This window comes from Cupressus sempervirens, chromosome 4 (genome assembly GCF_028749045.1).
Source record: "Cupressus sempervirens isolate cs-2001-9-10 chromosome 4, ASM2874904v1, whole genome shotgun sequence".
Taxonomy (NCBI): Eukaryota; Viridiplantae; Streptophyta; class Pinopsida; order Cupressales; family Cupressaceae; genus Cupressus; species Cupressus sempervirens.
Window position 1 is genome coordinate 9,721,971 of NC_143121.1, and position 144,179 is coordinate 9,866,149.

At 34.4% G+C, this 144,179-nt stretch overlaps 2 protein-coding genes and 1 pseudogene across 3 annotated transcripts; 1 reads left to right on the plus strand and 2 right to left on the minus strand.

Annotated features, from left to right (window-relative positions):
- Positions 1-20,309: 20,309 nt before the first annotated feature.
- On the minus strand, positions 20,310-22,022 carry LOC149559682 (pathogenesis-related 5 protein Cup a 3-like). Its single transcript, XM_089823491.1, has 2 exons — positions 21,959-22,022; positions 20,310-20,938 (listed from the first exon to the last, which is right to left on the minus strand). The coding sequence occupies exons 1-2, from the start codon at positions 22,020-22,022 to the stop codon at positions 20,310-20,312; spliced, it is 693 nt and encodes a 230-aa protein (XP_089679617.1).
- A 16,348-nt stretch (positions 22,023-38,370) lies between these two features.
- On the minus strand, positions 38,371-107,603 carry LOC149559683 (pathogenesis-related thaumatin-like protein 3.7). The gene is made up of 4 exons (XM_089827460.1): positions 107,300-107,603; positions 106,986-107,164; positions 53,610-53,949; positions 38,371-38,525 (listed from the first exon to the last, which is right to left on the minus strand). Exons 1-4 carry the CDS (start codon positions 107,601-107,603, stop codon positions 38,371-38,373), a joined length of 978 nt encoding a protein of 325 aa, XP_089683586.1.
- A 16,274-nt stretch (positions 107,604-123,877) lies between these two features.
- Positions 123,878-125,139, plus strand: LOC149559684 (nuclear transcription factor Y subunit B-1 pseudogene; annotated as a pseudogene). Its single transcript, XR_016363619.1, has one exon. The product of XR_016363619.1 is annotated as a nuclear transcription factor Y subunit B-1 pseudogene (transcript).
- Positions 125,140-144,179: the final 19,040 nt, after the last annotated feature.

Below are 144,179 nucleotides of genomic sequence, written 5' to 3' on the forward strand. Positions count from 1 at the left end.
CTAGGCCTTGTACCTTTATCGATTATGAAGACAATGTGAAGGCTTACAGATTGATGGATCCAAAGACTCATGAGATTTTTGTGGAGAAGGATTTTCACTTTGAGAAAAGTTCTCCCAGCTTGTCCTCTACTCCTCTCCGCACATCATACACAGTGGAAATTGATAGTGACACCAGCAATAGTGCTTCAACAGGTTCAGATGCGTGGGGTTCTATCGACAGTTGTAGTGAGAGGTCACATCAATACAGTCCATGTGCTTATATTGCCATAGTGAAAGGTCCATCACAGCATGGCACATCTTGTCTTCCAGCTCTAGCTTTAGTTGACTTGGGAGCCAAACTTGAGGACTTACATCTTCTCATTGATGATGATTCTTCTACAGTTGTTGCAAGGGCTCACTCTGACCCTCATGTCCATTCTCTACATGATCAATCTTCACAGGTTAGCGTGATTGTGGATCCTTATGAACAAAAATTAGTGGAGGTCTCTTTGTTAGTTGAGGAGATAGATGGTTCAGTGGAACAGGTTCAACAGACATCCTTGACCGATCTACATTCTTTCTTTTCAACACAGTTGGAATGGGTGAACTTCAGCATCAGCACAGGGATACTTGAGCAGGTTTTAGGGCCAGCATACATCTTCAGGGTTGTACTTTTGCCTTTGTTTCTTCCTAAGGGGAGGAACACCATTTTGCATTTTTGGACTAGCTTCTTCATCGGAGCAGCTTTCACTTGTGGGGATTCTTCTTTTGGGGGGGGGCCTATTTTGTCTCCCTTCCTTCTCTCATTCTCTTATTTATATACTAGATGTATGTCGTAATGGGGGGGTCTTGATTACTCCATTCATCAATGCATCCTCACTTATCTCTCTTTTTGGGGAAGGGTTTTTCCCATGAGGTTTTCCATCTTTCCCCGCTTTATGAGAGATTTGCATCTTCATTATGTACTTGGGTACCTAACATGGCCTAGTAGCCAGGACCCATTATGCATCTTCATCCTAGTTCATACGCTTAAGGGAATTTCCCTAAGTTGCACTTAAGGGGGGGTGTTGGTGTAAATACGTACTTTACTATTTACACTTACTTAAGATTACTTAGGTTTAATGCATTATTTATTACTTTGCATTATTTTATTATTTTTATTTGTGAGACACTTGGGAGTTTTCACACCTTTTGAGTTGTCATGTAGACAACACAGGAGTACGCAACTCTATTTGAGCACATGGTGTCTACAACACTATTTTGCGTGTCCCACCCTTGTAGGCTTATCCTCTCATCATTGCACTTACTTTCATGCTTAATGGAGGATAACCCATATCTGGTGGACATGTGCTTGGTTGTATGACACATCATGATGCTAACTTCTATGCATTCTAGAAGCTATCCTGAGGCTTTTATATTTAGGCACTCCTAGTGTACTCTCATGAGGAACCAGTTATTGAATACATTATTATTCTGATCATACTCTATCTACTTTGGTCTACTGTGTGCTTGTGTTTGAGTTCTTAGTTCCTAGGTGAATTTTTCCCTTAGGACAATTCTGACAATTACCTTATCCAAAACAAGCATTACTCAAGCAAGTGTAGCCTCCCTAGTCTTACTTTTTGTTGTCAAACTATATTGCTACTTTTGTCAATTTAGTCATGAAGACTCTTTGGTAGTGAGTTGGCAATCTTTATAGGTTTGGTTTTAAATGTAGCCATCATTTTATATATTTCTTCTTCCACCTTATTCTAATCGATCTTACCTCACTTTTCAAATACAGCATGTGTAAGACTAGATAAATCTCCATTATTCTTAACATTTTCACACAAGTCACCTATGTCAGGTGAGCAATTGTGGCTCACCACCTAAAATTAATTGTTGTCATCCGATTATGTCCTCTCCTCATATGACTTGACTAGAGATTTAAACTTTCTCCTTAATTTATTTTTCTTTTTAGGCTCACTCACCACTATATTTGCAATAGCTCTTTTACCTTTAGGCTTTTCTACTTTTTTAATTTTCTTTGCAGTTTCCCTTGTGCTAGATCTGGTAACTAGTATTGCAGGTTGTTGTTGTACATGTTTTACAAATTTATTTTGTTTTACCACTATGAGATCCTTCATTTTCCTCTTCTTCTTTTCAGCTATCTTAAGTGCTTCCTTGGCTTCTTCTTCTTTAGCACCTTCTACATTCTCTTCATGATCTTGTACTTGGCCTAGAGTGAGTGCCAATGGTGCTTCAGCTTGATGTTCTTTATTTTCATCATCATCTTCTTCTTCTTCTTCCTCTTCCCCTTCACTAAATCTCTCCTTAAGCTTCTTCACAAGCTTGTTTTTCTTTCTTATCATAGTAGCTATCTTCAAATCAATTATGATTCTTGAATTGGATTCCTCATTGTTTCCAAATGAGGTGGCACTTATATCTATTTCCTCTACTGGTAGAGTTGTAATAGTTTTAGATGCCTCATCTACATTGACTTCATAAGGCAAGGATCTCAGCCGACTGACCTAGGTATGGTTGCCTACACATATGTTTAATCTACATCAACTAGAAAGTAAACATCATTGTAGTATTGTTCAACTAGTGATACAGGAATCCTTAGCCTTTGTTTCATAGACTTCTTAAAGTCTTCATAGTAGCTTTTCATTACTATTTTAAAATTTTCTCTAAGATCCTCAATTACATCTAAAGGTTGTAATGTCACTGACCTATTCATCTTCCACATTATTTGACCAAAAGTTGGAAAAGTATTATGCACATAGAAAAATATGCAAACAAGTAGTAAACCAAATTTGCATTGTGCACTCTTTTTCTTTCTTATGCCCTCCAAAAAATTTTGATAACTCTTGAAGTTGCAACTCAGCAAGGTCATAAGTCTGAACTTTCTTCACTATCTTGTATCCCAAATCCACAACCATGCAAGATAGACTATTCAATCAATTGGATTGAAGTAACTTGTGAGCAATCACTCTCACTGAAAATGCAATTAGGGGATTTGAAATTATGTCTATTGATATTCCTCTGTTATTCCATATTACCCTAGTATTTCTCTCAATTACCTCCTTTGCATCACTCCATATAGTTTTAGGTCTGTCTAAGGTTGGATACCCTAATACTCCATAGATGATCCTTTTGGTGATCTTAATTGGTCCATTTTTTGTTAGTTTTGGTAGCTTGGATAGTTGTTCATCCATATGTAGTTAATTAGCAAATAATTGTTTTGCTAACTAATTTCTTAGAGTTAGGAAAAATATTTGTTAATTAATTGACCACTTTTGGAAACAACTAGAAATTGACTTCATTAGGGTTGTTAAGCTGTTTTTAATCTTGACCGTCATTAAGAACCAATATCGATCATTGGTTTTTCAACAAGAGTAGTATAAAAGGGGGCATTTGGAGAACATGAAGTTTGGAGATGTATCTATAGTGTTAGAAAATGAGTTTGCAATGATAGTGAATAATCTTGCAATGTTAGCAAGGGTGGAGTGATAGTGTTGGGGATAACAGTGGAGGAATATCAATAGGAGAAATTTAGAGGTTGTCTAAGTTTTGCCAGTGAGAGGAAAGAAATTTTATATCTCTTGATTTGCTAAAGGTAACATAATTTCCTCATCTGTGGAACCAGTTTTCCCTTAGGGGATTTTCTAGGGTTGATTTGTCCAAAAACATTGTGTTCTTTGTGTTGTGAATTTATTTCTGTGTTTTATAAGTGAAGTTGTAGTTGTGTTATTTTTTGATATTAATTGGGATTTTATTTTTGGTAGTTTAGTAATCATTTACGATAGGAGATTAATAATCAGTGACTACATTAGGAATTTTCACATGGTATCAAAGATGTGTTAAGAGTAGAAGAGTTTTTCCCTAGAAAATAAATTGAGGGTTTATAAAACCTAGATTGATCTCTTTAGATTTATTATTGCCTTAATCACTTGAGATGTCTTCAGCTAGTTTAAGAGATCAAGACAGATTGGATGGTACCTCAAATTTTGGTGTTTGAAAGGCTGAACTTTCTTTATTGTTGGAAGAGAATGGTATCAAAGATTATGCTAGTAGTAGTATAGTTGTACAAATGCTACTAAACTTGCAATATGCAAGAAGGAAGATGCCAAGATGAGGTAGGGATAATCCTTGATGGTGTCAAGGATCATATTGTTCCACATATCTTGGAGCTAGATACAATGAAGAAGATGTGGGACACCATTTTGAATATGTACCAAAATTCTACCACTAATAGGAAGATGATTCTTAGAGAGAAGTTGAAGAATACCTAGATGAACTAGGGAGAAGATAGCACAAGTTACCTCACTAGGCTTAGACTTGTCAATGACAAGTGAGAAACTATTAGAGATAGCCCTAGTGATGACAAGCTAGTGAGAATAGCCCTAAATGGGTTTACTAAACAATGGAGTGTCTTTTTTCAAGTTGTCAATAGATGAGATACCTTACCAAGTTGGGATCGACTATGGATTGATTTCACTAAGGAAGAGTTTAGACTAAGTTTTGTCAATGGGGCCAACAAGAGTCAAATAAGTGAGGTGGAATAGGAAACCATTTCCCTAGTAGGGAAAGGAAAAGCAAAGAAGGGGTCTAACAAAGGATCAAATTCACAAAGTGAAAAGAAAAAGAAGGACCTTTCTAAGGTCAAGTGCTTTGGATGTCACGAGTATGATAACTATGTTAGTGATTTCCCAAAAAGGAAGAAGGCAAAGAAGTAGGTTTCTATTTCAGCAAGTGTAGAAGAAATCTCCAGTAGAATGGAAGATGAGTTTGCACTTATAGCTTGTGTGGTGAGCTCAACCTCACAAACTATCTAATATATAGATAGTGGGGCATCCTTTCATGTGACAAGAGTTAGAGAGTACTTCTCTAGTTATAAGGTGGAGAAAACTATTATCCTAATTTCTATGGGAAACTTGTCCAAACTTAACCTAGTTGGAAAAGGGATTATTCAGTTTTAGAGGGAGAATGGAAAGATAATTATAGTTCATGATGTATTACATGTGCTAGGCTTAGGTATGAATTTGATTTATATATATGTTCCTCAAGATAGGGAGTATAATGTACTCTTTAGAGGGTCACATGTGTTGATTAAGCATAAGGATTAGAAATCATCCATAACTATTGAAGATAGGAGTGATCACCTTTATATGTCGTAGTTTGATACTCCTAAGGCACTCATGAGTACCAGTAATCCTAGAGATCTTGGAGAGCTATGGCATAGGAGGATGAGCCATATTCATCATAGAGCACTCAAATTGCTTCATGAGATGGTGATAGGTGTTCCAAAAGTGAGCATAGAGCATGATGATGTATGTAAGGGATGCATGTTGGGGAAGTTTGCTAAAGCATCTTTTCCAATGAGTGACACTAGATTTGAAGGTGTTCTTGATCTAGTACATTTAGATGCATGTGGACTGATGTCAACAAAATATCACAAAGGATATGAGTATTATGTTACTTTTATCAATGATTTCTCCAAGAAGACCTAGATATACTTCTTGAAGACCAAGGATGAGGTTTTCAGTTAGTTACAAGAGTTTAAGGCTCTTGTGGAGAATTTGATAGGAAGGAAGATAAAGGTTCTTTGGTTAAACAATGGAGGTGAGTACAAAGGAAATAACTTCCAAGAGTTATGTGCTAGAGAAGGAATCATGAGAGAGTGGTTTGTTCCTTACAATCCACAATAGAATGGAGTTATTGAGAAGAAAAATCATTCTATATTAGAGTTGGAAAGAGCTATACTACATGACTAGGATATTCCCTACTATTTATGGGCAAAGGCATGTCATACAGTAGTCTATGTTTAGAATAGGGTTCCACACAAGGCACTGGGGAAGATGACACTAGAGGAAGCTTTCATAGTAAAGAAGCCAAATGTTGGCCACTTCAAAATATTTGGGAGTTTAGAATTTTAAAGTCATGAGGTTGGGCCTATAAGATAAATATCTTCAACCTAGGAAAGGGTTGGAATGTGTTGTATAGAATTTGAATCAATTAAACAAGTGCTTTTGGTGGGAAATCATATACAGAAAGTGAGTACATAATTGAGATCTATTTGCAGAAGGAAAGAAAGTACCTATTATGATTGTGAAGACTTTTGTTTAAGCTTTTTTTTTAATGTACTAATTTTCTTTGTTCATACTAAATAAGTTAGTATCTCTTTTGGTTTTATTTTTACCCCCTAGTTAACCTAGTCTGCAATTAGGGGTATATTTTAAATGTCTTCTCCCTTCTAATTCCCATGGTGGAAGACTCTAGTTTTTGGTGCATAGAAGTGAATTAAGATGGAGATAACTATTGTGGTTTTTTTTTTACAACCACTCACTTGCTTGGGTTATTCCAATAACATTTGAGGCTAAGAAACTGGTATGCTTGGTATAATGACAATCTAAGATAATGTTGTAGAAGGAAGAGAATAGATCACAGATGCTTGAGATTGGGTGAGTAGCAATGTGGATGGATTTTCATGGTGATAGAATAAGAATTTTTGGTTTGGGTTTCAGTTTTGGAAGCCCAAATAGTGTTATTAAGCCTAACAAGCCCTAAACTAGGACTTGAGAGTTAAAGGGTTAGGAGAGTTGACCCTCAACCAATCTTGTGGGATTAGTTAGGTCTTCTTATGTTATAATAAATTTTGTAATTATTTTGAAATTTTATCTAGAAGTTTTGGAAATTTAGTGCTATTTTTGGTTGGACATGGCTACTAGGAAAGAGCCCCTTTTAGGCCTCCTAGAACAACTTACAAGTTTGGCTTAGAAAGAAGCCCAAAACATAGCAGAGGGTTATGAAGCTTGGTAGAATAATGGAAAAGAGTATGAATGGGTGTCTTGGAGTTTGAGATCTTGGAGGGTGCAAGGGAGTTATGTGTGGAGGAGTTTAGTTTTCTTTTTGAAGGCTTGAGGCTACTTGGAAGATAGGGATGGCATTGTGAGGTGAAGATGTTATGTTGAGGAAACCAATCACCACCACCCTAGTCTTGAGTAGGTCTTAAGGAGGGACATTAGAATTTCCTACTTGATTACACTCATTACTTGCATCATAAGTGCTATTAGAGCTCATCTTGGAGCTTGTAGATTGGATGTTTGTACCTAATTAATGTTTTACATCAGGGATAGACAAGATGGTGATTAATGTAGAATTGGACAAGGAAATTCATGATTAGAAAGATGAGAATAAGAAGTTGAAAGAAATGTTAGAGAATTTGGAAAAAAAGATGGAAGCAGTAGAGAAAACTACTAAGAATATTGAGGAACAAAGAAGAAGGACAGATGGAGGAGCAGGAAGAGAAGTATGTGATGATGAATATGATAACATGCCTATAAACTAGGCAACATTCATAAAACCTTTGGAAACTTTTGGGAGTAAATCCATTGATACTCCTATTTTTGGAGGGAAGATGAATCTTGATGCCAGATTGGGTAGAGGCTCTTGAGAGTCACTTTGAATGCCATGGAATAATAGAGGGGAAGAAGGTGATGCTAGCTCAATCAAGAATGAAAGTAGAAACTCTCACATGGTGGAATTTCATTCAGGAGGAGAGAGTTAGAGAAGGTAGGAACAAAATTAATTTTTGGAAGGTAATGTATAATATGATAAGGAACACTTATGTTCCAAAGGACTGTGAAGTCCAGTTACACATGAGAAGGAAAAATCTAAGGCAAAAGGAGTTGACTATGAGCTCATATACAAAAGAGTTTCATAGACTTTGTATCAGATCAAGGATGGTGGATCCAAATAGTGTGAAGGTGGCTAGGTATCTAATTGGTTTGAGGTATAAAATACAAAAAGAAGTTACCATCTTATGCCCTAATACAATAATAAAATGATTTTAGTTACTAGTGAAGATTGGAGAAAAGATAAAGATGAGACATGAGAACTCTAATAGGGATAGAGGAGGAAGAACTAAATAGAAAAGAGGAAGAGGAAACTTTCCAAGGAGGTCAAAAGACAATCAACAAAATCAGTAGAGAAATGGTTGTGGTAACAAGGGTGAAAGCTCTCATAGAGGAAATAAAGGATTCAGAAGGTAGAGGAGGCTATTTAATAGAGGAAGAAGGTATCATGGGAGCCTAAAGTGTTATTCATGTGGGTAGCTAGGGCATACAATGGCTCAATGTCCACTCAAAACCTTAAATCTTCCTAACCATAATAGAGATAAAAGGAATCAGTTAGCCATGACTAATGAATATTGCTATAGTAGTAGTGCCACACAAGTTGAGAGTGAAGCACTAGTATTTGATGGGGAGAATATGATGTTGAGGAGGAATATGTTGAAGATTCCTTTGAAGACAGAGCCACCACAAAGAAAATACCTTTTCATAACTCAAGATAAGGCATATAGAAAATTTTATAAAATTATAGTTGACTCTAGATCAATAGAGAATGATGTATCTTTAGATATGGTTGAGAAGTGTAAACTTAATAGGTTAACCAATTTATCCCTACACAAAATTTCATGTTTAAAAAAGAATCATATCTTTACAGTTGAAGAACAAACATGGGTAGAATTTGAACTTGGTGATTATAAGGATAAGGTTATATGTGAGATCATTCCTATGGATGCATGTCATATGATCCTAGGAAGACCATGGTAGTATGATGTAAAGGCACAACATAATGGGGAAAAGAACACCTATCTAATAGAGAAGGATGGTAGACAGTTTAAGATTTATCCTTTACTTGATTATATGGTGAAAGACAAAGATGATAGTGTAGTCAAACTTATTAGAGGTAAGGATTTCCTGCAGTTAACTAAAGAAGGTGATTTTATTGGGTATGCCCTGATTTATAAGCCAAAAGAGGAATTCAGGAACAAAGAACCACTACAGTACCTATAGAGGTCCAAAATTACTAAAACAATACCCTTCAATAGTTGTAAAGGAAAAACTAGAATCATTACCACCTGTTAGGAGCACAATCCATCAAATTGACTTAGTTCCTAGCGTAACCTTGCCCAATAAACCTACCTACAAGCTCCCACCATAATAGAATACAGAGGTAAGTATAAATTTTGTGGATTTATTGAATAAAGTATTGGTGAGGAAAATTTTGAGCCCATGTGCATGTCCATTAATTATAGTACCCAAGAAGGATGGTAAGTGGAGACTTTGTGTTGATTCAAAGGCAATCAATAAGATCACAATTAGGTATAGGTTTCCCATAAATAGAATTGAAGACCTTATGGATTATCTAAGAGAATCAGGGATGTATTCCAAGTTGGATTTGAAATTAGGATATCATCAAATTAAGATCAAACAAGAGGATGAGTGGAAAATAGATTTTAAGACTAATGGGGGAATATATGAGTAGCTAGTGATGCCATTTGACTTGAGTAATTCACCTAGCACATTCATGAGATTAATGAATGAAGTGTTGGTACAATTCATTAGAAAATTTGTAATAGTCTATTTAGATGATATTATGATATTTAACAAGAACAAAGTAAAACACTTGGAGCATCTTAGAATGGTGATCAAAAAATTACATGAGGAGAAATTATACATCAATTTGGAAACATGTGAGTAGAAATGTGGACAGATGTCCTTGGTGATGGAACAAAAAAAAAATGGTGTGGGTTTTGGGTTTGGAAGCCCAAACAATGTTATTAATCCTAACAAGTCCTAAACTAGTGCTTGAGAGTTAAAGGGTCAAGAGAGTTGACGTAGAACCCATCTTGTGGGATTAGTTAGGTCTTCTTATGTTATAAGAGATTCTATAATTGGTTGGAAGGTTTATTTGGAAGTTTTGGGAGATTGGGTGAGTAGAAATGTAGATGGATGTCCTTAGTGATGGAATAATAATTTTTAGTGTTAGTTTTACGTTTGGGGGTTTGGAAGCCCAAACAGTGTTATCAAGCCTAACAAGCCCTAAAATAGGGCTTGAGAGTTAAAGGGTCAAGAGAGTTGACCCAAAACCCATCTTGTGGGATTAGTTAGGTATTCTAATGTTATAAGAGATTATGTAATTGGTTGGAAGGTTGATTTATAATTTTTTGAAATTTAGTGCTATTTTTGGTTAGACAAGGCTACTAGGAAAGAGCCCCTTTTAGGCCTCCTACAACAACTTACAAGTTTGGCTTAGAAACAAGCCCAAAACCTATCAGAGGGTTGTGAAACTTGGTACAATAATGAAAAAGATTATGAGCAGGTGTCTTGGAGTCTGAGATCTTGGAGGGTGCAGGGGAGTGAGGTGTAGGGAAGTTTGGTTTTCTTTTTGAAGGATTGAGGCTACTTAGAAGATAGGGATGACATTGTAAGGTGAAGATGGTATGTTGAGGAAACCAATCACCACCACCCTAGTCTTGAGTAGGTTGTACGGAGGGATACTAGGATACCCTATTGGATTACACCCATTTCTTGCATCATGAAATATGCTCTTGATTTGCTTCAGAGATTCAACATGCTTGATTACAAGCCTGGTCCCACATCTTTTTAATTGGGTGTAGTTTTATCTACTAGTTGCACTATTCCTATAGTGGAATCCACTTTATACAAACAACTTGTGGGTAGTTTTCTATACATGACATACACGCATCCTAATATTTCCTTTGTGATTGGACTTGTCTCTAGATTATCACATGATCCACATGAGAGTCACTGGAAAGCATCCAAACATATCTTAGGGTACATTTTGGGTACTACATGTTATAGAATTCACTACACATCAAGGGATATTCACATTGTTGGTTACAATGGCTCAAATTGGGATGGTGATATTAATGATCACAAGTCTACTTTTGGATTTGTTTTCTATCTTGGCTCTGGTCCTATCACATATTTGTGCAATAGGCATCATGCTCACAAATTATCATCTACAAAGGAATAATATAGGGTAGTTGTGCCATCTAGTTAGGAGGTATTGTGGCTTCGATAGTTAATGACAAAGTTTGGATTTCCTCTTGAGAATCCCATATTTATTTGATGTGATAATCAAAGCTCCATACACATTTCCTACAACCTAGTTGAGCATCAATGGACCAAGCATATTGAGCTTCACATGAACTTCATTAGGCATCTAACTCAGGATGGCTCTTTGAGCTTGGAGTACATGCCCACTGTTGACAAGGTTGTGGACATCTTCTCTAAACCTTTTGCATTCCTGCGGTAGCCTCAATTGTGTTCTATGCTTGGAGTGAAGGAAGTTGTCCTTGGGGGGTCTCAGTTGTGAGTCCTTTCTTCCTTCTTTTCTTTCTATCTCATTTTGGAGTATGGTTTTTCCCATATGGTTTTTCCTATTTCTTATTTCATAGAGATTTGGTTGTGATTGGGTACCTCATCAAGCCTTCTTGTCGTTCTTTCAACATTGTATTTTTCTTTCTTTTTTATGCATTTTTTGTAGTTGCATTGTTTCTTATTAGGGAAAAATAAATTAGAAGCAATCTTGGTAGGTTGAAATCTTGTGGGAAATGAGAGCACAATTGGCATCCTCCCTTGAGTCCATTATGAGCCATGTAGCTTTTTTTAGTGGTCACTAGGATATTTGGCATGTTATTAGATAAGAACAACAAAGATATTATGCAAACAAAATATCCTATAAAGATGTATGAAAAAAAGGACATAACAAAAGGTAACATATGTGCATTGTTTAAAAAGCCAAAAGAACAAGACATTGTTAAAAATACAACTAAAAGGTTTCCCATCCAATGATTCCTACACAATGATATTAGAAATAACTTTTGGGATAGATGGTGGATGGTCTTTGATGCCCCTCCCTACAATAATCATGAGGTTCCAATGTATTCCTTAAAGAAATTGTATTCTGATTTTTTCCTCAGGGAGATCCCCAATTATTTTGACATGTTAGATTCTCAAGGTAGAAGTAGGGGGTCATCATTTGAGAGGTCGGGGGCATGTCATGACCCTAATGTAGTTAGGGCAATTGTCAAGCGACAGGGTGAGCATGTCATTATTCCTTCAGTTGTAAAGGAACATGTACAGACCAGTATTCTAGGGACTATCAATGCTTTGATATAAACCCTCATTCATTGTATCAGTCTATTAGTTGAGAAGGATCCTTCTTTGTGTCATGGTCACATGTGCACATCATGTGGATCCTTATGCATGTTTGTCAGTCACATTGTAGACACTATGAATGATGGGCTAGTCATTGATGAGTTCCTGAGTGACAAATTTGGTATTGACACATAGGTAAATTACAATTATAATAAACTAATTTGATCACATTTCATATATATAGTGAATAACTAATTAATTAGCATGTCTTGAAATTGTTCAAAATTTAGGGTAAGAGTGTTGATGGTGCTAATACAGATTCTCTAGCCTTATTTTACATCTCATCAACAAGTCGAGTGGTACATATAGATTTAATCATTTAAATTAATACATATATTGATATAAGTAATAATATAAAGAATTGACAAAAAAAATTATCCATATGCATTTGTTCTCTACTAGACCATTGACATTCACAAGGGACTCTGAGCCTAGGCATGATATGAGCTTTGTAGAGGTGCAATTGTTTCATGTCTATTTAATTCATTTGATTATATAATATTTTATAAAAAAATGTAAATTATATTATATAATTTATAGTTGTTGATGTCTAAGACTCCTCCTCGTCTTCGCTAGTCCATCGATCAGGGAATTGTTGCCATAATGGCTAGTTCAGAGCCATTGACTAAGGTATGAAAGAGTTTTCATATTTTTAGTTATTATTTGTAATAATTAGCATTGAAATTTTTAATGGTATTTATAAGTATGATCGAGTGATTATATTGATTGAATTGTTGTAGGGTCTTGTTAATCATGATCATCCAGGAGCCTTTGGGGTGGATGTACAAAGTGACTATTTGATGGTGGTAAGAAAATAATTAATTTTCTGTGTACATATATTATATTTCAATATATAATAATTATTGATTCATATATACTTTTTTTGTATCAGCTCCAGTTATAAAGAAGCCTAAACAAGAGGACAAGCGAGCATGTGAGGAAGACCCCATCATCGCCATCATCTCTCTCCACATAATGATAAAAGACCTCTAGGGATTTTTTTCCTTCCCCTCATGGGAAGGAGAAAATATAGGTATGGACACACATGTATAGGCATTAGTGGACATATATCTTAGATTTTATGTTAGTGAACATATTCAACATACATTTGATGTATATATGATATTTTATATTTGATGTATGACATATATTTCATACATGACATTATTAAACTTACAACTTTGATGCATCAGTTTGTTTATGTATGACATTATTGGTTATCATAATATTTTATTTTATTTTCTTGTCTACGTTTTAAGTATTTCATATATTTCATTTTAATGTAATTTGCATCCAAAATAAGGATAGGAATAATTATAATAAGCTTTGAATGTATCATTTGACATGTGAATAAGGCTATGATATTAATTTGTATTTAAATTGTACAAGTTATGAGCACTTTTGATTATGAGTAACTTATTTGGAGTTTTTGTTGGGATGAGAATAGTGAAACTTGAAATCTTATTACTATTATACAATTAACATTGAACTTTGACTCTTGAGTTGGTTGCATTATGTCAATGTCTAAACTTGAATCTTATTGTCATCATAAACATTTAAAGAGTTTATATATGCTTTATCTCTATAACACGAGAAGACTTGAAATAAAAAATTTAATTTATTCATGGAATTTGATATCAATATTGCTTGCTTAGCCATCTCTTCGAGAGCTTCATTCATGGTAACACATTATATATGCTCTTCTTATGATTCCTATAGCTATAGTTGTTGCATTTTTTGTTGGATATCTTTTGTCTATCATTATTCTGGTGCAAGGCACCTAACAGACCTTGTTTTGGCTTTGTTTGTGTTGTTGTTGCTTTGAGGCTTGTTGTTGTTAGATTGTGGTGACTGATCAAGAAACTACTGTACATACTTCATAAATAGTGGGGTTCGGGGCATCGCCCCGAAAAAAAAAATTTGGGAAGTAGCCGACATATTATGGCCGACATATGGCCGACATGTTATAACCCTAAAGCGGTTTAATACTTGTATAAAAAGGGCTTAGGGTTGGGTATTTTTATATGTGGTGATATGAAATTGGTTCTTGCGACGGTATTGAGCTGTAAGGGATTACGGATTGTAATCAAGTTGTAATCACTGGATTGTAATAAGATTGGACTTGCTATTTGGTGGACGTAGCCCAGGGATTGGGTGAACCACGTTAAATCTTGGTGCCTTGTGTTCATTTCTGTGTGTTCTATTATTTTTTGTTATTGGTTATATTTGCATGTAGTTTTTATTTCTGTCTGTGGTTTATACTAACAAGTGGTATCAGAGCAAGGTTGTCTTTCAGTTATCCTCTGCAGGAAAGTCTCACGGTTAAGTGGGAGTCTCACAGTTGAGTGGGAGCAATGGCAGATGAGGGTAAGTTGAGGGTTGATAGGTTTAATGGGCAGAACTTCCAGTTATGGAAGATGCAAATGGAAGACTATTTATATCAGAAGGATTTATGGAAGCCGTTGGAAGGAAAAGCCAAGAATCAGGGAACTATGTTAGAGGCTGAATGGGATCTTTTGGACAGAAAGGCACTTGGAAGCATTCGGTTATGCTTGGCACCATCGGTGGCATTTAATATTACAAAAGCAAAGACGACAGAAGATTTGATGAAAACCCTAGCGACACTGTATGAAAAGCCCTCCGCTTCAAATAAGGTATTTCTCATGAAGCGTTTATTTAATATGAAAATGGCAGAAGGTGGATCTGTTGCAGATCGTTTAAATGAGTTTAATACTATTACTAGTCAATTATCTTCTGTGGGTATCAATTTTGATGAAGAAATTAGGGCTCTCTTGATTTTGTGTTCTTTTCCTGAAAGCTGGAATGGCTTGGTAATGGCGGTGAGTAATTCTGTTCTTGGATCTAGTACCCTAAAATATGATAATGTGATCGGTGTTATTTTAAGTGAGGAAACTCGTAGAAAATCCTCAGGTGGATCTACATCAGGAAGTGCTTTAAATGCACAAAGCAGCGGCAGAACAACTGAAAGAGGAAGTAACTCTGGAAATCGTGGGAAATCAAGGGGAAAGTCAAAGGGGAGGAGGTCTCAATCGAGAGGACCAAATGATTGCTGGTACTGTAGGAAACTAGGGCACAAAAAGAAAGATTGTTGGACTCGAAAGAAAAATGAAGGAGATAAATCAGATGGAGACAAAGAGGCAAATGTGGTAAGTAACAAATCCGAAGAGGATGCTTTGCTTCTGTCTTTAGAGAGTGTTGATGATTCATGGGTTTTAGATTCTGGTGCTTCTTTTCATGCTACACCTCATAGAGGTTATTTCATTGATTATGTCCAAAGAGATTTTGGGCTTGTTTATTTGGGGGATAATGAACCCTGTCAGATTGTTGGAAAGGGAAAAATTAAGATTAAGTTGCAGAATGGGAATCATTGGCTACTACATGAGGTAAGACATGTTCCAAAGCTGAGTAGGAGTTTAATTTCAACAGGGCAACTCGGTGATCAGGGTTGTGTAGTTACTTTTGATGATAAAAATTGGAAGGTTTCAAAAGGTTCCCTTGTAGTAGCAAAAGGTGTGAAAGTAGGCACCTTATATCTTTGTACAGGTCATATTGTTCCTTCTACTTTGATTGTTTCAGAGAAAAATGAATATTCAGGAACAATTACTGCAGTTGAGCAGGGAGAACAAATAGCTGCTGTAGATTCTGATACAGCATTGTGTCACAATAGACTTGGGCACATGAGTGAGAAAGGTATGAAAGTACTTCATTCAAGAAAAGTTTTACCAGGTCTAAAATGTGTGAATATGGATTTCTGTGAAAGTTGTGTGTATGGAAAACAAAAGAGAGTGAGTTTTGTAAAGACTCGGAAGGAAAACAAAAAGGAAAAATTAGAGCTTGTGCATACAGATGTATGGGGACCGGCTCAGGTACCTTCCCTTGGTGGCTCTCATTATTATGTTACATTTATTGATGATGCAACTAGAAAAGTATGGTTTTATTTCCTTAGACAGAAATCTGATGTATTTCAAACTTTTAAGAAATGGAAATGCTTGGTTGAAAATGAGACTGGTAAGAAATTAAAATGTCTCAGATCTGATAATGGTGGTGAGTATTGCAGTCATGAATTTGAAGATTATTGCTCCACTAATGGTATTCGTAGACAAAAAACTATTCCAAGGACTCCACAAGAAAATGGAGTGGCTGAACGCATGAACAGGACTATAATGGAGCGTGCAAGGAGCATGAGGTTGCATGCTGGGTTGCCCTTACATATGTGGGCGGAGGCTGTCAATACTGCAGTATATTTGATTAATAGAGGACCCTCTACTCCTTTGGGCTGTGGTATTCCAGAGGAAGCATGGACTGGTAAGAAGGTGAGTTATTCTTTTCTCAAGACCTTCGGTTGTGAAGCTTTTGCTCATATAGGCTCTGAAAATAGAACCAAGCTAGAAGCTAAATCAAAGAAATGTGTCTTTGTTGGATATGGCATTAATGAATTTGGCTATAGGCTTTGGGATTTTGAAAATCATAAAATTATAAGAAGCCGGGATGTCATATTCAATGAAAAAGTGTTGTACAAAGATCTGTTGCAGCAACATGAGAAGAAAGAAGATGATTATGTAGTGCTGGATGATACTCCAAAAGCTGATGTTCCAGCCATTCCTCATGATGTGCAACAACTGCAACAACAAATACCATACACACCAGTGAATGTTAGACGGTCAACAAGGCCAATTAGACCTCCACAAAGGTTTTCTCCCTCTTTGTATTCTATTTTACTTACTGATGCTGGTGAACCTGAAAGTTATGATGAAGCTGTGCAGGTGGATACTAAGATTCAATGGGAGTCTGCAATGAAAGATGAAATGGACTCTTTGCTGAAAAATAAGACATGAGATTTGTGCAAGTTGCCTGCAGGTAAAAAGGCTTTACAGAATAAATGGGTTTACAGGTTGAAAGAAGAGGAAGGAGGTAAGAAAAGATTTAAGGCCAGGTTAGTTGTAAAAGGATTTGCATAGAAAAAAGGAATTGATTTTGATGAGATATTTTCTCCTGTTGCTAAAATGACTTCTATTCGTACTATTTTAAGTCTTGTGGCTACTAAAGATTTGCATTTAGAGTAGATGGATGTTAAAACAGCCTTTCTTCATGGTGATTTGGATGAAGAAATATATATGGCTCAGCCACAGGGTTTTGAGGTCAAAGGTAATGAGAACCTAGTGTGCAAATTGAAGAAAAGTTTATATGGCTTGAAGCAAGCACCTCGGCAATGGTATCTGAAATTTGACAGTTTTATGCATGAGCATGGATATAATAGGTGTCATTCAGATTACTGTGTTCATTTTAAGAGGTTGGATGATGATAGCTACATTATTTTATGTTTATATGTTGATGATATGCTTATAGCTGGGTCTAACATGGATCATATTAAGGGGCTGAAATGCCAATTAGCACATGCATTTGCTATGAAGGATTTGGGGGCAGCAAAAAAAATCTTTGGTATGAAGATTTGCAGAGATAGGAAGAACAGAACATTGACGCTATCTCAAGCTGATTATGTTGAGAAGGTGTTGCAACGTTTCTCTATGGAGAATGCTAAAGCTGTCAGCACACCTTTACCTGGTCATTTGAAATTGACTAAGGAGATGTGTCCCAAGACACAGGAAGAGGAGGATAAGATGTCCAAGGTACCCTATGCTTCAGCTGTAGGAAGTTTGATGTATGCTATGGTATGCACTAGGCCAGATATTGCACATGCAGTGGGAGTCATTAGCAGGTATATGAGTCATCCAGGATTTGAGCATTGGAATGCTGTCAAGTGGATTCTCAAATATTTGAGAGGAACATCCAATAAGTGTTTACACTTTGGGGGCTCTACTACTGATTTACAGGGCTATGTTGACTCAGATTTGGCTGGGGATATTGATACCAGACAGAGTACTACAGGTTATGTCTTTACTGTTGGTGGGGCAGCCGTGAGCTGGGTTTCTAGGCTACAGAAGATTAATGCTCTATCCACTACAGAGGCAGAGTATGTTGTTGCTACAAAGGCAGCCAAAGAGATGATATGGCTTCAGTTCTTCTTGGAAGAATTGGGACATCCTCAGAAGGATAATTATTTGTTCACAGATAGTCAGAGTGCCATTCATCTTGCTAAGAAATCAGCTCTGCATTCTAAGACCAAACACATACAGTTGTGGTACCATTTCATTCGGTCAGTTTTGGAGGATGGACAGTTAAAGCTGGAGAAGATACATACCAATGAAAATCCAGCAGATATGTTGACAAAGGTTGTAACAAGGGAGAAGCTGAACTCCTCTTCAGCTTCAGTTGGTCTTTTAGACTAAATGTGAATAAAAGAACAGCAGAGTCCAGGGTGGTTTGATCCAGTGGGAGCCCCATGCGGTAGTTGTATTGCTACAGGATCAGTCTCCAAGTGGGAGATTGTTGTTTAGTGTGGAGCCTGATCAGTCCCCAAGTGGGGAGATTGTTAGATTGTGGTGACTGATCAGGAAAGTACTGTACATACTTCATAAATAGTGGGATTTTGGGAAGTAGCCGAGATGGTAGCCAACATATTATGGCCGACATATGGCCGACATGTTATAGCCCTAAAGCGGTTTAATACTTGTATAAAAAGGGCTTAGGGTTGGGTATTTTTATATGTGGTGATACGAAATTGGTTCTTGCGGCGATATTGAGCTGTAAGGGATTACGGATTGTAATCAAGTTGTAATCACTGGATTGTAATAAGATTGGACTTGCTATTTGGTGGACGTAGCCCAGGGATTGGGTGAACCACGTTAAATCTTGGTGCCTTGTGTTTATTTCTGTGTGTTCTATTATTTTCTGTTATTGGTTATATTTGCATGTAGTTTTTATTTCTGTCCGTGGTTTATACTAACAATTGTGACTCTAGCCAAGTTAGGATGGTGTGTTGGTATGCTTAGATCAAGATGGTTTGACTAAGCATTTTTTAGGTAGTTTCCTTTCTTTTTCATGCATTGTAAAAGTCATAAATTTCAACACATAGCTCAAAAATGTATGCCACTTACACCATTGGAAAGATAATAAAATTATCATCTCCAATTTTTAACAGCTTGTTGGAAGCTTTCAAGGTCTAGAAATGCCATGAATACTAGAACATAGAAAATATTGAAATGATATTTTCCCATTTTTGCTTTGCTAGCCTCCTGGATCATCGTGGACCATGTTCTAATCACTCAAATGCTCTCCACAACCTCTCTTCAAACTTCTAAAGTGCAAATAAGTCATTATGGGCTCATTTGAGGTATATAAAAAATTTACAAGTTCTTTTGTAACCCTTTCGACTAAAAGGGTTTTGGCCGAACCATGTGCCACATTCACACCATATGTCACCGCATACATTTGGCCAAAATCTCTTTACTAAAACTCCTTGTATGTCCTTTCCTATAACAAAACTTTATACTTTTACCCCTAGTTGATATCTTATCATTTTCATATCTCCTAGTTATCAATCCATTGCCTATCTATTGAGGCACATCTATTAGATATTCATCTATTAACACTTGATCATTATTGTGTTATTTATTTCATCATCTTGTCTCTTTTATTTTTGCTATATATTGAGCTTCTAGATCATGACATAAATCAACAAAAGAAATTATGTTGGATATTGATATTATGAAGTTATGTAGGTTAGCAAGAAATTTTGTAAGAAAACTATAATCAAGATAAGAAAGACAATAACAGAATTAAGTTGGTCATAGAAAAAGACATCATTTAGACAAGTTAGACATTCCAAAGTAAAATATAGAAGTCTAAAAGATTGAGTATAGTATGTTCAGAAATTGGCTTAGAAAAAAATGAACAGTACTATTTAACACTGTACATAAATAAAATATATCAATTTGAATTATTTTCAAAACTTAAAACTAAATTTGATTTCCTTCCATAATTCCACCACATAAAAACCAATTTTTAATTTGATTTATTTTAATCCCCTATTGTTTACATATTTTTAAAATAGTATCAATAATACTTGAAAGACTTCTCAAAGACTTCAGTTAATGCGATGCATTACATTGAGCCATGTCTGATTGTCCACGCAGTAAATACTCAAGTTGTCATCAAGTACAACAAAACCTTTCAAGTGTTGAAACAAATGCGAATGTTCGAATACAGATTAAGAAGATCAAGAACTCAATAAACATAAAATAATAACGAAAGCTCTGCACTTGGCTTACATGCATCATTTATGGTTGCATTCAATTCAAATATACGAAATTATCAAAATGTTGCAGTAATGCTCTAATAAAATGCCCAAACAAACCTTCTTTTCCTTAAATATAAGCCATCCAGAGCTGAATGGATTCAAGGGCAGAAAGTAACAGTATAGCTAGCCCCCGTTGGACAGACAAAGGTGCTAGAAGCATCATCCTTAGCATAGCTATATGCCTGAGGACACTCCCCCTTAAAAAATTTAGAATAATCATTAGGTGGGCAATTATCCACAAACTGCCCACTACAACAATACTGATCATTAGAAGGAAAAGCCAAGCAAGCATTCTTACACCCTCCATCAGTCTTCAATTCTGCAGGACAATCTGCAGTGATGTTTTCGTTGCAAGAAATGGCCTTGCAATTACCTGAACTGGGTAAAACTACAACAGGGAGGTTAAAACCATCTACAAGAGATATGTCATAATAATCCTGGTTTCCATTCCCATTGAGAGTGAATTCAAACAATGTGGTAGGAACTGCCCCAGTCAATTGGCAATTCAGTACTCCCCCACAATCACCAGTTAAGCAGGACCCAATTCCTTGTGCATTGAAATTGCATCCAGTTCGCCCCCATATTCTTCCTGCCTCTTGATTTGAAGGCACACTTAGAGTCGTCTGCATGCCCGATGGAAGCTCTAATCCGTTGCTTGGATTGAAACTTGCAGGCCAAATTGTAAATGGGCATTTGTTCTGTATGGTGAAATCAGTAGCATAGCATCCTACAAATAATCCAACAAACCAAATCATAAATATTGTGCTGAGAGACGTAGCTATATATATTACTGTCATTTTCTTCCGTATTATGAAAATAAAAAGAATGAGATTGAAAATAAAAAATATTAGGCTGCCATTCTTATCTATCATATAAATTAAATGGATAAAACTGTTGGGTTCTTCTTTATCCAGACAAAAATGACAATTACAGACTACTGAAATTTATAGAAGATAGGTAAAAGGAAGTAAAAACGCATAGGTAGAAATTAGATTTGATATGTTTCTTAAACATAAAAATTAGATTAGATTTAAGTTGTTTTCTGTTGTCTTAATAATGATATCTATTTAGCATTTTTACAAAGGTTCTACAAACATTTCCTTAGACCATTTCATTTAAGAACAAATTTTGATTATGGAAATTTTCTAAGTAGATAGGAATTATGTAATAATGATAATAACAGAAGTTACAGGACGTGAGGTGAGTACCATCAGTATAGAAATGAGAGAGTGTACATCCGTCATATTATAAATTAGGAATTCCATTTGACCTATTTTTTAAATATATATAAACCAGGTTGAATTGTTTTTAATTGTCTTAAAATTTATTATGCTGATAGATGTGCTCTAAAGGCAACAGGGCTTAAAAATAAGGTGGACAAAATAAACAGAGTTCTTCCATAAAATAGAAATAAAATTTCATTTGATTTTAATAAAATCTATTGAACCTTTTTTTCCCCCTGAACGAATATACTAATTCGGTTGTAACACAAGCCAAAAATTTAAAGAAAAACATAACAAAACGAAAACTCCGGTGTAATAAATTGAAAAAGCTGAAAGATAAGTTATAAACCTGCTATTGAAGTGCACAATACGATAATAAGAATAGCCAGGTGCTCATGAATTAGAATAGAAATTTAATTTAAAATGGTAATTCTGATTAAGTATACTAATTCTGATAATGCAAGACCAGAGTTTTAAAAAGGAAATCTTGTTATCTTGAAAAATCCGGAAAAAGAGCTATAAACCTGCTATTGAAGCGCAAATTGCTATAACAAGTACGGCCAGATGCTCTTGAATTGAAGACGCCATAGCTCAAATTTCTAGAGACCAAAAGAATTAATTTTGTATCGATTTGATTTGGTTTCTCTATCTTGTAGTCTTATTTATAGACAGTAGTTTAGATCTGTTTTTGGTTACTTTGGTTTTGATCTTGATTGATAAATAGAATAATTTTAACAATAATATAACAGGCTGAACCGTTTAAATTTAATTAAGTTTATTATCTTGTATAAATTGAAACACATTTCAATCTATATATAGAGGCAGTTCTTTATTTCTGTTTTCACAATTATGGTATCAGAGCTGAAAAGATTTTGGGGGATCTTGATGGATAAAGTGAACTAACTGATGCCATGCAGTTTCATAAATAGATTGAAACAAAAAGTTTGATTGTTGCATCAAGAAAGCGGCAGTTGAAAAGAGACTGTAGAAGTTACAAACACACGTTGATCTGTATAAATCAGTTTTTTTTGCCTCTGAAGATTGACCGTTAAAAAAGAGAAAATTCTGGTGATCCTTACAAAAGAGGTTGCATAATTGTGACAGGAAAAAACGCTCCAGCTAAGGTTACATAAAGCTGTGGAAACAACTCTACTAGTTACGAATGATATTTGAGTTTTTGAGACAAGAGAGTAGGTGAAATTCTACAAGGAGCAAAGAAAGTTCGAAGGTTCTACATGAGGGAGCTAATGTTGGCGAAAGTTCTAACTAATGTTGCTAAAAGTACTTGCGGCAAGGTGCAACAAACTTTCTATTATAGAAGCTTAGTGCACCTAGCAAGTGGATGAGAGCAAAGTTTTTAAAGGAAGAATGAAAATGACTATTGATGGCCATGATAGGGGTGATAAGGATTAAGTTGGGGTCTAAAACGAGAGAGAAAAATGGAAAAGAATGCAAAATAAAATAACATAAAGATGAGAAAATGACATATGAGAAGGACTAGTCAAAAGGAATTTGTGAGAAAAATGGTTGCAATGTAGGAACAACTCAGTTCAATGACAATGTTGTTATAAGAAATGGTGTTTCTTCAAGTAAGTGAGAGAGATCACATATATGGATGAAGAATGAAGAAGGGTTACATGATCTACTATAGAATTATTTATATGAAATTTGAGGATGAAGTCGAGGCACATTTAAGTGTCTAAAGAACTTAGTGAAATCGAATTCGAGGATGAAGAAGTTCACTATGGTAAACTAAAAAAGGGATTATTCTTCGGAGAGAATGATAAAATGTTGAAGCTGAGAGACTTCAAAATTTTCATGTATTGTTTTTGATGTATTAAATAGCACGCAGAAAAGGGGGGCTGACCCCGGGTTACCAAAGCATAACAAAGACTTTAAAACAAAAGCACAAGGGCTAGCTCCCCTCTTTGTCTCTTCGGTCATTCTTAACAACCCTATCTTCCTCCTCCTTCACAAGTTTTTCCAGTAGGGTTTTAAACTAGCCATCTACCAAAAGTTGTAGAGAGAGTGAGTGGCTTCACTTTCTTTTCCTGCATCCTTCTCCTCATTATTGACCTATAGAATCTATAGAATTGTGACTGCCAAATGCATTACCTTAGTGGCATACTCAACAAGGGTCTCAAATTTTCTGTACTGGATCTCTTGGTTATCCACAAGTTCATGTAGGGACTTCTCCTACCTATACATCTCATTTTTTACTTCATAGAAAACAACATCATAGGGCTTAGGAAGATCCTCTTAGGAAAAGCCACAATGAATGCACACTAGTTCCTCCTTAGAGCAAAAGAATTTTTGCAAGATCACCTCATCCAAAACTCTAGGTTGCTTACACCAACTCTTTCCTTCAAGATATAGGCCAACCACATTCGCAATGAGTTCCTCCATGAAATTAAAAGAAATCCCAATAACAGTCACCTTTCTATTAGCCCAGGAGTCCACAAATTGTATCGACACATGCTTGTCAAACCCTTCAATAGAATCCATGAAGGGCAAAATGCCTCATTCCCTCAAATCAACCCACACTTCTTTATTGTCCCTAATGTAGTCCTCAATCTTATCTAGCTTGATGCAGTTAGAGTTAACGCCCATGGCTCCTTCCCCAAGCTCAATCACAAAACCCTCAATATCCACTGACATACCCCTAATGCAAGTAGGATCTTGACTAAGGGAGATTTTTTATACTTTATTATTTTGAATGGCCTTATTATCATAATCAATCACTCTATTATGATCACAAGGCATCACATTTTCCAAATGCCACCCTATCTGTGTAGGTATAAATGGTACCTTCCCCGTCATACTCGAGGAATGCCAAATGTACCACCACCACATTTTATGATGCACAAGAAAGTTGCAATTATGATCTTTTAGTTTGCTTATCCTTTGTGGCTACTCTCCTCTAATAAGATCCCTACAGATCATCCTTTTCCCTTCATCATAAATGTTTTCGATGGGCATGCCATAAAGGATAATAATATTAAAACCCTCCCTTTCAATAATATCATTACAACATTTAACTCGTAAGGAATCCTACCCTCCTGGCGCAATGAAGACTTACCACCTGTTATAACCCTTCATATTTTGTCAATGTGTTTTCTTTCACTATCCACATGAAGTTGGGTGGATATTAAGATTTGGATAACATCATCCTAGTTTTGCATCTGATTAAAACTATGTCCTATATTTGCTAGCTCATCAGCCATGCTATTACCTTCTTCATAGACATGGTCCACTGTAACCTCCTAAATTCTAATCATCAAGGTATGGATTCTTAGATAATCAATTTAGTATTCCAGTTTCAATTTCCATCATCTTTCATAACTTTAATAATTAACATAGAATCTCCTTCGGTAGTTAATCTTTCCATTCCGCTTGATTTCACTATCTTCATGCCCCACAAAAGGACCAAGGCTTCTACTTCATTATTTGATCCTCTTCCATAGCTTCCCGCATAGGCAACAACAAGCCTTCCTATTTCATCATAGATAACCCCACCAACTCCAATCCTTCCCTCAATGGCAAAGCCATCTAAGTTTAGCTTCATCCATGAAGCAAGGGAGGTTGCCACAGCATGTTGTGTTTGGCATTGATTTTGGAATTGTCAAATTTTGCCACCCTTTGGCTAAGGTCCCATGAGTTGGCCCATTTAGTATCATAGTCACTCAGGGGATTTAGTGGAGGTTTCCAATACCATAAATCACTACATTCCTTCAAAAACCTCATTAGTTGAATCACAACCGCTAATGGGGGATTGGCTTATCCTAAAAGATGCGGTTATTTTGTTCCTTCCAAATTTTCCAACACATGAAAGGGGGAGTGATCTTCCAAAAGGATCTTGAAAATGGGTGGTGGGATGGACTTTTCCAATCCATAAATTGATGTAGGTCCTTGTTAAAGCACAATTGAATCTCCCATTTAGAGAGATTCTCACTCTAGATTACCTTGGTATAGGGGCAATGGATGAGTAGGCAGGGGATGGATTTGTTAGCATTATTGCAAAGAACACAATGATTTGCTAACTGGAAGCCTTTTTTTGGAGATTATCAATGGTGAGGATGCTTTCGTACAAAGTCATCCACCAAAAAAATTGATTTTAGGCAAGATTTGTAGATGCCATACATGCTTGCAATCCTTTAATGCATCACCTCCCTTAATACAACAAGTGTAAGAAGATTTAACAGTGAAATCTCTTGAAAGGGTCAAGCTCTAGACTAAGAAATATTCCATAGGGGCTATGGGAATATGATATTTTCAATAGTTTCATGTAGTTATTTGAGAAATTTGGTCTCCATAAAATTGTCATGAATGTGTAATCTCTTCCATTGGTTATCATGGGCGATATAGTTCTACACCAGACCTCTAAAGTGGCTAAAACAATACTCCCTAGTAGGGTAGAACCTAGACTAGGTAAGGGACCCTTCATCAACCTAGTGCTCCTTCCAAAACTCAATGGTGGCTCCATCCCCTAACAATCATTTTACATGTCCTTCAGAATCTTTTTGGTGTGTAATACATTATTCCAAATTCATGAACTCGAGGGAAGACTACTACTATAAAGATGATGGTGGAACAAGTCCCCCCTTAAGTATTTAGCATGAAAGTGTACTAGTTGCTCAAGGTGTTCACTATTCTCCATCCCACCTTAGATAATAGAGCTCTACTCAAATTAAAGATCCCTCTAATGTTCCAACCACCCAGAGGCTTGGGCTTGTAGAATTTGTCCCAGCTAACAAGACTTAACCTTGTCTTCTCCTCTATCCTAGACCACATAAAATTCCTTTGAATCTTCTCAATAACATATTTATATCTACTTGGGAATTTAAAGAGGGATAGAAGGTACAATGGGATACCATGTAAGGATGCCAAGAGGAGTTGGAGTTTTCTTGTATTTCTCAAGATCTTGCCCTTCCAGCCCGCAGTCTTTCTTTGTATGTGTTCCACTAGCCCATTCCAGTATTGGGATATTACCTCCTTGACTATGAGTGGGAGACCAAGATAGGTGTCCAATAAATTAGCTTCTTGACACTCTAGTATTCTAATCACTTTCCACCTAAGGTCCCTATCTATGTTGAATAAGTATGCATTGCCTTTTTGATAGTTTATTCATTGCCCTAAAACCTCCTCATATTGATCAAGTAATTTTTTTATGCCTTAGATTTGTGGATCAAAGAGATACCATAAAGGAAAGTATCATCAACAAATTGTTGTAGCACCTACGGTGGGAGAGAGGGGGCGGTTATTATGCCTTTGGTTTTACCCTAACAGGCTAAAGTCATTAATTTTATTCCCAACACCTCTACAAAAATGATGAATAAGTAAGGTGATATGGGGTCCCCTTGTCAAAGATCTTGGTTGGAGGTGAAAAATCTTCCTAGGATGCTATTTAGTAGAACAAAAAACTAGACTGTGTTGACTGCTTCCTGAACTTTTCTTACAATTTTTTCTTTAAATCCTTGCTTGATGAGAATTTCAATTTAAAACTCCCTCCTCACCTCAAAACATAAGCCTTAGAAATATCAAGTTTTAGAGCCATACTTGGGTTCCCGCATTTCTCCATGGAGTGAACCACCTCATGGGTGGCAATCATAGCATCGATAATCTATCTACTTGGGAAAAACTTATTTTTATAGGGGCCAATGGATTTTTCTAATAGGGGTTTCATGTGGTTAATCATCACCTTAGATAGAATCTTATAAATTGTGTTGTATAGACTTATAGATCTAAATTCCCCTAGTCACTTTCATTCTTTAGTTTTTGGTATTGGAACAATAAAGGACTGGCTAAGTTATTTCAGAAACTTTCCTATTCTAAAAAACTCCCAAGTAGCTTGGGTCACATCATATTTGAAAATTTTCCAAAACTCTTGGAAGAATGTTAAGGGAAAACCATCTAGTCTCGAGGTTTTATATGAGCCCATAACAAAAATAACTTTTCAAACTTCCTCTTCTATAACCTTACTAATTAGGTTTCTATTCATTTGTTCATCAATGACTGGGTTCACATGCCATAATAATGTTGCTTGAGTATTGATATCTATATTAGATTGGGGAGGATTGTAAATTTCCTAAAATTAGTTTCATGCTCATTCCTCCATCTCTTCCTCATTCAACAACTCATGGCCAATGTTATCCACCATTTTTCTTATGGTATTCCTCTTTTTCTTTTTCTTTTTAAATTCATCCTATGAAAAAAATTTATTTATTTTTTGGTCACCCTTTGCCAACCACTCAACCCTTGAATTTTGTTTCCAAAATAAATTCCTCCCTCCCTAATATCATCTTCTATTGGGTATGGTAGGCCAATTCTTCTTGTTGAGCTTCATAAGATAAATTGCCACTGGCCATATTATTTTGTAAGGTCTCTAGTTTTCTTTCACTCTCCTTCTTTACCTTAAAAATGTTACCAAAAGATTATTTACTCCACCCTCTAACCTCCTTTCATATCCTTTCTAACATCCTAGCAATGTAGAACATTGATGAACCCTGAACTGGGAGGTTCCATCATTAGGAGATATAGTCTTTGAACTCTAGGTGTGAGTGCTAGATTATATCATATCTAAAAGGTCTTCTTTTGACCTTTTGAGCCACATTCCAAGAAAAAAGAAGCCTGGAATGATCAAAAATGGTCCTAGGATAAGCTGTTAAGGTGGTACATGGGTGAATGTCCCAATTACATCTAACTTGGATAATATTATTCCCCATCTTGTTGTTTGACCAAGTAAACAAGACTCCCTAAGGATCAACATCAAGGAGGTCATTTCATCCCAAGAAATCCACCAAATCATACATACTTTCATAGAAGTCTTCCAGGCCTCCCATCTTCTCCAAGGGGTAAAGGAGGCTATTAAAATTCCACATACATAGCATATTTTCATTCCTCATCGAGTTATCTATCAGTCAGCTCCTCCCATATCATAAGTCTCTCATTGTGAGTATTAGGGGCATAGAAACTAAACATATTCCATCTATGGGTTTTGGAAACAAAACCAACAATAAAATGGGGATTTAGATGGATCTCCTTACATGTAACATTGCTAGGCTTCCAAAGTGGAACTATGCCCCCCTGATGCCCTAGTAGCAATGTTCTAAGAGAATTTAGCACTTGACCAAACATACTCAACAACTTTAGAAAATGTTTGAGTCATCATTTTAACCTAATGAAAAATAATTCTATCAACATTCAATTCAAAGATCTTTTTTTTTACTTTATATTGTTTCCTAGGGCTATTGAACCCCCTCACACTCCAAGAAATAATATTTCTTTCTTTCTTTTTTTGTATCTCATCCAAGGTTTTTTTCTTGCCCTATGCTATATACCTCACTACCTCCCTCTGGAAAAGGATCTTGGCCAGAAGTCTCCTAGCTTTCAAACCCAGAAAAATATATGCCTTCCAACACCTCTCTATTTTCTCTTGGGAGTAGTCCATCTAGTGTTACTATCTAGGGTAGCTACTACCTATTGTGAGATTAGAGAGGTTGAGTCTAGTAAGCGAACCTTAAAAATACCCAGGATGGACATGACTAGGTACCACTCAACTAAGGCAAGTTTTTTTCCCCTTCTAGAGGGGTTTTGGAAAAAATCCAAATTCAACTAAGTCTTCCCAACCTCTTCCAATAATCACATGAAACTATTTGTTAATCCCACCACTTGAGATGTAACCATAGTAGCATGCATTGAGTGAATATCCCCTTCCTCAAGACTTGTTCAACCTTTCTCAGTGATCTTTAAGACCCTAGAAGCTAATAGATCCAAGTGATTATCCTTATCATCAAAGTGGTTATTTACTTGAGCATTAGGGGATATCTATAGCTCAATTTCCTTGGCCAACCCTTCCTCCTCATTAGGGGGGTCCTCTTTCCCTACCACAAGTTCAAGGGCTTTCAAACCCATATCTAAAACCTTCCCAAGGGTTTTAGGTGACTTGGCATTATCTAAGCACCTTGTTGCAGTCTTTATTGAGTAGTCAACTTCAACCACTCTAGGGGATAGCTTCTCATTATTGAGGGAAAGTTTGCAGTCAACAACCAGCTTCCCAAACATATTTCATTTCTGGTAGATGGGAACATAATTCTCATAAAAGATGGGTTGATACCAAAAACCCTATTTCAATTGCAAAGCCACTAAGGTCAAAAGTGCTTTATTCATTGAGTCTAGCTTTGGTACTAGTGGTGATATCAGGCTTAATAAAGTACCTAAAAGAATCCTGAATCCATCTAAAAACTTTCTCATCAGAAATTTCCAAGGGGAGTCTTGGCAATCGGACCTAGACTGAAGAAATTATGTGCAAATCTAGGCTTGGATTAAATCTTGGCTTCCATTTTGCTAGGGACAAAAGGTGCTTACCATAATTCAAGGAGCCCACCAAAATTGTGTTTATTTTAGCTTTAGTTATAAAGCTAAAAAGAAAGAGAGATATTGGCATCACTAAAACAATTACAAATTCCACCAGCCTCCATTTAGCTTAGCACCACTTCATGACCATATCCACATTAGGTCTAAAAACACAAACTTGCCAACCTAACTCAGAGAGATCCCAAAGGATATCTAGTCAATGACTGAGTTTGGAAGTGAAATGTCAAGCCCTTCCAATCTTGATACCACTTTTGGTTGTTCCCCATGTTTTGTAGGTATCTTGGAGACCATGATAAGCCCTTTCCAATCTAGCTTCAGGATTGTAATTTCCTTGGAGCCCACATCAACATAAGATCTGCTAGGGAGAGGGGATCGAAGAAGGCCAGATCATCAAAAATGATAGGCATTCTAGAAGAATCTAAAATGAGACTAGGCCTTACCTCCATAAGGGTGGCTTGTGATTTTGCTGATAAGACCAAAAATATATCTAGACAAGCTTGTGCCATATCTGGGGGGAGGGTGAGGGCCCTCCAAGCATGGGAAATTATATGCAAGAATGATTAAGTTAATGATTAAATTATACCTATAACTTAATTATGAATTGGAAATTATACACATGGGAGGATGAGAGCCCTCCTAGGAATCGCCTTATGAAAGTAATCATAGTGGAAGTCATACAAAATGTTGAAATTCATATATTGGAAAATTGTTAGAAGAATGCATCAATATTTAATCAATAAGAAAGTAAATTTTTTATGTAGAAAACAACAAGAAGCATCAATTAGATAATGAAAAAAAGTTAGATATAATATTTGATGAGGAAGACTAGGTTGAATCTACTAAGGAAGAAAGAAGGAAGTTTCACCAAAAATCTATAAAAGATGACACAAAGGCTAAAATGGAGACCAAGAGTATCCAAAGTTTAATGGCATTCTTTCATGACCCAAAATTATTTTCTAATTTTCCAATAAGGGTTGTCTTCACATAAAGTTAATATTCATAAAAAAAAATTACTATTTCTAATAAGTTGTTTATTTTAAAAAAATCAGAGGTCACTTTTGTTATATAAATCTACTAGTAAAGTTTCATTGCAAGATCATGTCTAGTTTTGAAGTTATTTTTGAAAAAAATTATTTTCACAAGGGGTATAGAAACTTTAAAGTCGGGTTTGAAAGCTTTAGAAGCTTTGAAAATAGATCAAACCTTGGCATAAGTGGTAGTTCACTATAGATTCATGTAGTTTATTATTAATTTCAATAGAAACTTCATGCAACTTTTGAATTTCTATCATAATAGCCAATCAAATCAATTGGTGAAGAGTTATGACCTCAAGAAGTTGCATTAATTGGAGTAGGAAAATTTCTGATTCCAATGTAAGAAGAAAGTAAATTATTATAATTAGAGGATGATCAACCTAAAAGTTTTAGGGATTAGAATTTTTACAATATTCTAGGGTGGTATAAATCCCCTTCTATAAGGAAGGAATGTAGGGTTATCTAGGGAAGTTCTTACACTACATATGATGGCTCTAGTTTGTATATTAGTGTTAAAAAAAAATTTCATGTGGTTGTAGCCTCTCATATTTCTAAATATCATAATTTCATTTTGTCGAAGATAATAGAAACGAATTTCTCATCTTCTTGAAATTGTTCGGTCCTTGTAGTTTGTTATTTATTTCATTACTCTATTATGTACATCTCAATTATGATGGTGAGTACACTTCTTCAAAAGAGAATTAGTGTGTGTGATATAGTTTCTAGAAGAATTGATTTGAATCTCACATTTGATGAAAATGTGTATTTATTTAGAAGTTTCTAAGATGAGGAATAATTTTTTTAGAGATATATGGTTGTAGAAATTCAAAGAAGATACATTGGTGGATATTTACTGATCAAAAGAGAATCTCAAATTTCAAGGTCAATACATGATAACTGAGTACCTAGATTCAATGAATCCAAGCTAGAAGATGATCGAATGGTTCTAATAAAGAAAAAAATCATTGAAGAATCTGACTAAGTGGAAATAACTTATCTATTTGAGGGATGAACAAGATGTCTCCTGATGTTGGCCATAGTCAATTGTAAAGGAGTAGAAAGAAGAGGATACCGAGAAGAACTATATTGTAAGATAAAGAAACTTAAGTTTGAAGTTGACGTTTGTGAGTGGATCAGCCAAGGAAGATTAAACTAGGAAAAAAGATGAGATAATGGAGATCAAAAACAATAAAGGTAGTTTTATTTTCATAAGATCATTTCACTATTGTACTCTCTAACAAATGTAGCAGAAAATGTCTTAATCAAGTAGAAATAACATGTTCATTTGTAAATCATGTTTAAGGTGACATTCATTTAAATGTTTGTAAGTTATTTAGAGTAGGATACTAAATGAAGGAGTGATAAGGTCTAGATCATCTTTGGTGTAAATCCCCTACAAGAGTTGGATAAACAAAGTGCATTGAACCTTTAACTAGGTCCAATCCTAAACCAAGGTCACTTTAGAAGAGTGAAAATTTGGGGTTGCCGATCTAAGGTGGTTTTTCTCTTAACAAGGTTTCCATGCTAAAAATACTTGTGAAAAATGCTCAAATGATTGTGTTACATGTTATTTCATGGTTATTTGATGTTTATTATTTATTGCTACCAAATGGTTTATAAAGAATATATTTAATAGTTAATTTCTCTAATACTTTTTATAAGCTCTAACAAGAGAGACAAGATGATCAAATGATAATGCATTAAAATGTCATAAATTATCTAACTCTGTTACATTAAAAATGTGCATGCAAGTAATAAGCTATCATGTGGACAAGGTGTAGGCATATGTCCACTAGAGGTTGATCTTCTTCCATTGTATAAAAAGATATGTGGAATATTGAGAGGATGATAATTTGATAGGAGAAATAGGTGGATCTCACACAAAAGGAGGCATTAGATGACAACTACGTCCACATCAAGTGGATTTCTCCAATACCATATGTTAAAATGGAATACAAATTCCTATGTGTCTACATGGTAATTAATATATGAATTTATTATCCTAAGTAAGATTAAGTGAATTATAATTAGTGATATTTAATTAGATCAAAAAATATTTATTCATCATTAGACATTTCTTCCAAAAATTTAAAGGCACTTTTTGCCTTGCTTATAGATGCTTTCTCTACAGTTGACTTGCATCCACTAAATTCACACTTATACTTGTATGTTCATTCATTGAGAAGTTATCAAGTGCTAATCAAATAGACTTATAGAAGTTGAGCAACAACATACATGATCAACCATTAGAGCACTCAAGTGTTGAGCAATGCAACTTTGATATGTGAGTTTGTAATGACACAAACTCATATGTAAATCATTTTGGCCAACATTTCTATGAGATTTAATATCTATAAAGCCATATCAGATTTTGATTATGCATCATTAGTAGAAGGTAATGATCCCTAGGAAAATAGTTTAACCAATCATAAAAAAAAGGATAGAAATGGAAAAAGATGATGAAGTGTAAACCCTTGATCAAGATCTAGAAGATTCACGTGAAGTCTATTTAAGGAGGATTCTAACCCTAGAATCATGATGGATGAAATACAAAAAGCATACATTCATGTGAAGGAGTTAAAGAGACAAATTCAGTAGAGAGAGTAATCAAAGTAGTAAAGGATTGAACAGATTTATCAAATTAGGAGAATCAAATTAGAGATAGAGGAAAGAGGAGACCCAATATCAACTTGTGCAAAGCATACCAAGGTTCAGGTATTGAATCATTTATTTTGCAATTGAGACAAGGCAAATCTCTTAACAGAGTGGTCCTAATAGGCCTATGTAAATCTCCTAACAGAGTCCATACTTTATTGTAAGTGTGAATCCCTCTAACAAGGCAAGACCTAATAGTATTTTAAGTCTTTAATAGGATAGACCTTTCACTTGGTAGATCATATCTTATGGTCAAACATTATAACCTTAACAAGTTAACTTTATTTTTGCAACAATGAAGATTTGTGGGTATAATCCCCACCCCAGTTTTACCTTCATCTTGAAGAGTTTCTGGGTAACTAAATTAGTATGTTATGTGTTGAACTATTATGGATTTTATGAACTTATTTTATGATTTAACATTATAGTTTTAATGATGAACTAGGTATGATTTAATAAAATTATTTTTTCTCAAAAGTTTAAGATCCTGATTCACCCCCTCATTCCCCCTCTTAGTATCTTGTTTCCCATATGTCTATTCCAGCAATTCATCACCTTTAAATAACCTTTCTAATCTAATCCAAATATCATGTGTAAGATCAAGACCTTTTACCCTAATGAATTCTAACTCTAATAGTATGCTTACAAGTGCTTCCCTTGCAATCATGTTACACTAGAAAATCTTCTTTCCATTTATTCTCAAAGAAAGATCCCTATCTATTTTATCTTATACATAAGTCTTTGTAGTCAACTAGAAGTTAATTCTCATGTAGATCCAATGTGTTTGCATCTCATCCTTCCAACTATCATATTTCTCATCATCAAACTTATTCCTTTCCTCTTATTAATCCGTAGATCTCTTCAAGTTGTAAATATTTATTTGGATCAAACCCCCAAATTCAAAAAAGACTCTACAAATGACACATACCCACAAGGTTTCCTAGTTTACTTACCAAACCTCTTTGCACAAATATGGTTCAAACAAATTTAAAACCCAGGATTTCCCCAAAGTTTTCCTAGGGTCCTATCTAACATTTTTTAACTCATTATAAAAAATACTAAATTCCCACAACATCTCTTATATAAATTCATCAAACACTACTCTAAATTAGGCCTAATCTCTGTATAGCCTTTTGTTTCTAAAATTTGGACTTTTAACATTCCAATACCCTTTATGGATTTACTTAACATATCTCAAAACCATGTATGGCTATTATAGGGTATTTTTTCTTATGTTTAACACAAATTAGGGCCTAATTAAGCATGTTTTACAAAGAAATGCTAGTGAATCCTTATCCCCTAGTTGTATTGGTGTACATGTAGGAAACACAATAGTTTGACTTAAATTAGGTCCTAGTTAGGCCTATTTTATAAAGAAACTACAATGAATCCTTATTCCCAACATTATAACTTTGGATCATCCTTAGATAGGTTACAAATAACAACAGTTTGGCACTAGTTTGCCTAACCACTCTTTCCAATTTGTCAAACCATTTAACCCTCACTATTTCATCCCAAACCTAGGGCTTCTTCAAATCAACATCAATAATCTCTTATAGATCTAGACAATTGACTCTACACCATGTATTAAGCATGTCTGAATATCTTTTATCTCTAAAGCACCCTTGTATTAAGGTAGATCACTCACTTCTATACCCATGGCTTATTTCCATGCACATTTCAATACTTTACTCATGGTGTACACCCACTATATCATCTTTTATGCATATTTTAGCTTATATTATTAATGTACATATTAATCAGTAACCATTCTATGTGGATCAGTGGTAAACACTCATAGAATAGCCACATAATCCATGAGTCTAATTAGAATTATCAAAATAACTCAAGTTTTCCAAACTTTATTAGAAAATAACAAAGGAATATGACATATTTTAATCTTTAATTAATACACAAGAGTATGGGAATATTTTTAATCTTATTCCTTAATCATCCAAGAACACAAAAAAATTAATAAAAATGATCAATCGAACATGTATTTACAATACTTGTAGAAAAATACTTTGTTTTGTTGCAATTTTCAACCACAAACCATATAGTATGTTGTATTAAATGCATCTACATTAAAATGTCTTTAAATAAATTTTACATCTAACTTCTTCAACTTACTAGAATTGATTTATTTCCATAAAACTCAACTAATCCCCTATTCTAGGTATTCTCGCCCAAAACCACCTAACCATTGCTATTTAAAATTTTGAATTATAAAAAATAAATAATTAAACTCCTAATGACCTTAAACTTTTTAATTGGTGTTTTTATGACCTTATTAAAAAAATTAAACCCTTAGACACATATTTGACTCACTTTGCCATTATTTTGCCACAATTTAATATTTTGGTCCTAAGGTCTGTATCCTTAGGACATTACACCATTACATCAATTTGATTTTAAAAAATGTATGGGCTTCAAGATAAATAAATTCAACCTATATACTCCTCTATGGTCTCCTTCATGCTTCATGTCATTCCTTGATCTCTTCCATTAATTAAGTGTTCTTAGGCTAGTGGTGAATTGGTTGTGACCAATTAAACTTAAATCCAAACTTATAAATCTCAACTCTAGAACTTAAAATAATGATGCACAATAATAGAAAAACATACACTAGAACACAATGACTTGCTGACTATGGAAACCCTTGATCAAAGGGAGAACCCTGGTGGGTATGGTACAAAAAAGATAGTGTACTAATATATGAGTTCCTTATTAAAGGATGTGACCCTATTAGGAGTCAATTACAATGCATTCAGTAAAACAACTTTTATTAGAGTAAAGATCCCTATAAGGAGAACTTAAACCCTTGCAAAGGTTAATAAAGATATAAGTACAACCACTTTCTAAATGATTCGGTAATATTAAGAACGAAAGTTTTGGGATAATATATCCAAATTAATGAATTAACTATTCTACAACTTACTTGTCAAATTAGTTCATTTGAAGTTCACCACAATCAACCAACTTGATATCTTTACTCTAATCATCTGTCATGAAAGATTATATCCACAGTGAGCATACAATTGATACTCGATATGATACTATACTCATTCTTCTACAAAAATTTAATCTTCCATAACTTAACCTATTACATGTCAACTTTTTTTTTCTAACAATCATCCTAAAATATGAAGAATCTTTGTTTGTGATGATCACATAAATATATGTTGTTATCAATGACAAAACCTATCATCAATACAACAAATAGTACATCTAAGTGTCAACCAAATCTCTATTTCTAACAATTAGTTCTACCTTAACTAATTTTGATTATGTTAATTAAATTTAACTAGGTTAAGTATATTAGACTAAGTTAACTATTGTTAAGTAGGTTGACTAGATTAACTAAACTATGATTTACTAATTACATCTAGCTACATTAATTAAGGTTAGATCTATCTTACTAAGTTAACTAAATATCATTTAATTAAAAAATTGCATTAGAATTCATATCCATCATTTTTTAGAGTCTAAGTTAAATTATCCTAAAAATGATAAAATAATACAATTCAAACATAAATTAACTTAGAAATAAGAAAAGTAAAAGCAAATTAAAAAATTGCTTACATGGTTTGTCCAATGGACTAAAACTCTCTCTACAAGCTTTCTAGCTGCAAAACTCCTCCCATTTCTTTTACTAAGTCACAACTTTATACTTTTACCCCTAGTTCATATTTTATCATTTCCATATCTTGTAGTTATCATGTATTGTCTATATATTAAGATGTATTCATTCATTATCATTTGATCATTATTGAATTATTATTTGATTATCTTGTCTATCTTATTTGTGTATTCATTTCCTTAGGCAAATTCTTACAAAGTTGAATATAAAAATTGAAATAAAAGTCATCAAATTTTTATATTTTGAAACATAATGACTATAGACCAATGTCCAAAGAATGAATCACCAAAAGAAAATGTTGGATATTGATTTTATGAAGCTATGTATGTTCAAGAAGGAATTTTGTAAGAAGAACCATAATTAAGTTAAGTACATAGACAATGATAGAAATGGACTTGGTGGGGCAACTTGGCGAGCCGACTTAGCGAGGCCACTTGGTGAGGCGAGATGGTGAGTCGACTTGGTGAGGCGACTTGTTGAGCTGACTTGGTGAGCTGACTTGGTGAGCTAACTTAAAGGGCAACCTTGTTGAGGTGCTTCGATGGGGTGACTTGTGAGCCCACTTGGTGAGATGAACTTGGCAGTCAACCTAGGGACGGACTTGGTGAGCAAACTTAAAGAATAGACTTGGTGAGCGTACTTGAATTGTCGGCTTGGCGAGCTGACTTGGGGAGCCAACCTGGTGAGCTGACATGGTGAGTGGGCTTAAAGATGTGACTTGGTGGGGCAACTTGGCGAGCTGACTCAGCAAGAATAAATTGGTCATAGGAGAATACATTACTAGAACAAGTTAGACATTCGTAAACTATAGAAGTCTGAAACATTGAATATAGCATGCTGAAATTCTTTTTAAAATATTGAACTTATTGAACCCTATACATAAGTAAAATAATAATAAAATATATAGATTTGAATTATTTTTCACAACATCTAAAAAACTAAATTTCAATTTGATTTATTTTAATCCCCTAGGTTGTCTACATATTTTTCTAAAAAGTATAGATAATACTTTGAAATACAAAACTTTTCACGTGCTGAAACAAATGTGAATGTTTCAATACAGATCAAGAGCTCAGTAAACATTAAAATGATAACAAAAGTACTGCGCTTGGCTTACAAGCATCATTTATGGCAATTATTCAAAATTATCAAAAAAATTGTAGTACATGTTTTAATAAAATGCACAAACAAACCTTCTTAACCCTAAGTATATGCTATCCCTAGTTGAATGGATTCAAGGGCAGAAAGTAACAGTATAGTCAACCCCTGTTGGACAAACAAAGGTGCTCGAAGCATCATCTTTCGCATAGCTATATGCCTGAGGACACTCCCCCTTAAAAAACTTAGAATAATCATTAGGTGGGCAATTATCGACAAACTGTGTAGTGCCTGCCCCTAGGTCGCATTTTTGTTGCCATTGTCAAGCTCTTTTGGGGCTAGTTTCATGTTGATGGTTAGCAACATTGTTTTGAGACTATTAGATATTGTGCTATGGATTCAGTTTATTATGTGATGAGATCACTTAGACTTTATATTTCATATATGCATGATGATTATTTTCAGTGATTTCAGTTATTGATGGTTATTAGTTAGATGGTTTTTATTATCATATGTGTTTCTTATGGATACTTACCCCATACTTGCATGTGTATGGTGTGTGTGTCTGCTTTTGTATGACATTTTTGATGTGGTTAAGGAAGGGAGTCGTAGTCACCTGCTAGTCGGGATCTACACGATGCACCACTTCCTGTCATTCCCTCTTTGGTTTAGTATATATTGTGCTTGTACATGCATGGTTTTTATGTAGGTTGCAGGTACCGGGTATCAACTTCTCTGAATTGCCAGGATGAGCGTACTCTATCACATTATCTTAATGATAAGAGAGGGGAAATAAATTCTCAAGTCCAAATCCCAACCCTTTAAGCCATTTGTTCTAATTGAAAATTAGGACAAGTATCTGAGTTGAGTACCCTCTGAATATGTCGGATGACGTAATTCATGATATTAACCCTTGGCTTGATTTTGTATGTATTTTGGCTATGATGGGTTTTCATATTTTTACCTTGAGAGTCTTTGGTGTATTTTCTATTAATTAAGCGTAATTAAAAGATTTAATTAATGGTTTAATTTAATAAAAAATTAATATGATATTTTAATATTTATTTTATTTAATTAATTGAGAAATTAATTAAATAAAATAATTAAATTAGAAAATAAAAGTTATAAGTTTAAATTTGGAATGTGATAATAATTATTTAATAGTAATATATTTAGAGTTCATTTTAAATAAATGACTAAATAATATTATTATTAAAGCTAATAAATATTTTAGCAATTAAGTTTTGGAAAATGAAATTTAAAAGTGGAAAATATATTAAAATTATTAAAAGATTTTAGATTTCATGTGATTAAAATATAAATATATTAAGACTTAAAAAGTGGAATTATTAAAGTTAGTGCATGAGATTTAATAATAAATGAATGGTCAACCTTCTCAACTATTTGGTGCTTCTACAGGCCTCCGCCAAGGTGACCCTCTCTCCCCATATCTATTCATCATCATGGTTGAAGGCTTGGGCAGATTCATTAAGCATCAGGTGTCCCAGAATTCTATTCAAGGCTGGCGGTGGGGTAATGGCTTACCTTCTCTTTCCCATCTTCAATTTGTTGATGATTCTGCTCTTGTTGGTCTTGCTAGGATCAAGGAAGCTGAAACCTTTTGACATGCTTTGGACGTTTATTTGGCAGCTTCAGGCCAGAAAGTTAATGAGCACAAACCTTCCATTTACTTTTTTAACACTCCTAATTCTATTCAGCACAGGATTGTTGGTATCCTACGGTTTCAAATAGGATCACTTCCTTTGACTTATCTTGGCATCCCTATTGTTGTTTCCAGGCAGCCACATCTCTTCTGGCAAAATTTGATTACCAAGCTTCAGGATAAGGTAAATCATTGGACTCATAGATGGCTTTCTATTGCTGCCCGAGTTACTCTTCTTCAAGTTGTTATCCAAGCTCTTCCTACTTATCGAAGCATGGTCCACGCTGCACCTATTTACTTTCTCAAGGAGTTTGATGCTCTTTCTCAACAATTCCTTTGGAGTGGTAATTTGCATAGTACTAAATGGAGCTTGGTTAATTGGGCAACTGTTTGTAGGCCTAAAAAGGAGGGTGGTCTTGGTCTTCGATCTGCTCTATTGAGTAGTCAAGCTTTGGCTGCTAAACTTTATTGGCGATGGTGCTCTAGACAACATCAACTTTGGGCTCGTATTATCACTCATAAATATTTTCATGGTGTTGATCCTTGCTCTGTTTCTGCACTTCCTCTTGAAGGTCATGGCTCAATGGTTTGGCATACTTTGAAGATAGGTGCGATGTTGGTAAAGAGGGGTCTGTTTTGGATATGTAAAGGAGGTTCTCGGGCTTTGTTTTGGTCTGATGCTTGGGATGGATTCCCTTCCATTTTATCCATATACCCTCATCTTCAACCTCTTTGTGACTCTTTTCTTGCCGCTGGATGGGATAAAGTGGCTCATTACAAGACTCCTTATCAATTGGGGCCTGTTGTTGGTCACAGATGGAAGCATTCTTCTGATTGGCGTCCTGGAGGTACAGACATGGATCGTCATGAGCTTTCTCAAATTCTGGCCTCTAGAGAGTGTTCTGCTTTGCTTGGTCCAAATGTTTTGGCTTGGGGCGATACCTTGTCTGGTAAATATCATGTCTCTACTGGGTATCAGGAGATAACTAGACAATTATTTGGGGATGCTAAGGTCCCCTCGTGGAAGCAAGTTTGGAATAAATTTTCTTAGTCCAAGTGCAATTTTTTCATGTGGCTATTGGCTCACAACCATTGTCTTACCTGTGATAATTTTTGTAAACGTGGATTTCAGGGCCCCTCTTATTGTGTTTTGTGTGGTAATGGAGAGGAGTCTGTCTCCCATCTGTTCTTCCATTCCTCCTATTCTACTCAGATATGGCACCTTTGGTGGAGCGCTTGGGGTTGATCTTATCGGCATGCTTCCTCCTTGCCTAAGTTCTAGGCCCTCTTGGGTACTACTCCCTCCAAGTCTTCTTTTCTCCATGCTGATTCGATTGTTGGCCCATCTTTCATGCTTTGGCATATCTGGTTGGAGAGGAATCGTCGCATATTCCAAGATGTTCGGCTTGGTTTTTTGCATCTTTGGTGGAAAATATCACATTCTCTTCAGAAAACTATTCTTGTGAAGTGTGAGCTTGATGGGGGTATGGATCCGGTTGATCTGGCTATCTGTAATCGCCTCAATTTTCATCTGTAGGATGGGACTACAGCTCATAGGTTTCCTTCTATGTCTAGGTAGCTTCACCATCAGAGGAAGGGTCGAGTTAACCGGGATGGGCACTGGACTCCTCCTCCCTGTGGAGTTCTGAAAATTAACACTGATGGTTCTTCCCGTGGGAATCTTGGTCCGGCTGGTATTGGCAGAGTGGCTCGTTGTAGTTCTGGGGATGTTAGATTTTTCTTCTCAATTCATAAGGGTGATTATACTAACAATCTCATGGAAGCTCGGGCTATTTTATATGCTGTGGAACAGTGTTGCTTGCGGGGATGGAGTAAGATTATCTGTGAGTCTGATTCCCAGGTGATGGTGAACATGCTTTCTTCGCAAGAGCTTGAGGATGTTAGTTGGCAGCTGGCCACTGTTGTTAAGTAGATTCTTTTCTTCTCTTCCTCTTTTCAGTTCATTAGGTTCACATATATTCCTCATGAATGGAATAGAATTGTTGATTGTTAAGCCAAATGGGCATCTAGTCATGATCTGGGTTGGAATATTAGGGATAGGAGGCAACTGTCCTTTGAGATGGTACAAGATTTTGATGATCTTCTTGCTCAGGATCGAGCTCCTTGTTGAGCTCTCCTTGTTGTATTCCTTTCTTTCTTAATAAATTTTTACCCCTCTTTTTGCAAAAAAATAATAAATAAATAAAATTGGGAAGAGTAAAGTAAATATTAAATTAATTATTGTGCATTATTTTAATGTTTGATCACATAGGAGTTGGCAAATTCTCGAGAGTTGTCATGTAGATAATATAGGGGTTTGTACTCTAAGAATGCACAAGTTGTCTACACTTAGGAGTTAGCATTTTATTTGAGCACATGGTGTCTACAACCTTAAGACTTATCTAGAAGGTTGGAGAAGACTCATGCTTGGTTGTCATGCTTATCTTCTAGTTGTTTCTAAAAACACTCTAGATGCATCTTAGAGGCTTTTAAATATAGGCTCTCCTAGTGTATTTAGACAAGCTTAATGGAAGCTACAAGCTTCAAGTTAAAAATGGAAGCTTCAAGCTTACATGCTCATATTCTTCTTCATGCTCATATGCTCCTTCATGCTCATATGTTTCTACATGCTCATATATTTTTACATGCTCATATGCTTCTATATGCTTCCATGCTTCTTCTAACACTTCTAGTCACTTGGAGGATTCAGTTGGCTTGGATCTTGGAGGAATTGCGAATGTTGGAGAAGGAAGGGATTCTCTACGGACTTCTGAGGCATGGCAAATTAGCATCAGTGTCCAAGTGCACTCGTGATGATCACATAATTTATTTGCTATATGTGTCTGAATATTCTCTATGATTGGATCTGCAATTTTGAAATTGGAATCTAGATATGCTATTTGGTTGAGAAGAAAACAATAGAAAAACCCTAAATCCAATTAAGGAGAAATAATTAGATATAAATTGAGTTTGGGTTCGAATTTATATTAAATTAGAAAGACAAGATTTGGAATTAAAATAGAAATTTTATGGTGAAAATTTGAATGATTAGATATAATCTTTCTATCAATTATATTTTTAGATGCATATGAACAAACCCTTTTATGGTTAAATTTAGAGAACAATTATTTTAAGAAGAAATTCTTAATTCATCACATATTGTCCTATCGCAGCCCCTTGGATAGACCCAAACTCAGTCATTCATAATTTTTTATCGTGATCAAATTTATTCGATCGCTCCAGTCAGAATTGGCGCAACTTGGCCCTCTCCAACATATTTCAATTTCAGCCTGATCCAACAGTTTATTAGGGAGATATGGCCCTCGTACTGGGACTGTTTTATTCAAAGACAGATATTTCTCCATTTTCCCATAACCAAAAGTTCTTTATGCTTAAACTTCACAAATATAATATATCAAAGCATGGAATGAATTAAAGATATTATTGCAATCTTCCCTTAGTAGAATTTTATTAATATGCATTAGTTTTATATGATTTATTATCTAATCTAATTAAATCAAATTTAATTAAGATTAGTTAATAGTAGAAGTGTAATTAATTATTAGTCAATCTAAGTAAATGAATTTTTAAATGAGAGAAAATTAAAAGAAAAGAGATTTTAATATAGTTTATATAATGGACTTTTTATAATGTCTACTATTTAATATATATTAAATAATTTAGAGATGGTAATTTTATATTACGTTTTTAAATGAGGAGACTTTAATGATAATGGATTAAGATTTAATTAACATGGAGTCACTATTATATCATTCTTATAGTTTGAATTACTATGGTATTATTAATACGTTATATATTATTAACTAAATTATTGATATACCTTAATGGTATTAAGAGTTAGCTAATGAAGCTTATGTAAAGTTCTCTAGATCGATTAATAATAGTTTTGATGAGTTTATTATTTATTAATGTTTGTTGGGTCTAACAAACTATTAATAAATAATAGTATAAATAGTTTAAATAGTTATCAATTAATACGATCAGAGTTAATCTAGAGGAGATTAGTTAATGATTGAAGTACTGTAAAAGATATTAATCAAATTGAATTGGTTAATAATTTGGAGGAATATTAATTAATTGAATCAACGTACATAGGGGAAACTTATTTGAGATAATAATACTTAGTATTGGAGATTTATATAACTTGTTATTATTAAAATAAAAATGGGAACATTGTTGTAGAGTGACGAATGTGGTCATTATAAATTTATTAATAAGATTCTTAATATAGCTTGTTATTAAATATTAACAAGTTATTATTATTGAACTATGAATATGAATATTTGTGTACTAGATTATAGTTGACTTTTAACTTACAAAATTATAGTTAGTTATTAGTCAACTGATATTAATTGGAACGTTGCCATAGATATGTAATTATTAATTAAATTAATTAGATTTAATTAATAATTCAGTTATGTAATAAAGTTTTAATCGATATGATAATAACGACTCTTTTAGTGGAGTTGTTAAGTATCGAAGTTGATAAGTCTTATGACTTGAATTATGACTTTAGATATTATATAGTTGTCAACGATGATAACGATTAAATTAAAAGACTCAAACTTTAGTAATATTTAATTAAGTTTCTAATTGAAAACTATTAGAATGTTAATAGGTCATGGATGGTGTACCTATGTTAATTGATTGATTTAATTGATCATTTTAATAAAGTTATAATCTTCTTATTCGAAGATTGATAATCAGTTCTCTTATAAATGAATAATGATCTTTTGATTATGATGAAAAGTTGAGGTAACATTAAAGAAGAGTTATTCAATTAGAATATGGATCATAATTAAATAAAGAGAACAATTTAATTAAGGGTCAGTGATGATCAGTTTAATGAGTAAATATTTATTCTTAAGTTATTCTTAAAATGTAATTCTTAAGAATGTAAGGATAATGCTATCGAAAAACAAATAGGTTGACCTGTAGGTCAAATGATGAAACTTAAGACACTTGAAGTATACTTGAAACGAAAATTGGAAACCTCTACACATTAATCAAGTATGTGATTTTAATAAACCAAAACATGTGTTTGCATTGTGTATTCTATATGCTTCTTATTTTAGATTTTGGGTTGACTAGTATTGACCAGTTATAGGACGTCTACCAAAGGCTCGGGGGTTATGATTGTGATGTCATGATGATATCTTAATTTTGATCTTTATAAACCCAACCATGGTTATGTGATAGTATGCTCTATGAGATGATTGTATTACTGATTGTTATTGCTTATCAGTCTTCTTGAATGAAGCTGAGTTATTTCTATCTAAGACACTTGACTTAACCATTTTTGAGTCATCGATTAGTTATCCTTGGATTGCTTTCCAGTCGCCATGATGGGACTAAAATGTTGATTTATTTTTTGATGATGTCATGTTGTGACATGTTTGACTCAACCATTTTGGAGTCTTTGATCAATATTATTTTGAGATATTCTTGGTTGATTGTTAAGAACCAATGGATATTGTAATTTATATTGGAGATTATATTTATGAGGTTTATTTTGTGGAGTTTTTATGTGTTCTTGGATGGGAGAATCATCTTATTATCAGGTTGCCTATTAAGAAACCGAGTTTGATATTCATGAGTGTTGTGGTATGGGACACAACTGTGGATTTATGTGCTTAGGAGAGGTTGTCTACGTACATGACTATGGGAGTGGCTTGCATAGGGGTCCGGGGCCCAAAGTGGTCAGTACCAGGGTAACCTAATGCAAGTTATGTAATAAGTGATAATCTAGTAATTAAAATTTATGGAGGGAAAACACACTAAAAAGATAAGTTAGAGATATTTAAACCACCCATGCTTTGAGTGCTTTTATAGACTAAGGATGGGAGAAGTGCCTCGTCTTCTTGAGAGGGCTTCTTGGTTTCCACATGTGCCACGTTGAGGGTTTGGGGTTCAGAGTAACCAGTCTAGGGTAACTCAACGCTTGAGGGTCCTGTGTCTAATGAGAGACCAGTCCAGGGTAACTCAAGCAGCCATGTGATGACACTCCCTAGTATGTAGCCTGAGTCTCCTCTATAGATTTTGTGTACCTTTGGTGGTGTACTTATTGTTGTGCCTCTGGGATTAGATGTCGGTTTTGTGTGATGGAACCTTTGAGTTAGTATACTTTTAGGATTCTTGGACTTAAAGAGATTGGTGCTATGTGTTTTGGATAGTCTGTTTGGGACTTGAGATTATCTCCTCGGCACTGTGGGAGTGGACCATTTAGGTTCCACGCGGTCGGGTGGTAGTGTATTTCCACTCTTATCATTTGAGGTCCATCTGAGACACTGTGGCTGGAGCATTCTTGGTTAGCATTTATCTTCATTCTGTTCTTGGATCATTATGATAGGTAATATACCTTATGATTGATGTATTTACTGGTATGTTTTTTATATTAATGATTTGCATATGTTAGATGATGTTATCTTATGCTTATATTTGCATGTTAGATTACTTTCTGCATATGATGTAGTATGATTTAGGTGTGACATTCCTACTATGTTAATACCGATGATCTCTTTGGTGCTTTGAAATGTTATGCACGGAGGGATGGCTAGGATCCATGATGGTCTAATGATGCTATTTACAGTTGGGAGGAACCGTGCACTTAGTTAATTATATTTGTGATATATGGTTATCTTTTATGATGGATGTTTATATCTTTTGTGATGATGTGTCATGTATGATATGTGATTTCATTTACTTTAATTGCATCATGGATTAATAATGGATGAAGATGTACTTTATTTACATGGATGTTTATTTTTTTAAGCCTTTCATACCTTGTATCATGTACAGTGGATGATTGAGCTAAACTAAAATGTAAATTTCAAAAAAGACACTTGTATATTGTTTAAGAACTTTGGATGTATCATTGCTAAGGATGTAATGATAGATGGATAGTTAGTTTAGATGTAATTCAACGTTAAGGGATCTTTAAAGAATGTAATCTGTTATATTATGTTTACTTTTAGTTGGATGTTACTATTGCTTCGGCAGATGTTATGAATGGTTTTACTTTCATGTTTTAAAAAAAAAAATGTTTGGAAAACTTTAGGTTAATTCTTTGGATCCCTTGGCGGAGCATTACATTTGGTATTAGAGTCTGAGTTTCAACATTAGGAGCTCTAGGTATATTGGAATGCCACTAGTTGTTAACTAGTTGAACAAAAATGAAAATTTTGAACTATCATATGCATTTCTTTCAAACTAAAAACTTGAAACTAGGTGAACTGAAACAAAACTTAAACTGTTACTTGTATATTTTTCATACTTCAACACTTAGCTTTCAAAACTGAAAATTCTATTTAATCCTAGATGAGGGCAAAATTGAGAATTGAAACTCATTCTAGTTGCAAAACATGTATCTTTTATCTATGTTGTAAGGTAATATGCTCTTGATTATCTTTGCAAACATTAAGTTTCTCTTGTTTAGAATGTATTAGGGTATCTATTTTAGTAGTTGTTAAAAGAGTGAATGTTGGATCAATGTGGTTTTTGGATTATCATTAAACCAGAATCATATTGCTCTATGTGTGTTGTAGTGTTCTTAGTGAAATCATATTTCTCTATAGGAGGGAAAGGGTTCAATGAGACCCACATAGTGAGTATCTTAGTTTTTCCTTCTTGTAGGCTTCCGGGAGTAAGCCTAATCTCAGGAGGATGGATGTAGTGCCTGCCCCTAGCTCGTATTTTTGCTGTCATTGTCAAGCTCTTTTGGGGCTAGTTTCATGTTGATGGTTAGCAACATTGTTTTGAGACTATTAGATATTGTGCTATGGATTCGGTTTATTATGTGATGAGATCACTTAGACTTTATATTTTATATATGCATGATAATTATTTTTAGTGATTTCAGTTATTGATGGTTATTAGCTAGATGGTTTTTATTATCATATGTGTTTCTTATGGACACTTACCTCATACTTGCATGTGTATGGTGTGTGTGTTTGCTTTTGTATGACATTTTTTATGTGGTTAAGGAAGGGAGTCGTAGTCACCTGCTAGTCGGGATCTACACGATGCACCACTTCCTATCATTGCCTCTTTAGTTTAGTATATATTGTGCTTGTACATGCATGATTTTTATGCAGGTTGCAGGTACCGGGTATCAACTTCTCTAAATTGCCAAGATGAGCGTCCCCTATCACATTATCTCAATGATAAGAGAGGGGAGATAAATTCTCAAGTCCAAATCCCAACCCTTTAAGCCATTTGTTCTAATTGAAAATTAGGACAAGTATCTGAGTTGAGTACCCTTCGAATACGTCGGATGACGTAATTCGTGATATTAACCCTTGGCTTGATTTTGTATGTATTTTGACTATGATGGGTTTTGATATTTTTACCTAGAGAGTCTTTGGTGTATTTTCTATTAATTAAGCATAATTAAAAGATTTAATTAATGGTTTAATTTAATGAAAAATTAATATGATATTTTAATATTTATTTTATTTAATTAATTGAGAAATTAATTAAATAAAATAATTAAATTAGAAAATAAAAGTTAAAAGTTTAAATTTGGAATGTGATAATAATTATTTAATAGTAATACATTTAGAGTTCATTTTAAATAAATGACTAAATAATATTATTATTAAAGCTAATAAATATTTTAGCAATTAAGTTTTGGAAAATAAAATTTAAAAGTGAAAAGTATATTAAAATTATTAAAAGATTCTAGATCTCATGTGATTAAAATATAAATATATTAAGACTTAAAAAGTGGAATTATTAAAGTTAGTGTATGAGATTTAATAATAAATAAATAAAATTGGAAAGAGTAAAGTAAATATTAAATTAATTATTGTGCATTATTTTAATGTTTGATCACATAGGAGTTGGAAAATTCTCGAGAGTTGTGATGTAGACAACACAGGGGTTTGTACTCTAAGAATGCACAAGTTGTCTACACTTAGGAGTTAGCATTTTATTTGAGCACATGGTGTCTACAACCTTAAGACTTATCTAGAAGGTTGGAGAAGACTCATGCTTGGTTGTCATGTTTATCTTTTAGTTGTTTTTATAAACACTCTAGATGCATCTTAGAGGCCTTTAAATATAGGCTCTCCTAGTGTATTTGGACAAGCTTAATGGAAGCTACAAGCTTCAAGCTAAAAATGGAAACTTCAAGTTTACATGCTCATATTCTTCTTTATGCTCATATGCTCCTTCATGCTCATATGTTTCTACATGCTCATATATTTTTACATGCTCATATGTGTCTATATGCTTCCATACTTCTTCTAACACTTCTAGTCACTTGGAGGATTCAGTTGGCTTGGATCTTGGAGGAATTGCGAATGTTGGAGAAAGAAGGGATTCTCTATAGACTTCTGAGGCATGGCAAATTAGCATCAGTGTCCAGGTGCACTCGTGATAATCACATAATTTATTTGCACTCTTTCTCTTCCTGTCTTCATCGTGTCTATTATATGTGTCTGAATATTCTCTGTGATTGGATCTATAATTTTGAAATTGGAATCTAGATATGCTATTTGTTTGAGAAGAAAACAATAGAAAAACCCTAGATCCAACTAAGGACAAATAATTAGATATAAATCGAGTTTGGGTTCGAATTTATATTAAATTAGAAAGACAAGATTTGGAATTAAAATAAAAATTTTATGGTGAAAATTTTAATGATTAGATGTAATCTTTCTATCAATTATATTTTTAGATGCGTATGAACAAACCCTTTTATGGTTAAATTTAGAGAACAATTATTTTAAGAGAAAATTCTTAATTCATCACAAATTGTCCTATCGTTGCCCCGTGGATAGACTCGAACTTAGTCATTCGTAACTTTTTATCGTGATCAAATTTATTCAATCGCTCCAGTCAGAATTGGCACAACTTGGCCGTCTCCAACATATTTCAATTTCAGCCCAATCCAATGGTTCATTAGGGAGATATGGCCCTCGTATTGGGATTGTTTTATTCAAGGACAGATATTTCTCCATTTCCCCATAATCAAGAGTTCTTTATGCTTAAACTTCACAAAAATAATATATCAAAGCATGGAATGAATTAAAGATATTATTGCAATCTTCCCTTAGTAGAATCTTATTAATATGCATTAATTTTATATGATTTATTATCTAATCTAATTAAATCAAATTTAATTAAGATTAGTTAATAGTAGAAAAAGTGTAATTAATTATTAGTCAATCTAAGTAAATGGATTTTTAAATGAGAGAAAATTAAAAGAAAAGAGATTTTAATATAGTTTGTATAGTGGACTTTTTATAATGTCTACTATTTAATATATATTAAATAATTTAGAGATGGTAATTTTATATTACGTTTTTAAATGAAGAGACTTTAATGATAATGGATTAAGATTTAATTGACATGGAGTCACTGTTATATCATTGTTATAATTTGAATTACTATGGTATTATTAATACATTATATATTATTAACTAAATTATTGATATACCTTAATGGTATTAAGAGTTAAGTATTGAAGCTTATGTAAAGTTCTCTAGATCGATTAATAATAATTTTGATGAGTTTATTATTTATTAATGTTTGTTGGGTCTAACAAACTATTAATAAATAATAGTATAAATAGTTTAAATAGTTATCAATTAATAAGATTAGAGTTAATCTAGAGGAGATTAGTTAATGATTGAAGTATTGTAAAAGATATTAATCAAAGTGAATTGGTTAATAATTTGGACGAGTATTAATTAATTGAATCAACGTACATAGGGGAAACTTATTTGAGATAATAATAGTTGGTATTAGAGATTTATTATAACTTGTTATTATTAAAATAAAAATGGGAATATTGTTGTAGAGTGACGAATGTGGTCATTATAGATTTATTAATAAGATTCTCAATATAGCTTGTTATTAAATATTAACAAGTTATTATTATTGAACTATGAATATGAATATTTGTGTACTAGATTATAGTTGACTTTTAACTTACAAAATTATAGTTAGTTATTAGTCAACTAATATTAATTAGAACGTTGCCATAGATATGTAATTATTAATTAAATTAATTAGAGTTAATTAGATTTAATTAATAATTCAGTTAGGTAACAAAGTTTTAATCGATATGATAATAACTACTCTTTTAGTGGAGTTGTTAAGTATCGAAGTTGATAAGTCTTATGACTTGAATTATGATTTTAGATATTATATGGTTGTCAACGATGATAACGATTAAATTAAAAGACTCAAACTTTAGTAATATTTAATTAAGTTTCTAATTGAAAACTATTAGAATGTTAATAGGTCATGGATGGTGTACCTATGTTAATTGATTGATTTAATTGATCATTTTAATAAAGTTATAATCTTCTTATTCGAAGATTGATAATCGGTTCTCTTATAAACGAATAATGATCTTTTGATTATGATGAAAAGTTGAAGTTACATTAAAAAAGAGTTATTCAATTAGAATATGGATCATAGTTAAATAAAGAGAACAATTTAATTAAGGGTCAATGATGATCAGTTTAATGAGTAAATATTTATTCTTAAGTTATTCTTAAAATGTAATTCTTAAGAATGTAAGGATAATGCTATCGGGAAACAAATAGGTTGACTTGTAGGTCAAATGATGAAACTTAAGACACTTGAAGTATACTTGAAATGAAAATTGGAAACCTCTACACATTAATCAAGTATGTGATTTTAATAACCTAAAACATGTGTTTGCATTGTGTATTCTATATGCTTCTTGTTTTGGGTTTTGGGTTGACTAGTGTTGACCAGTTCTAGGACGTCTACCAGAGGCTCAAGAGTTATGATTGTGATGTCATGATGATGTCTTAATTTTGATCTTTATAAACCCAACCATGGTTATGTGATAGTATGCTCTATGAGATGATTGTATTACTGATTATTATTGCTTATCAGTCTTCTTGAATGAAGCTGAGTTATTTGTATCTGAAACACTTGACTTAACCATTTTTTAGTCATCGATTAGTTATCCTTGGATTGCTTTCCAGTCGCCATGATGGGACTGAAATGTTGATTTATTTCTTGATGATGTCATGTTGTGACATGTTTGACTCAACCATTTTGGAGTCTTTGATCAATATTATTTTGAGATATTCTTGGTTGCTTGTTAAGAACCAATGGATATTGTAATTTATATTGGAGATTATATTTATGAGGTTTATTTTGTGGAGCTTTTATGTGTTCTTGGATGGGAGAACCATCTTATTATCAGGTTGCCTGTTAAGGAATCGAGTTTGATCTTTATGAGTGTTGTGGTATGGGACACAACTGTTGATTTATGTGCTTAGGAGAGGCTATCTAGGTACATGACTATGGGAGTGGCTTGCATAGGGGTCTGAGGCCCAAAGTGGTCAGTACCAGGGTAACCTAATGCAAATTATGTAATAAGTGATAATCTAGTAATTAAAATTTATGGGGGGAAAACACACTAAAAAGATAAGTTAGAGATATTTAAACCACCCATGCCTTGAGTGCTTGTATAGACTAAGGATGGGAGAAGTGCCTCGTCCGGGGTTCAGAGTAACCAGTCCAGGGTAACTCAACACTTGAGGGTCCTGGGTCTAATGAGAGACCAATCCAGGGTAACTCAAGCAGCCATGTGATGACACTCCCTAGTATGTAGCCTGAGTCTCCTCTATAATTTTTTTGTACCTTTGGTGGTGTACTTATTGTTGTGCCTCTAGGATTAGATGTCGATTTTGTGTGATGGAACCTTTGAGTTAGTATACTTTTAGGATTCCTAGACTTAAAGAGATTGGTGCTATGTGTTTTGGATAGTCTGTTTGGGACTTGAGATTATCTCCTCAGCATGGTGGGAGTGGACCATTTAGGTTCCACGCAGTCGAGTGGTAGTGTATTTCCACTCTTATCATTTGAGGTCCGTCCGAGACACCGTGGCTAGAGCATTCTTGGCTGGTATTTATCTTCATTCTGTTCTTGGATCATTATGATAGGTAATATACCTTATGATGGATGTATTTACTGGTATTTTTTTTATATTGATGATTTGCATATGTTAGATGATGTTATCTTATGCTTATATTTGCATGTTAGATTACTTTCTGCATATGATGTAGTATGATTTAGGTGTGACATTCCTATCGCTTAATATCGATGATCTCTTCGGTGCTTTGGAATGTTATGCACGGAGGGATAGCTAGGATCCACGATGGTCTAATGATGCTATTTACGGTTGGGAGGAACCGTGCACTTAGTTAATTATGTTTGTGATATATGGTTATCTTTTATGATGGATGTTTATATCTTTTGTGATGATGTATCATGTATGATATGTGGTTTCATTTACTTTAATTGCATCATGGATTAATAATGGATGAAGATGTACTTTATTTACATGGATATTTATTCTTTTAAGCCTTTCATACCTTGTATCATGTACAGTGGATGATTGAGCTAAACTAAAATGTAAATTTCAAAAAAGACACTTGTATATTGTTTAAGAACTTTGGATGTATCATTGCTAAGGATGTAATGATAGATGGATAGTTAGTTTAGATTTAATTCAACGTTAAGAGATCTTTAAAGAATGTAATCTGTTATGTTATGTTTACTTTTAGTTGGATGTTACTATTACTTCCGCAAATGTTATGAATGGTTTTACTTTCATGTTTTAAAAAAAAAAAAATGTTTGGCAAACTTTAGGTTAATTCTTTGGATCCCTTGGCGGGGCATTACAAACTGCCCTCTATAGCAATACTGATCATTAGAAGGAAAAGCCAAGCAAGCATTCTTACACGCTCCATTAGTCTTCAATTCTGCAGGACAATCTGCAGTGATGTTTTTGTTGCAAGAAATGGCCTTGCAATTCCTTGAGCTGGGTAAAACAGCAATAGGCAAATTGAAACCATCTACAAGAGATATGTCATAATAATCCTGGTTTCCACTGCCAGCTAGTGTGAATTCAACCAAGGTGGTAGGAACTACTCCAGTGACTTGGCAAGCGAGTACTCCCGCACAATCACCTATTAAGCAGGCTCCAATTCCTTGTGCATTGAAATTGCACTCAGTTCGCCCCCATATTCTTCCTACCTATTGATTCGGTGGGACAATTAGAGTTGTCTGCATGCCAGATGGAAGCTCTAATCCACTGCTTGGATTGAAACTTGCAGGCCAAATTGTAAATGGGCATTTGTTCTGTATGGTGAAATTGGTAGCATAACATCCTACAAACAAATTGGTCAGATTTCCATAATTCCTTTTTCAACTTTTATCATCAAACTTACACATTTATGATTATATTCAGTTAGATTTTTTATTATACTGTGTGATTCATAATTCAGAGTGCAAGAGAACACTAAGAACAAACGAAAAACATGAAATTATTTCCATTTAAATCATTATTCCTCGTATGAAGAATGAAAACAACTTGAACTTTTTCTCTGCACTCGGTATTTTCTTGGTGTTCTCTTGCATTTTGATGAGGAAATTAAATAGCATCTTACAAACAATTTTACATATTGTCTTAATTTTAATAATATTGTTCTTATAAGTATCATTAAAAAAATTGAAAATGAAAAGGGACTAATATTCTTACCTACGTCATAAAAATAAAAGGGATAAAACTACATAAAAATAAGAAGGATAAAACTATCCTATTTTCTTCTCTATCTAATCAGAAATGCCAATTATACACTATTCTAAATGAACAAAAGAGAGAAAAATTATACTAATATTTAAAATCTTCAAATTTGTTTTGATTTTATTTCCATTGTTATGATACCTAAATTTGATGGTGGTAGTATTAGTTTCTGCACTTTTAAACTTCTAAACCTATATGATATGCTCAAAAATCTTAAAATCAAATAAATTGGCATTTTGCATTTTTATTAAATTATCAACAAACCTTAATAAAAAAAAAATTTTACTAATTTTGAATTTTTGTCGTATATTTTTTTATGAAGTAGATTCAAACCCAAATCTTGCTCACGTTTAATCCTAGATTAATTATTATTTGTTAAGATTAATTATTATTTATTGAGATTAATATCAATTATGTGTTAACCATGAAGCCTCACAATTACCTTCCTTTTTTTATGTATTATTAATTTATAATTTTTTCTATAAAAAAAAAATTTAACAAATATAAAAGTCTTTATTATATAATAATTTAAAAATATTTTAATTAAATTTACTCAGCATTTGATCTTAAAATTTTGAGAAAAAATCACTATTTTCATGAATGTGAAAAGAAAAAATTTAAAATGTTTGATTTTTTTAAAAAAATTAGTGGTCTAAAGATTAGCCAGCCCCATCTTTAATATTACTAATTTATGATAATAATATTTATTGTATAATATTAGAAAGTTATTTATTTTTTATGTATTATTAATTTATATTTTTTTCTAAAATCGTTTGTTTTTTTTTTAACAAATATAGAAGTCTTTATTATATATTAACTTTTAAAAAAATTAATTCAATTTACAGATATTTTTGATAGAAAAATAAACAATATTATAATGACCAAACCGTGATAAGAAAAAAAAAATCATATGAAAATTGGGTTGACAATGAAATTCCAGAGGTGTTCCTTATAATGATTTCTATTTATCTTTCGAACACGGCATCCTACAAACATTTTACAGAGCAGAGAGTAAATTTTAGTTATCATTATTTATTCTCAGGTGAGATGAGCACAATCACTGTAGGAATAACAAAAACATACCTAGAAAAAGAAGAACCAGATACTCATAAATTGAAAACGCCATTGTTCGCAATTACCCAGGGACCAAACAATTCTAGTTTCTATCAATTTAATTGGATTTCTTTTTCCTGTAGTTGACATATTTATTGATGGATCTTTTCTTAAAAATAGAATTGTTTTATGTTTTCTTGAGTTTAAATGGATGTGAACAAGTTCCGGCATTTTCTTCGCCCTGTTCTATTGGCATTTTACCATTTCAAACCTTACGTCAGCTGACAGTAGAGAGAAAACAAGAAGCCAACTGCAAGAAAATCTAAATAATAAAAATATTATTTACAATTAACATGCTCTAAAATTATATATCTAAATAAAATCATTAGGTGTTTTTTTGTTTTTCTTCCATGTTTTCATTGTAGATGAGACCTATTCATTTAGCTAATAATGGCAAACCGTTGTTTAAGTAGGTTTTATAGATTTGTAAATGTGAAATGTGAAATTAAAATGTGTGTCATTTTTTTATGATTTGTTATTTCAATTATATTAATTGTGTTGTTTTAACTTAAAGATAATACTATAAGTGATATATTTTAATTTTGTGAATTTGGATTATGATAATTATGGTATTTAATCTTTTTATCATCTATTTTCATAAATTTATCTTAATCTGGAATTCTTATTCACTATATTTATTAGATTAAATCTATAAATTTGATATAAAATCATTTCTACAATAAAAGAAATTGAACATTTAACTTCTAAACTTCACATTTTAAAATTTAGAAATATTTACATTTATAATCAGCCTAATACATGTTTGTGCTGATTTTGTGCTACAACATTGGGAATAATGACATTTATTCATTAATTTGAAATCAATTATAACTCATAAGAAACTAGGGATATAAGAATAATAAATAATATATAGAAATCACAATAGCATAATTAAATAAATTAACTTCTCCTAAATGCTCATTATTTTTTAATCCATTTGCATATCTTTGAGCCTATTAAAATACATTTAATATTCTCAAAATAAAATTAATAAATGAAATATTTTACACTCCTCTTTCTTTGTCTCAAGTTTTTGATCTTCTTTTGAATCTCTAAAATATATTTATATTATGACATTTCTCCTTCAACTTGATAACCATTTAAATCAATTCATTTATGTCCAACCAATCATACTCTCTTTATAAAATGACTTTATATAAAATAAAATAAAACTTTGTCCTAACTTAGCCCTTTAAACATTGGTTATATATATTTACACTCAAGGAGCTCTTCAATATCACTAATTAAATACTCAAAGCACTCTTAGCTAATTTAATCTACAACTAGCTCTTCCACAGCAAAAAACCTAATTTTCCTTTATAGATTTGATGCTCGAATTCATCTTGATGATGGATAATGGAGTGTGATTGGAAATGTTGAGCTAAAAGTACTTTACACAATCAAATCCAAAAGTGTCTTGCAAAACATTATCATGAATTGTGGAAATTTGTTCTCATCAATTTATACCCTTCATGGGAGGGAACTTGGTGTTAAATCTAAACGATTAGAGATGCTAAGGATCAAGCTTACAAAGAAAGTTGCAGACCTAGCTTTTTTGAAAGATTTTAGGATGCTAAGTTCCTACCTCTCTCTTTATTTAATCTTGGTTGGGTCTATACATTTATCTATTTTTCCTTTTCCTCTCAAAATCTTGGTTTCATCATGGTGATGGATTAGGGAATGTGATTCGAAATGTTGATACTAAAAATACTTTACACAATCAAACCCAGAAGTGTCTTGTAAATAATGTATAGTCTATTTTAAACTCTTCAAAATTAAAAGAAATGAAAAAGATGTTACTTTGGACAAAATCCTAAAATGTTTGGTGTTATTTTGTAAGTATTCATTATTGATCAAAACCTTATATTATGTTGTGTGACATGTTTAAGTGGGGAAAGTGCTATTGGAGTACAATATGCTATTGGGGACATAACAAGACTTGCCATATGGGAGAAGTTAAGGTCTATCAGTGTGAAAAGGAAACAAAGAGATCAAGGGAAGTTTTTTGGAAGAGTCTAGAAACCCTAGTTATATCACCGAGTAATAACAGTAAAAGAAATGAATGAGGTAAGAAGAGAGTAATAATGGTCATTGTAGATTTTTTTGTCACACCAAAAGCACATACTTATGGTGGAGAGGGATCTCATCAAGGATATAGTCGCTACGCCAACTCCCCCCCCTGCACACGATGGAGCCAGATACAACCATTTATCATGTGGGATTTGCACCCACTACATACCATGTTGATAATCCAAGCCTATGTGGATGAAGGGTCAAAGGGCTTGAGGGACTCAAAATGGTGACCTACGCTCTGATACTATATAGATTTTTCCATCAGACCAAAAGCACAGACGTATGATGGAGAGGGATCTCATCAGGGATATAATCGCTACGCCAATAGTCATGGTAGGACGTGTCATGAGAGAAGAAGCTATTAGAAGCAATACTAGTATGAAAGGTTATCAATGAAGGTATAGAGAAGAAACTGTTAGTGATGAGTTAGAATAGTAGGCTATCAAAAGATGATTAGTTGAAGCAATGGACCTATCAAGCAGAAGAAAGGCAAATACAAGTCAATCTCTTGTATTTTTTTCCTAAATATTTACTCAACGAGATTGTGATATCCTTTTATAAGTTGGTCTTTAAAAGGACTTGGTAGTTCTATTTTGAACTCATTATGTAAATCCTTTAATCGGGTGAAAACTATAAGAGTGGGATAAAATCTCTTAACATAGTATTCTACAATAGGACTTGTGATACTCTTTGCAAGGTATTAGGTACATTATTATAAAGCTCTTAACCAAGCACCTTGTTACTACAGTGATGAGTTGTGGGTATCATCCCCACCATAGTATTTTTCTCTGGCCCAAGGTTTTTTGTGATACCAAAATCAATGTGTTATGTAGGAAAATTAAAAATCTAGAATGATTAAAATATATGTGGGCATTTCCTTTTGGTTTTGATTTTTGGGACAGATAGTCCAATGGCTTATGTATGAGCATGGAGATGGCTTAGGTAAGAGGTGGAAGCCAAGATTAATTATAATTACATGTTTTGATTAATTATTATTTTTATTTATTAAATTTGAGTAGATTTGAACCTAAGACCTCTAAGATAAGAGACTCACAATTTACCATTATGTTGTAGGCTCTAGCCTGTTTTGATGATTTGGATTTTATGGGAAAATAGATCTCTAATTTTTTTCCCTTTTTTCTTTACTAATTTTGGTCTATTTAATTTGGAGTTACAAAAATTCTATGTATCACACAAATAACACCTAATAATATTGGATATAAAAATATACCCATCTTGAACGAATATAAACTTTAGAATATTTGAAGTAATTAATGAACTTATATCTTGATTTGTTCTAAACATTATTTTTCAACTTTGAATAAAACTCCAACTCAAAAATAAATTTAATTTAAAACAAGTTAAAAGAAATCAACTCATAATTTCATAACCTATGGAATAACTAGTCAACCATTTTTCAAGTAATTAAAATTACAAGTCAAGGAAGATGATTAACTTTATCATAGCAAACATGAACCTCTTTACTTCGTAACTCCACATTTAAAAATATTTTTCAATGTTTTAAGAATGCAAATTATGGTCAAATAATTCAAATTAGAGATAAACAATTTACCCATGAAAGCATTCCCCCTACTATGAAGTTATAAATTATCAACTTTTGCATAAGGGTCTAAAATTATACTTTAAAGATAGATATTTGAGTTTGAGAAGAAAAAAAATAAATTAGAACTTATAATGTAATGTAGAGAACTCATCTATAATTGGAAAATATTTTGGTAGTGTTGATTTATCAAGGCCTTAGATGTTATTATTTCAACTTATAGACACTTATATACATAAGTTCTCTAATATTGTGATGTTGGGGAATAGGGTTCACTAGCATAAAAATAAAAACTAGGGATTAATCTCATTCACATTAATCTATATTAAAGAATAAGCCAATTGACCCAACTTTGAACCATGAGAAGAGTTTAGCACAATTTGTTGATGTATTGAATTATTGCAATATTTTTCCATGAAAACAATAGATCTAATCACCATAAATGTACAAAATAACCACAAATGAAATGGATACTATGGAATCAGAGCAAGGGGAAATCATAACAAGTAGATTTTTAATGGAAGAATAAAAGTATGTATATGAGGATATATACTATCATATGGTTGAAAAATTCAAAAGTTAATGCTCCTTGAATAAATATGAATCCATTTTGTGTGATATGTTTGTTTGTTTGTTTTTTTGATGTCATTCACTAAATCTCTTGAGATGTTATTCTCAAAAATCATGATGGCCCATGCATATAAATGTGTTTCTATTTTAGTGCCTATTCTAGGGTTACATGAAGATTCCTAATTTATGAGTCTTGACTATTTTCAGAAAAAAATTCAACACCAAATCTTATGACCAAAAGAACATTGAAAAATAGAGAAAAGAATAAAGGAAATTAGAGAAGACAAGAAAAATGGAGAATCCTATCTATAGCAGAAAAGATTGAGGAAGAAATAAGAATTAGAAAATGGTTTAAGAAGAAATGAGTTCTGATATCAATAGAGTTATACTTAATCAACATTTATCTATCATATAATAATTGAAGTCACTATTTGAGCATAAAGATAGGAAGAAACTAAGCATAACATCCACAAATATAAGTGTCTGATGAAAAAAAAAATTGTGATACCTATAGATGAGTTTTTTAAACACTTATATTCCTTAATATAAATATAGTAAATCTCCACAAATGTAATGTATCTAATCAATACCAAATGATTGAACGATAGGCATAGATGTTCTTGAATGAAGAACAAGAAGGGATGCTAGATCTTGAAGAGGAAATGCTCCGAATAAATCCTTGAATGCCTTGAATGCCTTGAATTCTTGAATGAGTATGATGTATCTTATGTGTGTTTATATATCATTAATGATCTTAATTATAAAAATGAAATTCCCAAGCTCTCATAAATACTAGTTTTAAAGATTGAAAATATTAATGCAAGTCAATCGATGCATTCGAGAATATAATTGAGGAAACTAAGAGGACACATGATTCAAAACTTATTTAGTCCAAGGTATAGGTTGAATTGGGTTAACTAATACTACGTATAGGTTGAATTAGATCAGAATATACCCAAAGTAATCATTGAGTCTATTAATGTGAGGTCTTAGGGGTTATGCAAAAAGAATCAGAAAAAATATGTTCGAAGTTAGCAAAGAGCCTTTTAGGACTAAATCTATCCATGGACCATAAATTCACTAAAGGATAATAGATAAAGGTATAAGTAATGAGTTATTCCATTTTAAGAGGGTACAACTAGTATAGGCTACTTTTTATGACCTATACTTGGAAGAGCTAAAAATATTGGTTTCAAATCTATGATGGAAACTCTACCTTCAAATATACTTAATTGGATATGTAATTCTGAGAACCTATACCTATGGATAATATAAGGAAAAACAATTGCGAGAAGGGGCTAGACTTCGTAAATCCCCTTTTTCAGAATTAACCTTAGAATAAATATAAATGTATATTTAAGTATAGATTAGGTAGAATGTAGGATGTCTTCATTTATGCAGTAAATGGTTAGATAATTGAGAGGGGAAAAGGGGAGGGTGAATTGTGTATAACTAGTTATCATACAAGCCTTAAATACTCTTTTTGTCAACTTAAACTTCTTAAACTTTTAGAACATTAACTCGGTAGATAGATCTAACATCACAATTCAAACTAATAAAACTTTTGCATCAAATTGTCAACTTATAGCTCCTTAATGTACCATGTATCAAAGTAAATATCCAACTTATACTAAGTTATGATTTGGTTAACATAAAGTAAACATGTAACATAAAAATATTCACACATTTTGACACAAGTATTTAAAATGGAAACCCTGTAAAGGGAAAAACCACCTGGGAACTGGCAACCCAAATATTTTCACTCTTCTAAAGTAAGATCTGCTAGGATCCAACCTTTTTAAAGGTTACATGCACATTTTTAAGGTAACCTTATTAAAGGATTTACACCAAAGATCATCTAAACCTTATCAAGTTCATTGGCATTTCTAAATAATGGCCTATCCTAAAGGACTTACAAACATTACTATCGAATGTTACCATATAAGATTTCAAAAGACTATTAGGTCCACTTGGTTAAGATATTTTTCTACTACAATAGTAAGAAAGTAATAGTAAATAATTTGTTAGGTTTTAGCACTACACTATGCTTTTCTAGATCTCTACTTCACTTAATCTCTTTCTTTTGATGCCTTTCTATATATTTTACATTATTTACACTTCCACTTAGCACTTCCTTTTCTTGATCTTCAAAATATTATTGTACTTGGTTCACCTTATTCCTTCTTCAACAAAAATTAGCAATCATTTGCATTAGCAAAAATTAGAAACAATAAACTTCACATTTCATCCCTTAAATAGAAAACTTTTATCACTACAGAATCTTCCAGGTTTTTTTACTTAATCACAATCGTATATCTCCATCAACTTCAAATTTATTGAACCTAGATTCTCATTAAATAGACTTTCACATTAAACTTTGTGCTCCATTTCAAATTGATAAATCGTCACCATTAGATCTTCTTTGCATTTCTCCCATCATTTTTCTCATAACTAAGTTTTTCCTTATCCTTGAAACTTCTTAAACATTGCTAATTTTTATCAAACATGAGCCTCAAATTTAATCTTTTCTAAACTTTTTCTTCATGTTCATGATCATTGAACATTACATCTCACACAGTCAATACTAGAGTTGGTTAACAATGAAATCGCTCAGTTGACATTATGTATTGTTCACTTCTTTTTGAGCTCCTTAGTGACAACTATATCCAATTGATTCACCCTCACCCCTCTCAATTATCTTAGTGGACTTTACTTTCTAACACATTTTCCATCCACAAATCCCAAGTATTTTGGAATAAATTTGGATGATCAAATTAAGAAAAAACACAAAAATCCATCTACAAGTGATCAGTATGTCTCATCTAATTGATATGTGAATACAAAAAGAAAAGAACTATTCAAGAGAATACAAGGGTCCACTAAACAAGGAACAAAATCAAAGAAAATATGGGTTCCTAAATCCATCATTAAAAAAATGCATTCTAAATAATCCAAAGGAAATGAAAAATCAAAAGATTTATGGATTCCCAAGTCTCTTTTGAAAGAATTGAATCTTGAAAACAAATCAAAGTTGACATTCAAGCTTCAAAAGGCTTCCACTCCATCTTCTTAAAAATATCTTCCTAAAATGATTTCAAATCCTTCTTCTTCATCTTCCTCCAAAATTAATCTACCACCCTCATACATCTAAGTCTCAAGCTATTTCGTCCATATTTACTCCATCATTCCACTACCCTTCAAGGTGTGTGTCAAGGTTGATTTTTCTCACCCTTTCTCCTACCCTTATGTAATTTTTCAAACTTACACTTATCTACTATCAATCCTCCTTCTATCCTTCCAAAGCATGAATTCTTATCCTCCATATACCTTATTTACCATCATGTCATTTCCATCACCCAATCATCATCTTTGAGCATATCTTTTTGTGGTCTTTGCTTGTCATGACTTATCTTTCCAATAGAATCACCATCCATTCTATCTTAAAATATTTATAAAAAAAGAGGAAAAAGTGCCTTGGTGAAGACTTGGTAAAGTTGTCACTTGGTAGAAAAACTAAAGATAAATAAATTGTCCTATAGTGAAAACCACTTTTTGTAGCACTTGGGTAAGTAGCATGATGAAAACTTGGAAAATGAGCTTTGTATGTAATTATTCCATAATCCATCCATTCCATATTTCCTCTTTAATATTGACAATGTTGAGATATCCCTTCATTTTGACTATCTTATCCATCATCTTCCCTATTGTACTTTTCCATTCACTTGTAGCCTTCATATCTAGCTTCATTCTTATTGCTCTATCCTATCTGACCTCATAGTTGACCCATTGGTATTGATCACACAAAGAAAAAAACATGTTTCTCATAAGCCTCTTGACATATCCACTTTTTGGGGCTATATACGTTGATGACATCATGTTATTATCATACATGTTATATTTCTCTTTTTGTCTTCCATATCTTATCCCATATGTTATCTCGCTTATTGGCTTCCATAACTTGTCACATATTCTATCTCACTTATTGGATTTCATTTTGTATCATATATTCTATGTCACTTATTGGCTTCCATTGCTTAAATCCTACATGTTATCACCTTTCTTGGCTTTCTTGGCTTGTCCAAAACATACTTCATATGGCTATTTTCCCTAGCTTGGGAATTCTTGAGGAGTCAAGCCTTGAGGATCACCTTCACTTGATTCATGTATTCTTTCTTGCCTATCCATATTATCCACTTGCTTAATAATTCATCATGTCCTACACCTTTCTTTACAATGGAACAAAATGATGTGATCTTGCTGAAGAGCTAGTCAATCCTTCCAAGTGGTGAATCCTTGAAAACATGTGCTACTTGAGAACCTTGCACTTATGTCTATCAAATTTTTTCCTTGCACTCATGATGCATTCATTCTCATATTTCTTTTCCTTGCCTAGCTCTAAACTGACTCTCATCTAGGTCTAGGGGCATGAACTTCTTATCAAGGTCTCCTTGTTGCATTGGAAATTCTTTGGTAGCTCTCTTAATATTATTTTTCAACACTTCCCCTAGACCTCAATTTTTTCTCAACACTTATCAAATACTTTAGATACAATTGATGATGTTGTGCTACTTCTCATGGGAAGACTTAAGTTCTAAAGAGATAGTCATTTTACTTTCACACATGCACTTAAACTAAACACTAGTTGAGATTTGTTGGCTTTATTTCTCTGTGAGTTGTCTATAATGATTCCAATGTTGAGTGTTCCCTCCCTAATATTATCTTGAGGATGCCATGAACTAGAGGACTAGGAGCTTAAGGCATGTTTTCCTCTCTTTTTTTCTATGGGTATATCGTCTTAATCTTAGGTTTCTTGAGCTTCTTTCTTATCCCACTTGACACTTAGGATCCACAATGTATCATCCTTGATTATTTTTCACAAGTATGTACTCATTCTCATCTTGACATTTTATGTCTCGATGCAAGCATAATCTTTCTATACAAAACCTAGGGAATCTGACTATACTATCATCTTGACCTTTATGTCTTTGATGCATATGTTGGATTCTCACATACCTATCCTATTGAATAGGGTAAAAATAGATCTATAGCAATGCATATGATATTCACAACTATTTATTTATTTATTTTATAATTTTTTGATATGAAATAAGTAGTAGAGATGCTTGAAATTTGATAGGATAAGATACATACCTCAAAATGGAATCAATATTAAAATACCTATTTTATGATGCCCATGCATAGTTTAAGGGAAAATCTGCAACCCATTATGGACTGGAAATGTCAAAATGGAGAAAACCCATAAATTGTTTGTATGTTTGAAAGGAGGTCAACCTTGACCCTATTGGTAGGGTATAATTGTGTCACAGGGTACAATTGTGCCCTGAAACATTGACCTTGACCTTTTCTACTCTGATGAAAAAAAATTTCATGGATCTCAAAAGTTTTCCAAAAAGGGTATGCAAATCTACACTCTGATCTTCAAAATAGCACCTGCATATATCTAAAAATAGGATTTTGGGGTGGCTATATAGGGTTTTGCCTTAGTCAAACCCTCATTTTGGTGATTTCCACCTCCATGAATAGTTGGATATAATAGAATGTGTGTGTATTGAATGTGCAATGCCAAGATCTAATCTACTAGATTGAAACCCTAGCATGAATATATATGTATGTATGAGAAAGCAATGCATGGGCTTGAATAACATAAGAAAGCATACCAAGACCCCAAGGCTAAAGTACTCCTACCAAACTCATAATCTGTAATTGCTACCCCATGATTATATCTTTGAATGCTTGAATATTGATAATGGAAAATCAAGGAAGATTGGATCTCTTCTTGTTGCAAATAGATATGAATAATGGTATAAAATGCTCAATATCTACAATAGCTTGATCTTCTATATCATTCTCTTGCCATATTTAATTTTCATAGCATCATATCTTGGTTCTAGTTATCCTTCTAGTTATTATGTTTGTCTTCTAGTCCTTGTCTAGTTATAAAAAGAGGCAAATGAGAGTCTTTATATAGAGGCTTCAAGGTGAGACCTCTAGAGTAATGTGAGGAACCATAATTCAAATTTTTCCTTGAATTATGGCCCAATCACAATAACAAAATAAGGAGAGAAAATAATTAAATGAATTTCAAATTAACCCCTTTCGTATTTGAATTCGAAAGCTCGACACTAATTTTGAAGCCCTCCAGGACCAAAAATGAAAAAGGGGATCAAATTCCTAAAGAGGTCAAGGATGACCTCGACCCTGACCTAGGTTAGGATTGACCTTGACCTTTCCCTAGGTTAGGTTCAACCTAGTCGACCTTGCCCTAGGTTAGGGTTGACCTAGGAATCATCATCAGGCAGAGCAGAAAAAGGGGGATTTCAAGGATGCCCAGAAACCTAAAAATGATGTTGAAACAAGATTAAATGCCTAGAATAGACACCAAGTCCTATAAAAAATATTATAGAGGCTAGGAGGACCTATTCCTAAGTCCTACCCACAAAATAGAGCTATTGAGGAGGGAAATTAAGGAGAATCTTTGAAATCCTAACCCTAATTTCACCTAGAATGAAGGAATTGAATGCAGAATGTGTCCTAAATGCTAATATGTCATGATAAATGTACTAAAAGAGGGTGCTAAACCTACCAAGATGGAAGTGCTTCTATTTTAAGATGATACACCTATATATATCATATTCATATCCCCATATTAGTTATACTAGTAATGATTGTATGATATCTTGATGTCCCTAATAAGGCTCAATAATAAAAACTAGGACCTACCTATACAATCCTTGTAATTGCATCTTTGCATACTAGCTTGCATTATAGACTTAATTTTAGCTTAGTTTTGCACTTGGATGTTGAGATAGTCTTCTTTATCTTTCATGGACATGTCATCTAATTGTGTTTATCCTCTTGATCCTTTCTCAACCATGTATTTTCATCTCTTCTTGGATTTTATTCATCTCTTTTCTATCCTATCATTAAAGGGGTTAATCTTATATATATCTACCCTTTTTAACCTCTTACATAATTTTGATATGCTTGATCCATTTTTTGCATCAAAATCAAAATTTAGGTTTGTCTTGATGGTCAAAAGTTTGCTTTAGAATTCTACTTTCTTCTACATAATTGGCTAATTTTCTAAGGCTTAACCTTCAAATCTTGTCGAGAAAATCATCATTTCTTCATGTCTTCATCATTTATATTCTATTCACCCTTCTTATTTATTCTATTATATTCCATTTCATTTCATCTTATCATTCTTCTTTCTTAGACCTAATTTTTATTGGGGACATATCTGCACTACTTAGTGGTCACTCCTTTGACTTAATTGCTTATATGTCATCATGGAATTTGCTCTATCTCGAGTTGACCAAATCTTTCTCATTTATGCATCTCCTCTATTATTGATATTAGATTGGTTTTGGCATATGAGTGATAATACACTTAATTCATTTACAAGATAGAACTTAGTTCATGTCAAACAAGTAATGTATGTCAAGCATAAGTTGTTAGATAGTGTATGCCAAGCAAGGAGATATACAGTATGTGTCAAGTAACTAGTAAGTGGTGATTCACTTAGGTGTCAAGCATATAGTTGATGCCAAGTGATTTAGATGTCAAATGATTAATGGATGTGGAGTCATTCAAAGGTTGAGTTACAACATTGAAGATATAGTGAAAGCCAAGCATTAGGGTCTTCAAGTGTCGAGTAAAATAGTCTTGGACATAATTGTTTGTAATGGCACAAACTTCTATGTAAACCATTTTTTAGTAAACTTAAGGATTGTTTTGTGATTCTAGATGATAAGAATGAATCTATATTGAGGATCCCTATGTACTACATGTAACCAATTAGTTAAAGGGATAGATTAAGCGGTAAAATGGATGAATCACAATCGTTGATTCATACCTAACCCTAAGTCACCTAGGTCTTCTTAAGGAAGGAAAACCCAAAATATTGTATGTGTGAAGAGATAAGTTTGCATGTGCAGGCAGAGCACTCATTGTGGCTAAGGATTTGTAGAATCAATTAGAGGAGAACAGAGGAAAGGAGCTAGAGGGAAAAAGTGACACATCTAATCAGAGAGCATCAAGTACACATCAAGAAAGAAGTGATATGTTATCTAGTAGTAGAGTGCTAACCATAGGATCATTTTTGAGATATTCCAACAAGTGAATCAGTTAAATCTCTTTACAGAGTAGTCCTAATAGGTTGTTGTAAATCTTTTAACAGGGTGCTTACTTCATTGTAAGTTTAAGTCCTTAAATCAAGCATACTTCTAATAGGGTGTTGAAATCATTTCAAAAGGTAAGATCTAACAATCTTGTAAGCCTTTAATAGGGTAGACCTTTCACAGGGCAGATCATAGTTTATGATCAAACATTGTAACCTTCATTGTATACACTTTACAATTGTAGTAGTGAAGATTTGTGGGTGCCATCCCCACCCTAGTTTAACCTTCTCATTGGATGGTTTTTGGGTAACCAAATTATATCTTGTGTCATATATGTGTTGAATGTTATTTTTTTTCATGCTATGGATGGATATGTTTAGCTAGTGTTGGGACTCAATATCATCGTCCTGATTTGAGTACCATTCCAAGCTTTTGAAGCCCTATGAGTGTATTTAATGCATGTGTACCCAGCCATCCTTTTAAGAATTAAGAGTTTTTTAATGTTTCTAACACCTTGTATTCAGCATATTCACTCATCCCATGAAGATAAATATCCATTCCAAGTCATTATGTAAAGTTCTATTTTGAGCAATGTCCAAATCTGCATTTTTGCTTGTGTCAAACAGCGAAAGGAGGTCTTGTTTGCATTTTAATATCTTGCACTTGGTTATGTTTTATGAATCATTACTTTGGGAGTGTTTAATATGCCTATCAGAGAACCTATTTTTCAAATTTCAAGTCATTTTGATATGTTTTGAGTAGGTTTTGAATCCCTCAAAGTCAATTGTTTATTGTTGTCATGCTAATGCAAATTGTTTAGAATTCTAGGAGGCCCTATTTGACTGGTTATAACTTTGACCCAATTGATCAAAATGAGATAATTCCTTTTGTATTACATTCTAAAGGTTAGAGACTTGTTATGTTTCAATTTTGAGCTTATGAAAAATCTGTTTGATCAATTTTCAAATGCAATTCCATATGCAATTTGTAAAGTTTTACTGGTGTCAAGAAGTGTAGATTTGTTGGTACCCCTGTTCGAGATGTTATAACTCTAAATTCATGATAGATGAAATCAGATGGATTATACCATTTCATTTTACTCTAAAAATAATTTAAGTTTTTCATTTTTCATTTCTTGAAGAATTCATCTACACACTTTCCCAGGTCCATTCTATTTGCAAAAAATGAATTTTAGATACCATTGTTCCCAGCTCTGCATTTCTGAGTAGTCCACTTTGATTGTTTTCCAAATGCACCCAATTATTTTTCATGAGCCTAAATATTAGATTTACACTCTCCTCATGATATTGAACCAATGCCCCAATTTTTGTGCCCCCAAGTGTTAGTTTTCCCTATTTTCAAAGCTAAATCCAAATGTGATTTATTGTTTTCTAACACGTTTGCTTGCAACTAGTTCTGAGAAGATAATTTTGACAGTCAATATCTTTTGAATTAGAATTTTTCATGGGACACAATTCGACAAGGTGTAATAATATGGAATAGAGAATCAATGTGTCTATTTTCAAAGCCTAATTAGGTGTTATTGTCAGTTTTTAAAGCCAATTAGAAGACCACTTGGCACAAAGTTGACAATTTGCAGAAAGAGGTGGAAATGAGTTTCAAAGTTTTGTTTAGTGATGGATTTTTATTTTGATTAGTATGAAATGATTAATAGATTAATTTGATAGTTTAGTTGTTTGGAAATGAAAAAAAAATTAGTTGGACCCACTTTGAGGTCTGACTGATTTCATCATATTGTTGAAGACTAGGATTTGGGAAATAGAAGATGTTCGAGTGATACTAAGATATTTTAATTGCCACATTATCTTAGTATGAATGCTAAGCTTTGAAAATAAAATGAATCATGTGAATCTTAGTAGGAAATGATTGTTCAAGGAAGGGACTGAGTATGTTACATCATAAAGGCCTTAGTTTGTAATTGACATTATTTGAAGGAGAGCAATTATATGATTAATAGGCTCAATCTGAATAGTTTTGCTAATGAGGGAGAAAGGTTAAAATTCAAGAAGAACCATTCGCTTCAATACAAAGACAGGATAATTCTTTTCCTAACTCCTTATTTTCCAATGGAGGTTCTATAAGTTGAGAGTCAACTATATAATGGCCCCATGCACGAGCTTTACAAGTTATTTGTTACCCCATTGTGCTTCTAGATACATTACCTCTACATACTGAGTAACACCTCTTTGAAATTATATTAAGGAGGGTGCTTGCGATATTGGGTTTTTTTTCATAGTTGATCCATAATCAAACTTGGAGTTGTACATGCACATTCCTTTGAATTGATCGCTTTGAAACTGATTTCAATGAGCATATGACTGGTGAGGAGAAGCCACACACAAGAAGATGAAATAACATGCCTACTAACATGTCCACTCTAGAAAAATTTCTCTTCAAAGGGCAAAAGACAAAAACCACATTTCCATCATCTAGCTGATGCCTTGTCATGTTTACCTTTCACAAGGATCTGTTGATGCTGAGTACAGTATGGGGAAGGTTGGATGTGTGTCAAGCCAATTTATTAGAGGGTTGCCTCAATGTAATACCATAGTTGGTGCCATATTGAAGGGTAGTTCATTTTCTCTCCCCAAACCATCATCAGATGATGGGAACTCATTTAGTGAATTTATAACTGAAAGGAAGCAGCTTGTTGCCATGTTTGATTGGTCAAAGCAGAGGTATAGTTCCAAGAATTGTTTTGGTTTGTGAACAGAACTGGGAGGCCTAAAAATCCTAAAGAGATGGATGAATCTATTCAAGTGCCCAGTTGGCAGAGTTAAAACCTATGGCAACAAGAGCTAAAGCAACAGCAATGATGTCTTTAAGGTAGGATGCCTCTAAATAAAAAGTCATGATTCAAGGGGGGCATTTTTTGTTTTGTGTTGCAAAGAAACAAAATGATTAGGGAGGCGTGAGTAGGCTTTTGAAGACCCTTCTCCTCAACCCTTTTTCTTCACATCTCCAATCAATTATTTTGAAGGCATCATTCACTTTTATTATCCTACCAATCACCCTTATCTACAAATTTGGGTTAAAGCTACAGGAAGTCTTTTTGAATGTTTAAAAAAAGAATATGAAAGTTGTAGGCATCCTTCTCTAGTGTTAAGATGTAGAAGGTGGATATGGTTAGACAAGTTTCACACTCTGCTGATTGCCAACATGGAATGTGGTCAAGAAATGTAGGAGTGAAATCAAGGAGAGAGGACCAATGGATAATTTGAGAATCTTAGAATTTTGCCTTTTCCAAAGAAAGACAACCATGCTATCAATAAGGACTTGGCATTCAATGCCTTGGGATGACTGAGGACTTTTTCAATGATTAACACCATACACCTATCATGAATGGCCATTGGTGATGCAATGGTGTAATAATAGTTTGGCATCCCAATCTATTGATTAAAATCTTCATAGGTGAAATTGTAGTTCCTAGTCGAGCAGAGGTTTTCCATCTGACAAGGATGTTGACAAAGGTGGTCGATCCCTTAATGATATTTGTCATAGCCTCTAACACCATGTTGTGAGTAAAAACCCTAAAAGGTAATAATCCTACATTGGTAAAGTGTGAAGGTTTTTCAGTGTTTAAATACTTTCTTTCACAAACCTTGAGTGTCTTAAAGACACATATCTTTTGGAAAGCCAAGGTAAACTCACATGGGGCCCACATGGTCGACCTGTTCGAGACATAGCAAAATTTTGAATGACATAGTAATTGACTAGACAGTGAACAGTCCAATTTGACCAAATGAACCATACTACATGGTAACCAAGAATGAATCATGTAATGAAAAGTGGTAGAAACCTCAAGACATGGCACAAAAATTGAGGTAGTGATGTTGCAAATAGTGCTACGTGTCACAATGTCACCATATCATGATGACATGGCACTATGTTGAGGTATCATACAACATAGTGACCAATGATGTGGTAGGATGGCAAGGTGGTGATGTGGCAATGCTAACTGAGCAATGACATGGTAGGAGGTACCAAGTGTCATCATGTCACTATGTTGTGATGACATGGCACCATGCTAAGTAGGATGGCGATATAGTGACCATGATGTGGCTGCCACATGGTAGAAAAAGGGCCAATCGGATAGCAACACATAGCATCCAGGCACTAGGTGTTAGATGACTGTGCAAAAGATGGGTCAATCAAAGTGTGACACATGCTACAGCTCAGTCAAACAAGTTTAACCTAGATGGAAATATGGAGGGAAAAAATCAAAATGCTTTAAATAATATTTTTTTTAATTTTCCCTTTTTTGAAATCATGTGCAGTTAGGTTTAAATAAAAGTGGTTTTTAACCTATATTTTTAACTTTAGGTTAAAATTAAATATTTGCTAAAATGTAGATCATAGAGCCAGTCTAGGAGCTTGATTTTCAAAATGAGATTCTGGGCATTTTTTATAAGAGAATATAGCAATTTTATATATCATTGAAATTGGGAGAGAATGAACTTTCCATTTTTGGAGTTTGTTTTTGCATAGGAAGACACTAGTTAAAGTTATGTGAGGATTTGTCTCAGTGTCCATTTTTTAGTTTCATTCAGTTGGGGCGGTTCAGATTTCATTTCTAGTGAAATGGTGAACTGAATGAACATAAGAGGTAGTATGAATGTAGTTACGGGAAAATTTTGTTACCTCCAAGTTAGTTGAATCAAGGTATTATCAACATTTCAGATGCATCTCAAATATTTTGGCAACACAAGGGTTTTCATCATTAAAGAAGAAATATTTCAAGTTTGTTACAAAACAATGATGAAAATCATATCGAATTTCAATTTTAGAAAGAGGAGAGATATTTGAAAATAGTAGGGAATGAAGATTCAAGTGGACACATGTCACTTCCATGTCAGATCTAGGATTTCATTCATCTCTCATATCTTTCTCTTTTTGATTCATTATAAAAGTTGGTTCCAATTTACGTGTGAGACCACATTGTTGGATCTAAAGCTATGATTGCACCACAATCTTTAGTATATTTCTCTTGTATAAATAGTAGTAGTTAAGCTACTATAGCTAGTTCTAATCTATTTAGTGGTTTTATGAATTGTTTATATGCATCTGACTGTATAGTTTCAAATAAATGAATATAAATGAGCAAGAACCTTCTTAGTTTCATTTTGATTCTCATCTCCTATCTCTGTACAATTTGTAATGTTTTGTGGTTTAGGGGCAAAAAACTTGGACCCATTTGCATCCTTGTAAGGTTGTATGTCTAATATGTTTTGTTATTAGAAAAAAGGGCCAAGTAAATGCTTGATGTATTTGACAGGGTTGCTAGTTATTTAAGAAGAATATTTCATGAGAACGAGATCTTTATGAACATTGATGTCTAATTCACAAAGTGATAAGATAGATTTGATATCTTCATGTATGGAATATGTCAATGGTGTCATAGATGTATGTGTGATTCTTGGAATTGCCCAATAGATAAGGCAATAATCAGCTATAGGATTAACTTGTTCTTACTACTGCATATTTGGGGATTTGTTGAAATCAAATTTAATCAATCATTCATTTCCCTTTCCATTTAAGATTTGAAAGAATGCCCTCACTTAGATTATCAATTTCTTAGTTCATTTCATTAGTTATTTCATGGCTGGGATCTTTGCATAAGTGTTAGAAGATTAAGGGTTTTATCTACTTTGTTAGATTCAAGTGTATGTTTTAGCATTGGTACCATATAAATGAATCTAAGGTCCACCTGCCTAGGTTTTGTAGAACTTGAAGTAGAAGAAGGGTCTAGCCTTATAGTTGGCCCAGTGTCTAAAAGGATATGTTGAGGAGGGGCAGTAGCTACCCCTAGATTTATTTTGTTCTCATCGAAGTAATTTGAAACTAGGATGTTTCAAAACACCAATAACTAGCTATTTCAGTTTACATGCAAATTGTGAGATGGATGTGTGGTGAATAATTTTATTGTTAAAGTTTTGAAGGACTCCCCCCCCCCCCCCCCCCACCCAGTTGTATTTCCAAAAATTGGTATCAGAGCCTTGTTCTTTGGAAAGGAAAGCTTTGCAACTTTGAGGAAAGATCTTGAAGATGGAAGTCTACAAGTTTAGAAAGGTTATTGACAACAAAAAAATTGAAATACAACTTTCCCTACATCAACTAAATGAAGAAAGAGATGAGTTGAAGGGATAATTAAAGAGAACAAAAGAGATATCTATTGAGGAGAATGGCACACATGACCAAGAGATTGACACTACTGAATTTTTTGAAGATGAAAACTCAAGTGAATTTGATGTAGTACTTGTAGATCTGATGGAAAAGAATGGTGCCCTAATTAAAGAGGTTAGAAATATTAAGATAGAACAAGAAGACCAATTAGTATTACTATGTGAGGTGACAGAGCAGAAAAAGAAATTTGAGGAATTCAAAGTCATGATTGTAGATGACAAAAGGATACTAACCAAAAAACTAGAAGAAAAGACATCAGAGATGAACAAGATTGTTCACATGCAATTGGAAGCAATGAATCAAATGATGATTTCCAATCATGAATTGAATGGAAAGGATATTGAGATTACAACTCTAAAGTTGCAAAATGAACAACTAAGAAATTATTTGAAAAGAGAAAAAGAATATATTGAAAGTTTTAAAAAACCTAATGAATCCATCAAGTACTTTGAGAAATTGATGAGATCTCCTAGATCTAACAATGATACTATTGGATTGGGTTATACTAGTACTAAAGAAGGAGAATCATCTAAGAGTGGTGAACAAAGAAGCAGAAAAGGTAAGAACTAAAAACCTACTTGTCATATAGTAGAAAGTTAGGTCATAGAAAAATGTTTGTAGGAGTAACAATGCAAATCAAAACCCTAAGAAGAGATTCATGGATAATTGTCATAAGTGTAACAATCAAGGACATCAAGAACATGAATGCAAGACCAAGACATCAAGCACACAAAGATTTGAAGGTTACTACTACAACTATAAGAAGTATGGACATAGAGTATATGAGTGCAGATCCAAGCCTAACTATCCATCAAATAGGAAAACTAAGGTAATCCATACTAACAGGTCCTACAATCAGGATTACAATACAAGGTATAGTTGTCACTATTGTCAAAAGTATGTACATGTTGCTGAGAATTACATTAGAACACATTTTAGAAGTGACTATAGTAGATGGTTGAGTCAAACTACATGTTTTAGTTGTTTGAAGACTAGTTGCATCAGCAGAAATTGTCCAACAAGGTCAAAAGAACCTAGCAATGAATTCAATAAAGGAAAAGGAAAGGTTGATGTTGAAGAAGTCAAAGTGAAAATGAACAAGACATGGAAGGAAAAGGAAGATTGTAGCATTCCAAGTTCAGATGGGATCACTTCATCCAATGGATCAGGTGATCACACCACCCCCAACTAAGCAATCAAGAGGTATGTGTGGGACTAATATTTCAAAGTTCAATTTTGCATCAGTTCTAAGGATTCAATTATTAAAAGATCATATATGTATGAAGTAAGATGTAAATTATTGGTTAGAACTTATAAGAAATCAATAAGTTTTCATGTTGTTGTCGAGTATGAAAAGTTTCACTATTTTTGTCGAGTGAAAGTTTAGTTGATGTTGAGCTATCAAAGGTGATAGTGTTGGCTGTTATCATTGTGGTTGCCAAGCACAGTAGAAATTACATAGAAGTTGAGTGAGTCAAAATTTTTATTAGAGTCAAGCTTATATCTGTGTAAGCATTGAGCATTTATTACAAACTTTCAAGGGCTAAATGGTCAATTTTTGACTCATTTGCAATCATTCGAGATTGAAGAGAGCGTGAAGAGCATAAGGTGAATTGGAGAATTGATTAAAGCATTTACATACTGAATTCAACTGCTATTCATCACTAAATTTTAGATTTGTCAAGGTATTTATCATGTGTTGAGCAACATTGTTTGAATTTATGCAAACCCTAGATAGTTGTTATGGAGTCTAGCTCTTCTGTTGTTGTGGTAAGGAAGGAAAAGAAGTTTTAGATGTTCAATTTATTAGTAATGAGATTAATAAACCACATTTCTAGGAAATTCCGGACATTACATACAAGGGAGACCTATCCAATGTGTTATCTATGATCCCATCACTAAATTAATGATACAAGATGTAAGGTGTTGCTACACTTGTAAGGTAGCGAGTATAAGAGACATGTAAATTAGAGACTTGTATGGAAAGTTGTGTGAAAATGAAGTGTTGAGAGAGGATAACGAAATTGTAGAGAGAAAAGGGTTAACATGTGCCCTAGATTTTCCTAACATATTCAAGACAGAGTGGATTAAGATAGTTTTAAGAAGAATACATGACAACTTTGTATGGTTAGAAGATGACTTTATAAAGATTAAAAAGAGGATTGTTCAAAGAGTAATAGGCTATCCTAGCCTAGACAGAATAAAGACTATGAGGAGTGATGAAAAAGAGGCAATTAAGAATAATATAGGATATTGTGGAACAAGAGAGGGATGACCATAGACACAATCATTGATCCCCTAATTGCATTTGCAATAAGAGTCATTTCATATAAGTTCTTTTAGTCCAACTGATTAAACAGTATACCATGTATGGTTGTGGATTCAGGCTATAGGATAGTAAAGAAGGACCACTCTTATGACCTTGCCAAGTTACAACTCTAGCAGTTATCAGAAAATTTGGGAGCCATAAGAATGAGAAAATGTGCACAATGAAAATTTGGTTCAATTCTTGTTTGTATATTTTTCTGTGTAGAACACATTTTCCCTTATTTCACAAATTTGGTTGGAAGACCAACAAGTTTTTTGCAGTGTAGATTGGAGCATATAGAGAGCAGTTAGGAGATAATTTTGAGACTATAATGATGAGTTATTTTGAAGACTTCAAGAAGTCAATGAAGTGAAGACTGAGAATACCAGTATCACTAGTAGAGAAACATTTCAATGATGTTTTTTTTCTAGTTGATGTTGATTTCACTTATGTTCAATTTGTTGTTCCAAGGGTGAGGTAGCTCAGGCCATTACCTTATGAAATTATTATGGATGAGGCATTTGTAGCTATCACTACTTTATTGGTAGAGGAAGTAGATAAGGAGGCCACTACATTTGAAAACTATGATGTAGCCAAGTCTAAGATAACAATAGACTTGAAGATAGCTTATGTGATGAGCAAGAAGAACAAAATTGTGAAAAAGCTCAAGGAACAATTTGGTGTATGGACAAAAGGAGATGAGGAAGAAGAGGATGATGAAGAAGATACACCTACCCAAGCACCACTTTCTCTCACATAAGGTCAAAGTGAGGACCAAGGAGAAGAACAAGTAGAATTTAATGAAGGTGTTCAGGGAGAAGAAGTCAATGAAGCACCTATTGCTATAGAAAAGAAAAAGAGGAAAGCAAAGAAGCTAGCAACAAGAAAACCCAAGAAAGGTGTGAAACCTTCACAACAAAAGTCTACAATTCTTGTCACTAAGGCTAACACAAGATCTACTACTAAGAAAGCCTAAAGGGAAGATAGCTGGTATAGCTACCAAGGAAGATGGACCTAAGCAAAGGCAAACAAGGAAATATATAGCTCTAGCTAAATCAAATGAGGAGAGGATAGAGTCAGATGAAAAAAGCCTATTCAATTTGATAATTCATAGTCCCTCTTCTGATTTGGATAACTTGTGTGATAATATCAAGAGCAATGTTGATTTATCAGGGTTCACACATTTTTAATTTGATAAAATTGGGAAGATAGAAATGAATAAAGTAGAAGAATATTTGTTTTCCATGATGGAAACTTTTAAGAAAACTCCAATTAATTTTGCCAACTCTTTACCCAAAAGTCTATTTGACAAAGTTGAGCAAAGGTGGCAATACAGTCTCTCAACTGAGAGGAATATCAAAGAAACTACTATAGCAAGAGTGATGCTAGACTTGGACAAGTCTACAATGACAAAGGCCATTAATAAGTATAAGGCGAGATTTGCTCCAAAATATAGAGTTTACAGAACAATATTGAAGATGTTGTCCAAAAGACCACCCAGCTATGGAAAGTGATATATGGGGTAAAAACATATAAGTCAAACAAAAAAACACCTGTGGAAGTAGGTGAAGACAAAGTAGAAGCACTTCATAGGCTAAGTGTAGAAGCTACACCCTTGCAGTCATCAAGGCCTAGTCCTAGCACATCTAATGTTGATGACTTCACATCTTATGGTGATATCAACTTAGATGAGCTGATTGAACTTCCAAAGTTTGATCTTGCATCAATCACCATAAAGAAAATGGGCATATTGTGAGATGATTTACCTAAAAAGAAACACCAAGAACTACTTAGAAGGGAGCATAGGCAGAAACAAGCACTACATGACATCAAGGAAATATTTCTTGATTCGTTTAGCCTACCTACACTTGATGAAACAAATTTAATCATTGAGTAGTTGGAAAATATTATGGAGAAGGTAATTGATGAAGGACTAGATACAAATGTCAAATTGTTAGAATGGTCTGAGAAGAAATTTCATACCAAGGTAATTGAAAAGATATCAAGTTCCATTGCACTTAGTCAGGTTGAGTTAGAAACCAAAATTAATGGTGTAAAGAAAGTGTTGGAGAACATTTTATCTCTTTGCACCAAGTTATGTGATGTACCTTTTTTCAGACAAGAAGTGTAGAGACACATTGACCACCTAGAGGGAGATTTGAAGTCAATAGGAAAAATCCTACAACAATATCCTGGTCAAAGTCAATCTTGCTTCAAACAAAATTTATTAGCACAAGGTTAGTTAGAAGCATTGTAAGCTCAAGATGCCAACACTCAGGCTACACTAATCAATATCCAATCCATGTTGACCCCTCACATGGAAGTGTTACACAAGTAACTAGCCTTTGCAAAAACATTGATGAAGAAATATCCCCATCTTTCTACTCATGAAGACCTAGTTAACATTTCTATCAAGTTACCTATTCAAATTAAATCTCTAGAGGTAGCATGTGACAACTGGGATGCAACACAAAAGCTTGTAATGGAGGTCCATAAATCATTCTTAGACAAACACATTATTTGTGTACTACCCATGACATAAGTGTCAAAAAAGGGGAGAATGAATTTTGCTTGAATGAATAAGTTTTGGGGGAGACCAAACAAAGGGGGAGTCAGTACAAAAACAGAGCCAGCACAACAGCATAACAAATTTACTCACCAGAAGTATTCAAATTCAAAAAAGAACAATCAACTCAGGGGGAGTTATAAATTTTTGATGTATGATGAAGTTTTCAAATTTTGTATGTAATTTGAGTACTAAATAGAGATTTTCTAGAGTTATTCTCATAAGATAAGATTATTTGTGCATGACCAAGTGTTTTTGCCACTCATGTCAAAGGGGGAGATAGTTAATTGAAAATTGGTTTTGACATATGAGTGACAATACACTTAAGTCATTTACAAGATAAAACTTAGTTCATGTCAAACAAGTAATGTATGTTGACCATAAGTTGTCAGATAGTGTGTGTCAAGTGAGGAGATATATAGTATGTGTTGAGTAACTAGTAATTGTCAAGTCACTCAAGTGTCAAATCACTCAAGTGTCAAGTCACTCAAGTGGCAAGTAGAGAGTTGATGTCGAGTTATTCAAATGATGAGTAATCAATGGATGCTAAGTCATTCAGAGGCTAACTTATAGTATTGAAGATACAGTGGATGTCAACCATCAGGGTCTTTAAGTGTCGAGTAAAATAGTCTTGGACATAGTTTTTTGTAATGGCACAAACTTTTATGTAAACTATTTTTGAGCCAACTTAAGGATTGTTTTGTAATTCTAGATAATAAGAACAAATCTATATTGAGGATCCCTATGTAGTACATGCAACCAATTAGTTAAAGGGATGGATTAAAAAAAAAAATGGATGAATCACAATCATTAATTCATACATAACCCTAAGTCACCTAGGTCTTCTTAAGGAAGGAAAACCCTAAATATTGTATGTGTGAAGAGAGAAGTTTGCATGTGCAGACAAAGCACTCATGGTGGCTAAGGAGTTGTGAATCAAGTTATATATTGTGGAATTAGTTGGAGGAGAATAGAGGAAAGGAGTTAGAGGATAGAAGTGATAAATCTGATCGGAGAGGATCAATTACACATTGGGAAAGAGGTGATTTGTTATCTAGTAGTAGAGTGCTAACCACAGGATCATTTCTAAGACATTCTAATAGGTGAAGCAATTAAATCTCATAAATAGAGTAGTCCTAATAGCTTTTTGTAAATCCTTTAACAAGGTACTTAGTTCATTGTAAGTTTAAGTCCTTTAATCAAGCACACTTCTAACAGGGTGTTGAAATCCTTTAACAAGGTGAGATCTAACAATCTTGTAAGCCTTTAATAGGGCAAACCTTTCACAGAGCAGATCATAGTTTATGATCAAACATTGTAACCTTCATTGGATACACTTTACAACTGTATTAGTGAAGATTTACAAGTGTCATCCCATCCTAGTTTTACCTTCTCATTAGAGGGTTTCTAGGTAACCAAATATCTTGTGTCATATATGTGTTGAATGTTATTTTCTTTCATGCTATGGATGAATATGTTTAGCTAGCTATTTCAATTTACATGCAAATTGTGAGATGGATGTGTGGTGAATGATTTTATGGTTAAATTTTTTACGGACTGATTCACCCTCCCCCCACCCTCAGATTTTAATTTCCATGTTGTATTTTCAACACTCTATATCATTTTGATTTTGAACCTGAGGGGGCGAGAATATTCTATCATTGTCACAAATTACTTTTTCTACTATAGCTATCTATTTTTCAAGAGTATATGCTTGACCTTTCCATTTGTTCTTGATTCATCTTCTTGCTTTGACTACTTGAATTGACATATTGGTACTCATCTCACATATTGATATTGTTTATCTCTCTCCTAATGTTCAGTCATGTTGCTAACAAGCTGAGCATTCAAGATATGCCATCTCTCTGCACTTTATTCTTTGGAGTCTTGTTTTTGTTGTTTGCTTGGATTCTTCATTCTTTGACATAATGTGTTCATTGATTGATCACGCATTAGTCAAAGAGGGAAAAATTTAATCACCCAAAAATGGTCATCTAAACTATAAGCACCCTTTCTAGAATTTTTTATAATTTATCCATTTCTTATTCTTGACCAAATCATCAAAAATCCATTTATTTGATTATAACCTATGGTTTGACCACTTTATCCTAAGTCTCTTATTTAATTAAAAGAACATGCCCCCTTTTAATTAAATAAAAATCCTCACTTCCCACTTATCCTAAGTGTGCACACATAAAGCATTATTTCTATTTTAAAAAATAAAATAAAAGGCTTTTTGTCTCACATGAGGTGCACACTTTCCAAGGTGGGTAGAATCTTCATTCTCCACTACTATTGTTCATCTTTTTTGAACTCCGCCATTGATCTTGATTACGTGAGATGCTTGTGGACATGGATCACTCTTTTAGAGTAAAGTGTTAATTTAATTTTAGTTATTAAATTACCTTTACTCTGTTCTTAAGATTTTAATTTATGCATTTTATATTTCTATTTAATAATTAATTAGTAATTTATATGTCATTTACCTCTTAGGGTTTCCCTTTTAGATTTTTTGATCTCTTTCGATAAGGATTGATCTTTTGTAAATATCTATTATTCTTTCAATTTGATATTATAATTTGCATATTTTTCGAGCAAAACCCTTTGCCTCTTCTTTGTTTTTTCTTCTCTGTGATAGGTTTTTGCATGCAAGTGCTCTTTAAGTTTTGTGGATTTTTATTGCTCAAATACTTCATGGTATCAGAGGTTGACCTGCTATAGCTTTGCAATGAGGTAGAGAAAAATTCCAAATCACAAATAAAATTTAAAAATTGCAATTTTTTTTACCATCATGGTTAGACTAACTACAATGGCTACTACCGTGGTCTATAAACCATAGTGGAACCACCTGCAATCTGTGTTAACCGCAGTGACCTCCATGCTCTGCCTGACACTGGCTGCACCACCACTCCACTATTTGCACCACTCTTCTACCTACACTAGGCCAACATGCCACCCAAGTGCCACCAGTAGTGTTCCTTATTTTATTTTATTTATTTTTAATATAAAAAATTTACCTTTTGGAGGCCTTGGCCATCTTTTTTCTCTAACTTTAGCATTCGGAAGTATTTTTTCAATTTTAAAGAAGCATCAAAAAGTTGATTCAAAGAAAAATATGATGGTGCAAGTAGTTTTTGGATTTTTTTCTAGTTTGGTACCTTTTTCTTTTCTTTAAGTTAGATTTTGTCTTCTATCTTTCGGGGGGGCATAACTTGCTCATTTTAGCTCTATTTCTTATCTGAAAGAAGCGTCAAAAAGCTCTCCTTAAGCCATATCTAGATTCTTTTTTATTTTCATTAGTATTTCTCAAAGGTACATGTGATTCTGAAACTAAATATTTTTTCTCTCTTCTTGTTTAAGCATTCCATCTGCAAGCTAGGGTTCAATTTTTTGCATTATGGGGGTGTTTTTAAAAAAAATCTATTACAATATCAGTATATCAAAAAAATTTAAAATACCTTCCTAAAAAATGGTCAAGACCTCTTTTTGTTGAGTACTTCTAAACCCACACAACTATCACACATTGAAATCTCATATGCAATGACTTCTCCATTCAAAGGGTTTGTGGTCTTGTTTAGATACAATGTAGCCAGTATTTTAGAGTCAATATCAGATGTTGTAGCATAGGAATAAGATGGATGAAGCCACGGGTTTGATTTTAATGAGTGTTTTAGACAACTTATAATTTCATCTTGATGAGTTTTCCACTCCTCAAGAAATATGAGACAAGTTCAATGACTTGTTTGATACCATCAATGAGTTCAGAGCACTTCAGGTTGAGGTGGAGCTTACCTCTCTTGTACCAAATTATTTTCCTTCAATTAAGGACTTCTTGATGAAGTTTAAGGAACAGAGATCTTTATTGTGGGGTTGTGGAAAAAATAAGACTAGCACTGAGTGTATCTACATGATTCTTTTTAAGCATCGTGGAAACTTTTAGACTTTTTCTTCTACCTTCTATTCCACAAAAGATGCTTTGGGTAATAGATTTACCATGCCATCATTTGAGGTTCTTTGTGATTGTTTGACTCAAGAGAAAGCTAATCTCTCTTAATTGGATTCTCTCATAGGCTCACAAACTTATGCATTGGTAGCTCGATCATCTTCTAGGATGAAGGAGAAGAAATAGAAGTCACATCCTATAGAGTCGTAGATTGATTCTAGCCCTCACAATTCTTCAGGGCCACGTCCTCCTAAGGGAGATAAACCAAATCTAGAAAGACTAAAAGTGTGATTATTGTAATAAGCCCAATCGTAATGAGTTGCATTGCTATGGGAAGAAGTTAGATGGCTATGCCAAACAGGTTTTAGATTTGATAGCTCTCCTTTAGAAGAGAAACATTGATATTCCTTCTACTTTTCATAGATCTTTGTCGTCGTCATCATTTCTATCAGATGGTAAAGATATAGGAAAGGGGCATGCACTATATGTAACTACTACTCCATACTCTTCTAGATGGTTACTGGATTTAGGTGCTTCACACCATATGGCATCTTCTCAGGATTTGTTCTCTTCTTTTGAGGTTTCTCCTACTCCACACATTTTGATGGGGAATAATATTGTTATGAATATATGTGGAAAATGTTCTATTGGCATTGATGATGGTACATTTCATGATGTACTTTTCATTCCATATTTATCCTCTAACCTTCTCTATATCTATCAGATTACACATAATGGGACAGGGAAAATAGTTGAGTTTGCACAAGATTTAATGCATATTGGAGATTTTGAGACAAGAAATATTGTTGCTACAAGGATTGTTGATCACTCTTCCTACCTATACACTTTCTCTCATTTTGGTCCACCATCTCCACTATCAAAGACTTGCTCTCCTTCATGAGAGACTACTGAGGTGAAGTCAGGTCACTTGAACTTATGTGTTGTTCCTAAGACTAGTGTTGTGACTTCTATACCTCCATCTCATGTTTAGATTCCATCTATTGCATGGGATTTCTCTTCAGCATTGCCTACCATTGTAGCTCCATTCATTGAGCCACCTACTATATTTTTTTAGGATATATCAAAGGAAATACATCTCCTCTCAGATGATAGATTTAGCATACCTGTTATCCCACCTCCATTGGAAATTCCATTTCAAGATTCTAATGCCTTCTCTTTTGAGCATCAATTAGGACTTCCAGCTTCACCTTACATTCAGGGGTTTCATCATTGTTTTTCATTGCCTTTGTTTCCTTCAGATTGAAGACACACTGGTCTATTCATTGACACAGGAGTTCTTCCATTCTAGAGGGCTATGGAGTCTGAAGTCTCTATGATGGGAGGTTTTATTGTACTTATGGTTTTGAGAGAGTCTCTTGAGACATGTCATTTGTGCTTTTTTCTTTGTAGCTTCATTATTTCTCATCTTAAGTGGGGGTGTTAGAGTAAAGTGTTAATTTCATTTCATTTATTAAATTACCTTTACTCCCTTCTTAATATTTCACTTTATGCACTTTGAATTTCTATTTAATAATTATTAAATGTCATTTACCTCTTAGGGTTTCCCTTTAGGTTTTCCAATCTCCTTCTATAAGGATTGATCTTTTGTAAATATTTATTATTCTTTCAATCTGATAATACAATTTGCATATTTTTAGAGCAAAACACTTGCCCCTTCTTTGATTTTTCTTCTCTATGACAAGTTCTTCCGTGCAAGTGTTCTTTAGGTTTTGTGGATTTGTCTTGCTCAATTCCTTCACACTCAAGATGTATTCTCCACCCTTGATTAAACCTCATTTTCCTCTTAATCTCAACCATCTATTTATCTTTAGAAAGGAGTGCTCTCTCCTCATTCTATAATCTCTTATTCTTTGTACTAACATTATGCTACAAGTTTTCTTGGTGATTTTAGAGCACTTGGAGCATCAATTTGGTATTTATATTGTGTCTTCATCCCCTTACTTGCATTGTAGCTTTGTGGCATACTAGCTTAGATTTCCTTTAAGCTTATATCTTAGATCACATAGCTTAACTAGGAGGCTTTGTAATATGTGCATTCTTGTTAGTTTATCTTGTATTTTCATCCCTCATTTAGCTTTCATCTTGCATTGCATTTGCATAGTGATTCTTGGATGCTAGCACTCTTGCTCTCACCTTTGAACCTCTCGTTCTATGGTGCACCTTGAAAGAGGTTGCATAGATAGGCTCATTTGTGTGCCACCATACTTCTATTTTCACATTTATATATCATAGATAGAGAGCTATAAGTCACCTCTTGAGATTCTCTCTTTCATGGGTTTTCTTGAGAATAAGGGTTTGTAGAAGTGTGCCACAATTTTTCTACACACTAGAAACAAGTCAGTAAAGAACTATTTGATAGAATCACATATGATGAAACTGATGATACCAATGTTGATCTACTTGATAATAATTTTAGCCTTATTGAGCAAGTGAAAACATTAAAAAAGGAATGTGAAGTTAATTCTATGAGGTATTGTGAATTAATGGAGCAGAATGGAATAGATGAAGATGACTAGAATATGATTGCAAAAGATAAGAGATAGATTTCTACAAGATTAGATTCAAAAGATGAAGAAATCTCAAGATTAATACAAAATTATTTTTATATGAGGGACGAACTACTTAGTGCAAACCATGAAATTGGTAGGAAGATGGAAGAAATTGTTGAACTAGGGACTAAAAATGAAAGATTGAAGAGTGAACTAAAGTCTAAAAAAGATTTGATGGATAGAATGAATAGATCACAAGAAACTATCAAATAATTGGATCAATAACTTAGAGCATAGAGGAGACCAAGAGACATAGTTGGCTTAGGATATACCAAGAAAGGTAAATCATCAATGTAGGTTGAGCAAAGGAATAAGAACACCAATCCAAATCCAAGGAAACCAACATGATATCACTATGGAAAGCCTAGATACACAACAAATGTATGCAAGAGAAAAAATGGTAAGAGAAATATTACTCCCAAATTCAATGGGTATTGTTATCATTGTAACAAGTATGGACATAAATAATTCGAGTGTAGATCCAAGTTTAGCCAAACACTGAAGAAGTATGCATTTAATGGTTACTTCTATACTTCTAAAAAATTTGGACACTAGTCTCAATATTGCATATCACAAATGAACTCTAATTGGAAACTTAGAAATAAGGCTAATACTATTAATTGGGATTACGAAACATGGTACTCATGTCTTGCATGTGGAAAGTATGTTGTAAACTACATGAGATTATATTTTGGAAAGAGATCTAGTAACTAGAGAAATGTTGGCATGGCATGTTATAATTGTCACAAGGTCATTCATCTAAGTGGGAACTATAGACTGAGTCTCGGCACCAAATGATTAAAATTATAAAGGTAAAGTAAAAATGGGTGCAGATGAAATTCATGAATAGATGAAATAGAAGTGGGTAAGGAAGACTGAATAGAATGAGACATCAAGTGCAATAAACAAGGACCCCTCATCCAATGGATTATGTGAAACCTCCACCTCTAACTAAAATACATAAGGAGGTTATGAACTACAATATCATTGAATAATCTTGTTGGTGTAAATAAGTATTTACTATTTACACTTTACTTAAGTTTACTCAGGTTAATTCATATTAATATTAGTTGTCATGTAGACACCTATGAGTTTGCATATTCATATGAGTTGTCATGTTGACAATATAGTAGTTTGCACTCCAAATGAGCATATGTTGTCTATTACATCTCTTTATGAGATACACCTTTACATTCTTATCCTCTCATTGTTGCACATACATTCATGCACAGTGGAGGATAATCTACTATTGGTGGACATGTGCTTAGTTGTTATGCTTATCTCGTGTATGAATCCTAGACATATCAGTTGTCTTTATATACAAGGCACTTCTATGATGTATTCATCTGAAATCCATTATCATTTGATCATTAATGAGATTCTCATTTGATCATCTCTTGTCTCTCTTGTGTTATCTCTTGTGCTTTTAGATCTTGGTGTTGCGTTATTGTCTTATGCAAATTCTTACATGGTATCAGAGCCATAGGAGTTTCATTGTATAGCCAAATGACTCAAATGACGGATTGTGGTATTACCATCAAAAAATTAGAAGGACTAAGAGGGAAAAAAGAGAGAACTTTGGATCATTGATCATGATCTAGAACCTTCTCTAGTTGTCTATTTAAAAAGAGATCAAGCCCTAAATCATGCTCAGACGATCATGTATGTCCGAGAAGGTCAAGGACAAAGGGAAGAAGGGCTATGTTTGATGATTAGAAGAAGAGACCAGATAGAGGAACCTAGAAATGAAGGGCATAACATAGTATATCAAATAAGGACATCAAATCAATCAAGGAAAAAGAAGATCTATAATATGGCATAAAGTGCTACCTAAAGGATCAGGTACTAAGATATTCTAACAAGTGGATCAGGGTAAATCTCTTAACATAGTGATTTTAATAGACCTATTTAAATATCCTAATAGAGTGCTCACTTAGTTATAAGTTTAAATCTTTTAATCAAGGTAGACTAAATAAGTCTTGTAAGCTCCTAAGAGGGAAAACCCCTCAAAGGGTAGATAACTAGGAGTGATTAAACATTGTAGTACTTTATTGTTGTAATAATGAAGATTTGTGGGTGTTATCCCCACCCAAATTTTACCTTCACCTTGGAGGTTTTTTGGGTAGCCAAATATTTGTGTTATGTGTTTACATTTATTTTTATGTTCATGGATGGGATGTATACTTAGATCTATTTTATAGTTTGTAGTTATATGGTATATGATCTAGATATGAGATGGGAAAATGGTGAATGTACTTATTTTATTTCAACAAGATAAAAGTTTTGTAGATTTTGATTTACCCACCCACCTCACCCCCCACCAGTAGCTTACTTCCCAATAAGACTTCCTATAGGATCTAGAAGAGGAGGTTTCTGTGGAAAATGTTTTCACTAAAAAGAAGAAGGGCATAGAGCTTTTAAATGTTCCAAATATCATGGAAGGAATGCTAGAAGAATAAAAGGCCAAGCCAAAGTTGCACATATTGATGAAGATGCCAAATCATCACATTTTGAAGATGCTAAAAGAGAAGTCTTAGTTACTAAAAGACTCACACTGAGTGATAAGAATGAATCTAATCAAAGGAGGAGCTTGTTTTGCACCAGGTGCAAATGTGAAGATAAGTGTTGTGATGTGATCATTGATGGTGGAAGCACGTACATTTGCTGTTAGGAAAGATGGTCATGAATTTAAAAATTAAGAGGCAAAAACACCTTTGCCCATACTATATTGCCTAGGTGTGGGATGACCACAAGGTCATGGTCAATGAGCAATGCTTAGTGAAGTTCAAGATTGGGAGATACGAGGATGAGGTGTTGTGTGATATCATACCTATGGACATATGTCATTTATTTTTGGGTAGGTCATGTCAATTTGATAGGCATATTGTTGTATATGATGGATGTGTAAATACCTACACTCTGACAAAGGATGAAGTGAAACATAAGTTGAAGTTGTTGAAGGAGAAAGAAGAGAAGGTATGTAGTGCTTCCAGAATATGTTTTGTTGATGGAAAGAGTTTTCTTAGGATATGAGGAATGATCATATGTTTTTGTCATAATTCCAAAATATGGTAAAGAAGAAGTAGACGATGTACCTACAGAATTTGCAAATTTGTTGGGAGATTTTCTTGATATTGTGTCAAATAATGTACTTGATGGATTACCCCCAGTGCAAAAGATCAGTCACCAAATAGACTTGATTCTAAGAGCCAATTTTCCAATCAAGAAGCATAGTGGAAGATTCACTAGACACTTTGGTAGAGATAAAATTATTGATTTGGTTGTTGAGAACTATTAATGGCCATAGTTGCAATAAGATGTGAAGAAGTTTGTATAGAGTTACGTTGTGTATCAGATGGCAAAAGGAGTGAAGCAAAATACAAGGTTATATCAATCATTACATATACCTAAGAAGCCATGGCAAGATGTCAACATGAATTTATTTCTTGGTTTACCAAGGAAACTACAAGGGTGTGATTCGATATTTGTGGTGGTTGATATATTTTCAAAAATGGCACATTTCATTCCCTGCAAGAAGACGAGTGATGATGTTCATGTGGTAGAGTTGTTTTTTAGAAAAGTGGTGAGACTACATGGTTTACGAAAGAGCATGATTGAGATACCAAGTTTTTTGGGTATTTATGGCATACATTGTGAAAGAAATTGAAGACATATTTAAAGTTTAGTTCATCACATCATCCATAGACTGATGGATGAACAAAATTTATGAATCAAAGTTTGGGGAATTTGTTGAGATGCTTGGTTAGAGATAAGCCAAAAGGATGGGATCTAATTCTACCATAGGTAGAATTTGTGCACAATAATTTTGTGAACATGAGTATTGGTAAATCACCAATTTTAGATTGTATATGGGAGCAGTGCCATAAATGCTTATGAATTGAGGCAGTTGGATAAAGGAGAAGTAAGTAGTGTTGAAGCAAACGATTTTGTTGAACATTTGAAAAACATCCACAAGGAGGTGAGGAAGCACATTACAAAGATGAATACACTATATGAGGATAAGGCATGCGTGAAAAGAAGGTATAAGGAATTCTAGATTGATGATGAAGTCATGGTTCATTTTAGGAAGGAGAGATTTATAATGGGTACATATAATAAGCTAAAAATGAAGAAGTTTGGACCATGCAAGATAGTGAAAAGGAATGATTCTAGAAATACCTATGAAGTAGAGCTGCCAGTCAAACTGTGTTAGGAATAAGGTGTCTCAACCTTGGATAATTCCTATTCTTATTATTTGTTTCGTAAATGTATTTTTTTGCAAATAATGTAATTAAGTGTGAGTGTACATGTCTATTTGGCATGTCAATGTGTCACTCCACTTGTATGTGTCGGCATCTTGAATAGTGTGTAAGGAAATCATGACTGAAATAGTTATGACAAATTCCTACGACCCATAAGAGCTATCTTTGGAAGATATGATGATGGGTGAAGACATGAAGACATGTGGCAATTGATCATTGAATACTATACACTTGAGTCTCCATCTATCATGTGGGGAAAATAATTTGGATCCTACTTTTGTAGAGAATGGTAAAACCCTAATATGATTCTTGTTTGGAAGCTGCCCTAAAATGGAAAGTGCATGATATAAGCGACTTTAGGGTTGCAGATAGGAGAGAGTGTGTTGATCTAATTTTTTGTAGAATAAAATTCTTCCCAATATAGGTGCAAAAGGTCAAGAATTGAATCCATTGTTAAAACTAGGGTTTATGAGTTCTTGTCTTGCAATCTTGAAAAACCCTTGTTAAACCTTAGGTCTCTTTAGTTTTCATTTGGGTGTGATCCTTTTAAAATTATGAATATTCCTTGTTTGGTTCAAATCTTTCATGCCCCTATGTGACCTGTTTCCTTTCTATGCATACCATCTTATCAAAACAAGATTGATAGTAGTTGCATTGTCACTATCAAAAGATGTAAGTATTTTATCCAACATGACATAGAAAATGCCATAAATTTGAGCAATGGTGTTGTGAAAGTGGAAGACTTGGAAGACTTCCTCGTCATGTTCAACATCAGTTGTCCACACCAAGTATAAACCCGATGTTGCATATTCATTTATAAAGTTTTCTTATGAAGAACCAGCATGTTTCCTACTTTTTCGCCACCCATTTGCCACTTTCAATATTGTATTGATTATTTGTTGCCACACATTTAAACCCCTTAACTTAGTAAATAATTATTTGAACTCATTGTTGAACATAGCCATGGTCACTTTGGTCAGTTCCTTCACTCTCCATCCACTCAACCAGGAATAATTCTCCCTCTTTTCTTGTCAACTTTACTTTGCTTTAACTCAAGAAAATACATCTTTCTTTCCTTTGTTGTAACAAGCATTAATTCCTCTTTTAGCCTTAAAGTATTATTGTGTACAAGCATATGTTTTATTTCAAGATTGAGAACATTTTTGGCTAAATTTGAAAGTCCATCTGCCACTACCATTTCAAATTCCTTGATTGAATTGATCTCAACAGTTTTTAACTTCTCTTTCTGAATATCTAGTTTTATGTTCATTGATCAATTGTATATAATCGACCATATCAAGTCAAAATCTAGCATCTTGTAACTAGTTAAATGCTTTGGATGTCTTCTTCAAATCTTTTGGCCATTCATTAAAACATTAAATGTGACAGTGAATATATGATTTTTCCTAGCAACCATTTGTGAATGAATTTGGAGAACTTGATCAGATTTTCTAGCTTTGGATTTCACATTCCTTTGAATTGTTCTACTTTTCAGACTTTATAGCATCATATTTTTTGTATGTTGTCCTTTCCCTTAGTGCTCTATTTTTTTTTAGCAACTCACTCTCTTCTTGAAATGGTATTGCATGAGGTTCAAGCAAGGGCTCGTGACACTCATGAAACTACTATTTTGTGATTATAAGCTTGTTCTTGATTATAATGAAAGGTTTCATATCAAAATTAATATGTCTCTTTGCATTAGAGCACTTAGAATACATTTTGCTATTTTTTATATGTATCCGGAATAGGAAGAATATCACATGTGTGGGTACATAGTTGCAGATAATCAGTCATTACAAAGATCTTAAAAGATCTAACTCCATTTTTCCCATGCAGGAGAATGAAGACCCAAAGCTGTCAGATCGAAAGCTAGACCAAAAGCAGCATCGAGGATCACATAACCAGTCAAACGTTGAAAAGGCAATGACTGCTTATTTCTAACTCTACCTTCCTATGTTTTATTTTTCTTGTTCTCAATATGTATGAGAGATAGTAGTTAAACTCACAGCTTGTGTGAGATTTTCATTTCTAGCATTTTTATATTCATTCTATTCTATGTAAAACTGAGGATTGAACATATTAGTTGTATATTTGAGAAATGAAAATTACAAGGACATTCTTTTGTGAAATGAATGGCATTCATGTATTTCCTTGTCTTCATACTTAAATCTTACATGTGTGCAAAATTTGAGTAACAAAATCATTTATTGTAGAAAAACAACAAAAAATGGGGTGCTCATAAAAAAATCAATGTCTAATATCTCGTTCTAATGCAAAGCTCTTTATTGCAAATTAGAAAGAAAAATAATAGTAAACGCACATCAAATATTGTAATTATTATTTTGATATATGACTTGTGAGTAAAGTTTTATAATCACAAAATAAATATTGTCTTGTTTCAACAACTAAATTAGAAAAAATGATCTAATAAAAAAATTAGTGTGTAATTATATGAGTTGGAAACATTTAATATGTTAATACTTGTTTAGAATATGTTATTATATTAAAACTAATATAATCATATATTTGATTAGATACTGTATATAATCTAAAGTCTTGGAGAAACTATTTTGTTTGAAATAATTAATCATATATTTTATTAGATATTGCAATATAATCTAAGGTCTTGGAGAAAATATTTTGATTGAAATAATTAGGGAGTAATCTTAAATCAAGTATAAAATTGAAAAATAAACTTCATTCTTTCTATTCAGAGAATTTGCAATATAATTAATAAGTTGTTTTGTAATAGAAGATAATTTGAAATATAATTTTTTACAATATAATTTTTTTAGATCGTCACTTATGCTCTTAAATCTAAAATATTATCTATCTATCTATCTATCCATCCATCCATCCATCCATCCATCCATCCATATATATATATATATATATATATATATGAAAGATAGTCAATATTGAATGATTCAAAATAAATCTAAAATATTAATGTTCAAAAGTAGTAGAATATTTCACCAAAAGATGAAGGTAAAAAGTACAAGGCACACAATTCACATACAAATTGACTCCATTTTTTTGTAATGCACAAATGTAAAGTCTTCTTTTTTTTTAAATATAATTTTACTTTTAAAAAAATATAATCTTTTTAATTTAATATCTATTTAGTTTCATAAAAAGAACACAACTAAATTTTACTTTGTGTTTCTATGTAATGCAAAATTCAATGTTCTATATCAACCAACACATACACAAGATGATCAAATCATTCACATCCATTGAACAACAATTGTCATCTTCTTTCCATAACTTCCAACCATTTCATAAGGTAGGGAGTCCAGCTATGTAATGCAAAATTCAATGTTCTATATCAACCAACACATACACAAGATGATCAAATCGATCACATCCATTGAATGACAATGTCATCTTCTTTCCATAACTTCCAACCATTTCATAAGGCAGGGGCTCCAACTCTCCCAAAGCTCTTGTTAACCTTGTCCCCATTATGTATTTTTAGTATAGTAAAGAGAATAAGTATTAAATTAGAGGATAAGAAAGGTTAAGATTATTGATCAAGATTAAAAATCAAAATGTCATTCCAAATCAAATTTTGCATAGGATAGAAAGAACTTGTCACCAAGGAAGACCAAGAGATAATAACCTTGGGCCTCCATGATAGATAAAGGTAAATTAAGGTAATATGTATTTTACATTATGGAGATTATGAATATATTATATATACAAGGATCTATTTATGTTATAATATGATGTGGTAATGTGTTTATAACATAATAATTGATATTAATTTAATTAATGTTATTTGTGATCATTTAACTATATTAATTATTAGAATAAAATTAATTCATCATGAATTAAGTATAAAAATTTTAAGAATAATTATTAAAGGTAATTTTTATTACTATAAGAGCTATTTTCCTTGATCTTTTCTTCTAAGTATGTTCTTGGGGGGGAAAGGGAGTCTTGATGTTCAAAGGGAGCCTGGCATTAAAGGCAACCTTGAAAGAGAGGGAGAAGATAGAGGATGTGATTCAGTCAACCTTGATGATCTCAATCTTATTTATTTAGAGGGAGTAAACCATTATGAGAGGGATTCTTTAGTGATCAACAAATTATAGTAGTCAAGAGGGTTGTGATGCATGAATATACCTCATGACTATGTGATTTTAATGGACCTACCCCTTGTGTGCATCATGAAGAAGACAACTTACAAATGATGTCACTTGTAAATACAAAATTTAATGTAAAGTGATGATCTTACAATAACTTGTATTATGAGATCAAACAAATTGAGTATATGTGAATGTCTTGCATCTCAACATTCTGGAAGGTCATTATTCAAAGAGTGTTTGGTCAATACTATTGATATTTAGGGAGGCCAATACTCTTGATATCATATGTGATATCAAAACCTTTTGAGTAATTGGTCACTATGAAAAATATGTTGAAAGGCCAACACTCTTGATATCAAATGTGATATCAAAACCTTTTTGAATAATTAGTGAATATGATGAATATTCTAGGAGGTCAATACTCTTGATATAAGATGTAATACCAAAACCTTTTTGAGTAATTGGCGAATATGATAAATATTATGGGAGGGCAATACTCTTGATATCAGATGTGATATCAAAACCTTTTTTTGAGTAATTAGTGAATATGATGAATATTCTAGGAGTTCAATACTCTTAGTATCAGATGTGATATCAAAACCTTTTGAGTACTTGGTGAATATCATTGATATTATAGGAAGCCAATACTCTTGATATCAGATGTGATATCAAACCTTGTTTGAGTCTTAGTGAATATCATGTGTTGATATTCTAGAAGATCGATACTCATGATATCAAATGATGGTTATCTTCTGATCAAAGCATTCCTAATATTACCAATGGTGTAATTATGTCATATGTTTATCCTCCCTAGGTAAGAGGGAGTGTTAATGTTTTGTAGCCTCTATCGGATGAAACTCATAGAAGATATATATTGAAGAGTTATTATCACCTTCTTAATCATAATAAACATACGTTAATTAATGAGATTTAAAGAGAGACATCTCTATGGAGACATGACTCTAATATCACATGTACATATGCATTGAGAATGTCATTTGGAACAAACATAAATGAAAAACTATGTTAGTTCATTTACATCCTCCATGAAAGTCAACAGTTGTTCTGGGTGATAGTCACAATTTTGTCTTGTAGATTGTTGTAAGGAAGGTGCCCATGTGGGTTTGCATATTGTAATTATGCAATTCTACATTTGTGGCAATAATAATAAGCCCATATTTTGTTCTCTCAAATTGCATTATTTCTCTATTTTTGTTGTGTGTTGTGGTATTAAGGGGATTACCCTTCATCATCTAGTATTCCAATCTTTTTCTCAATCTTAGTTAAAAGTGCATTCCAAAGATCAAAACATCAAGATCAAAAGTAAAAAGGAAGGCCTAAAAAGAGAACATTTCTTTATCTTGTATCTACTTCCTTTTGTATTAGATGATCTAAGGTAGAGCTAGAAAAAAATATAGCCTATAATTGAGTCTTGTGTCATTAAATGTCAGAACCAAAAGAAAGATAGAAAACATCTAGACATTGAAGAGAAGCTCTAATATTTTTCTCTTCTTCAATAAAAGTGAGAAAAGAGTCATTATAAACATGACTAATTACAAGATAAGAAGGTAACTCAAGAAGATAAATTCATTTAACAAGGCCAAAACAAATTTTATTTGCCAGAAGGTAACAAAATACTTTAACAATACGAACATACATGGTTGGGGCTAGAGGAAAACCCCAACATATGTATTTGAAGAGTCCAAAAGCCTCCAATTTATGATCATTGATGGTGACTAAATAATAAGCATCCCCAAAGAGCATCTGATCAAACTATATAAATTTCATACCAAAGCCAAGGGCTTGAAACATTACCAAAATGAAGGGTTGTTCTATGTGATCATAGGCTTTAGCAAAATTAATATTTAAAAATATTATAGACTATTTGGGCCATCAATTCCATTTCATCACTTCCTAGAAAATAATAATGTCATCTAAGATGAACCTTGATTTAATAAAACTAGTATGTTCAAGTCAAACCGCCAAAGGTAGGATATGAAGAATCTTAAGATCCAAGGCTTTGACAATTATCTTGTAAGAGACATTGAGTAAAGTGATGACCCTCTAATTTCAAATATCTTTAGGGTCTCTTACTTTAGGGATGAATTTTATATTACCTTTGTTGATAAATTCTCCTAGAGATTAGAAATGAAAGGCTTATAGATTGATCTTATGAAGGTCAAGACCAATACAATCCCAAAGGACCTTATAAAATTCATAATGAAAGCCATCACACCCAGAGGCCTTGTGATCTATCATGGAAAATTTTCTTCCTTAAGGTCATCAATGATGAGAATTTGATCATAGAAAACTTTTTCTTCCACATAAATACATTTAGGCATCATTGCAATGCAATCCTTCAAATCTTGATCCTTGACATGAGAGCTTTCATGCTCTATGAACACCTTCTCATAGTGTTGGACAAAGGGTTGAAGAATGTTAGGAAGCTTAGTGAGAATGAATTTACCTTAATCTTCTTAATCGCCACTAAGGTATGATGAACTCTCAAATCCAACAAAACATATTTAGAAGCTATTTTTGTTGATTTGCGGTGACTAATCAACCAAATACAATACACTTTTCATAAGGCCTTTTTTTTGTGGGGGGAGGGGGTGGGGGGGTGGGGGCAGAGGGGGTGGGGGTGGGATTAATTTTCCAAGAATTTTTGAGTTGACTAATCAAGTATTTCCCTAGGTTAACTGATCAAGTATGTTTAGGGTTAACTTGTTAAGTTGACATAACTCATGTAATATTGGCTTAGGATTAGGGTTTTTTTTAAGACAAGATATAGCATCTTAAAATGGTATTGAGTTATAAGGGAGATTGCATATTGTATTTGATTAAAGTTACTAGATAATAATATTAGACTCTTTGTTTGGTGGGCATAGCTCAAGACTAGGTCAACCGCATTAAATCTTTGTGACTTCTATTACATTTATGTGTGATTTATTCCTTTATGTAATCAGTTATATTTACATGTATAATTTTTATTTTTCTATCTAAATAATCCTAACATCTATCACCAACTTTAAGCCAATGGAGTCTATCTTTGATTTGGGCTCCTCTAGCAGAGTAGTTATTTGTAATTTTCTTCTGCTGCCAAATTTGAGCAAGCCAAACATTTAGATCAACATCAAAAGGATTCAAGGCAAAAGATTTAGTGGCAAAACAAAAGTCCTTGGTAATTTCATCATAAGGATGCTTGTGGTACATGGAAATTTGTCCATAGTAAATGAGCAGAAACCTCTTAGTGCAAGCAATGGCATCATTCCACCACTTAATCTAGCCTTTAAGTTGATGTGGCCTAAGTTACATATTTCAAAGCCTTTGAATGTGGGCCATAGTGGGTCAATGATCCAATAGTAGTGTGTTGAGATAAAACTAAATCTTGGAAGGATGCATCCTATTTTTCTATCATTCAATGCAAAAATTAACTACAAAACAACATGATAGCATCATGTCAATTAGAGGAATGAAAAGTAATTCTTGATCTTTAGAAAAAGAAAAAGAAATTGTATTGTATCATGGCATGATCAAAACTCTTAAAAATTATGTCAGAGACAACTTTAAAGTTAGACTAAGTGTGCCAAACTCCATTAGGATGAATACTTGATATTGCAACACAAAAGGACCAATTTATTATGTGTATAGACCAAGCTTCTCTCTCTCTCTCTCTCTCTCTCTCTCTCTCTCTCTCTCCAATTGTCCATAAAAAAGGTAAAATCCCTTCCTTATTGGACAACAAAGCCCATACTATTCTCTTCAAAAGATCAGATCCTTGATCAATAACAAAAGAATGTGAAAGAGGGGAAATATTACTAGTTACTTGTTGGTAAATAGATTTGTTCTTTTTGATTTGACTCTTGAATACCTGAAGTTATGAACAATATTTGGTTACAACAATTAAAAAGCCATCTATAGATGAATGGGCTTTTCTTTGAATTAATAGGTACAGCTCCCTATGATAGATTTTCAGTGAATTATGTTTATTCTTATCATCTAATTGGGGGTGTGTTCTTAACCTGAGAACAGTAGAGGTATCACCAAGCTAGACTTAGACAAGATCTAACTCAGGCAAACAAATTTTTTTAATAATTTATTTGGTTTTATGCATCCACACATCTTATGAATTCACAAAACTTTCCCATGAGCTAAACTAAAAGAACTTAAATCTATACTTTAACTGCTAAATTGATAACACTTAAAATTCCTCTCAAAACAAAAAATAACAATACTTATCACGTTCATTTGTTGTATTACAAACAAGGGAATTAAAACTTTGTTTCTTCCTCATTCCAATCCAAACCATATGAGAAAGATACAAACTTAAACTAACACCAACTAGAATAGAAAATAATCAATATAAAATAATCTTGATTATCTCTGCAATAAGAAGTATTTAACACCAAAAATTTTGCCAACCTTCTATTCATCATTCAACTTCATACATATAGGGTTTAAGAGATGACCATTACAATAGAAACTTAATTAGTTCATCTTCTGAGAAGGAAAAATGGCACGATGCTAGTTTGTCACATTAGCAAATTTACAAAATTGACAGAAATTGCAAAAGAAAGTGAAAGGAGACATCATTTGAATCACTTGGACTTCTTCCCCTTTTCAACTTAAACCCTATATGTTAGGATAAACCACGGACAAAAATAAAAACTACATGCAAATATAACCAATAATAGAAAATAATAGAACACACAGAAATGAACACAAGGCACCAAGATTTAACATGGTTCACCCAATCCCTGGGCTACGTCCACCAAACAGCAAGTCCGATCTTATTACAATCCAGTGATTACAACCTGATTACAATTCGTAATCCCTTACAACTCAATACCGCCGCAAGAACCAATTTCGTATCACAACATTATGAAAAATACCCAACCCTAAGCCCTTTTATACAAGTATTAAACCGCTTTAGGGTTATAACATGTCGGCCATATGTCGGCCATAATATGTCAGCTACCATGTCGGCTACTGCCCAAAAAAAATTATTTATGAAGTATGTACAGTACTTTCCTGATCAGTCACCACAATCTAACACTATATGCCTTGGCAGCAACTATAACTAGAACTAGTTCCTCATGACTAGGCACATGTACATTAGTGAATCTCAAGAGCCACTTTGAATGCTCTCGAGCTAGTTCCTTCACAACATTTAACTGATTTGGCAATTCTTCCATAGCCACGTGTACACATCCACCAAGTGTTTGCAACTCTACCACTCTATTTTGAATACTTGAAGTCATTCCAGATAGATTACTCAAGTATGTGGAGAAGTTGCTCTTCATTACTTCTACTACAATAAGATCTTTCCCTTGCCCACTACTTTGTGAATCAATGTGTAATCCTCACATGAGTTCGAATGCTCTATCTTGGGTCTTCTTCACTTTTTCCCCTATTTCTTTAAGTCCTTCTTTAGCTTCTTGAATCATCTCTAGCTTAAATTGCATACTTTGAAGAAATTCGAACAGAGGCTCAGTCCCTTTCTTCAAAATCTTTGGTTCAACCACCTCTTTTTCCTTCATTTGGATGATCATTTTTAGGAGGGAAATGCATTCATCACATCTTGCCTTCTATGCAACCAAAGTGTTGCAATTAGATATGATATTATCTTTCTCAGTTTCCAATCGAGGGATAACATTTCAAATTTGATCAATCAGAGAAATTCCATCTGAATTGAGTTTCTCAATCCATTCCTTTCTAATCTGGCCAAAATGCCTATCTTTCTGGAGTTGCAAGATAAAAGCCTATACTTCTGATGTGATAGGATTTTGAGTAGTAGGTACACCAGTGATGCTTGCTAATGGAACAACCCGTTGCCTAATAAACCTATTCAATTCTTCTATCTTGGCCTTCATCTTAATTTTTGACAATTTTAGGCTTTCCAATTGTTCTTCTATCACCTCATTACTTGATCTCCACAAGCCCACTTTGGTATTGTGTCTAGCTTCCCCAAGATCAATTGAGTGTAGAGTGAAGTCATCAAGTGACATATCTTCAATTCTTCCTGCTTTATTCAGCTTCACTACCTCCATGGTCAAGTGCCATGTTTCTGGATCTTGTCCAAGTATCGATAGGGTCTTCTGCTTTTTAGCTTTCACCATTGCAATCCTGGAGCAAACCGCTTGAGACACAATGTCCTTCATAGGCACACTCTCACCTTTTCTTTTCTTCTTCCTTTCAAAGGTGTCTTCTAACCAAGACTCTGTACCAATCACCTTAGAAGTTGTCCCAAGTGACTCTATGCTAAACATCTTCTTCTTTATTGGAGTCACTGCTACTGTAGTTGTAGAGAAAGGATTCTTTGGATCTTGAAAAAGAAGCCTAGATGAACTCGGGGCTTTCTCTTCCTCTTGAGTTCTCTTCATAGCTCCATCAGATTTAGTGGACTTGTTGCTACTACTCTTTTCATCCCCAATCTCTACTATCTGAATAGGGGAACCAGTTGACTTCAAAAGAGGAGCACTTGCAGATGGACCAGGGCTATGATGAGGATATGGAATTGGAGTAACATGAGGAGATGGAGTTGGAGTAACGTGAGGAGATGAGATTGGAGTAGTAACACCATCCTTTGACTCTTTTGTCTTCTTTTCTTCAGTACTAGCTTGGGATCCAATGACTGGTAGAGGACCGCCCTGGTAAGTTGGAGTTATTGAAATGTTCTTCTTTAGGGGTTGATCACCTCCTCCTGCAAATTGAGCAGGTCCTTGAGCAGCTGGAGTTGTAAAACTAGGTGTGGCACTCTAAGAAGAAGTAGGACTAGCAACAGTTGGAGAAGCTTGAGTAGTCTTACTCTTACTTTGACCCTTTTTGGTTGTCCACTCAACCCATTTCCCAGTCCTCTTGATGAACTAAGCCATCATAACATCAAAATCTTCCTCTATATCCACATAAGGTTCAAAACTGATAGGAGTATTCCTTAGTTTAGTCAAATATGTATTACTATACATATTTTGCCCATCATCTTCTAGCCCTTCCACATCCAAGTCAATGCCATATGTCTTTACTTGATCCACTGTAAATCTGGCAAAAGACCGATCTCGGATCTCCAACTCATCTTTACAATCTGCCCAATAATCCTACATACTAGTAATATGCTTGATTACACTTCCAATTTGAAGCACATCTCTGGCATACCCATTTGGGTCAAACATAGGCCACACCACCACTTCATACTCCTCTAACTTATACTTGTTCTTGAATTCCTTAAGCATTTTTTTAGCATCTAATTGAGACTCACAACTATAGGCTCCAAATTTCATGGGGAATTCATATCCCTTCTTCCTCAAACTAGTGCTCAACATGTTCACTTGAATTGTTTGTCTCACGATCTCAATGAGCACGATCATGTCATTTGGGTATCTGGGCAACTTCAGGGGAAATCTATCGAAAGTTGCAAGAAATAAATATGAAAAGGATGAGAATTGAATGAAATAGCTACCAAACTAACTAATGGCCACCATCACTTCTAGCTTGAATCTCCTCTCCAGGCATCCTTGAAGTTTCCTGCAAATCCTCATTGTAAATGCATCATTAACTCTAATATACTCCACATAACTATTCTGTAACTGCAAGCATGGGTAAAACTCATAACTCTTTACATCATCTGGAAAGTTCTCTATTCTGGGAAGCCCTAACCATAATTGTAGGGAAGCTAACATATATATTAAGAAGGAAGACATGTAAAATGAATTGTAGAACTTTGTTGTGCTGAGGGCTTTGGATAGATGCTCGCTTACCTCATACACCCAGTCAATATACTATGTATTTGAGCAAATTATTTGCACCAAAAAAGAAATAATGTTTTGCAAAATTAAGTGCTTCTACCTCACCTTTAAATTGATGCAAAAGGACCAGAATGTCCATGATCTCAAGCTTGAGATCAGTGCCAAAAAGGGTTTTAGCAACCTTACTCTTATCTCCCCTTGGTTTTTGAAACCAAGATCTCATTATCTCTTTCCACCATACCATTTTCTTTAGAGAGAATTCTGACATAGCTCCTCCTACTGTCAATTCAGAGAAATCTTCTCGCTCTGGAATCCAAAGACAATTGACTACTGCTTGTCTATCAATTGAGATTAACACCATTTGATTAAGCAATAAGATTTTCTTAGTATTTGAGTTGTAGTGATTGATACATTCAACGATTAGCTCTGGGGCTTGTATTGCTACTGAAAATTCAGCTACTTCTACCAGTCCACTTCCTTAGAGTTTCTCCATTATGGGATGGATTGGTTTTGTCCTCAACCTTCTTTGGAAATCTTGCATGTTGAAGAAATGAAGTGAAGTGTCTATGATATTCTGCCATATAGACTTGATTCCACCCAATCCATCAAAATCGGTTAATCTTATTGCCATTTTGTCTGATAGAGAGGTAAACTAAAATTCAACAATTGCAAATAGTGCAAGGGATGAACCTTATAACTTTGAAATTTTTTGAAAGCACTATTCAATACAATAGCATAACAGTTCAAAAGAAAAAGCAGTAATTTGAAAATCTGTTATGTTCATCTTTATATAAGAACCCTTAATCTGTTCATTGATTTTCATGGTCCGCACTGCACGAGCAAATTTAAGGATAAATCCAGTGAATTAGTAAATGTGAGCGTTCTAATGGAGTTTTCCCTATCTTTTCACTATTTCCATTGGCCCAACGGTAACTTTCTTTAATTACAGACTTACTTTCCCATTTTTACCCAGTTTCAAAGAAATAGAAACGGAGTACTCCTTGGAAGAAAACTTGCTTGATTGAATTCTGTTTTAAATACTTTCACATATGCAACAAATTTTCTTCCATTACTTTCCCAAAACACCTGATGATCAATTTTCTGAATAACCATGCTTGCAAGAGTAATTTTCTATTAGATGCAAAAAATTTCTTTCGAGGGTAGAAACCCCATAGAGGAGAAGGCAATCTCTGCTTTTCCGCATTTGTCTTTGTTCTGCCTCCTATGCCCAAATCACTTGACTTCAAGCATTTGAAAAATATGAAAGAGACTTCAAAAGTGAAAAATGGGACCCACTAACTTACTTTACCTTTCCACAAATGCCTTTTCGAAAAACTAACTTCTTGGTTCGAAGTCCACCGAGGAGAAGTTGTTTCAAAGTTTTCTGCCAGATCTTATTCTAATCATCTTAGTGAATTTTGAATGATTCCCACAGTAAAAATATGTAAATACTTGAATGATCAATCCATAATATAATCCTACTCTCCTTCTTCAAGCTCAAAAATTGTACTCATAAATCTCTATGGAGTTTCACCTTCAGGGTGCGAAGACCCGCCAAGGAGAAAATGAAACTAGATATTCAGCAAGTTTAATTTTCTTTATGCTCGGATCAAAATGAGCTGTGAGTAAGTTCATCTAAGATAACATAATCCAAGAATCTCCATCGAGCAAGGTTCTAAGCTACCCACAAGACTCATGATGATAAGGAAACCCACCCGGTTATGTAATGTGGGAGATTGGAGAAGATGGAAACCCGATGGAGATACTTATCACTTAAGGAGGAAAGGACCAACTGAATCGACTAGACTAAACATGATACAAGTTAAATTCCACTTTTGCAAAATAGGTACAAGATGAAAAGTGGGGCGACAAATGGCTCTAACTGGGGACTTGGGTAGAGTATACCTAAGCAAGGAACTCAAAATTTTTGGTTTCACAAAAGAAGATAAAAGGTGGCAACACAAAAAAAGAAAAAAAAAAAAACAAAGAACAAGAAAATAGAAAGGGAAGGGAAATGGCTAACTAAGACATACACAAGACACTAATCCTAACTATAATACAACACAAGGGTTACTTGTTTTCAAATAGCAATTTGATAGAGCTTGAGGTCCTGACCATTATAAGTCAAGGATAGTACTTTTCCATCTTCATATGCCAACTTGAAAGAATTTTTTTTGAGTGCCTGATAAATCCTGAATGGGCCTTTCCACAAAGTATCAAACTTCTTATGCATTCCTTTCGGAGCCTTTCTTTTATCCCAAAGCAACACCATGTCTCCTATCATAAACTTTTTGGGCCTTGTCTTTTTACCAAAAAGCTCTTTCACTCACATCTAGTGTTGTGTAATGTGGTCTACAATCTCTCTCCTTTCTTCTTTGAGTTTGCTCAGATATAGGATCCTCTTCTCCAAACTGTCCTTATAAACATCATCCTCAATTACTGTTATGAGTTTGTTCATGCTTAACTCTAGAGGTAGAGGCAGATTGGCTTTAGTTCCATAAACCAGTTCAAAAGGGGATATACCAATTGCCCTCTTGGGTGTCACTCTATCTACCCAGAGTGCCTCATGAATATTTTTGTGCCAGGTCTTCTGATTATCTAAGACTAGCTTCTTAACAATATTAATTATGTTCTTATTGCTAGACTCTACCTAACCATTTCCTTGAGGGAAATAATTAAATGAATGACCAATGGTGATCCCATGTTCAAAATAGAAATCAATAATTTTGATTGAAGAAAAATAAGATGCATTATCCATCACTAGTTTAATAGGAACACCATACCTAACCAAAATGTTCTCTTTTATGAACTCACACACCACCTTGGAAGTAGTCTTCTATGTAGCTTTAGCTTCTACCCACTTAGTGAAGTAGTCAGTTGTAGTCAGTTGCAATTATTATATATTGATGACCAACACTAGATGTAGGACTAATAGGACCAATGAAGTCAAGGCCCCATTTTTGAAAAGGCCCTTCAATGATAACAGGTCTCAATGGTAGAGCAATTAGTCGAGGGCGTCTAGAGAACATCTTACACTTTTCACACTTTGCTACCCAAGCATATGCATCTTTAAACATCCCAGGCCAGTAATAACATTGCCTCAATATTTTAAAGGTCATGACTGAAGAAGAGAAATGTCCTCTACAAGCTTCATCATGAAATGTCCTCAACAGCTTTTCTTGTTGTTGTTTATCTACACACCTAAGGAAGGTACCATCAATAGCCTTTTTGAAAAGCTTACCATCCCAAATCACATACTTAGCTACTTTTAGTTTAAGGTCTCTTCTTTGCTTTGCATTTAGGCCTTCTAGACATTCACCATATGTTAAGAAGTAAGAGATATTTTCAAACCATGAATCATAGAGTCCTACAGCTAGCACTAACTGCTTCTTAGTCGATTCTTCTACCTCTTTAGAGATTCTATTTTCTGCAATTGTTGTACATAGAGCATTCCCTCTTATTAGCTTGGTAGGTTTAATCTCTATATCATATTCTTATATTTTCACTATCCATGCTCCTCTGATGTTACAACCTATATCCTGTCATGTTAATACACTTTTAACTATTGTGTATGGGACAAGGATTACTGAATGTGAGTGCAGAATATAGAACCTAAAATTTTTAAGGGCCTTGACTACTGCAAAAGCATGCTTTTCAATTTTCAAGTATTTTAGCTCATGGTTCTTTAAAGGTATGCTCATAAAAGCTATGGGAGCTTGAATTCCTTCATCATTTTCTTGCATAAGGATAGCTGACAATGTATGCTCAAAAGCATAACAATAAATAATAAAATCTTGTTTATAATTTGGATGACACAATACTAGGGCATTAGCAATAGCAATTTTTATATCATGAAAAGCCCACTTTCCTGCCTCGTTCCATTTGAAATTTGAATTCCCTTTCATCATGTCCATTATATGTTTAGTAGTTTTCACAAAATCAGGCACAAACCTTTTGAGGAAATTCACTTGCCGAAAGAAAGATTTAATCCCTTTTTTGTTTGAGGGTAGGCTTAGTCTCTGAATAACTTTTACTCTTTCAAGGTCAATTCTAATGCCTTCCTGGGACACTATATGACCAAGGAGCTTTCCTTCCGTCACACAGAAAACTGACTTCTTTGGGTTGAGAGATATTCCATGTTCTTGGCACCTCTCTAACACTTTCCTCAAATCTTCCATATGATCTTTTCTCCTCTTCAAAAATATTGTAAGATCATCTAAGTATATAACTATAATTTGATCTCTGAAATGTGGCACCAACATTAATCAATCCGAAGGGCATTCTGTGATACACAAATGTACCCCAAGGAGTAGTAAATGTCATTTTATGCTGATCTTTTTCCTCCACCTCAACCTGGTTATAACCTGAGAAACCATCAAGCATATACATCATCTCATATCCTACAACTATTTGTAATAAATGATCCATGTTTGGAAGAGCAAAATTATCTTTAAGAGATGCTTGGTTCAAATTTTGAAAGTCAACACAAATTCTTATCTCCCCATTTTTCTTCCTAACAGGTACTATGTTGGCTATCTAGGTGGAATGATGAATAGGATAGATGATCCTTGCTTTCAACATTTTGTCAATTTCTCGAAAGATGGCGTCCGCAACTTTAGGATTATAATTGCTTTGTTTTTGCCGAAAAGGAACTGCATCTAGTTTGAGAGGAATCTGATGTTTCACTTCTCCACCTCTATAGCTCTTCAGATCTTCTTAACTCCATGCAAAGACATCACTATATTCCTCAAATAAATTTTTCACGACTTCTCTTTCTTCAGGAGAACAACACTTTCCAATGTTAATCATTTTAGGATCATGAATATCTCCAATATTCACTCCTTCATATTCACCAGTGGTAGGTCCTTTTTCTGCCCTTTTTTGCTTAATATAGGCATTGTGTCTGCTAAAAAACTTCTCTAAGGCTAAAAAATAAGGAGGAATAATATTACCTTTTAATTGAACTCCCACATTTTGGCTCTATTCTTTATCTGCACCAGAGCTTTCATGATCATTACCACTGGACTCCTGTTCAAAACTAGACTTATCGTTTTCAAGGAAAAGTTGTAAACTCTTATCATCATTGAAAAATTGTGAAGATTTCATGTTATCTAGAACAACATATGATATATAATTTCAATTTGATACTTCTTATCCTTGAAGTCTAGGTGAGGAAGCAATAGAGAGGCAGAAACTGCAAGAGAGTCAACCTTTGTACTCATCTCTCTTGGCATTGATGTGATAGAGAAGGCATCTAGGTCCTCTATCTCATCCCAAACTCTATTCCTATAATTCTTCAGTTTATGGTTCTTGACTGACTACTGGCCTTTGATTTGTCTTACAATTAGTTCTGCATCACCCTGGGCTTTCAATATTTTTATTCCTCTTTCTTTTGCTATTACTATCCCCAATAATGAAGCCTCATATTCTGTTGTATTATTTGTATTTCCAAATTCTAGCTTAAAAGCCAGGGGTTCAGATTCTCCATCTAGGGATATCAATACCACACCTCCTCCTAATCCTACAAAAGCACAACTTCCATCGAATTCAAGTGTCCAGATAACTTATACATCTTTATTTCTTTTAGACACTTTCTCACTCTGATTCTCATCTTTTTGTTTTCCTGAGTCTTCTTCAGTAAAAAACATGTACTTACCAAATTCTAACTTTTGGTATAGAATCAGAGCCTTGGGATCATCTGACTTTAAGACTATGAATTTGGCTTTTTCCTCAGGTTCTAATTTAACTTTCTTATTTCCAATAGGTATCACTGCCTGAGACCAATCCAACTTTATTTCTCCTCCTAAGTCTCGACAAAAACTTTTGCTTAAAAGGAGTCCATAACTTGCTAGGATATCAACTACCAGAATAGTCAATAAAAGCTTCTTTTTTAGATGGGAAGCTAGAACCACTTGTGCATCTTTTATTTGTCCAAGCAAAGGGACTTGTTTGGAATCCATCGAGTAGCATCTTCCATGCACTTTAGTAAGATTAAGACCTAAAGCTTTGACCATGGAATAAGGCATGACATTATCTGATGTACCCAAATCTATGATACAATTACTGATTTTGCATCCATTAATATATTATGATATATAAAAGGGCTCAGGCTTTTGCCCAGGGGATGTTGCTAACATTGTGAAATCCTTTTGGTTAAATATACTAGATGTTAAGGTTTCATTTTCTTCCTCAACCATTATGTTACAATTTGTATCTGATGTGTTTCCTTTACACCGATCTATTAATCTTTTTAGCTCAAAAGGATGTGATTTCAAATAATCAATAGTGGAAATTTGAACTTTTGATTCCTCAAAAAATTGGATAAAATCAAAAGATGTCTTATCCTTACCTACATGTGAAGTAGATATCCCTTGATCAGCAGATGCATTACTTGTCAAAGGATTGGATTCATTTCCTTGAGCATGACTAAAGGATTGATTCTTTTATTTTTGTCCTTGAGTAAGTACTGTGTACGAAGTCCCATCAATGGTTGCATAACACTCTCCCTTGGGTTCAAAATCTAACTCGTATTCTAAGAATAAGTTTCCAGAGTTTCCATTTTGATAGGAATCGAGCTCTGAAGTGGGAGTTGCAGTGTTCAATTCATTAGTAGACAATAATTGCATCATGTGGGCTATTTCTAGGCAATTCTCACTGTCGTGATCTATGGTTAGATGAGAGACACACATATTTCCTTTCTTCGGTGCTGCCTCGATTTGTAGTCTAGGTGATGGTTCTATAAGCTATGGAAGTTTTCCTTCATTACTTCTTCCAGGAAAATTTTGGTAATTCCATTGGTAGGGATTATTAAATCTAGGTAACTGTTTCTCAATGGCCACCAACTCATTTGATAATTTCTATATCATCTCTTCAGATGACGTAGTGCTACTAGAACTTCCCTTAGTATGAAGTTCTCATTTCCATTTTCCCATAGAAATTAAAGCATCCTCACACTCAATTGCTTTCTTTTGGGTGTCAGCTAGATCAGTGGGATGTGCTCTTCTTAGATCATAATTAATATCTGGATGCATCACACTTATGAAGAAAGTCATCAAATTACCTATAGTTGGCCTAACAGTAGTTGGAATCTGGTTGACAATCTTATTGAAACTGGCAGTGAAATCCCTCATGCTCATAGTGGGTTGCTTCTTGATAGAGGTAAGTTGTGTCAACAAGACATGTTCATCTTTTGTAGTTTTAAACCTTGCTTCAAAAGTAGTTCTTAATGTATCCCAATTAGTGATTGAACCATCATCTAAGTGATACAACTAGTCTGTTGCTCTATCAATAAGGGTTTCCATGAACAATCTTATAACTACATCCTCATGTCCAACACCTAAGATGTGAGTGGCTGCAAAGAAAGCTTTAATATGCTCATTAGTAGTAACTTTCCCATCGCCTAAAAACTTAGGGGAATTCTTCCTAGATCCAGCCAGAAGTGGGTGATAAGCGTTCAAGGGTAAGGGTCATGTTGCCCCAGCCCATGGAGTAGCCATGATTACTCTAGAGATATAAGGAGGAAAATTAACAATTGGTGGGGGTGTTACCCCATGTATTGCTAACAGCTAACAGGCAGAATGAGAAGTACTAGTATCTTGATCTCTAACAGGTGAAGATGGCCTATTTCAACCTTTGTCTTCACTTTTTCACTTTGGAACATCTAGGATAGGAAAATCGAGCTCTAAAAGCTTATCAAAGATAGGGTCTTTCCCACCTTGTTCCTTGGTACTTCTAAGGAACCTAAAATTTTCTAGGATGTTGGGTTGAGTTTATCTCTGAGCTTCTTCCCCAATTGTCTTTCCACTCTTTGGATATTTCTCCTTTGGATAGCTCTCTCTAAGGCTTCAACTCTTCTTTCTTCTTCTTCCAATACCTAGTTTGTGTTTCTATAATGTTTTGCATTCCTCCTATGTCTCCAAACAAATGTGTTGAGTGAAGAAATTATATCTTCTTGATCGTCTTGAAAACCAAGATTAGGTTAGAGAACTGGAATAATATTTTCATGAGGTAGTAACATTTTTCCTCATGACATAGGATTTTTGGTCAAGCGACTATTTCTTTCCCTAGAAGAGTCGCCAAAAATATGTTGGTAAATAGATTTTTTCTTTTTGATTTGACTTTTGAATACCCAAAGTTCTGAACAATATTTGGTTACAACAATTGAAAAGCCATTTATAGATGAATTGGCTTTTCTTTGAATTAATAGGTACAACTCCCTATGATAGATTTTCAGTGAATTATGTTTATTCTTATCATCTAATTGGGGGTGTGTTCTTAACTTGAGAATAGTAGAGGTATCACCAAGCTAGACTTAGACAAGATCTAACTCAGGCGAATAGAAGTTTTTAATAATCTATTTGGTTTTATGCATCCACACATATTATGAATTCACAAAAATTTCCCATGAGCTAAACTACAAGAACTTAAATCTATACTTTAACTGCTAAATTGATAACACTTAACATTCCTCTCAGAATGAACAATAAAAGTACTTATCATGTTCATTCGTTGTATTACAAACAGGGGAAGTAAAACTCTATTTCTTCCTTGTTCTAATCCAAACCATAAGAGAAAGATACAAACTTAAACTAACCCCAACTGGAACAAAAAATAATCAATATAAAATACTCTTGATTATCTCTGCAAAAAGAAGTATTTCACACCAAAAAATTTTCCAACCTTCTATTTATCATTCAACTTCATACATATAGGGTTTAAGAGATGGTCATTACAATAGAAACTTAATCGGTTCATTTTTTGAGAAGGAAAAATGGCAAGATGCCAGTTTGTCATATTACAAAATTTACAAAATTGATAGAAATTACAAAAGAAAGTGAAAGGAGGCATCATTTGAATCACTTAGACTTCTTCCCCTTTTCAACTTTCGCCCTATATGCCTTGGAAGCAACTATAACTAGAACTAGTTCCTCATGACTAGGCACATGTACATTAGTGAATCTCAAGAGCCACTTTGAATGCTCTCGAGCCAGTTCCTTCATAGCATTTAACTAATTTGGCATTTCTTCCATAGCCATGTGTACACATCCACCAAGTGTTTGCAACTCTACCACTCTGTTTTGACTACTTGAATTCATTCCAGATAGATTATTCAAGTATGTGGAGAAGTTGTTCTTCATTACTTCTACTCCAATAAGAGCTTTCCCTTGGCCACTGGTTTGTGAATCAGTATGTAATCCTCACATGAGTTTGAATGCTTTGTCTTGGGTCTTCTTCAATTTTTCCCCTATTTCTTTGAGTCCTTCTTTAGCTTCTTGAATCATCTCCAACTTAAATTGCATACTTTGAAGCCATTCGAACAGAGGCTCAGTCCCTTTCTTCAAAATCTTTGCTTCAACCGCCTCTTTTCCCTTCATTTGGATGATCATTTTTAGGAGGGAAATGCATTCATCACATCTTGCCTTCTCTGCATCCAAAGTGTTGCAGTTAGATATGATATTATCTTTCTTAGTTTCCAATCAAAGGATAACATTTCCAATTTGATCAATCAGAGTAATTCCATCTGAATTGAGTTTCTCAATCCATTCCTTTCCAATCTGGCCAAAATGCCTATCTTTCTAGAGTTGTGAGATAAAATCCTGTACTTCTGCTACAGTAGGATTCTGAATAGCATGTACACTAGTGATGGTTGCTAATGGAACAACTAGTTGCCTGATAAACCTATTCAATTCTTCTATCTCAGCCTTCATCTTAATTTTTGACAATTTTAGGCTTTCCAATTGTTCTTCTATCACCTCATTACTTGATCTCCACAAGCCCACTTTTGTATCGTGTCTAGCTTCTCCAACATCAATTGAGTGTAGAGTGAAGTCATCAAGTGACATATCTTCAATTCTTCCTGCAATATTTGACTTTGCTATCTCCATGGTCAAGTGCGTTGTTTCTAGATCTTGTCCAAGTATCGATAAGGTCTTTTTCTTTTTTAGTTTTCACCATTACAGTCGTGGAGTGAACCACTTGAGACACAATGTCCTTCATAGGCACACTCTCACCTTTTCTTTTCTTCTTCCTTTCTAAGGTGTCTTCTAACCAAGAATCTATAACAATCACCTTAGAAGTTGTCCCAAGTGACTCTATGTTAAACATCTTCTTCTTTACTAGAGTCACTGCTACTATAGTTGTAGAGAAAGGATTCTTTGGATCTTGAAAAAGAAGCCTAGATGAACTCAGGGCTTTCTCTTCCTCTTGAGTTTTCTTTGTAGCTTCATCAGATTCAGTGGACTTGCTGCTACTACTCTTTTCATCCCTAATCTCTACTATCTGAATGGAAGAATCAATTGACTTCAAAAGAGGAGCACTTGCAGATGGAACAAGGCTATGATGAGGAAATGGAATTGGATTAATGTGAGGAGATGGAGTTGGAGTAACGTGAGGAGATGGAGTTGGAGTAACATGAGGAGATGAGACTAGAGCAATAACACCATCCTTTGACTCTTCCATCTTCTTTTCTTTGGTGCTAGCTTGCGCTCCAATAACTGGTAGAGGACCGCCCTGGCAAGTTGGAGTTATTGAAATGTTCTTCTCTAAGGGTTGATCACCTCCTCCTGTAGATTGAGCAGGTCCTTGAGCAACTATAGTTGTAACACTGGGTGTGGCACTCTGAGAAGAAGTAGTAGTAGTGGCTGGAGAAGCTTGAGTAGTCTTACCCTTACTCCGGCCCTTTTTTGCTATCCACTCAACCCATTTCCTAGTCCTCTTGATGATCTGAGCCATCATAACATCAAAATCTTCCTCTATATCCACATAAGGTTTAGAACTGATAGGAGTATTCCTTAGTTTAGTCAAATATGTATTACTATACATATTTTTCCCATCATTTTCTAGCCCTTCCACATCCAAGTCAATGCCATATGTCTTTACTTGATCCACTGAAAATCTGGAAAAAGCCTGATCTTGGCTCTCCAACTCATCTTTACAATCTTCCCAATAATCCTCCATAGTAGTAACATGCTTGATTACACTTCCAATTTGAAGCACATCTCTGGCATACCCATTTGGGTCAAACATAGGCCTCATCACTTCATACTCCTCTAACTTATACTTGTTCTCGAATGCCTTAAGCATGTTTTTAACATCTGATCGAGACTCACAACTATAGGCTCCAACTTTCATGGGGAATTCATATCCCTTCTTCCTCAAACTAGTGCTTGACACATTTACTTGAATTGCTTGTCTCACGATCTTAATGAGCATGATCATGTCATTCAAGTATCTGGGCAGCTTTAGGGGAAATCCATCAAAAGTTGCAAGACATAAATATGAAAAGGATGAGAATTGAATGAAATAGCTACCAAATTGACTGATGACCACCATTGCTTTTCAATTGAATCTCCTCTCTAGGCATCCTTGGAGTTCCTTGCAAATCCTCATTGTAAATGCATCATTAACTCTTATATACTCCGCATAACTATTTTGTAACTGCAAGCATGGGTAAAACTCGTAACTCTTTACATCATCTGGAAAGTTCTCTATTCTGGGAAGGCCCGACCATAACTGTAGGCAAGCTAACATATATATTAAGAAGGAAGACTTGTAAAATGAATTGTAGAAATTTTTTGTGCTAAGGGCTCTAGATAGATGCTCGCTTACCTCATATGCCCAGTTAATATACTGTTGTTACCCAGACATTTTAGAGGGAGGATTAATTATATTAATTCTAGAAAGAGAGAGATTAATTCCTAACTAAACCAATTTTCTCTCTCCCTGTACTTTCCTCTCTCCACGTACTCCAACTTTTAGAGAGAAGTTTGAGGTTTGAGTTTGAGTTGCCCTCTTTCATTCATAATCTTCTCTCCCTGTACTTTTCTCTCTCCATGCACTCAAACTTGTAGAGAGAAGTACAAGTTTGGGTTTGCCTCCTCTCACTCAATCCTTCTCTCTCCATGTACTAAAATACTCTCTCACTACATACTCTAACTTTTTTCCCTAATCTTAACCTGTACCAAAAATCTAAACAAGAATTGAAGGCAAAGACAAAGATGTTTCTATATGCAAGAGTAGTTAGTGGTTATAGAAAGTAGTGGTTGAGGAATAGACACAAAAGAAAGTATGAAGGATGAGATTTGAAACAATAAGAAATGTTGCTAATTCCCAGCCATCCACAACCAGACAAGCCGCATGAAATCCATTTGACTAAGTGTTCCAGTCTTTAGCCTGCTGTTGATGGTTCACTAGGCACTTGAAAATCTATGCACTACTTATCTACCTGCTAACAGAACAAAGAAACATGTGCATAGGTGATGGAGAGAAGTATCAAACTATTTGATTAAATGCCTAAATTAATACTCTCTAAATCTTTTAAAGTCAATCACCCATGTCTCGATATGAAGGCATCAATTTATTTCAAGATTATAGAGGTCCTTGGGCCATATGATTAGCTTCACTTTAACTCTAAAATTCTCTAACATCATGTTGCTAGAGTCCACAAAGAAAAAAATGTTTGATGCCAAAGTAAGATGAGATTTGAGTGAAGGCACAGTCATAGATAAAGGAGAGTATGAAAAATGTTTGTCTTGACACCACTTCTGATGACTTCATGGGAATGATCATGGATGGAGAGATTAATCTTTGAAATGTTTGTGGTTTCATAGTGATAATTCTAGTAGCAACAATAATAATGCATGTGAATTAATTGACATTTCTCCACCCATGATAGCTAATGGAAGGTATGTGAGTTGTTTGAGGTAATGACAGATGCAAGAAACGTGGGGAGAACTTAGACAAGACATCCATGTTGTTTTGATTGAAGGCCAAATTCATGAGACCTACGGCCTTGATGGAGATTAACAAACTCATCTGCAGCCCATGCTATTCACATTAAAGATTATCAAAGCAGAGTCAGATGACAACCACTCTTCAGCCTGCAAAGACATTATCTAGAATTAAAATTGGTAATTCATTCTTGCAAGATAGTTTCAACAGTCTAAGTATTTGAAGGTGGCAATAATAACAAATGTCAACTATTTGACATAACCTTCATCCTGTGAGCTTGTACAAGACATTGAAGCAAGCCAGACATACCATTTGTTCCATCACTAGAATTGGCAAAAGACGTATGTTCAGCTTGTCAATTATTTGATAGAATGTGTTAAAGAGTTGCCCATCACATTGATGCTAGAGTGTCTTTTCTATAATTGATATAAGACAAAACATGAGACTACCTATGCAATAAGAGATTGATATCGATTAGCTTAAGGTTTCACCAAAGTAGTTTCTGTTTTGTGTGTGTACACTTGGCTTCGAATCATAGAACAAGGCAAGGGCAAAGCATCATGTTCCAGCTTGGTGTGACTGGATCCTTTGGTATGCAAATGGGGTAGAACAATATCATATGAGTGAGCAGAGTATAGGCCTATTTCTACTATATTTACATCAATAATTGATGTGCTTTGAAATGAAAAGTTGAAAAGAGTGTGAGCCTTTCCATTATATTAATGGAAGTCCAAAACTTGCTTTCTCCAGATATTGTGAATCTTCTTGCCCTCTTCACACAAAGTTGTTAGGATGAGATTGGTGTAGTTGTGAAAGTTGAGGTTATGAAGAACCTCATTCCAATATTCAATGAAATGGAGGCTAAATAGTTGGACATCTACAAACACAATGGCATCTACAGGCTTGAATGGTATTGATAAAGTTTTAAGAACCTCTTGTGAATGCAGTAGGCAGGTGTAAAGTTTAATCTCATATGCACAATTTGATGCTTCACAATGAGGAATATATATATGGAAGTGATAAAGGTATAGGTCAGTGGAATTGGTAAGCTTACAAATTATCAAAGGATTCCAGGATTGTTGAAGAACATGTGTGCTATGTTGGAAAGTGACACGTGTCACTTGTTGTAACTGGAGTTAGGATCTAGAGTTTTTATTTATATGAGTTAAAGTTAGAGTCGGTTTGAGAATGCATGACAAATTCCAAACTCTAACTTTTTGAGTGGTTATGAACCCAAAAGGTTAGTTATTCTAGAATAGCTATAAATTCTTGAAAATCAATGTAATAAGGGACTTTTTGGAGACAGGGAACACTTATGCTCTGATAACAAAGTAATTTTTGGAAAGTGTGTACAATTGTTGTTTTTGTAATTAGTTATTTCTTACTTTCTTGGTGCAAAGAAATAAAGGAAGTACATTTCGTGTTCTCTTTCTAAAGAATCTGGATTATTGAATTGTTGATTCATTTATGAGTATTTTCATGGTATGGTGTGAGTATTCATGAATGGCTGAATTAGCATTGTGCTAGTGATAGTTCTCAAGCGTAGTCCTTGATTACTCTCATTAACAGTTTTCATCATTTTTATGAAAATGTTGAAGGCGTGTGGTGCATTCGCTGTCAATGGTTTTCATTTTTATTTTCTAAGTCGTATTCATCTCTATTGAAAAATCTAAAATTTCATCTTATGAGGGAGCTACCCCTCTAAACACAGAGGAAGGTTGGATATCAAGGGCCTATCCAACTGTTGGAGACATCAATTTGCCACATACTCCATTGGGCTAAATCATATATTTTCAAGGTGACAGATCTATTTACCAAAAATTGTGTATCTAAGCAAATTATTTGCACCAAAAAGAAATAATGTACTACAACATTAAGTGCTTCTACCTTACCTTTCAATTGATGCAAAAGGACCAGAATGTCCATGATCTCGAGCTTGAGATTAGTGCCGAAAAGGGTTTTAGGAACCTTACTCTTAGCTCCCCTTAGTTTTTGAAACCAAGATCTCATAATCTCTTTCCACCATACCATTTTCTTTAGAGAGAATTCTGACATAGCTCCTCCTACTATCAATTCAGAGAATTCTTCTCACTCTGGAATCTGGAGACAATTGACTACTACTTGTCTATCAATTGAGATAACACCATTTGATCAGGCAGTAAGATTTGCTTAGTATCTAGGTTGTAGTGATTGATACATTCAATGATTAGCTTTGGGGCTTGTACTGCTACTGGAAATTTGACTGCTTCTACCAGTCTACTTCCTTTAAGTTTCTCTGTTATGGGAGGGATTGGTTCCATCCTTAGCCTTCTTTAGAAATCTTGCATGTCAAAGAAATGAAATTAAGTGTTTGTGATATTTTTCCATATAGACTTGATTCCACCCAGTCCATCAAAATCGGTGAATCTTGTTGCCATTTTGTCTAATATAGAGGTAAACTAAAATTCAACAATTACAAATAGTGCAAGGAGTGAACCTTGTAACTTTGAATTTTTTTGAGAGCACTATTCAATACAATAGCATAATAGTTCAAAAGAAAAAGCAGTAATTTGAAAATCTGTTATGTTCATCTTTATACAAGAACACTTAATCTGTCAGTTGATTTTCATGGTCCGCGCCACACGAGAAAATTTAAGGATAAATCCATTTAATTAGTAAATGTTAGGGTTCTAACAGATTGCCCAACAGTAACTTTCTTTAATTACAGACTTACTTTCCCATTTTTACCCAGTTTTGAAGAAATAGAAATGGAGTACTCCTTGGAAGAAAACCCGCATGGCTGAATTCTATTTAAAATACTTTCACATATGCAACAAATTTTCTTCCATTACTTTCCCAAAACACCTCATGATCAATTTTCTGAATAACCATACTTGTAGGAGTAATTTTCTATTAGATGTGAAAAAATTGCTTTTGAGGGTAGAAACCTCGCAGAGGAGAAGGCAATCTCCGCTTTTCTACATTTGTCTTTGTTTTGCCTCCTATGCCAAAATCACTTGACTTCAAGTGTTTGAAAAATATGAAAGAGACTTCAAAAGTGAAAAATGGAAACCACTGACTTACTTTACCTTTCCACAAATGCCTTTTCGAAGAACTAACTTCTTGGTTCGAAGTCTGCCAAGAAGTTGTTTCAGAGTTTTCCACCGGATCTTATTCTGTCATCTTAGTGAATTTTGAATGATTCCCATGGTAAAAATATGGCAATACTTGAATGATCAATCCATAATATAATCCTACTCTCCTTCTTCAAGCTCACAAATTGTACTCATAAATCTCCGTGGAGTTTCACCTTCAAGGTGTAAAAACCTGCCAAGGAGAAGACAAAACTAGATATTTTGCAAGTTTAATTTTCTTTATATTCAAATCAAAATGAGCTATGAGAAAGTTCACCTGAGATAACATAATGCAAGAATCTCCATCGAGCAAGGTTCTAAGCTACCCATAAGACTCATGATGATAAGGAAACCCACCCAGTTATGTAATGTGGGAGAAGGGAGAAGATAGAAACCCGATGGAGATACTTATCACTTAAGGAGGAAAGGACCAACTGACTCGACCAGACTAAACATGATACAAGTTAAATTTCCACTTTTGCAAAATAGGTACAGGATGAAAAGTGGGGCAACATTACTCTATCTTGATCAATGTCATGTTAGGAAGAAAAAAAAATTGACCAAGTAATATGACATGCGACATTTAGCATAAAAGCAACAATTTAAACCTCCAGGAGGCAAAGAGCATCTATGCTAGAAATAAGTTGATGAACATCTCTAACAAAATACTTCTTATGAAGCTCTTTCAGACCTTGAACATTCCATGAGATGTAATTTATGAACAAATCCTGCAGAATCCTCATCCCCAAGAGAGGAGAAACTATTATTCAAAAAAAATGAATTGGTTCTGAAGCTAGGAAGAGAATCCCCACATGAGATAACTCTTTGCTTCTCTAAGCCAACACCAACATTCTTAGCATGCCTATAAGGTCTATGAGAACATCAAAAAGACTATGAAGTGACAATAAAAGATGTTTCCTACAAAGTATAGACCCAAGGGGGTTGAGAGACACTCAATGTAACATCTATCCCCTATTAGCTAGGGTTTGAAACCAAAGCAAGTAGTGTAGAGACTGCCTAGGTAGGAGCCACCACTATCAGCTAAGAAGTTGAACCTACATGCTTCTTCTCAATTGAAGCCAAAGAGTTCTTTCCTTTATGAACTACAATTGTCCATTCATCCTTTTTTGCTCCCTCCCCCAGTTACCAACCAACCTTCTTAGGAGAGGATTTTATTCATGACACACTAAAGGATAATCCTTAATCTTGTTCTTTGTGAATTGACACCTATAACAGGTGTTCAAAAGATTCAAGTATAAAGAACATTATAGATGATGGTGTGACCACCCACTTGAATCTCCATAGTTTCCTTGATGAATGGTTAGATTCAAGACAAACCACCTTTCCAATAAACTAAGCAATAGTTTGCGTAAAAGGCAAACATGAAAAAAGAAGACTAGGGAGCTCAAAATAAGAACCCTTAATTTCTTATCATTTGAGATAGTAAAGTCTCGAGACCAACACTTGCAAAATGAACAATCCATGGCCCACAAGAGTGGATAGCCTCAACATGGGTAGGGTTTGAAAAATGAAACAAAAAATACCCTTATTAAGGCTTTGAACACCATCAAGATGAACTCCATGAGGAGTCCAAGCTCTGGCCACCCATTCCCACAACATACTTTTAGGAGGGATCCTACCCACAAGATAACCCTTTAAAGTATTTTTCTCTAGCCATTCACATGCATTATCAAAATCTTAAACACGAAACACATCATTAGGTGAGGGCATACCTTGTGACACACTTTCAACACAAATTTGTGAAGGCATTTGTTCAAGGGTGCCACAAGATTCTTTTACAACAACTCCAACACCAACATTAATTATTGAGAAAAAGTTGGTTGAAGTCATTTTAAACCCTACAAATCTTATAGTAAATATGGTATAACACATATATACACAAAGATCTTTTAGAATAATAGTACACAACCCAAAACCCTAGTAGAGCTCAAAGCATGCATCCCTTCGAATGAGTCATCTTTTTTTTTCTTGGAGTAAGTCATGCATGCACTTATTAATAATCTAACCATCCACCCATTAAATTATTATTATTATTTGTATATTTTTTTTATCGGTAAAAGGAAAATGCCATATATTTTTATTTCAACATAAATTTATTTTACATCTTATTTTGCCCTATTCAAAGTTCAGGCACTGGGGAAAAAGAACATGGAAGAAAACCCCTAGCATAGCTCGAGACCAAAGTCTTGTTCCAAAAATAAATATACCCCTTAACTTTGACAGGGTCTTTACGAAGGCATACCTTCTTTTTTACAAATTTAGTTTATTAATTTGATAGTCTCCCTTATATGGGGATCAAATACCAATTTTACATAGGCTTTCATGATCAATATTATTACATTTACAATATTTTCATAGTTATTAATTAGTAATTCATTTTTCTTATTTTTTATAATAGTTAATACTATATGATATTGATAATTTGTAAATCTTGTAAGACATTTATATTTTATTTATTTAAAGTTTACACCATGTATAGTGAGTTATATGTTTCAAATTTGTAGTTTTATATTATTTTACAGATTGCACGCTCAATTAAATTTGATCTCTAACAATCTCACTTGACCAAATTTGTGGAAGATATGATCCTGCCTCATCCTTTGTGATGTCAATACCATGCACTCATTAAGATTTGATCTCTCATAGGCTCATCCAACCAAACTTGTGGATGATATGATCCTCACCTCATCCTTCATAATGTCAACACCATGCACTCAGTAAGACTTGATCTCTCATAAGCTCGTTCCACCTAATTTATGGAAGATATAATCCTCCCCTCACCCTCTATAATGTTGAGACCATGCACTTAATAATACTTCATCTCTCTTAAGTTCATTCACCAAAATTAATGGAAGATATGATCCCAAACTCATCTTTTATAATGGAAATATCATTCACTTACTAGGACTTGATCCCTAATAAGCTCATCCCACCAAATTCATAGAAGCTATCATATTTGTCTCATCTTTTATGATGCAACACCACACACTCAATAAGACATGATCTCTATTAGATTCATTATAAATTATTTTGATTTAAGAAAAAATAATTGATAAGTAGGAGGTATTTTCTAAAACAAGTCAAAATGTGATCTTGCTATTAGGATTCAACTATGTTGTTTTTGAGTCAAACTCATTGACCCCTATTTCATGAGTACTGGTTAACAAGAACCCATCTCTTATGAGAATAGATAGAACAAGAGCTACACGTAGTTGGAGTCCCTGCCAATTGGAAACTAACAAATATCAAAAAAATGTTAAAATTTGATTGGCTGTTGGCATTCAATTTAAACAAAGAACTGGAAGCTAGAGAAAGAATTCTTTCATTTAATTTAAAGGTTGATGAGGAGAATGTGCATCCCTAAATATGTTTCTCACATTAGTACTAGGGGAGTCATTTATGAATCTTGTAACATAAGCTCCTCTATTTCACCTCTTTTTGGGTTCAAAGAATGATGCTTAAATAGATTCCTTATCGAACCAGCATAAAGGGGGAAAATAAATCCCAATCACAAAGGGGAAAAAATAAATCTCAATCCCTTCTCTCAAATCACGCTGGTTCCAGCACTGCAAAATCTTCCATTGTTTCTCCACTAGACTATGAATAGAGGAAGAATTATCGGCCAAGAAAATAGAGATATTGACCAAGTTAAAGATTTTCAACCCATTTATCTTGCAATGTTACTCCTAATGATGACAAACACAGAAGAAGAAATGACATTAAAAATCTCCATGGACTTAGTGCTATCTATAAATCATTCCAAATGAAAAAATTTGGCATACAAAAGTATGGATGTTGAGCTTAAAAAATAAATAGTCCATGCAAATAAGAAAATGATACTTTAGATATAGATATAAATTTATTAAGATATCACAAAACTAGCAATGGGAACACTAACTTATAACAAGAATAGAGAAAATAAATCAAATATTTACGTTAATAGTAGAACATCAGAGCACGTCTTCAAGATTCATAGTAAACACTTTCCCAAGAAACTCAATAAAATTAAGGATACACTTGTCCATCTAATATATTAAGAGCTAGAATAAAGTTTGTCCCTGACATATCATCGTAATCTCTTACATTGGCTAAGAAAAATAACCAAATCACAAATACTTTATTACTTATAGTAAAGTGAAACTGGAGGCTTCCTTTTATCTAAGTATAGCCATACCCCAAAGAAATCAATTAATAAGAATCCTTCAATGTCAAATTGCTATGTGGTTAAGTTGCCAATGGCATGTGAGTGAAATGTAAAAGCAGAAAGAAGCCACATACACCTCTTTTAGAAATGCCACCTACTCCACTTTTAAAACACTCCAAATACAAACATTATTGAACGATTTAGAATTTATTTTTTAAAAATACGAATAAGGTGAATAGCAGGCCCATTAATATAAATTCTTTAACAGACATGAAATCATTTGATAGGGAAATCAAGGTGACTAGCAATCTCGTCACTATAATTTCTACAACACACATAAAATCATTCTAATAAGAGAAAAATACAAGATACATCAAAAGAGAAAACAATATTTTGATCTTCATAATGTAATAAAAGTTAATCATATAGTTTCACATAAGAAATATTTTTCAAGTTTAGTGCAAGCTATTGATAGATTATTGTTTTAGAAGTATAATTTAGTAGGAAAGATTGTTCAAACATTGTACAAAAATGTCTAAAAGAATACATAAAATAGTGCAAGAAATGGAAGCTGAATACAAGCACAAGCACACAGACGAAGAATCATCCTTGATTAACATAATCAAAGGTCACCTTGAGAAATAAAAATGATTGAATGTAATGAACTTATTAGTCAAGAAGGTCATCAGATAAAGAGCTTTATATAATTGGTCAAGAAGACAACTGCAACATCTCATAGTAAAATGTAACAGTCAAGAACAGATAAAATTAATTCCTAAATCTAAGTCCTGTCATAGTAAATAAAATTGAAGAAACATAAAACTTTCCTTATTTGTACTACAATAGTATTGGGATTGCAATGGTTGTTAGGTTTGTAGTTTAGAGAGAACATACTATAAGAAGCCAATTGTGATGCTACTCCACCCACAACCATTATAATCAGGCCGACTAAAACTAAGTTTTGCATTTCATCTGGGCAAGCATTACTGTTACAAATGAGGGCTTGATTTTTTCCACGACCTGTAATTCATTTTTTCCACACCATCTTTTTTTCTCAATTTGCTACTAACCAATTTCAGTCATTCATCCAAGCGTACAAAGACATAAAAGTATTAATCCAATACATGAGCAGATGGCAATAAATCTAGAAATGACGAGTTCTAAATGTTGATAATCACCTAGGCAAAGTGCTGGGCAATTATAGTTTGTATGCCCTACATTGCCTCTTGGGACATCAATGTCCAATGTGAATTAAGGATAACAACATTGTTAGGAGGCTACATTGGCTGCCTGGTTAAGTGTTGTCAAGGAATAAAAACATTCTCTAAGTTAGAGCAAAAAAGAAAAACACCCCTCATCAACAAAACGAATGAAAGCATCAAGTACAAGAAATGCAAGCCATTGAAAGAAGAAGAAACATACAAGAAAAATAAAGTGAAAATACCTTAGAATGTTGGTACATATTCACAAACCCTAATTTGCCTCTTGGATTCTTGCTCCATAAGCATTTTATGAGGAAATTGGTAAAATATTTTTTTAGAACACATATAATATATTAGGAGAATAGAAAATAATAGTTGTACTCTGCTATACAATGTCAACACATGGGCAGGTATATAGCAGTATAGAAATCATCGGCAACAGAGAAATGAACAGCAAGACATCTAACTGTTAAAGCAGAATTTTTTTAAATATTTGGATGTAAAAAGAAAAAAACTACTAGGAAAAATGCTAGTAGCCATTAGGAAAATAGGAATATAAAATTTTGACGTCAATTTAATTTCAAAATGTGTGCAAGACTATATATTATGATAAATTTTTTGCATGTAGTGCTATTTTCAAGAATCAAACTAATGTTCAAATACTGCCTTATGGCAGGGACTAACAATGAATACTCATTGAATGTAGGGAGAGGTGAAACACATAGACTCTCCGAAAGATCACCCATCCTAATATTACAAACTTCCTCCATGATTAATGTTACAATATCACATTACAAAAAATAATTAATCAACCTTAATAAATATTATATGAAGGGACCAACGGTAGGGCGCCTAACTTCACCAGCATACGATAGATCCTCAACAGGGTAAATCTGTGTGACCCCACATGGAAGAAAAACCAAGAAAGAAAACCCCCTTGGAAAGGCTCATTTGACTGGGCAAGCTTAAAACCTTTTTAACACCGTTTTTAAATAATATACTCCACTTAACACAAGGAGGCGCACATGGGTCCAAAAGCTGGGGGGCTTTCTGCAAGCGACAAACCCAAACGAGCTTTACCATTTCCAAGGGCGGCCCCGATAAAAAACAACAATTCACAGTTTTAAAAAACAAGAAGTCTCTTCCCACTGTCCGCCTATATAAACAAACTTTAAACTCTGCTAAACCCAGCATACATTCCTCTGTTTCTCTGCAAACAAGATCAACAATGGCTGACAACAACGGCGGTACAGCGAGTCCAGTGAGCAGCCCCGCCTCCTCCTCCGCCGGCGGCGGAGGCGGAGGTAGAGTCCGCGAGCAGGACAGGCTCCTGCCCATAGCCAATGTTGGTCGAATAATGAAACGTGCATTGCCGGCCAACGCGAAGATCTCCAAGGAAGCGAAGGAAACTGTGCAGGAATGCGTTTCTGAGTTTATTAGCTTCATCACAGGTGAAGCCTCTGAGAAGTGCCACCGTGAGAAGCGAAAGACCATTAATGGAGATGACCTGCTCTATGGAATTACCACTCTTGGTTTCGAAGACTATGTGGAGCCTCTCAAGATCTATTTACAGAGGTACAGAGAGCTAGAGGGGGATAGAACGGCAGCTGCTTCTGCGTCAGTGGTTTCTAATGGCGGAGCTCAGCAGTACGGCCACATGGGGATGTATGGCGGACAACAGCAGACGCCTCCCGGGGGGGCATACGGCTCCAATCTTTACCACCATCAACATCAACAGCAGTGATGCTGCAGCCGGTCTTGTTTGTTTGTTTGTTTTGTATTTCCTTGTTTGGAGACGATTTATTGGGCGGTTGCAGTTGGGCGGATAGGCAATTGGCAATTGAGGTAAGGGCGATTGCTTTTGGGATTTTGGGTCGAGGAGGCCTGTACAAATTTTGGTCGGTTTTTGGTGCCTACAGTTTAATTTTGTGTCTTCATCCCGAGCAAAGAATACCGTTCTTTCCAAAAATTGCAAGCATACTGTTCTTTCCACACATCAAATTCAAGGTCCCTGGGGGGCGCATATCTTTTTTTGTTTCATGGACGATGGGATCGGATTACGCCCTGTCATGAGGTTGGGTTTCTTTTGCAAATAAAATTGCAAAAGTGGGGCGTTGGAGGCTTATGTTTTTTTCCTTCCTGATACAATTGTTTTTAGTATATGCAATGTATTACAGCGACCCATCTTTCCACTTGCTAAACAGTCAACAAATATTGTACCCTTTAAGCCATTCATATCGTGGCACTTTCTCTCGTTTTCAATAGAATTTCGGATTTAAATTATTCATTCTCTGGTCCTTGTTTCTTTCTGTTTTCATTAGAATTTGGGATATTTTCGTTTCTGAGCAGTAAAGTGGCTTGTTGGACGGTTAAAATGAGAATTGTTGCTGTTGTGTTTATTGGGTCGAAGAGATTATTTACCATAAACAAATTTTGTAAGATGTTTACTCAAACAAAAGTTGAACCAGCAAATGTCTTTGCTTAGAAGTCACAAAGCAAACTATATGAGACGAAACTTTGAGTAATTACATAGGCAATCATTACGTGCCCAAGCAAATTTGAGGCTGGTTGGTTGTTTATTACTTATAAGTTTTTGTTTATACAAATTAGAAAGTGGTGCGTTTGAGGCTTTTGTTAATTTCCTATGCAACTTATTTTTCCTATGCCGTGTGTAACGGCAACCCATCTTTCTATTTACAAAACCTTCAATGAGAATTGGATCTTGCAACCATTCATTCTTACAAATTTGCTTTTATCATATGCCCAATATAATTTGGGAATTGATTTTGGTAATTTCTCGTTTGTGAAGAATGAATTGGGTAATTGAGCAAATTAGATAATGGTGATTGCATTTAGGCTATTTAGTCTGATGGGATCTGTATAGATTTTGGCTGTTATTTTGTAATGCGTACAATTTACATCATTTAAAAGATCTCTGTAGCATCTTTTGTTTCATGGGAAATGGGCCCGGTTCATGCCTTACAAGTTTACATCTGGAATAGCAGAGACATCAAATTGACAACCACCACACCACAACAATAAATAAACAGCACTCACAATGTAAATCAACAGCAAAATTGCAGCAACAACAGATTGATCAAAAAACATGAAACCAAGGTTTAAATCTCAACAAGAGACAAAGATCAACCTGTTCAAGGTTCTTAAAGCCAAAGTGCATGATAGAGCTCTGGACCCTAACATCAGCCCTGTCCACCTACTTAGCAGATCATAATTTCTTTACGGGTTTGAACTTTTATTTATTTGGAATGATATAACCTGGTTTACGACCAGGAACTGTCAAAAGTAGACAAGAAATAACATCCATCGATGCCAAATCTAGCATTGAGGAAGCAGAAGCTCAAAAAGGAACCATTAACAAGCACCTGCTCAGTACTCTACAAACTTCCACCAGCCTCACGAAGAAGAGAGAGTGTTGTGCCTGCATCACTGAGCATTCTTGATACTGTAAAAGTCGTTCCACCACTGCAGGGCCTGAATGCCCTTGACTCTGTGCATTCCAGTACCATAATTTGCTAACAAGTCAGCAGCCTGATTTGAACTTTGTTTTTTAAGTAACAAATCACTAAAAGTAACTGTGGGGAAATCAGTTGAGTGTTTTTGTCAAGCGAGTCTTCATAACCCATCTTTTATGAGTAGTCTCTCAGAAGAATCCATCTCTTGTTTTCTCAATATAAAGATACGGTTGGGTCTTTTAAGGAATCTTTTCAATATGTAGCAACAATCAGGGGTTACCAGGATCTCTTTTTGTTACGAAGTAGCAGTTGCATCTTCTCGATAAGTCATTAAATATGAAGTAGCAATAGGGTGTTACTCCAGGAATCATGAGATGTGATTGCCATACAAAATTTATCTGAATTTTCTGTGTTTCTGATTCAACAATGTACATGACACGGGGGTTTCAGGATTACAGTTATTTGCACCGGGCCTTTGCTTTCTCTTGCATTTATAGTGATTTGGGGTTTTCATTAATAGTAATGTTGTTCCTCTGAAACAAATCTTAATGTTGTATTTTAGGTTACAGGACAAATCTTGATACTGATTTGGCAAATGGTTTTGGCATATAGGGATCTCCTTTTGAAATCTGACAAAAGGAATTTCTTTACAGCTTCCTTTATATAATTTTCAAATTTATTTCCTGTTCAACCCCATCACTTCACTTGTACATCCAAAACTTAATAAAACACTAGTAACGTTTTTAATCTTGTAATGAAATGGAAAATTGAGTGAAACTTTGGGGTGGAGGGGTCGGTTAAGACATCTGATTGTGAAGAATAACCTCATCGGACTTGCTGTCTCACTGTTCTTCCATTAAATAGCTCAAAACACGAGTAATTTAACAGCAGAAATTTAAATTTTTGAATATCACTTCAATCACACAATATCTAAATTGCAAAAGTGTAAAACAGATACACAGAAAACTACACCTTCAAGTCTGTTTTTTATTCCTTTGAAAAACTTAACTCTACGACTATTTGCCAGCTGCTTGGAATTTATCACTATATATATTTCTTTACCTTGTTTATCTATATACTATTTAGCCAAGAAACTGATTTTCTAAAACCTCCTTATCTCTTGCAAGATGTGAGTTGTAAGTGTTAGGATTAACCAGGGCTATTTTATTGGCTATTTTTCTGCCGGCTGATATGTTGTAATTATTCTATCCCTAATTTGTTAGCAGCAAAAATCTTGTATAAAATCGCTTAAGGTTAGGGATTTCATAGTGTGTGATGCAATAATAGCTTCTTGCAGTGGTATTGAGTTGAAAGGGATTACAAATTGTAATTAGGTTGTAATCACGTAGCTCAGCTGAATTCATCACGCAGCTTGTAATGTCTTCTCATGATCCTTCTCATATTCTTTAACATATTCGATAAAGGCATTGAGGGAGGCAAAGGTGCCCAAATGTTTCTTCTTGATGGCAACCTTCCCTAACTCATCCAATCTTGATCTAAATTCTGTCTCATTAACGTTCTCCTCCTGTCCACTTGAATTATCCCTTTGGTCTCTGGCTTTAATTATGCTATCCCTTGACGGTGCTGCATTCCGTCTCTTTGCTGGAGGTTCTTGATGTTCTTTACTTTTCTCAACCTCCAAACTTCTCTTCTTGCTCTTTGTTGCTAGCTACTGCCTTCACCTTTTGGTTTGACTGACTTTGCTGGACCTTCCTCTAGTTTTATCTTCTCATAAGCAAGGTGTACCTTCCGTATTTGTAATTGTCTTAACTTCCCATTGTACCACGACTCGGTATGTAGATCAACTATCCTTGTAACTGCCTCTAAGGAAGGATCTTGATGATCATCCCAATCCCTTGGACCCAATTCTGTTCCATCTACTATATCATAATCTTCTCTTAGTACATTTTCATCATCTTCCTGTTGATCAGGAATATCAAGGCCTCTCCATTTGATTGCCCTCATCATGCTCACTGACAATTGTGAGAAAGCTAACTTTCTCACATGAAAGTCATCTTGTACATTGGCCCAAAAATCTTTTGTAGTAGGAATACGTTTAAATGTGTTTTCATGAGATGCCTTGATGAGACCATTAGGATCGAATCCTTGTCTTGCTCTATACCATCCTAAATGATACCATTCTAACTCTTTCTCCGTAGCGCTGCGAAGGCAACAGGATTGGGGTAAGTATTATTGCCTATTCCAAATGAGAAGGTAATCCCTATCTCACTTTTAAGTTTCATCATCTTGTCATAATGCTCAAGTTGCCTAGCCAACTCCATCAAAACTATCTTGTCGGGTGGGTACCTTGGAAGTCTCTTGGGACAAACTGTACTTCTTGCTACTCTAATATATGTGAATTGCAGAAATTGGATGAACCAACTCCCATACTTCTTAACTTTTGCTTCCGCTTCCAATGAGAGCTTCTTAGCAGGTGTCCCTTGTAATATCCTTACCATCTTCATGGCAAAGCGTCATAAAACATCTTATAATCTTTGGTGTTGTGCAAATGAAGTTGTGGATAGCACTCATGCACCAAACATTGCCCCGACCCATTGCCAATCACTCCTAAGGCCTCAAGTTTAGGATTTTCATATAGTCTTGCAATCAAATAGAAAAGATAGGATCCCATATAGAATTGCTTTTGATTTTGCGCTGTCCTAAGTTGCAACTCTAAATTTTTGCTTATAATTGTAGCCCAATCAAATTTTCTCTTTCCATTTTCAATTTCATCAATAAAGTAGTACATCCAGTTCTCGAATTGCATACCTTGAGCTACGCCCATGATTCAGTTGAGAAGCACAATAAAATCGTCGTACTCGGATTTGAAATCTGACTTAGTGAACTTTGACGACTTGGTGACTCCCTTCTTGCCTTCGTGTAACTAATTCTGTTTTATATAAATGAAGTAAGCCTCTTGATTATCCTGAAATAACTTGGCTGCTTGATCCATCATTACCATTGTCATGCTCTTATATTGGGGAATATTAAATACTTCTTCGATCACTTGTCCATCGATGTTGGCTAACACTCTCTTCCCTTCATAAAAAATGATGGACTTAGTAACAATATCAAACCTAGATGCACACTCCATTACCAATTTTGGACAAGGCAAGGTAGGAGGAAATGCCGCCGCATGTTCAATTCCACTCTTGTAGATCTTTTTTGCCATGGGGGATTGTCCGTCCTTTAATCTATCCTTCAACTGTATCATGTTCACGTTATCAATATTGGTATCACTTATTTGCCTCACTTTCGAGAAGAAGGTGGTCTTAGGCATGATGTTGTCCTTGTCTTTTTTGGTATTCGTTTCCTTTGGGTTCTTGCATGCACTGACATTTACCATCCTAAACACTTATTTTTGCCCCTTTGTTCTAAATGATATGAACTACACTGATCACTCTCCAACCTTCTTTCTATTGATGGATTCTAGCCTATTTCTGCCTCAGCAAGTCCTATCTCTACACTTATCAATCTTCAACTTTCTTTCCTAGGGATGAGACTACCACTTATTTCTACCTCTTTGTTACCTTAGGATGGACTATACTTATATCTCCCAACTTCAATCCTAGGGTGGTCTATCTTATTTTTGCCTCTCCAAGTGTCGTATCATGAAATCTACACTCATATCTCCCAACTTCAGCCTATTAATGGAATGCTGAAGTGGTGGATGATGAGTGCAAGAAGAATATAAGGGAAACGAATCAAGCAAAAACAAGGAATAGAATCTGCCTTTAAAATCAATTTTCACCTCTAAAAATGAATAGAATTTTACCTTAAATCTGCCTTTACCAATAACTAGGCTCTCTTCAAGTTCGGATCAGATTTCGAAAATTTCAAGCTTCTTTGCAAATAATGATGCCCTAGCAACAATCAAAATTTCCACTTCCTTGAAATTGCCCACATGTGCTAAAAATCAGACCTTGAATAATATAGTCTCTTTACCAAATAAAATCTCCTAAATTTGGAAGGAGGAATCATAGCCAAAGATGGAGAAATCAGACTTCAAAAAATCGCCCAAGCTGGAAAAAAAAATCAGATCTGCTCCAAAATCACCCTAGGGTAGAAATTCGCCCAAGCAAGGAGGAAAAAATGTCGTTAAGAAAAGGAAAAAACTTGCCTCTCCAAAAAATTGCCAAGTCTGAAATTTGCCTTTAGAGGAAAATCGCACATCCAAGGAGGAAAAATGAATGAGAAAATAAGAGAGGAAGCGCTTCTTATACCACACTTTTTGCCTTCCTCAAGTGGGCCAACCTGCTTGGAGCAAAAACAAAATTAAATTAGCCCCTTAATTAATGACCCAAATTTAAATACAATGTTAAAATTACTTAGTCCAAAGTGAAATTGGCCCATTTAATTGCTAGTTTTGATAAAAAATTGCAAAACAGAAACAAGTTATGTCTAGGAGATGTCAAAATTTTCATTTAATAACGTTTTAACATTAAAATATCATTAAAATTGAATCTAGCAAGCTAAAATCAATTTTCAATTCCAATTTACCAATTTCTTTTAACATTTGAAAAATCTTCTGGGCAATATTTCAATCAAATTAATGTGATTTTGCAATTTAGTCCACTTTCAATTTTGCAATGCAATTCTAATTTTAATTTTTTTAAAACAAAATAAATCCTTTTCCTAGCAGTCAAAATGCAAACTCCAGTTTCAATTTTACTATCAAAATTTCCTTTTTCACCAAAAAAATTCAAGAGTTTCCAAAATGACTAAATAAAAAAAAATTCATTTTGAAAATGCTCGAGCTTATATAATTATTTCAAATTTTCAAAAATCTATCTAAGTCCAAAATTTGCAATTTTATCCTGCCAGGTATTCGTTTTAACCATCAATTTTTTTTTTAAATTTTAATTCTGTTCGGCCTAAGGATAAAATTACATGTTCCGAAAAATCAAGTTTCGCACCGGTTGAAAAATAAACCAAATCAAATTCCTCCTCGCCCGAAGGTGTCCAAGGTGTAAAATTTTCAAATCGAAAACCTCTGGACCACTCCAAGAAATTTGCTAAGGCAACTAAAAAAAATTCCAAAAAAAAAATAATACATGAAAATTGCCAAGGCTTGCTTGAAAAAAGGGTGTCCCCAAAGTTTTGGGGCGATGGTGTGAAAACCTCACAACACTGTCCAATTTGAAAATTAACAAGACATTGCTCCCTCACTTCCAAAGCATGCTCATCTTGCAACAAACCCTATAAGGACAATGATGTCTCATTCTCTTCAAACCAAGTTTCTGAATCATCTCCTCACCAACTAGCTTATCAGTACCACCACCATCCACAATCACATTCTAGCATTTGCCTCTAGACTTATAAGGATTCCTGAACAAATGTCTCCTTTGACAAGGTTCCAACGTCTTCTTTCCAAGAAACACTCTTCGAATCAACAAATTATCCCCCTCTATGTCAGGCTCATTCATTGAATCAACATTCTCATTCGCCACAACAACTCTTTTATCACCAACCTTCTGGGAACATTCAAAAGATTCGTCTTTCACAACATCTATAGCATGTACCTTTAAATCCACCTTTGCCTATTCTTCTCTTTTGCTCAATAAGTTTTGGTTAATCCTCTACAATTCTTATCCTTCATTAAGTGATCTTGCTTCTCCTTCCCTCAAGAATTACCTTGATGTCTTCCCTTCAACTTCTCTTCTGCCCTCAGAGCATATTGATAAGCATCCTCAACTGAATCAATCTTCAGCATACCAATCTCATCCTGAATATTGAATCTTGGGCCATTTATATATCAAGCCACCTTTTCTTTAGAAACTTCTCTAGGTTCAGACCAAATAGATAGCTTGTAGAACTCATTATAATCCTTCACAGTCATATCCTTGTGTTTCAGATTTTGCAATCTTTTAAACAATTCAAGTTCATAATTAGTAGGAAGGAACTTAGCCTTCAATTTTGTTACCATTAATCTCCATCTAGTGGTCTTAATTTCACCTTCCTCTTCTCTATCTTTTTGCAATTCCTTCCACTATAAGGCAACATGTCCTTTCAACGTAGTTTGTGCCAACCTCACTTTGAGTGGTTCTCCAATATCCTCGAACTCAAAGTAGTCTTCCAAATCACCAATCCAATCAATACAGTCTTTAGGATTCAAAGTACCTGAGAAATTAGAAACATCTATCTTATGCTTTAGTTTCAACTGAGATCCAGATCCACCCAACCAACCAACTCTGTCTTCCATAGGTCTCTCTATCTGATTAGTTCTGTCTTCACCACTAGATCCAACAGCCTCAAAGTCTTCCATAGCTTCTTCATAACCATCTTCAATACCCACATTCTTGGGTACACCAGCTATAGCTCTCATGATCTCAACAACTATATTATTCTTCATCAACTCCATTTCAGATCTAAAATCTGATCTAGTATTTTCTATAATCTTTGGTTCCACAACATCACAAAGATCTGCAGTTGCCTTAGGGTCCAATCTTGTCGGAGGCATCTTCCAAGATCTTCACAAACCCAAAGCAACAAATCCACAAGATCAACCAGCGCTGATACCACTTGATGTTGTATAAGGTAGGAGAATCCTCAAAAGAGATGTCCTAGCCCCCAACAGATAACCAAACATCGAAATATAAATGATAATACAGAGATTTAGATCCAAAACAATTCCAATTCTCATATTAGAACGAGAAGATTTATATCTAACATGCCTGATTGTAAGGCCTTCCAGCTTATGGCCAAATACAAAGCAATTATAATAATAGTTTTGCAAGACCTCGCAAGATCCAAACTCTAGCTAGCCCAAACCCACAATCTGGTAGAAAACCTTGTTGATGTCAGTTTTGTACCACTACATACTATATAGGAATTGAATACTTGATGTGGAATATCAAACACTCAATCCTCTCTTGAAAAGTAAATACTCATGAAGTCATGAGAAAAACTCCAATGTTCCTTACACCTGTGGATACTAACTCAGTTATATTAATGTGATTTGCTAGTTAATCATGTAGGCGGCCTTACGTTGTTTATTTAAGGATTGTCGAACTCTCATGTTGATGATGGTGATGTCTCGCCTTATAATGTATACGAGTGCCAAATAATGTTGATGGTGATGGTGATGGGGGTGTGTGTTTGTCAATGATGCTTCTCCTTTTCTAACTTTCTTTTTAAATGAACTTCAACTACTCAACTACTTGCTACTTTACCTCTACTCCTATGTATGTAAAGATTAGCAAGTGGACATGGATCAAATTTGATGAAAGCTTAGCAGCGGCTCTACCTCCATAGATGCAATGATTCAAGGGAAAAAAAATTAGATTACCACACAAGGCTTCCTATCTAGCCGCTAGGATGCTAGTGGCCTAGTTTATAGATCCCTATTCAAACGTCCACTAATATCACCATACAACTATCTATCTATTCTTACTCTTATTTAATAACTTTCTTGAAATAAAATCTACTTTAACAACTTCAATGAAATTTAACTCTAACTATCGAAAGTAAAAACCATGCAATAACACCAAATGTTCTTAATTACCATGCAAATCACAACAATAATAAAGAGAAGCAATTTTGGTATTATCTTAAGCAAATTTTTTTTCAACCCTTTAACTTTAAACTATTGGAAGTAGAAATCATGCAATAACACCAAGTGTTCTTATCACCATGCAAGTCACAACAATGATAAGAGAAGCAATTTTGGTATTATCCTAAGTAACAATTTTCTTTAACCCTTTACAAATGAGAGCAAATGGCCTTATATAGAGGCCAAAATTACTACCAACGGTAGAGATTAAGAGGCAAAATCAACGATCCATATTCGATCTTAGAAATTCTAATTAGGGTTGCCACCCCATCGGCCAATGAGAAGACGCCACCTCATCAATGGACCAATGAAAAAAAGGAAAAGTTGCAACTAATGAGAAGGCACCAAAATGGTCGCCAATCAAAATCAGACAGCTATCCTACCCAAGAAGGAGAACTTGCCACTTGGGCTTACATCAAATGATCCTCTAATATAATTCTACCCGTTGATTTCCTTCATGGGAGGGCAAAGCGTGTGCTTTATCTTCAGCTTAGCTGAATTCATCATGTTGCTTGCTGCTTGCAGTGTCTTCTCATGATCTTTCTCATATTCTTTCACATATCTGATAAAGGCAGCGAGGGAGGCAAGGGTGTTTAAATGTTTCTTCTTGATGACAACCCTCTCCAACTCATCCAATCTTGATCCAAATTTTGTCTCATTAACGTTCTCCTCTTTGATATCTTCAAAATCAAGTGCAACTTCAACATTGTCCATCATGGTTGAAATGGAAGTGTCAATGTCTGGGTTGTATTGTGCAATCTCATTCCCTATCTTGTCAAGTGTTCTCAATCTGATGGTCAAGGCAACAAACCAAGACTCCATCGTACTCATTCCTCCTTCATCTACCAACTTGGTTCCTTCCAAATATCTCTCCGGTAACTCAATAAATGCATGTAGCTTGGGAAAGGCTAAGTCCTTGACAGAAAGGAAATCCTTCCATTCCCCTTCAAATGTTCTAAATTTGTCTCTAATAGCCACCAATGACCTAAATGTCGAGATAAAGGAAGGCAAGAAATTTCGCCCATCTTGAATTATATTACTGGTCCAATCTTTGATTTCGCGCAACTAAGTTGTTGTCTCTTCTATGTGGCTCCAGCTGTCTTGCAGAAGGGTTGCCTGGTGCAATTGTTGGATAGGTTGGCAATCTCTCCAATATTTGTTTTCGGCCTCCAACTTCACAATCCTCTCGTTTGCCTTCCTCAATCTTTCTCTAATTGAAACCATGCCTTCCTGGATCTCCACACATTCCATGTCATTCGTCATTCTTCCCAAGTTATGCTCTGCTATCTCATACTCCTGCGCTACAATTTCATCTATTGCCTTGCTTACCTTTGGTATAGCAATCTGAACTTTTCGATGACCCTCATCATCGCTTCTGATTACCTTTGCCACTGTTTTTGTAGTTTGTTTATGTTTCTCACTATCTTCCTTTTCCACTAACCCTTGAATATCTTCAATTGTTCAAACAATCACCACTTCACCTCTTGGCATGTGCAGTTGCCTTAACCATAGCGGTGCAGTGCATCTCCCCAAATTTGGATTCGGTTCAACTAGCAAAGCATCACTAATGGCCTCAAGCGCTTGCTTACTTCAATATCAATTGGCCTATCCTCTTCTTCACTAGTGACTATCATATCATCCCCATGTTGGTTCTTCGAGAGAGGAGAGTACTCGGTACAGTTGTTGTAACCGCTTGATTCCGAATTAGAACTCACCTCTACTGCGACCCCTTGTTCACTTGTATTATCCTTTTGGTCTCTAGCCTTAATTATGCTCTCCCTTTACGGTGCTACTTTTCATCTCTTTGCTGAAGGTTCCTGATGTTCTTTACTTTTTTCAACCTCCAAAGTTCTCTTCTTGCTCTTAACCTCCAAACTTCTCTTCTTGCTCTTAACCACTCTTTGTTGTTGGCTACTGCCTTCACCTTTATGTCCGACTGACTCCGGTGGACCTTCCTTTGGTTTCATCTTCTCATAAGTAAGGTGTACCTTCCAACTTTGTAATTGCCTTAACTTCTCATTGTACTACGACTTGGTGTGTAGATCAACTGTCTTTGTAATTGCCTCTAAGGAAGGATCCTGATGACTATCCCAATCCACTGGACCCAATTCTATTTCATCTACTGTATCATAATCTTCTCTTCGCACATTTTCATCATCTTCTAGTTGATTGGAAATATCAAAGCCTCTCCATCTGATTGCCCTCATCATGCTTACTGACAACCTTGAGAAAGCTAGCTTCCTCACATGAAGTCATCCTGTGCATTCGCCCATAAATCTTCTATAGTAGGAATATGTTTGAATGCATTTTCATGAGATGCCTTGATAACACCATTAGGATTGAATCTTTGACTTGCTCAATACCATCCTAACTCTTTCTCTGCAGCTGCAAAGGCAACAAGATTGGGGCAAGTATTGCTGCCTATTCCAAATGAGAAAGTAATCCCTGTCTCACCTTTAAGTTTCATCATCTTGTCATAATGCTCAAGTTGCCTAGCCAACTCCATCAAAACTATCTTGTCGGGTGGGTACCTGGAAGTCTCTTGGGACAAACTATACTTCCTGCTACTCTAATATATGTGAATTGCGAAAATTGGATGAACCAACTCCCATACTTCTTAACTTTTGCTTCTGCTTCCAATGAGAGCTTCTTAGCAGGTGTCCCTTGTAATATCCTTATCGTCTTCATGGAAAATGCGTCATAAAACATCTTATAATCTTTGGTGTTGTGCAAATGAAGTTGTAGATAACACTCATGCACCAAACATTGCTCCGACCCATTGCCAATCACTCCTAAGGCCTTAAGTCCAGGATTGTCATATAGATTTGCAATTAGATAGAAAAGATAGGATCCCATATAGAATTGCTTTTGATTTTGCACCATTCTAAGTTGCAACTCCAGATTTTCACTTATAATTCTAACCCAATCAAATTTTCTTTTTCCATTTTCAATTTCATCAATAAAGTAGTACATCTAGTTCTCAAATTGCATACCCTAAGCTACGCCCATGATTCGGCTAAGAAGCACAATAAGATTGCTGTATTCTAATTTGAAATCGGACTTTGTGAGCCTTGATGACCTGGTAACTCTCTTCTTGCTTTCGTGTAACCAATTTTGCTTTAGATGAATGAAATAAGCCTCCTGATTATCCTGAAATAACTTGGCTGCCTGATCCATCATTACCACTATTATGCCTTTATGCTGGGGAATATTGAATACTTCTTCGACCACTTGTCCGCTGATGTTAGCCAACATTCTCTTCCTTCATCAAAAATGATGGACTTAGTAACAATATCGAATTTGGATGCACATTACCAATTCCAGACAAAGCAAGGTAGGATGGAAAGCCGTTGCGTATACAATTCCGCTCTTGTAGAGCTTCTTTGCCATGGGGGATTGTCCTTTTGTCAATCTATCCTTCAACTGTACCATGTTCACTGTGCCGATATTGGTATCACTTGTTCTCTTCACTTTTAAGAAGGTGCTCTTAGGCATCATGTCATCTTTATCTTTTTTGGTATTCGTTCCCTTTGGGTTCTTGCTTGCACTAACATCTACCATCCTAAACACTTATTTCTGCCCCTTCATTCTAAATGATATTGACTACACTTGTATATCTCCAACCCTCTTTCTATCAATGTAATTTAGCTTAGTTCTGCCTTTCCAAGTCTTATCTTTACACTTATCAATCTCCAAACTTCAATCCTAGGTGGGACTACCACTTATTTCTGCTTTTTTAATACCTTAGGATGGACTACACTTATATCTCCCAACTTCAATCCTAGGGTGGTCTAGCGTATTTCTGCCTCTCCAAGTGTCCTATCATGAAATTTACACTTATATCTCCCAACTTCAACCTATCAATGGAATGATGAAGTGGTGGATGATGAGTGCAAGAAGAAAATAAGGGAAACGAACTAAGCAAAAACAAGGAATATAATCCACCTTTACCAATCTTCACTTCTAAAAATGAATAGAATTTTACCTTAAATCTGCCTTTACCAATAACCGAACCCTCTTCAAATTCGGATAAGATTGCGGAAATTTCAAGCTTCCTTGCAAATAATGATGCCCTAGCAAAAATCAGAATTTCAACTTCCTTGAAATTGCCCACACTTTCCAAAAATCAGACTTTAAATCATATAGCCTCTTTACCAAATAAAATTGCCAAATTCTGGAAGGAGAAAATTGCTGCCAAGAAGGAGAAATTAGACTCAACAAAAATTGCCCAAGCTGGAAAAAAATTCAGATTTGCTAAAAAATTGCCCTAGGGCAGAAATTTGCCCAAACAAGGAGGAGAAAAATGCTGCCAAGAAATGGAAAATCTACCCCAAGAATCACCCAAGCTGAATTTGCCTCCCTTTGAAGAAAATTGCACATCCAAGGAGGAGGAGGAAAAATGAATGAGAAAATAAGAGGAGGGGAAGCCCCTCTTATACCACACTTTTTGCCTCTCCAAGTGGGCTGGCCTGCTTGGAGGGGAAAAATTAAGTTATTCTCTTAATTAATGGCCCAAATTCAAATGCAACATTAAAATAACTTAGCCCTATAGTGAAATTGGCCCATTTAATTGCTAGTTTTGATCAAAAATTGCAAAATAGAAACAAGGTAAGTTTAAGAAATGCCAAAATTTTCATTTAACAATGCTTTGGTAATTAAAATATCATTACAATCAAATCTAGCAAGCCAAAATGGATTTTCAATTTTGAATTACCAATTTCCTTTAACATTTTTAAAATCCTCTAAGCAAAATTTCAACCCAATTAATGCAATTTTGCAATTCAATCCAATTTCAACCATGCAATACCATTTCAATTTTTTAACAAAATAAATCTTTTTCCTGGTAATCGAAATTCGAACTCCAATTTCAATTTCACTATCAAAATTTCCTTTTCACCAAAAAATTCAAGATTTTCCAAAACGACTAAATCTAAAAATTTCATTTTATTTCTCTTCCTAGGCTTGAGGGAGAGAAAGATGAAGATAATGCTGATGCTGCTGCTAACGGATGGGCTCCCTTTAAGCCATCTACTCACCCCACCCTCGGGTGAGACTAATGATAAGGATCCTCCTCCCTCGGCTGGTGCTATGCTGGCGGCATGAGGGTTTCTTTGTTTTCTGATGTTTTCTAAAAGTTTTTTTTGATGAATAGTTGATTTTCGGCCTGTGGCTGTATGAACTCGTGGGGTGATCCTGCTTCCTCCGACCCCTTTTTTTGTGAATATGTAACTTTATTGTATTTTTTAATATAAGGAAGGGACTATTCATCAAAAAAAAATTCCATTTTGAAAATGCTCAATCTTATACATTTATTTCAAATTTTCAAAAAAAAAATCATCCAAGTCTAAAATTTGTAATTTCGTTTTAACCATCGAAAAAATGTTGTTTTTGAAACCTGTTTGGCCTAAGGATAAAATTACATGTTCCGTAAAATCAAGCTAGCACCAGGTGAAAATAAATCAAATCACATCCTTCCTGGCCCGAAGGCATCTAAGGTGTAAAAATGCCAAGTCAAAAACCTCTAGACCACTCTAAATTTGCTAAGGCAACTAGAAAAAGGGGGTCCCCAAAAGTTTTGGGGCGATGGTGTAAAAACCTCACAACAAACCCCAAGACGAATCTAAACTTATCCTCACAAGCCACCAAGCAACCTTTTTTTTTCCCAAGCCCACACTTAGCTACTAGCTCCGCCAAACTTCACTCCTCTCAGTTACTCCATGCTAAACTCAATGTTGAATGAATCCACTCATTACTCAAGACATCACAAGTCCCTCTGCTTATACTAAACCAGCCATAGGTCACCCTAGCAAGTTACATTAAATAAACACTCACATTAAATACACCCTCAAGACACAAGTCGTCTTGGCAAAAAACATTAAATACATGAAATAACTAAATACTTACGACAAACTCCAGGTTTACGATGCATAACTAACTGATAAGACCAAATAAGAATACACGCTTTTAGGCATAGGTCCACGTGCCATCCAACTATCCAAATCCAAGAGTGCATACACCAACTCCCTCAGATCGAAGCTCATGAATACAATCTCCAAAGTTTGTCCAGGAAATCAGGAACACGCTACTAGTAGTCACCAGAATGGCTTTAACTCCCACACGATTACTTTAAACTTTATGCACACTTAGGACAAGGTTCCCCATATGCCTTGAACACATCCCCAATTGCGCAACCATAACCCTACAAATATGAGCCTGAAGTTCTCGCATACAGGATTGCAAACTACCCCATGATGCTCTTGCATTAGTATTGCATCAATGAATTTGAAGATTATTGTTCCATTAATTAGATTCAAAGGCAGAAAATTGTTCCAAGAACTCCACAGGAAAATGGAGTGGTTAAATGCATGATTAGGACAATAATGGAGTGTGCAAGGAATATGAGGTTGCATGTTGGGCTACCTTTAAACATGTGGGCGGAGGCTGTCAATACTGTTGTATATTTGATTAATAGAGGTCCCTCTACTCCTTTGGGTTGTGTTATTCCAGAGGAAGCATGGATTGGTAAGAGGGTGAGTTATTCTTCTCTCAAAACCTTCGGTTGTCAAGCATTTTTACATATAGTTCCTGAAAATAGAACCAAGTTGGATGCTAAGTCAAAGAAATGTGTATTTGTTGGACATGACATTGATGAATTTCGTTATAGGCTTTGGGATTTTGAAAATCATAAACTTGTAAGAAGCAGAGATGACATATTCAATGAGAAAGTGTTATACAAAGATTTGTTGCAGTAAAATGAAGAAAAAAAATGATTATGTAGTGCTAGATGTTATTCAAAAGGATGATGTTCTAGAAGTCCCTCATGCTTCACAACAACTGCAACAAAAAATACCACACGCTACAGTGAATCTTAGACAGTCCACAAGGCTAAGTAGACCTCCAAAATTTTTTTCTCCCTCTTTGTATTCTATTTTATGGACAAATGTTGGTGAACTTGAATGTTATGATGAAGTTGTATAGGTCAATACAAAGCTTTAGTGGGAGTCAACAATGACAAAAGAAATGGACTCTTTGCTGAAAAATAAGACTTGAGATTTATGTAAGTTACTTGTAAGTAAAAAGGCTTTACATAATAAACGAGTTTACAGGTTGAAAGAAGAGGATGGAGGTGAAAAAATATTTAAAACCAGGTTAGTTGTAAAAGGATTTGCATAAAAAAGGGCATTGATTTTGATGAAATATTTCTTTATTTGTTAAAATGACCTCTATTCACATTGTTTTAAGTATTGTGTACTGAAGATTTGCATTTGGAGCAGCTTGATGTTAAAATAACTTTTTTTCATGTCTGATTTGGATGAAGAAATATATATGGCACAGTCATAGGGATATGAGGTCAAAGGTAAGGAGAATTTAGTGTGTAGATTGAAGAAATGTTTATATGGCTTGAAGCAAACACCTTGGCAGTGGTATCTTAAATTTGACAGTTTTATGAATGACCATGGTTATATTCTGTGTCATTCAGACCATTGTGTTTATTTTAAGAGATCGGATGATGAGAACTACATTATTTTATGTTTATATGCTGATGATATGCTTGTAGCTAGGTCTAACATGGATCGCATTAAAGGGTTACAACATTTAGCACATTCATTTGCTGTGAAGGATTTGGGGGCAGCAAAACAAATCCTTGGTATGAAAATTTGCAGAGATTGGAATAACAAAAAATTGACATTATTTCAGGCTGATTGTATTGAGGTGTTACAACGTTTCTCTATGGAGAATGCCAAAGTCGTCAGCACACCTTTGCTTGATCATTTAAAATTGATTAAGAAAATGTGTTCAAAGACACAAGAAGAGGAGGAAAAGTTGTCCAAGGCACCTTATGCTTCAATTGTAGGGAGCTTAATGTATGCCATGGTATGTACTAGGCCAGATATTGCATATGCAATGGGAGTTGTTAGTTGGTATATGAGTCATCTTGAGACTGAGCATTGGAATGAAGTCAAATGGATTCTCAGATATTTGAAAGGAACGTCCAATAAATGTTTACACTTTGGGGCTTGTACTATTGATTTACAAGGCTTGACTCAGATTTGGAAGGTGATTTTGATACCAGGAAGAATATTACAAGTTATGTACTTATTGTTGGTGGGATAGCAGTGAGTTGGATTTCTTGGTTAAAGAAGGTGAATGCTTTATCCACTACAAAGGCAAAGTATGTTGGTGCTACAAAGGTAGCCAAGGAGATGGAAGAATTGAGATATCCACAAAGGGATAATTATTTGTATACAAATAGTCAGAGTGCCATTCATCTTGCCAAGAACTTTGCTCTGCATTCAAAGACAAAACACATACAGATGTGGTACCATTTCATTCGGTCGTTTTTGGATGGTGGACAGTTAAAGATGGACAAGATACATACAAATGATAATCCAACAGATATATTTACAAAGGTAGTGACACAGGATAAGATGAATTCCTCTTCAATTTCAGTTGGTCGTCTAGATTGAATAAGAATAAAGGAATAATTGAGTCTAGGGTGGTTTGATCCAATGGGAACCTTATGGAGTAGTGATATTGCTATAGGATTAGTCTCCAAGTGGGAGATTATTGTCTAGTGTGAAGCTTGATTAGTCCCCAAGTGGGAGATTGTTAATTTGTGGTGACTGATCAGGGAAGTACCCTACATACTCTTTTTTGGGGTCTATTTTATCAGCTATTTTTTTGCGGGTTGACATGTAATTATTTTAACCCTAATTTTGTAAGCGGCAAGAATCTTGTATAAAATAGCTTAGGGTTAGGGATTTCATACTGTGTGATGTGATAATAGCTTCTTGTGGCAGTATAGAGCAGAAAAGGATTACAAATTATAGATTGTAATCACTGGATAATAAAAACATTGAACTCACTGTTTGGTGGACGCAGCCCAAGGTTTCAGTAAACTACGTTAAATCTTTGTGTCTTGTGTTCTCTTTTGTGTGCATTAATATTTTCGGATATTGGATATAGTTGCATGTAATTGTTAATTTTATCTCGTTAATCCTAATAGGAAGATATTTTCCTCTCTAAAAGATTTAAACTTACCTTTCGCTGAGGGCTTGGCCAAAATATCACCTTATCAGCTGGAAATATGCTAAAGCTTAACTGCTCCTTTCTAAACCCTATCTTGAATGAAGTGATAATCTGCTCTTGACCTCTCTACTTAGGCTTGTTATGTAATAGTATCACTGCACTCTCAGAGAACAAAAATTCTAATTATCACAATAAATTGATTGTGGGACCAATACTTGATCAAAGAATCCAACAAGTAACTTGCAAAGCCAGGGGACCTCACAATTTCCATACCGGCTGCCATGTATTTTGCCTTTGTTGAATTAATTGCTACATAATTCTGCCCTTTTTGTTGAATTATAATATCATTATTGACCCAACTTAAAGCAACACTGAGTCTGCATCCATTGCATTGCCTGGCCAATCTGAGTCTGTATACCTTTACAACTTTTATTGCACCATTTCCAAGATATCTCATACCATATTCCATTATGCCCATCAAATATTCGAGCACAATTTTTGTTGCTACCCAGTGCATCTCCTTGGTCACCCCATGAATTGACTCAAAATTTTCATTGTTTGTACAATGTGAGATCTGCCAACTCGGAATCCAAAGTAATCTTATTCAAATTAGTGTTCATAGGCATGGTCATAAGTGTGCAATTATTTCTCTGGAATTACTTCAAGATCTCAACTATGTACTCACAAACTTTAAAACTCAAGAACTAATTTAATAGGCTGATGCCTTTCACCACAAGCTTAGTAACTAAATGTGTTTCATATCCTCCAGTGAGTTGCTTGTTTCTTGTAATAAACAAATCATGTACATTGAACCCCAAAATAAGCAAACGAGTCCCAACAAATTCATAATATAGATTCTGATTTGCTTCACTTCTGCTGAATCCCACACTTTGCAAATATTCACCCATCTTGGATTATTAGGCTCTTGGTGCTTGTTTGAGTTCATACAAGGCTTTCTTAAGCTTGTGAACATGGGATTCCATCCCATTACCTTAGGGCCCATTTGGTTGTGGGAATAGGAATAGGGGAATAGGAATAACTATTCTGGAATACTTATTCTAGAATAGAAAATGGGGCTACGTATTCCTTTTCTTTGTTTGGTTTAGCCAATATTTGATGGGGAATTTGCAGACCCCAAAATTTATGTTTTCTAAAATATAAGAGAAATGACAGCAGAAGACAAATTTTTCTTCACAAGATGCCAAATTATCTGAACTGCTAACAAGGGCAGAAAGTGTCCCTATGTGCTAAAAGCGCCATTGAAAGGAAAGA

Coding starts and splice junctions, on each gene's coding strand:
- LOC149559683 (XM_089827460.1), bottom strand. CDS start 107,603: ATGGATTCCAAACAAGTCCCTTTGCTTGGACAAATAAAAGATGCACAA. Junction 107,165..107,299: donor ATACCAAAAGTTAGAATTTG/GTAAGTACATGT, acceptor GTGCTTTTGTAG/GATTAGGAGGAGGTGTGGTA. Junction 53,950..106,985: donor AGGGTGATGCAGAACTAATT/GTAAGACAAATC, acceptor CCGAATCAATAG/GTAGGAAGAATATGGGGGCG.
- LOC149559682 (XM_089823491.1), bottom strand. CDS start 22,022: ATGGCGTCTTCAATTCAAGAGCATCTGGCCGTACTTGTTATAGCAATT. Junction 20,939..21,958: donor AATTTGCGCTTCAATAGCAG/GTTTATAGCTCT, acceptor GATTATTTGTAG/GATGCTATGCTACTGATTTC.